This window comes from Lissotriton vulgaris, chromosome 4_1 (assembly GCF_964263255.1).
Source record: "Lissotriton vulgaris chromosome 4_1, aLisVul1.2, whole genome shotgun sequence".
Classification (NCBI taxonomy): Eukaryota; Metazoa; Chordata; class Amphibia; order Caudata; family Salamandridae; genus Lissotriton; species Lissotriton vulgaris.
In genome coordinates, this window is record NC_141691.1 from 14,000,275 (window position 1) to 14,144,453 (window position 144,179).

Here is a 144,179-nt window from a genome sequence, read left to right on the forward strand (position 1 = left end):
TAGAAAGAGGAAAATACCTCTTGTGATTGTTTTTCTACCGGAAGGGGTCCCTTCCTTCACAAAACCAATATTCATGCCTGCACAGGCACAATTTGAAAAAGGTTTGCCTTAGAGACAAGGGGCATATTATCAAGGGGGTTTATCTCCGCTTTTTTGGCTTTAAAAGCCAAGAAAGCGTAGATAAAATTATCTCCCTATTACCTAGCTGTCGCTAACACCAGTTAGCGACAGCTAGTAGGAGATAGCGACCATCTTTGGCCCCACTTTGCATGTCAGTGATATTTATCACTAATGATATGCAAAGTGGGCTTGCCAAGATGTTAGCGACTGGAAACAGTTGCTAACATCGCTATCTCCTATTACCAACTTTTGGAGATATTCGCGCTAATCGTGAATATCTCCAAAAGCTAACACCTGCCCTGAGCAGTTCTTAGCCATGTTATCCAATGGGAGGTGGATAACATGGCTAAGAGCATTAGCTCGGTAATGCATGAATATCGCTGACTTTTCAGCGACATTCATGCATTGCGGCCGATTTTTATCGCATTTGCGATAAACCTTGGTAATACCAAGGTTTATCTGCGATAAAAATCGCCGCAGCTCAGCGGTAAATTTTTGTCTCTAACCAAGCAATAGCGATAATTATCGCTATTGCTTGGTAATATGCCACCAGGTTTCTATGTGTTCATGACTGTACTCTCTTAAACCAAGAAACAATCGCTAGATGCTGGTCCATTGAGCGAAGCTGACGGGTAGGTCTATAGGGCGCCATGAGGCTAGCCAGAATAGCAGTATATTGGAGAAACACGATTCTGTAGGCAATGCAGAGAGTCTTAAAATGGATGCGTTTCTCCCCGGTAGCCAAAGCAGTTTGCGGATGGAGCTAGCCATGGAACAGATTCTCTGCAGACCAAGGAGGGCCCAGGCTGCCGCATTTTGTGCCTTTTGTAAGTGCAGCATCTCTGCCCTATTGACCCCAATATATAGGGTTCTCGCATAGTCCTATAGAGAGTACTGTGAAATAATTACTGGACAGATGGCAAGGTCAAAGAAACCCAGCTAAAGTTTAAGTCCACATAAGAGCCTGAAACAAACACACTCGGCTACTACTTTATTCTGGGTTTGAAAAGAAAGAGCGAGGGTCTATCCAGACTACTAGATTTTATGCTGCCGGTTTAGGAGCTGGCAGAGGGCCCAAAGAGGATGGCCACCAGAGTTTGCTTCACAGATGCATGTCCTTGCTCACCACCAAGACCTCCGATTTGTTGGCATTGAGCTGAAGACAATTGGCTGTCATCCAATCTGCAATAGCAGTTAAATCTTCTTGAAACCTAAGTGCACTCTCCTCATGGTCGTTAGATAATGCCACAACAACTGTGTATCATCCGCATAAGATACCACAGCTAATCCTCTGCTCATGGCCACTGCTTCCAGAGGTTGGATATCGATGCTAAAAAGGGTTGGGCTTAAAGCAGAACTCTGCGGAACCCCATGGTAGACAGCATGTACCTTGGAGCAGAAGGGAGGGACAGACACCTGGAAGGTACATTCATCAAGGAAGAAAGTGAGGAAGCCCAGTCTATGCCAGCTGCACCTTATTTAATAGGCAACGTTAAACCACTTGTGGAATAATGCCACCTTGTATATAAGGCTCCCTTTCACGCTCTGTTAGTGAGAAAGGAGTGGCCAGTGGGTGTTGCAGTGGATGTTCTACTGCAACACGCATTCATTTTGACTCTGCCCGCTATGTACAAGGGTGGCGTACATAGGAGGCAGGGTCAAAATTAAGACCTGGTAAATCCTAGTCTTAAATTGGCGAAACAAGGAGAAATGCATTATTTCTCCTCATTTTTGCTTTTTCCATGTGTGCTGCATGAAGCAGCACACATGAATGTGACAGAATAGTTTTTTTGGATTGTTTATGTGCAGGAAAGGGCACCTTCCTACACATAAACAGTCCTCCCCTGCACATAGACACCCTGGTGCAAGGGGGCCTCCATTGGCACTAAGTTGATACACCTAGCACCATCACAGAGGGAAATTCAAGGCTACACCACATTCTTGTAAATATGGTGACACCTTGAATTTCAGAAGTGGTGGAGAGAGACTTAAGCCTTTCAGGCTACCTCCTCTCTCTGCCACTTCTTTGTACATATGATCCCAAATGTCTATGTGAACAGCTGTCAATGTGAGTGGACAGGTATGGAAGTGCGTGTATGGATGTGTAAATAAGTATATGAGTGGTTGTGTGGTTTTGTGAGTGAGTGAGTGAGTTTGCAAGTATGTGTATGGTTGAGTGAGTGGGTGTGTTGAGAGGCTGTATGGGTAAGTGAGTTGATGTGTGAGTGTCTGTATAGGTGAATTAGTCTGTGTGTGAGTAACTGTATGGGTGAGTGTGAGATTGTGAGTGGATATGTAGGTGAGTGACTTGTAAACGTGGCTTTATGGGTGAATGAATGGTTGTGTACGTGGTGGTATACGTTGAGGGAGTGGGTGTCTGAGTAGCTCAATGGAGAAGTAAGGGGTTGTGTGTGTACTTGTTTGGGTCTTTAAGTAGATATGAAGTGGTTGTATGGGTCTTTGAAAGGGTGTGGCCATGTTTGTATAAGGGTATGAGTGGGTATCTAAGTGATTCTATAGATGTGGAGTCACTGACCATGTCATGAGTGATGCAGTGTGCAGGCATACGTTATAGTTAGGTCAGCTAATTCCAATTGTTTTGTATGAGTGAAATCTGAGACTAACTATAACGTCCCTGTAACGTTTGTTTTTTTCAATGAATGTATACATTTTTTTAATTCTATTTTATAACTATACCTTTCCTGTGACCTTTTTCTAGTGTTTTTATGTTTTTATAGCTGTTTCCTAACTATAATGTCCTGTTGTTGTGACCCTAATTTGATATTCCCGATTTATGCCCTTGTGAGGTTATAATCAATAATATCCTGATAAAGGCATAAGAATCAGATTCATATTCAGTAATAGCCCATGCAGTCAGCACGGCTACTCCCATTGACTCCTAGAAAGCACAACGCATTCTTTAAACAAACTAAGCCTCCAGCAGCCCGGGAAATCCCCCCTGCTTTTGTTTTGATTTGAACAAGAACTCCTGAAGTCCAGAAAGAACTGTTAGTTCTTAGTGATGTCTTATGTCCAACCTTATGTCAAACCCGGCACCTTTCAGGTATAAAATACCAACAGTTGCCTTAAGCAAACACACGGTGGTTTGGAGCAGAGCAGCCATCTACTTGCCCGAGAGCCCAGCTGATGCGAGAGCCCACGGAAGCCGCCCCTCCCGTTTGACGCACTGAGAGAGACGCTGTCTTTTTCTCCAGCCGAGAAAATCCAGCTCCCGTGTTTCCAGCCTAACCTTGCGGGTTGCTGGGATATCAAGTCCTGAGGAAAGAGATACCAGACCTCCCACATTCTATTACCAAGGTACGGAGCTGACTAAACCCTTAAGAGAATTCTTGATGCAGATTCTTGGCAAAATAATTTTAACCAACTTAACTTAAACTGCTACTTACTCATCCCTTCCCAAGTATTAGGCTTAGGTCAGGTACACCGGGGTAGGCTTAGTTAGAAGCACCAGTTGAGTACGTTAGTCAATATATTTATGTATGTATATATTTTATCCATTTTAAAGTATCATATAGCTAAGAAACAATAACAATGCTTTTACAGTATTATTTCCTAATACTACTTTTACTGTACGCACTTTACTTTACTTTAAGTATTGCAATTGTGGCAATTCATTTCTCTTGCAAGACAAAGAAGACTGCTCAATAAATAACACCTTTTATTGAAAACACCCGTCTCTCTATTTCTCTGCATTCTGGTGAAACTAAGTATGCACTGCTGACTGAGTGAAATAGCTGTCTATTGTTTTCACACGACTCTAGAGATTGACTCTTATTCTGAGGGAGCTAAGTTGTCATGTTTATGCAGTTGTCGGAAGCTGAATCCTTTCTTGTCTGAGCCAGGGAAGCTTATCCCTCCCTATTCATTCAAGAAAGTTTCCAGTGACCTCTGAGCTAGCTGGGGCAAACCTAAATTAAGTTTAACATGGTCAGTAGAGACTTAGATGACCTCAGTCCTACGTCTACACTGCTGTTTATGTTATTCCAATACGCAGAGCCTATTGGGAAAATAGGAACTACACTACACTGTAACCTTTGTTTTTTAAGTGAATTTCTTAGGTTTTCTTAATTCTATTCCCTAACTGTAACCTATAACCTATGAGAGTGAGTATGTGAGTGAGTGCGTGTGTGTCTCAGTGGGTCTGTGAGTGCATATCCGAGTGTATGAGCGGGCCTGGGAGTGGCTCCATAAGTTACTGTTAGTGTGTGTGTGAGGTTCTGAGTGGGTATGTGATTTGGTGCTTGGGTGTCTGAGTGGATCTGTGAGTGGGTGCATGAGTGCCTGAGTGGGCTTTTGAGTGGGTGTAAGAGTAGCTGAGTGTGTCAGTATGTGGGTATATGAGTGTCTAAGTGGGTCTATGTAATGCATGTAAGAGTGTTTTGAGGAGGTCTGTGAGTGGGTGTGTGAGTGGGTATGTGAGTTGGTGTATGAGTATCTAAGTAGGACTTTGAGTGGGTATATCAGTATCTGAGTGTATCAGTCAGTGACTCTCTGAGTGCCTGAGTGTGTGACTAGGTATTGAAGTATCTGTGTGGGTATGGCAATAGCTGTGTGTGTGACCTATCCATAAAGGAACCGGGTGTAGGGCTTTACAACGCATAGATTTACAACGCATACCATTACAACGAAAGTTTTACAACGCAGGATAAATTACAGCGCATGCCATTACAATGTAAGTATGGGTAAGTATTTTTTAGTGTAAGTGTTGGATGGTGTAGGGGTTAAAATTAAATTAAATACTTACCCATACTTACGTTGTAATGGCATGCGTTGTAATGGATCCTACGTTGTAATAGTTTCGTTGTAATGGTAGTACGTTATGAAAGTTGCGTTGTTAAGGGTGTTTCCCAAAGGAACCTCACCTATTATTTCATCCAACATTCTGACTTTTGCCCCAAACATTCCACAGAATCAGCCCTGTTTGAAATTTTCAGACAGCTTAAAACTGACCCTGAATGACGGAACTAATGCTGTGCTGATTTTACTTCATCTCTCCACCACATTTGACACTATTTCCCCACCCATACTTCTTAAATTATTCAAGTAACTTAGGAGTAGAATTTGACACCTTCCGCTCCTTCCTCCCTCAAATGCTTACAGAATGTGTTTTAATTTAATACCATCTCTAAGTTCCATTGGCTGACAGGAAAACAGTCACTTTTGCTCTCATCACTTCCAGACTTGACTATTGTAATAGTCTCTATGAAGGATCCTCAAAACCAATACTCCACAGACTTCAGATGGAACAACACGCAGTGACCAGACCTGTGTTCAAACTCCCCAGACGGTGTTCTGCCTCTGCAACGCTAAACACCTTCCACTATTTACTAGTACACAAAATGATCCTCGTTAAGATCCTTAAACTGGTCTTCAGAGCATTCAGAGCCACTTGACCAAAATACTTGACTGCCATATTTACTCACTACACAACCAAAAGAACTTTGGGATCCTCACATGCTAATCTTTTCAAGCCTAACCCACATGCAGGCATAAAACCTAAGGTGGAAAATCCTTCTCAGGTCTATGTTCCAAGGATGGAAACCTTAGCACCAGGATGCTCCATTGTGAGTGACAATGGGCTTTATAAGCTTTAAATTCATTAATTCATTCATGCTTTCATTGTATGCTTATATTGTTTTTAAGTGGTGGAGGTATTGTTGGTCAGATAGTACAATGTTCTGCTGTGAAGGGCTGCCTGTTTTATAGATAAATTAAAATAATCTGGACTATTTTATGGAGTAACTTGTGTTATTATTAGAGAGATTAGCCTGTCTGTTCCCACACAGGTGATCATGTATAGGTCAGGTGACAGGATGATGGTACGTACTCACAAGTTTCTCTCAATCTATCTTATACTCTTTTACCACACTCAATGCATGTACACTCCCCCAAGATTGTTGGCACATCATTGGATACATCATACCTAATACTTGTCATATAGGCCCGACTACAAACCCACAACCTACCAATCAAGCACACCAACCAATACAATGGTTTGTGTCTGAAAATGCAACTCCCTTTATCATAAAACTCCCGGATTCGTCTCATGCTTGAGCATAAACACAGGTTTGCTATGAAATATTTGGAGTGTATTTATGACTCTCTCTCACAATGCAGAATGTTTCCCACATAGGCACAGAGAAGCAACCATGTACAACAAAGAGGTTTGTTATATGACTGAAAACCCAGATGTGCTTCTGCACCTATCAGGGTCAAAAAACACTATACAGATCTGCAATACACACTAGAACAATCATGGAAAATTGCTTCTTTCTTTGTAGAAATTGCCCTAGATTATGAAGCCAAGAATCACAGATTAAGCAAGTAGGGACTTAGGATTTGATTTTTATTCAAGTCCAGAAAACCCTCTCCATCTGTTCTTATTACCTAGGAGACCAATACCACCATTGCAAGAATGGCATAGTGGGTTTCACTAGAGAAGGAAAAACACAGAAGTGATGAAGGGAGTATGGTCACAGCTTTCTCCTCTGCCACCAAGTTCAAATGGTGTCAGGGGGGTGGGCTAATGAAGAAGCTTGTGCACTTTGGCATGTTCATCAAGGGCAGCATATTTCTGGAGTATCTCTATCATGCTCATCATAAACCAGGGCTCAAATGTACCCTACGGTTCACCCAATATCAATAGCCAAATATTGAGCTTCCATACATGGCAAAGGCAAGAGACTGGGGAAATGGACAGTCAATACCCAATATCCTCAAAGCAACACAGGTCAAAGGTCGGTACCCACGTAATATGAATGAGCTGCTACTAAGCGTGTGACTGTATAACCTGAGTTGATGGGCTAGCAGCCAATCTCATTCAGAGTGGTTAGAATTAGGTTCAGAGCACCAACAAATGGAAAAGGAAAAGGATGGATGCTTGCAGGGGACTAGACCATTGCCTGCTTGTGATGGTCCCTGTAGCTGCATGTGAGAGCATGGGGTGCTGGCGATTCCTTTGTTTGCGACACTGCGACAGCCACAGGTATGTCTGGGGAGAGCTCGGGGAGACCAACGCCTCCAAAACTCATGCTGCCCGGGGCAGACTGCCCCCCACTGCCCTTGCTACGTCACTGCACGGAGATTTCCAGTAGGGGGTGTAGAGACAGCCATAATTACTGACTGATTAGGATGATATTGCATTTAACAGCCAAGCAGAGTGCTTTCCTCTCATTAAGTTAGTTAAACCTTTCTGATCTTTTTGAATAATGGAATGCATCTTTTTTACTTGCAGAAACTATAAGTGGAGCTGAGACTCAACAGCAGCACGCCTATGTGGTTATGATTGTTGACTCTGTAGTATCAGCACTGGCTGTATGAAATAAGTCTTGCAAAAATGGCTTAAAAATTATAAAGTATTTAATGAGAGGATAATGAATACCCATGAGTATGGGAGATAGTTACATTTAAGAATCACAGAGTTAGAAAATAGATTACGTAGGATATATATTTGACCATAAAAATAATATTCCCAATGTGAAAAAAATACCATAACGACATATACCATTTCGTCCAACACCCAACCCGGGCTAACCATGGCACATTTAGTACCACTTCAGTATAGGAGAAGACACTAGGTCACAACACAATCTATCTAATATATAAAAACGAAAGTATGTCTGTTTGTCCTTTATGCATTACTACACTATTCATCCAATCGACATGAAACTTTTGGAAGTTGTTGAGTACACTCAATTCAAATCAAGGATTCTTTATTCGATGATCAAAAATCACCATAAAAGCACATACACATATACAATAATTAAAAAAATTCATTAAATCGTTATCAGAATCCTAATTATAATAGATGCTTATACATGTAACAAAAAAGGAGAAGGGGAAATGACACTTTAAAAATATAATAACAGTTTTGGGAATCATTCCTCTCCTCTGGTTACCCTTAGTCGGACCGCCACTTTATTAAAATTCATTATACAACACAGTGTTAAAGGATCAGATGCTTTCTGTAAATAGGTTAAAGCCTCTCAAGCATGTTTCAAATTGGCTTGTTTTAAAATATTCACTAAAAATCTATGCCTGGGCATTGAATAAAAAGGACACAAGAGTACAAAGTGAAGGGAATCCTGCGGAGACCTATTGTCGCTGCCGCAGGTTCCCTTCTGCTCAGTTGTAGGAAAAAATAAGCATGGGCGAATTTTGCGAATCTCGCGTTCGCGAATTTTGCGGATTTGCGAACTCGCAATCCGCAAAATCCGCGAATTTGCGGATTTTTTTTTTTTTGTGTTCGCCCGTGTTTCTGCCAGTTCGCGAGGGTTTTTACAATTTCGCAATTTGCGAACTTACCTGTCGGGTCGCAAGTTTTGCGAACTTGTTGTTTCTACGTGTCCAGCCTGTTTGGGACACTCTTCTTCATCACTGCCACTCTCTGTCACCACTGCCACTCTCTGACTACTCATGCCACCCTCTGGCCCACCCATGCCACCCTCTGTTTCATCACCACACCCTCTGGTTGTCCAGTGTACATTATTTTCGGCAAAGCAAAGCACACCTTCCCTGCCTCAAGTGACCTGAATTAATTTGGGGCTGATTAATGTGTCACAGAATATTTTTTTAGCTGGCACCTGCTTCCTTAGTGCGCCCTGATTAGTGATATTTTGCACTTGCTAAGTGCTTTCATTGTTGCAAAATTAGTTACAACACCTGCCCTGCCCCAACTGACAATAATGAATTAGGGGCTGATTAATGGATTTTAACTTCCAGCCTGGCTCCTGCTTGTCTCCCTTAGCTGTAATTCAGGACCTTTGTGGCATATGTGTAACTATACTGAGGTTCAGAGCAGGGTCACATAATAGTTGCAACTGGTAACTGAACTCTGGAGGGGCCCCTCAGGAAGCACTACAGGAAATGGCTACTAATGATGAGCCTGAACTTTTGAACCTGGTAAGTAGTTTCAGTTTTGCTAAGATCGTATTTCTGCAATTTAGCACTTATTCGCGGGGCGCGAAGTTGTACTGGGAAGCCGCGAACTCACGCGAACAGTGCGAGCAGTGCGAGCAAAATCCGCTGCTCGCGGATTTGCGGATTTTGCGGGAGATTCGCGAATCTCGCGGATTGCGAATTTCCCGAAAATCCGCAAAATCCGCGAGCGAAACGGATTTTCCGCCCATGCTTAGTTAAAAACCCTGCTGGTGATGCCAATATATACGGTAGTAGATTTAATCTAAAACGGCACATCAGAAATCTGCCCTGAGCATTGTGCATGAGGTACAAGTATGGCTCCATTCCCTCGTTGCTCTTAACCAGGTTATGAGCCCTCACAGTCTTTTTGGACCCTTCAACCTCAGCTCTCTGTGATGCTTTTTGGGCTAAAAAAGCTTTTTTTACTATCGCTTTGAGCTGGGATACAATTGCTACCGGGTCAGTAAAGAGGTTCCTGTAGCCAAGAGCCTCTAAGGTACTCTTTACATAGTTGAGCCATGGGATTCTCATACATTTGTCTCTTTCTAAGCAATCATTTAAAATTTCCCTGCTCAGAGACGCCTCGGGGTTAACCCACATTTTTAACGAGGCCACTATTGGTCTAAGTTTTACCAGATCTTCTAAGTAAGGCCTCCCTATTTCCCTGTGTGCTATGAAGCCAGCGGTGCTTGGGGGTACTCTCAAGATGGTTCTTAAGTATTTATTTTCTTCCCGCTGTATTTTCACAGTGTTGGCAAAGCCCCATACCTCTGCCCCATAGATCACATTGGAGCAGCATATGGAGCTATACAGGTTCATCACCTGTTCGGGACACCATCTTCCTACCCTCCTACCATAACTTGCAATAGCACCATTAGTAGCGATCATTTTGCAACAGCGCTCCTCAACCAGGGAGTTAAATTGTAAAGACCCATCAAAAATTAGACCTAGATAGGAAAATGTTTTGACCTCTTCTATTTTGTGGTTTCCTATCATAGACGTAAATTTGGTGCATGGTTTGTTACCAGCCAACAAAACATATGATTTGCCTAAATTGACAAAAAGATCTAAAGAGCCCATAAACTTAACAAATCCATCGATCAAAATCTGTAAGCTCCTTGGCCTGCGTGCGAGCGGGACCTCGTCATCTGCGTAGAGTAGAACGGGGATGTGACGCAACCTCACCCTTGGACAATCTGTCTTTAAATTTAACAAGAACTGCTCCAGGTTATTTATATAGAGTGAAAATAAAAATGGGGCAAGAATACAGCCTTGCCGTACCCCACTCCTACAAGGAAATGAATCGGTCAGCCCACCCTCCCTATTAAATCGGACTTTTGCAGAGGTGTCACTGTGGAGTTCCCTTAAAATATTAATTAGGCCAACCTCAATCTCCATAAGAGACATCATGACCCAGAGTTTCTCCCTGTTCACATGATCGAATGCTGCTGCCAAGTCCATGAACCCCATATAGATGGCTTCGTTGCTGGCCATGGTGTATTTGGCAGTCAGCATATAGAGGTTCAGACATTGGTCACTGGTGGACCTCCCCGTCCTGAATGCATACTGAGTGTCCGAAAAGATGTTATTTTCCTCGGTCCACTCGGACAGTCGGTTGAGGATTGCCCTACCTAGGAGTTTGGCAGACACATCAATCAAGGAAATCGGGCGATAACACTGGGGATCGTCCCTATTGCCCTTCTTAAAAATAGGGACGATTATGGCCTTTGACCAGGACGGCGGCAAACCACAGGTAATGGCAGTATTTATAACCCTCTTCATTATGGGGGCCCACAGTTCTACACAGCTCAGAAACAAATCAGGGGGGATCCCATCCGGGCCAGGGGCTTTTTTTTTCATCAAGCCCTCTATTCCAGCAGTGATCTCCTTAATGGAAAACGCTACTGGTGTGCCCTGGTGTGAGCTCCCTGCATACTCTTCAGTTGTTCCTGGCTCGTGATTGTACAGCCCCTTATAGTGTGAAACCCACTGTTCAGGTAGGATGTTTGATCCTATCTCCGGGGCATTGTTTTCCTGGAAAGTTGGTTGATTGATAATTCTCCAGAACCCGGACATGTCCCTGTTTTCCCCCGCTTCTCTTAAGTCTGCCCACGCTTCTCCCTGTAGAGCTAATTTCCTCCTCCTAGTCTCCCTCTTATATTTATTCCTACACATAGCAATTTGTAGGATATCCCTAGGTTTGTTTTTGAGGCTGCTTTTGAGCTCCCTTAAAGCCTTTGAGCAATCTCGATCAAACCATCGTGGGTTACAATGGTTCCTTATGGGCGCGCTAGTTTTTAATAGACCATCTATAAGGTCAGTGCTCTGGCCAAATGCTTCAAGTAACCGAGGACCATTGTAATGACCAGATTCTCAGACCAGATAGAACCAGCTCACTGAGCAACACCAACCTGGCCAAAACGCAACCACCTCCCTCCTCAGGACCATCTATCCAGGCACCTGGGTACCTACCTGAGGATGGGGAACTCGCAATATACAAGCTCATATCATCAGAAACACCACTAAATCTATAGGGATACTAAGAATACTCACTGATTACTAAGGACATCTATGCCCTACACCACACTCATACCTTATAGTCTCGCGACCACATGGGTCCAGACTAATCTACCCTGGGGCAGTTCTGATTATCTACCATTACACACCAGTAACCTCCCTGGTGTTCTCATTACACACATGGGTTTGCAGCCCCAGTGCTCTCATTTATACCGCTGAAAGGGAAAAGATTAGACATACAATAGCCTAGGGAATAAGAACAAGATTAAGGTGTACTAGTTCAAACTACCTCACCTATTAGAAGGAATATTTCTCTCTGACTCTGGTGGGATCAGGGCTCTCTCTGTCTCTCCCTCTGTCACCACATCACCACGCCTCTGGTTCAATTGCTCCAGCTGACAGCCTTCTTTGATGCTCTCTGCACTGCTCTCTCTCCTCATCTTCAGCAATCGCCTGCCTTCTTTCTCCATTCCAGAACTGCACTCTATTCTGCAGCTCCAGCAGACATCCTGTTCTCTCTCCAAGCTGAACTGACCTCCAAGCTGAACTGAGCTCCAAGCTGAACTTAGCTCCAAGCTGAACTGCACAAAAGCTGGAATGAACACTCCTCCTCTCCTGTAGCTCGCTAATATTGATTCCTCTCCCCTCATGGAAATTTCCACCAGAGGGCTCCCTCCTACCGAATTTCTGTGCCAGCTCCCAGGCTTCCACGCAACCGCAGTGGCCAGCTGCTTGTTACGTCTGGGCCCAAGAGAAAAACACATTCCTCGGATAAGAAGCAGTCCTAACCGGTCTTCCTCTAGCACACAAACAGCCTTACTGTAAACTTTACCTTTCCCCCTGAAGCCTCTCAGCTCCATCAAGATGGAGTCCCTCTAGTTCTAGGCCTGTAGGCCTGAAAGGGATGAAATACCCCTTAGCTCTGTCAGAATACCTACATAAACCATACCAATGTGTAATATAAAGTCAGAACCACAGGATCCAACCTCTACTATAAGCAAATATGTCAAAGCCAATAGGCAATAGACAGATTAGAGTCAAGAATAAGGGATCTATCATTATATTAAGCAGCTATCCTCTTCTAGGTCTGGAAAAAGGGCTTAAAAGGGCCAACACAAGCTAAGAATACCTTTCCTAGATGTGAGCAAGATTAAAGTCTATATCACTGCTAAATAGAGCCAAAAACCCTGCCAAGACATTCCACCCTTAGACTTTATTTTGCGAACATCTATAAACAACAACATCCATATAAACAAACATCAACACAATCTAGCAACAAATCAAAAACCAAAAAACTCTCTAAAATGAATGACCAACTGAAAACAAATCAAAGCACCCTCGACCTGAATGCTGAAACATATCTAAGATTGGATCTGATAACAACAGAAACTATCCAAAGCATCCTCAAACTAAATGTGCCTCAACTTCTAGTGATAACTGGTGAAGTCCAGTGATGTAGGGACTTATGTGTTGAATGAAAACAGCAAGGGGCCTAAATGGGGCCTAAATGGGGCCTACCTACTTCGGACAACTTAAGAACTAAATGTGTTTCAACTTCTAATGATAAAACAACAAAAGGCCTAAATGAGGCCTACCTACTATGGTCAACTTAAGCTAATGATAACTCATGAAATCTATTGGTGTAGGGGCTTGTTTGTGGAATAAAAATAACAATGGGCCTAAATGAGGCCTACTGACATTGGTCAACTTAAGGAAACATTTGGTGAAATCTGAGAAGTAAACATGACAAACGGTTCTCAAGGTCTGGGCAAACATTAATACATAATCATACTAAAAGACACACCTCCCAGGACAACCTAAAGTCTAGGGTAACCACCCTTTGATCAATCAAAGTGAAAGTGTAATAACAGGAAAATAAAGACAACCCCATTCCTACAAAATAGCTGGTGTAGCACTATGCATAAACGTGGTGCATACAGAAAAGCACAAAACAGTTAGCACCTAGTTTTCATCACACCGTGGAACACATGTGTGCACCACCATTCAAAAAATTAAATTGTAATCAATCCTTCATTGGCAAAAACTGTTTTGCAGAAAACAGGAAAACTATAATAGGTGACTGCATCTTAAAAAGCAAAGATAGTACTACATAAATGAATGAAATGAAATGAAATGAAATGAAATGAAATGAAAACAAATTTATAACGCGCAGAACTCAGCCCAATGGGCATCAAGGCGCCTAACCAAAATATTTGGGAGTCCAGAGAACTAGTTAATGGTAGGCTTTCTTGAAGTACCATGTTTTAAGGGCCTTTTTAAAGAGGGGCAATGAGGATAAAGATTTAAGCTCCAAGGGAAGTGCATTCCAGAGACGAGGGGCAACAGAAGAGAAAGCTCTTCCTCCCCATCTGGTCTTTTTGGTCCGAGGCGTTACCAAGAGATGCTGTTGTGATGAGCGTAAACTTCTGCTGGGAACATATCCAGAGAGAAGTGATCACAACCCATCAGAAATTCCTGCTTTCAAAGCCCTATGTGCTAGACAGATGACTTTGAAAGAGATACAATGCTCTACAGGAAGCCAGTGAAGACTCTTTCTGGCCAGAGTTGCAGAGGAAGTGCGGGGAATGTCTAGTACAAATCTTGCTGCCGCATTTTGTACTATTTGGAGACGCTGGATCAATCCCTTATTGACCTCTGCGTACAGTGAGTTGCAATAGTCTAGTCTAGAACCGACCAACGCAACCACTGTCTGTTTCCTAGCTTCCGGGGAGAGGTAATGAGCTATTCTTCGGAGAATTTTAATAACTCCCCAGCAGGTGGCCACCGTTCTATTAACCTGCTGGGTCATTGCCAGCGAGGTATCAAAGATGACCCCAAGGTTTCTAGCTGAGTGTGAGGGGACAGGGCAAGTTCCCAAGGATGGCGGCCACCATTCATTTGACCATACATCCTGGTCCTTTCCAAAGATTAGCACCTCGGTTTTATCACCGTTCAGCCGCAAGGAGTTGAGTACCATCCAGTCAGCGACTGACTGCATACAAGTCCTGAAGCTGGACGCTGAGGTGCTAACCAAATGGGCCAACGACACCATGATCTGAGTGTCGTCTGCGTATGACACTACTTCCATTCCCTGCGCTTTTACTAATCTTGCTAGTGGGGCCACGTATATGGTAAATAGGGTCGGGCTTAGGGCCGACCCCTGTGGAACCCCGCATTGTAGGGATTTAGCAGGGGAGAGGTATTCTCCTAATTTGACCCTCTGTTCTCTATGATCTAAAAATGAGGACAGAAGGCTCAGCGCTGAACCCTCTACTCCCATCTCCCGCAGCCGAGATGTTAAGGTCGAGGGAGATAGGGTATCAAATGCTGCAGTCAGATCGAGCAAGACTAGCAGCGTTGTCTGTCCCTGGTCCACTTTCATTCTGATGTTGTCTGTTACAATAGTAAGTGCGGACTCTGTGCTATGAAATTTCCTGAACCCATGCTGGGTCTGATCTAAAAACCCAGACGAGTCCAGGAAGGCAGACAAGTGCGAATTCAGATGGGCCTCAAGCATCTTGGCGGGGGCAGGAAGTAAAGAGATGTGCCTGAAGTTCTTCAGGATTGTAGGGTCAAGGGAGGGCTTTTTAAGAAGTGGCTTGATAATCGCTTTCTTCCAAACTGAGGGAAAGACCCCCTGTGATAGGGCACCATTCATCATCTCCAATAAGGGAGGGAGTAGTGTGTCCCTACAATCCTTTAGCACTTTGAGGGGACAAGGGTCCAAAGATGAGGAGGATTTTGTCCTGTTCAACAAAGTGTTAAGGTTGTCTAATGTGATCGGTGGGAAGTTGGAGAGAGTCTTAGTGGGATCTTTGGACCAAGATTCTAAATTTGTAAGGGCCAGGATCGAGTTGGGCTCAAGTGATTTTTGATGTGTTTCCAAGTTAACGGAGATCTCATCGATTTTAGCATAAAAAAAGGTTGAGATCTTATCACAGAGCTCCTGTGATCCTATCACTGGGTCTGGGATTTGTAAAGAGCAGAGGGAGTCTACTACCTTGAACAACTCCCTTGATGAAGTTAGAGAGGTTGTAATCTCAGAAAAGAATTCTTGTTTTGTTTTAATGACCGTAGTCTTATATTCCGCTAACGATCGTTTATAGATCTCTCTATCCATGGTATCCCATGTTTTCCTCCACTTTCTCTCCTGCCTCCTACAACCCTGTCTCATCAGCCTGAGAGTTTCAGTGAACCAGGGGGCGGAGGGTCTACGCCTTGCTGAGTACCGACGGGTAACTGGTGCTAGGGCATCTACTGCTCCAGTAATAGAGATATCTAGTTTTTGTGCTGCCTGCTCAGCATCTAATGGCAGGGAGATAGAGCTAATGAGAGGGGCCAGGGCTTCATTAGTGATGTTTTTATAATTCCTTTTGCCCTCTCCCCGAGCCTGTCCCTTCCTCTGGGTATCTACATGAGAAAGGGTCAATTCTATTGGCACTGCCAGGTGGTCTGTCCAAACCAGCAGTTCGGGGATACCCGTCTTAACCCTAGGGTCGTTGGAAAATATGCCATCCAGCGTGTGGCCTGCCCGGTGAGTTGAACCTTTCACTAATTGAATAAAGCCACACGCTTCAAGGGGCTCCACCAAGGACAGAGTGTCTTTGGAAGTAAGATCATTTAGGTGAAAATTTAGGTCCCCTAAAATAGTAAAGTGGGGTCTGCCAACATATGGCTCCATGAATCTGAGCAGGTCACTGCTAAAGTTTGATCTAGGCCCAGGGGGCCTGTATATCAGAAGGCCTACGAAAGAAGCTGAGGGAGATGAGGAGATGAAGTAGTGCAGTACCTGGACGGGGTCAGATGGTGCCGAAAGAGCATTAATACGGCAGGTAAGATGAGACTGAAAAAGAATCGCCAGTCCTCCACCCCTACGCTTAGTTCTGTCGAATCTGTGCAGTGCATAGCCCTCTGGGATAGCCATTAAAAGGTCATGACCTGAAGTCTCCGTGGCCCAGGTTTCCGTGACAAAGACCCATGCAGGCTTTCTGGATGTCACAAAGTCATGGAAGGCTACATTATTTTTAATAATAGACCTAGCATTGATCAGGTATCCTTTCTCTACACGAGAATTATTAGACCTTGAGCCGATATTCTGAGAGGGATAGGTAGTCAAGGGGGTGTTATCAGAGTTACCGGTGTACAAAGGGACCATGAGCTGTAGTTCCTCTGGTGTAAGCTCATGTTGGCATGTGGCGTCCCTAGGTTTCATGTCCAACATTTCCTGCAAAGTATAGGCGAGTACTATCTGTGAAGATAGCTCAGGGGCCCCAGAGCGCATCCCGCCCTGCAGCCCGTCCTCAGCGGGGACGGGCACAGACGGGCTTGCCTTTGGCGCACCTTTGGTGCGCCATCGGCGCGCCCGCTGCGCCCGCCCGCTGCGCGGACGGGGTGGCCTGTCGTTTTTATCCATCTTGAGGGGGTGGGGGGGGTGGGAGGGGGGGAACAACTCGACCTGCAGCCTTACCCAACTCAAAATGGCGGCCAAAATCGATCGAGGAACTGCTTTCTAGTGCCTCACAACGTCAGCGCTGTGCCAGGGAAGCTTAGAGCAGCCTCGGAGCGACGCTAATCTCGTTCCGAGGTGTACCAGGTAATTTAAAAATCGCTATTTAAAATATTTACAAGTTTTTTAAAATCGCGTTATTCTCATCTCAATAACGAAGATAACAGTAAATAAAGAGGATAGTAAAGAACCCCCGGCTTCCGCCTCAGGGGAGAAGTAGTAAATGAGCTCGAGGTGCTAGTCTCACCCTTATGTAGTCTGGGAGGGCGGGAGGGGGGAACAACTCGACCTGCAGCCTTACCCAACTCAAAATGGCGGCCAAAATCGATCGAGGAACTGCTTTCTAGTGCCTCACAACGTCAGCGCTGTGCCAGGGAAGCTTAGAGCAGCCTCGGAGCGACGCTAATCTCGTTCCGAGGTGTACCAGGTAATTTAAAAATCGCTATCTAAAATATTTACACGTTTTTTAAAATCGCGTTATTCTCATCTCAATAACGAAGATAACAGTAAATAAAGAGGATAGTAAAGAACCCCCGGCTTCCGCCTCAGGGGAGAAGTAGTAAAAAAAAACATCAAAACCATGAAAACATTTCTTTTTTTTTGTTTAAAAGTGGGGCCTGTTCGTAGTGATTGCAAAGAAAAACATGGGGATAATGCAGGCCAAGGAATTACATAACAAAATCATTTTGCGGGAAATCGTATCATGATGGATTCTGTCACAAATAAAAAAAAAAATTGTATTGGTTTTGTCAAAAATATATCCAAAGTTATTTGTATGGGGTTTGAACCTGACCGCCAAGGCAGCCAACATAGAACCCCTTCCATGCTCATGACGAGCTTAGCCAATCACAATTTGTAAGTCCAATGTCCTATTATTGGGGTTCAAGGCAGTCAATTTTGGGACATCAGTGTAGGTCACCACCCTACATCTTCTGTATCCGGTACCAAGGAAGCACTTCCTCCGATGCGGCCATCCACCACCAATCCGGTCTGGTCTGGTCTGGTTCCATCTTCCAAATATAATAAACTAACATAAAAACATGAAAGTAAAAAACTAAAATAAAAAAAAAGGAGTGGGGGGGAGGTGGGCCGACGCACGCACCAACACCACAACCCAGCAACCTAGGACAAGAAAACAAGTATCATTAATCTTGCAGGATAAAATTTTCCATATAAAAAGCACCCCATGTGCTTTTCATTGTTGAAAAGAAAATATCCTAATTAATTAAAAACATTATTCTGAAGTCAAGAAATAATTAAAACCATATACTTTGAAATTTGTTTGAGCAAAATCCAATTTTTAAACACATCCAGAAGGGCCTAGTAATACCCTAATCCTCTGTGAGACAGCCCCTCCCTTCAGAAAGATGTTCGTGCTCAGAGTTTTGAATCTGCTCCAAAAAAAAAAAAATACGCAGAAGCCAGGCTACAGTGTGAAGTAATTTGAATCACCGCCAAGTGATGATCTCATAGTAGGAGCAGGACGCTGCCAAGCACTCGGTTCAAGCCTCTCTTTCTCTAATCTGGGAAGCCTGCCCAGGCCTACTGTATCTAACTAACTCCAAGGGCCAAGAGTCTGCCAACTACTCTGCATGTACAGGGATCCCTTATCTGGAGGCAATGAAGCTGTCTATGCCGACAGCAAGGAAGAGCGAGTTCACCCCTCCCTTACATAAACATTCCGTCCGCGGAACAAAATTGGATGTTGGCCAATCATAACAAGACAGGCAGTGTTCGGAGCCTCTAGAGGGAAAAAAAACCCCTTTACAAAACATCTGGTCTGAGCCCGGCTAACTTTCCAAGGTCAAACACATTTTCTGGAAGCCAAAACAATTCTGTTCCCAGGCCAGAATCTCTAACTAACGAAAGCAAATTCAAATGTGGTCTAAAAAAAAAAAAAAACAGATTAATCTGTCTACTTAAAAGCTCCACTTTCTAAAAAGACTTTTGTCTAACTAATTCAGCTAAAAGGCAAGACATTTGAAACATGGGCATTTATTTAGCATGCAGATCAACACACAAAAAGGGGCAATTTGCTTCTGCACACAAGACTATGCATTTTGTATTTAAAAAAAGAAAACGAATTATCATGGACTGTTGGGTTTAATATTTCTCTGCACATATATCTATCAGGCAGCATGTTTAATGAACACTGCTTTTACCGTGCAAGGTAATACCTTTCTATCAACAGCTTGTCAAAGTACATAGGCGAGCCTTGTAACTAAATGCAAATTAAACTAATGCAAGGGACACATAACAATGCGTTAAGATGGTAGTGTGTTATAGTTATCATTTTTAACAATATATTCTGCTCCACCCTAATTATACACACTAGCATCCAAAAAATAAAATATATACTGTTAGCTGTTGAAAGGGAAATAATATGAAAACGACATAAAATGCAGACACATTCCAGCATTGTTTTTTTTTTCAACCAGGGGCAACATGTAAATTTGCAACGCAGCATAAATTATTGTGCAAGCCTTTCAATTCAACCTAATAAAAGGGCCACATTCATATATCATCAAACAGCCATTTATTTCCTAACTGAGTGGGTAAACTTAAATCTGCATATTAAAACATCTACATTTGAAAAAACGTTCAGCTTGCATTTGGGAAAATAATAATGAGAAAACATTTATTTTTAAAAGCACACGGTTGCCTTTCACTAATTAAAAGCACATGTCACCATGCACTGTTGGGCAAGAATAATAAATCACAATCTGTGACCATTCTAAAACACCGGTTGACATATACCTTTCTAGATGGAAACCTTCAAAGAAATAATTAAAGAAAACAGCCCGTAGCGTGCACTCTAACTGGGCCATCTTCTAATATTTCACTCATTTTAAATCATGCATTCAAAAATAATTCTCCACACGTCTGTGGATGCATATTAAGAAGCACATTTAAAAGAACACAGCTCTCTCGGTGCAAACCCTTATCTCAATCCGACCGGCTGATTTATAACTTACCGACCTCTAAGGGCCAGACACATGAAGTCATCAGTTCCAAGGCAAACCCACACAAATTTGTAGACGCATTTCAAAAAGAATGTTAAATGAACAGAGCCCTACGCTCAGCACAAGATGTTACCTTTCCTTCAAGAAGCTGACAAAGCACGTAGGCAGACCCAGGAACCAATAAAAGTCAAAATCAAACCATCAATCATCAAAATATTCACTGACTATTAGAGTCAGCTCAAAATAACCATGCATGTTAGACAGCATGTCAAAATAAATACTGCCATCTCAATTCAAGATATTAACCCTTTGGCAGCTCAAGCACAATCATTCTCCAATGACATCAGATACATGGGAAAGTCATGAACTCATCTCTCCACGTTTACAGATAACACGTACGCACATCTTCAAAACGTTATCCCCAAGCACCCAAGAGAGATCCAGCTCTCTCCTACCTAACGCAACAATAACATGCTTTATCCAAACCATAACCACATGGCGCTATTCACAAGCCATGTGTACAAGACAAGCTCTTCACAAGTAATATATCCAAGGCGCTATTCACAAGGAACACAGCAAGTCAAAATGAGAACATGCTCCTCACAAGCCACATTAACATGGCGCTATTCACAAGCCATATTTACAAGGAGCTATATACAAAGAACACCACAAATCATATTACATTGAATACATTTCACATTGCACAGCATAAGCAGATGCAGCAAGCAAGTTAATGGACAATTTTAAAGCATTTTTTACACACATTTATACAATTGGATCATCACAAAGATGTTACTGGCTCCCTCATGTAATGCCATCCTTCAACCTTGACAGTTCAAACACCAAGAAGAAAAACATTTCTTCCATCCTACATAAGTCAAATGCCATGATGTAATGCAATCTCCTCACACTGCAACTGTTCAAGCCCATAGGTCAATTTTCGTGCCAAGTGCAAACCATCAAGATAAAAACAATACAGCGCACACAGGCTACGTAAACAGTTCGTGACGCCAGATGTAATGACCAGATTCTCAGACCAGATAGAACCAGCTCACTGAGCAACACCAACCTGGCCAAAACGCAACCACCTCCCTCCTCAGGACCATCTATCCAGGCACCTGGGTACCTACCTGAGGATGGGGAACTCGCAATATACAAGCTCATATCATCAGAAACACCACTAAATCTATAGGGATACTAAGAATACTCACTGATTACTAAGGACATCTATGCCCTACACCACACTCATACCTTATAGTCTCGCGACCACATGGGTCCAGACTAATCTACCCTGGGGCAGTTCTGATTATCTACCATTACACACCAGTAACCTCCCTGGTGTTCTCATTACACACATGGGTCTGCAGCCCCAGTGCTCTCATTTATATCTGGTCTACAATCCGGCAGACCTCCACGCTGGAACCCCCCCCCCCAGCGCTCTCACTTACACACGGCCCGCAATCCGGCAGACCTCCACACCGTCTCCTTCCGGTGCTCTCACTTAACACAAGCCACAATCCTGTGGGTATACACACTGACCACAATCAGTGCTCTCACTAACGCCACTTACCAATGACGACCACTTTCCTATGAATACCTTCAGCTCTCTGTCTCTCTATGTTGGGAAGTATCTCTCTCTATTCACTAAGGGTTTGCTACTACACTAATAGAAATTGGTATAAACTTTATCCCTTACGTGCAGGTTTCCTATCTCCCTAATTACTCACTATCACTTACCTGATCAGGGGTAACATCTGTTCAGACAGTAATACCTGGCTAGGAAAACGAAGCTACCCCCACTGTATGGGGACAAAGGATATACACCACACTAGTTCACTAATTAAATGGGGTCATTTATTGTAACAATAATAAAGTACACATACACAAAACTATGGGGTCTCTATAACTAGCAGTAACTTTAACACACCGCTGAAAGAAAAGGATTAGACATACAATTTATCTGCGGGGTAACAGGAACTTTTAACACACCGCTGAAAGGGAAAAGATTAGACATACAATAGCCTAGGGAATAAGAACAAGATTAAGGTGTACTAGTTCAAACTACCTCACCTATTAGAAGGAAGATTTATCTCTGACTCTGGTGGGATCAGGGCTCTCTCTGTCTCTCCCTCTGTCACCACATCACCACGCCTCTGGTTCAATTGCTCCAGCTGACAGCCTTCTTTGATGCTCTCTGCACTGCTCTCTCTCCTCATCTTCAGCAATCGTCTGCCTTCTTTCTCCATTCCAGAACTGCACTCTATTCTGCAGCTCCAGCAGACATCCTGTTCTCTCTCCAAGCTGAACTGACCTCCAAGCTGAACTGAGCTCGAGCTCCAAGCTGAACTGCACACAAGCTGGAATGAACACTCCTCCTCTCCTGTAGCTCGCTAATATGGATTCCTCTCCCCTCATGGAAATTTCCACCAGAGGGCTGCCTTCTACCGAATTCCTGTGCCAGCTCCCAGGCTTCCACGCAACCGCAGTGGCCAGCTGCTTGTTACGTCTGGGCCCAAGAGAAAAACACATTCCTCGGATAAGAAGCAGTCCTAACCGGTCTTCCTCTAGCACACAAACAGCCTTACTGTAAACTTTACCTTTCCCCCTGAAGCCTCTCAGCTCCATCAAGATGGAGTCCCTCTAGTTCTAGGCCTGTAGGCCTGAAAGGGATGAAATACCCCTTAGCTCTGTCAGAATACCTACATAAACCATACCAATGTGTAATATAAAGTCAGGACCACAGGATCCAACCTCTACTATAAGCAAATATGTCAAAGCCAATAGGCAATAGACAGATTAGAGTCAAGAATAAGGGATCTATCATCATATTAAGCAGCTATCCTCTTCTAGGTCTGGAAAAAGGGCTTAAAAGGGCCAACACAAGCTAAGAATACCTATCCTAGATGTGAGCAAGATTAAAGTCTATATCACTGCTAAATAGATCCAAAAACCCTGCCAAGACAACCATGTACACCCATATCTAAACAGTCATCCATGGCAGGTTTTCCTAAGTCCATCAAGGATTTATAGAAGGTTTCCCCATCTATTTTGGACCACCTTAATCTCCTACCCTGGTCTGTTACCTTCTCAATATTTGTGCCTTGGTATCTGGTTCTTGGACCCGCCAGATACAGCAACCCCAATACAAGGGGATTGTGGTCACTAAAAGTGCTCCATTCTATCCGTACGCTGATGATTTTATTTATTAAAAGTCTAGAAACTAGAATGTAGTCAATAAAAGAGGAGCATCCTCTACCCTTAAATGATGGTGGTAGGCTGCCATCCCTCTGCACACCCATCATATTGATAGTGCGCTCTAGGTCGTGGTTGAGAAGGAGTTTGCTAAAAGCTAATCCCTCCGGCGTATGGGAGAAATGTGGCCCTTTCTCTACAGGGCAATGAGACCATTCTGCATCTATTGGAACCAATGCCGAGTATAGGTGACAGTTAAAGTCTCCCATGACCAGTAGAGCAGGTACCTGTGCCGCTTTCCTAGCCGTGATTTCCTGACCCAATCTGTCATCCAGTTCTCCTACAAATGAGGTATGGTCTCCCCCTACCCCGTTGTTGTAAATATTAAAAACAGTTAGTCTTAGCCCCTTCCCCCTAAAGCGTACTGCTTGAATAGCGTGTGAGTTCCAGTCCGTAGTCGACCAGCTGCCCTGGAGGTTTAAATCTACATATATAGATAGTCCTCCCATGGCTCTCCCGATCTCGATTTCTGCGCCGGAACGAAAAAACATTTATACCCCTGGATGTTGAAGTTGCTATTATCAAGGGCTCATGTCTCCTGGAGGCTAATTATCTGAAAGTTGCTAATGTAGTTGCGCCACTCTTTGTTATTGAATTTGGCTGCCAGACCTGCTATATTCCAGGAAATGGCTCTCATTATATCATAAGCTTGCCCTGTTCCCCCACTTGGCCCAATTCGTTCCACAGTCTCCACCTGACCGGGTTCCAACCCATTTCCTCCCATAATAGGTTCAGTAGCTATGACCGTGTTCTCATTTGCCTCTGGCCCCCTAGCCCTACTAGGTGAAATTTGCTGTACCAGCAGGCTTTGCTGCCCAGATTCCAATATTGAACCCACTATATTTACAACACCTGGACATACCTTTCCCCATGCATTGATATATCTATCCATATGTCAGTCGTTGGCATCCAGCGAACTCAGCACCCCAAATCTATTACTTGTCGCAATTAAGTCAAAATGGGGGACTGTATCCCAACTGGCCTGACCTGCACGTATGGACCAAAGGTTCCGAGGAGGATAAAAGAAACCCAGCGGGAGAACATTTACACAATTGCTATGAATGAATACTGATCCCTCCTGCCTTAAAATATCATTGACCAATCTAGGGAAACTAAAACTCACCACAACACAATCCCCTTCCATACTTTTTTGAGTCTTGCCCACCCACGGTACCCTTCTCACCATCTTAAAATTGTTGTACAAGTGGTCACCCAGGGCGGTTTTTACAGAAAGAAAATGAAGGGCTTTATTTTTTAGTGTAGTCCAATGTTCTTCCCGTCCTTCCTGGGTTTTGGGTACATTTGCCAAAATGACTGAATATGGGCAAGCCTCCGGTGGGTGGTGCAATGAGAAATTATTTTTAGTTACTTGTTTTAGTGGGCTTAGTCTCCCTGTGGGCCCCGAGGCCCTTGTGTTACCACCTCCCTGGGACCAGCGGCTAGAGGAATTGTGATGGGTGCTGCAATTTGGGCAGTGTCCTGGGGTAAGGAAGTTATCATGGAGTCCACTAGGTTATTTACCCTGATAGTGATAGTATTCAGAGAATCAGCCGCCATTGAGACTCTCTCCAGTGGTGGACTTTTATAACCTACAAGGTGTTTTTCAATGGCATTTAATTTAACATCAATTAGCTCAAGTTTTTTCATTAATGGCGAAATAAGTGACCTGAGCGTTTCATCCATAAATCTCATTAGCTCAATGTTAGACCCCTGGTTAGCCCCTACTTCTTGTCCCAACTGCTCCTTTTTAGCAGGAGTTCTTTCTTCAGACGCAGTGACCTTCTTTTGCTGTCCACCCAACCCAGATGAGGAGTTTAATTTCCTAGGTTGTTTGGCTTGTTGCTGACTACCCTTGGGGGCATTACTTGCCTTTCTTTTGCTTGTTAGCAACTTAGACTTGCTCACCAGCGTAACCCTCTGTTGCCTGTTACGCGTTACCGGGGAGAGGGTGCTGGACTACCAACAGATGAAGAGGGAGATGGGGCCGAGCTGATAGATAAACTATCGACCATTACTGAACAGTTCACAGCTTGTAGATGACATTCAGGGGTAGGTAGAGCAATGGAGCTGTTTATTAACTCTGTATCTGCTATTGGGGGTACAATATGACAGGATGGGTCCAACGAAAGCCTTCTCTCTACTAGTTCAATTTCCTTTGCTACTTGCACTTTCCGCTAACTTGAGGAAGGCGTCCAGGGTACCAACCCTCCCCAAACCGGAGCCAGACATGATTTAGGGTTAGATTTGCTCATAATGGTACAATGTTATTCCTCGGATGAGTGGTAACTGGTTTTCACAATTAACAGTATTGATCAATAAATGCAACCCGCCTTGAAGAAGTCTTATGATAGTCTCAGAATAGGGATCTGCTTAGGATGTAAAAGGAGGGGCCCGACCCGGCCTCTTCCGGCCCTGGACGGCCACAGATGGCCCGCCCTCTGCCCGGGCTCAGCCCGGCGACCACCCACGCGCATCCCGCGTCGCGGGAAATAGTGCGAGGTTTTATGCGCCTCCGGGTGCCGACTGCAGGTGTGCGGCGTCTGCCGCAAAGCCTCTTGGGGGTTGTAGTCCCCCCCCTCTCGGCGGCCGTGACGCTGGGTAGGATGGCGTCGCTGGCGGCGGAGGGGGACCAGGGTGATGTCAGGAGCCCGCTATGGAGGACCAGAGAGCCGTCGTTAACAGATTCCAAGGGTAGCTGCCGAGTGAGTACTGCCAAATTCGCACACAACTTCCCGCTCTGCCGCAAGTAGTGCAAGGTTTTATGCGCCTCCAGGCGCCGACTGCAGGTGTGCGGCGTCTGCCGCAAAGCCTCTTGGGGGTTGTAGTCCCCCCTCTCGGTGGCCGTGATGCTGGGTAGGATGGCGTCGCTGGCGGCGGAGGGGGATCAGGGCGATGTCAGGAGCCCGCTATGGAGGACCAGAGAGCCGTCGGTAACAGATTCCAAGGGTAGCTGCCGAGTGAGTACTGCCAAATTCGCACACTGCTTGTTGAGTACACTCTTGCGAAGGTTTCTAGCAAAAAATACAAATAAATAAATAAACAAATAAAAAAAATAAAAAACATTGTTAAAAGTTGTTGAGTACACTCCCGCGAATGTTTGTGGCAAAAAAAAATTATAAAATAAATTGTTAAATATCGGCCCCCTGGCCCCCCTGGGCCCTCATAATCTTTCCAATACTGAACGTTTACAGTTTCTGGTGTGACTCGCTTTTGCAATGACCATCAACAAACCACAAAGACAATCGCTGCAAGTGTATGGACTAGATTTGGAGAATCTGTGTTTCTCACATGGACAACTATATGTGACCAGCTCACGCGTCGGAAAACCTTCTGATTTATTCGTGTACGCACCAGACAGAAAAACAAAAAATACTGTGTATCCACAAGCACTCGAATAAATAAACAGAATGAAAACAACACTTTAAAATGTTTTCCATATTAAAATGAATATGTTTCAATAAAAATGACACATTGCTAATTGAATGTTATCATAACAAGTTTCCTTAAATTTCCTTTCTTCTGAGATCGCAGCAACGTGCGATGGGTAAGCTAGTCTGTTATAAACCTTTCATCATTGTCTTAAAGTTATAGCACTAAAGATTATACTTATACATCCATCATTAAAGAATTATATATAGCAGCTTGAACATATTTAAAAACACATTTCACTTAAAGGGTATGTCAATTAAAAACCCCTTTCCTTTTAAACTGTATGACGCACCAAAAAGCAGATTCACATAAATCATACAAACACAGATGAGCTACAATGCTCGTAGAGACACAATAAGACAACAACAAGCATTGGCAAAGCTAATAGGTTTTGCCTATGCAATAATCTATTAGCTTTGTCAATGTTTGTTTCCAAGTTGCACCGGAGAAGCACCAGCAGATGAAAGTGAAGGTGAGCTAGAGGTGTGGCCATGCTAGAAGCTACACTTGAAGCTACGTGTAGGCTGGCGTCATGGGTTCCTGTGGATAAACAGCACCTGTAAGATAATAAAGAGGTGCTGTGAACTGTAAATAAATGACAAGTGCTTTAAATTAACTTAAACTTAAAAATCGGGGAATCATGTGATGTTCTTGCTTGTGATGCATGCTGGGTAAATACATCCACGGAATTCGAACCGGAGTCTAACATTCGCCAGGTGTCTGCAGCCTCTCTGCACTCCAGTTTCATGTTGGTGCCAGGCCTCTAGCAGACTAGCCCATCTTGAATGCATAAGCTTGGCAGGTTAAGGCACCTGCTGTGGTGGCCTATATAGATGGAATCACAAGTTACAATCATTGCAAACTAAACAACCTTGCTGCAGAGGTGTGTGTGACTGACAAGCAATGTGTCGATACTGCAGGCTATGGGTTTCTATTCCTGTCTTCTCACTGTGGTAAAGTGCCTTCATGGGACCCACATTACTAACTCCACTGCCTGTAAGACTGTGTGGTTGGTTAATGGCTCTCATCTAGAGCTAGGTAGACAATCAGCTGATTTACACTCAACAAAAAAACTCATCATAGTGGTGCACTCATTCTTAAGTTCTCCAAATTGTAATGTGAAGGCCATGTGCTTACACACACGGTCTCTGCTGCAGGGACATCAGCCAACTAGTATTTGTGTGAGAGTAGGACATAGAGTCCACCAGCTGACAATTAGAAACCCCATCTTCCTCTGGTATAACCTTGAGTCATTAGGTCTCAATAAAAATAAAATGAATAAAATAAATCACGCAGTGCACTAATGTAGTTGCTTCGGAGATTTGGTTGTGATCTTCATTGTAAATTGCAGTTTGAGTAAGATATCTCAGTTGGGTAATTCAACTGCTGCAGAGATCTCCATAAGGGACAAGGCACTGTTTGAATAACAGTTAGGCTTTTGAGAGTGTTGAGATGTGGGGTAAAAATATGAAAAAAGAATGTGGAACTGTTTGATGAACATGTGGTGAAATGACATCCACAGTTTTCCAACACATGCTCTGCTTTCTTCCTTCTGCATTTCACGCTTGCCCTGGGGCAGCTGGCTGTTTACACACAATAGAGCAGGGAATCTTAACTCTGAAGGCTCGGCCAGCTCTTGTTATGATAAGGATGGTGAGTTACAGCTTAAAATATGTCATGCATCATCAGAATATTGTGAAATGTGGCTGTCCTGTATAGATGCCAGTGAATCCCCTCCCCCCCTTGCTAAAGAATGGAGTGTCCCATGCAGATTTCCTACTGTGTGATGAGTATGGAGGTCAGACCTGCCAACTCACAGTGTCAGCTCTCCCCCTCCTCGCAAGGTAAAATTATTTTGTAACTTGGCATGTATGGGAGGTGGACTCATCCTGTTGTGTTTCTTCTGTAAGTTGTATCATGGGTGGGTTGAATGACGTTAATGATTCACTGTGTGGGTCTTTGTAGAGCAGTGGGTAAGCATGGGCGAATTTTGCGAATCTCGCGTTCGCGAATTTTGCGGATTTGCGAATTTGCAATCCGCAAAATCCGCAAATTCTAGCGAATTTGCGGATTTTTTTTTTTTGTGTTCGCAAGTGTTTCTGCCAGTTCCCGAGGATTTGGTACTAGTTCGCAATTGCGAACTTACTTGTCGGCTCGCAACGGTCGCGACTATGTTGTTTCTACGTCTGGTTCATCATCACAGCCTCCCAGCACCCTCTGTTTCACCACTGGCACCCTCTCTTTGACCCATGCCACCCTCTGTTACATCAATGCCACCCTCTGGTTCATCATCACTGTAGAAGATGGGGGGGGGGAAAGCAAGTCCACCTGCCCTGCTTGAACTGACATGAATTAATTTGGGGTTAGTTTATTAACAACACCTGCCCTGCCCCAACTGACAATAATGAATTAGGGGCTAATTAATGTGTCACTGAAAGAATTTGAAGTTCCAGCCTGGCACCTGCTTGTCTGCTCCTTTAGCTGTAAATCAGGACCTTTGTGGCATACAGTTAAGGTCAGAGCAGGGTCACACAATAGTTGCAAGCTGGCAACCAGATTCTGGAGGGCCCCCTCAGGAAGCACTACAGGGAATCGTTACAAATCATGAGGTTGACCTTTTGCACCTGCTCATTGCTTTTGCTTTTGCAAAAATCGTTTTTCAGTTTTTTTCGCGCTATTCGCGGGGTGCGGCGTCGTGCGAAACCGCCAATTCGTGCGAATGAGCTTTTTATTTTTTTGCGGCTTGTTGTTTCGCGAGTTTTTTTGCAGTATTCGCGAGCCGCTTGCAGCGCAACACGCGAATTTACCCCAAGGTCAAGTACGGGCACGGCCATTTTGTTTGCGTGACGTATTTCCGTTTCCGCTCGCTATGTATAATCTCGCGCAGTAAGCGCATTGCGAGTAGAGGTTCGCACGAGATCGCGAGGGAAATCTCGCGCGAACTTACTTTCGCGCTCGTGAACGGGCGCCGGCCATCTTGTTTTTCATTCATTTCCTGTGTCTGGCATGGTGTTTAATCCTCTTGGTATCTTTGCCATCCTTTGCTTGTTTTCAGGTTTTTTTATTCGATTTTGCTTCTTATCTATCCCTCTCTTTTCCTAGCTGTATATTTTTGTCTTTTCTGCTATTTTTCTTTACTTTTAAACTACTTTTTTAAACTCTTTTCTTTTCTTCTTCCCTATCCTATTCTTTCTTAATTTTCTACTTCTTCCTACCTTACCTGCCCAGACCATGGTCAAGCCAGGCGCCGTGAAGCTGCCCAGGCACTTGAGGGCCGCAGCGGCGGTGGGGAGTAGTCCTGGACCCAGTGCCAGGATAGCATGCGGGAGATTGAGGGGGAGCAGGTGACGCGACTGGAGATATTCAGCCCGGAGGAAGTGGGCGCGCTGGTCTACTTCGTCCAGCGCCGCCTGCCCAGGACCATCGCGGGAGGCGGCAGGATCGCGGCCGGCGGCTACAACATGCGGGAGCACCGGAAGCAGTGGGAGAAGGTGTGCTGGGCCATATCCCACCTCTACGGGGTCCAGCGCACTTACAGCCAGGTCATCCATCGCTGGACGGACCTCCTGGACCGGGAGCGCGACCTGCTGGACCAGCTCGGCTTGGAGGTCCCCGGGCTTGGTGAGTAGTAGTAGCCATTTCATCACTCACTACTATGATGTTTTCTCCTGCTCTGTGTTGTTGTATTGCAAATATTTGTTTTTTACATGGAGCAAGCCAATAATGCCGCTGATGACGATTACATTGTAGTTAAATTATATTTCAAAATCTTCTGTGCATTTCAGGTGCACTGCTCTCCTTCTCAGTGGCGTTCCTACTATGCTTATTTGTTTTCTATTTCGTGGTCTCATTGCCCTGAGTAACTATTATGTATTAGTGTACTTTACAGAACTGCGTAATGCTAGACACTAGGGGGCAGATTACATTTACAAGCCCCTTGCGCCACGTTTACGTTGCCTTGCGTGACGCAACAGCGGCGTAAACGTGCTGCATCCCTGCGAGTCATTTACAGCATGACGCATCTAGGGAGATGGTTCACGTTATAAAGCCATGGGCCTGCACCACAATGGATGCGTTCCTAGTACGCAGGGTGGGCGGTCCGGCGGCTGTGCGCCTCGCAAAATTGCCTGCGTGAAATCTACAAGATTTAACGCAGGCACTTCTGCAACGCTGCTACGTCAATTCAATTCCTTATGCCTGCTTGAAGCAGGCGAAAGGACTGACACAGCATGTTAAGTATTAGGTGGCCCTGAGCATTACTGGAGTTGCATTGCGTTGGCGACGTGACTCCAGCGATGCGCCGCTCTTACGTGACGAGATGCGTCACGCAAGTGCCTACCCTTGCGCCAGGGCGCGCCGCATTGTAAATGAGGCGCATCTGCCATGTCGCAAGGGTAGTTTTGCGTGACGCATTTGATCTGGCGCATCTCTGGAGATGCGCCAGAACGCGTAAGTAAGTATGCCCCTAAGGGGCAGAATTGCAATTACCGTCGCATCCCTGCAAAGTAGCAGGGATGCGCCATTAATTGTGCGGCCCGCTACCACCACCAAACATGGTGCGCCGTATTTGCAATGCGGCGCACCATGGGCCCAAAACGTCACCGAAGCTTTACTGCTGGAGTTGCGTCGCAACGATGGCGCAGCTCCAGCAATGCTCTGGGGTACCCTATCTCCCCAATGCTGGGTCAAGCCGTACGTCTCCTTCAAGCAGGTGCAGGGTTTGTGTGACGCATCATTGTCCTAAAGGTGACTGATTGAAATTTTGTAGATTTCCCTCAGCCACTTTTAGGATGTGTTCCAGCGCAGGAATGCCCTCCCATTCGCCGGAACGCGCCCTGATGGTGCAGGGCTTTATAACGGGATGCATCTCCCAAATGCGTCACGTTGTTATAATATTATACGCCGCACCATGGCGCCCTTTTTTGTTTAGCTGCTGCGTCACAAAAGTCACGCAAGAACGGAGCAAAAGAGCCGCAAGGGGCTTAAATCTGCCCCTTCCTTTGTACCCCTGACAATAAGAAAAATAGTGGCGGTGGATTGATAGTTTGACTATTTAAATGGCTGGTAATGTAGCAGGCAACTGTTAGTGTTGTCACTGATCTGACTGAAATCACAATGGAGTTTGTCTGTCACTTTGCGTCTTGCTTGCGGACTGCTGCCTGCCAGTCCTAGGTGAATCTTTCAGTACTTTGTTTGGTGAGTTACATGACTTTCGAAGTCACAGGTCCGCAAATAAATGAAAACTAACCCTAATCAATATAATTTCGCGGAAATATTTTGTTATTGTTCTTTTGAAATGTTTGATTTGGTTGACATTGACAAGCAACAATCATCCATGTTTTCTGTTCTTTCTTTCATGTTGTACGTCAGCTCCCCCCAGGGGCGAGAGGAGGACACAGGAGCAGCAGGCGGTGGATGCTGTTCAACAGGGCCAGGATCGGGCAGGCGAGGTGTGGTAAATATTTTACCGTATACGAGTTTGCCATATAATTTCAGACAGGTAAAAAGAAATAGCTCAATCAAATGAGAGGCAGAGTCCGTGGTGTCTGAGTCATAAGGGCTTTAATAAAAAATGACTCGAGTCATGGAAATCAATTCCATCAATACAAGGGGTCGGGTATGCAATGATGGCAGAAAGATGTCAACGATTTATTAACAGTACATGACATATATAGTAAAATGACACAATGGCAGTGAATACAGTAGGCGTGACAAGTGAAATGTATATGACAAGAACACATGTGCGTAGCAGAAAAGGCGTGTACAAGGGTGTGCACAGAGGCGTACACTAGAAACGTCACAGAAAAGTGTCATAAGTGGGTGGATACATAGAGAATTCTGCAGAGTCAGCTGAAACCTGTGGCCTGGATGCGCGCGCAGCTAATGTGACGTGTGATTGACGTGCATCTGGAGGAAGCTAAGGGTCTGACTTTAGCACTAGTAGAGGAGACAGAAGTCTGGCATGTCAGATCAACCTGTTCCTATAACATATCTGATATCTAGTATTTGGAGTATATTTAATCTGGAGTAAAAGGTCTCTTGGGCAGAGGCTATTCTATACTGAATGCATACGTGTCTAAGTGCAATGTGCGGAGCCAGGGGCCTACCATGGTAACGGAAGCAATGAATTACTTGTAAGGAGACAGGAAGACTTGCTCTTTGCTCTGCAGCCGGGGATATGTTTACCTAAATCACTAGACAGGAATGTGTTTTCGAGGAGGCTGAGCTGGCTACGCTGATAACTCGAAGGCAAAATACTGTTTATGGCAGGCAGGCCAGGCCGAGCTGGGCACCGCTCGCTTGGCAGGAAGTAAGGCAGAGGTCAGGGATGCATCTCCATGTTGCAGCTTTCAGAGGCAGAGACAGAAGTGGCTCGAAGGCAGAAATCAGGGCCTAGCTCGGCAGAGCCAGGAAAAACGTGAAAGTGCACCATGTAAAGACGGTGGCACGTCATACTTAGGAACTGAATTATCGATCCATTCATGGTGGATCTGATAGAGGACATGTTAACGTTGGATGCAAATGTATTTGCGTCTGCAGATTCGGTTGCGGAGAGAAATTACATGTACTTGAAACTTGCACATGTACACGTTAGGGGACACATTTGACCATAAAAATGTCAATTACCTCAGAGGGCTCCTTTGCTGGCCCCAGTAAGTTTTCATTTTAGACTAGTACCTATTTTTCCTAGCGTTCCTCATTTGACTTTTTTCAAAATTGTCTTTGCTCTTCTTGTAGACTGTATCTAAATTCTTATCCTGCCTCTACTATGACTCCCTGTGGTATTACTAGATTATTCTTATTAGTCTGTCTGTGTAGCTAACTAAGATTGCACGGTTGGAGAAACTCCCATGATTTTAGTCAGCAATAGCTCTATCAACTTAGTGCAGTCCTCTGGGATTGTCCATAATGTCTTTTGAAGTGTTCTATCTGGACTCATGCTTGCAAAAATTGCAAAACCTTTCGCTCAGTCACTCTAGTCTGGACCAAAAAACACAGATTGTATTTAAGTTTAAAAGCTTTATTAAAAGTAAACACATTTATTAAAATGAAGTCATAATAAAACTAAACGTTTAACTGATAATGGAAAAGTGGTTAGTGCTGACGATTAATTGAAGACATGTCTTGTGGTCGAGCCGAGCTCTCACCTGGTTTCAACTTGATCTTGTTGTTAGAAGTCCATCTTCTGTCTGTGTGGAGAAAAAATGGTGCATGTTAAAAAAACCAGCCTTCATCAGTTGTGCCAAAAAGTGCAGCAAGACAACCTTCCCTGGAAAAAGGGACATTTTTTTTAACTTTAAAGTAGACAGTCACAAATTACATTGTTTTCACATGTATTCATTCCTAGACCAAAGACTAGTGAGTGCTTTATTCTAACACTTCTTAAATTTACTTTGTAGGTGGAACATCTGGTGGCGGGGCCAGCGTGGAGGTGGTGGTGCTAGACACGGAGGCAGAGGGCAATTCTTCAGGGGAGGAGGCGGCGGCTGTGAGAGTTGAGACGGGGGTGGTGGCGGCCAGAGGTAATCTCTTATATATTCCTTACTTATTGAGATTGAAGACTAGCTGGGAAGGCAAGAATATGAGATGCATGGCTGGGTGAATGATGAAGCAATGATGGGTGGAAGGACAACAGCCTGGGTGGGTGACACAGAAACTGTATGTGTCCATATACCTTGATCATGCTACTATCTGACTCTTAGATAGCATATGTGTATCTAGAGCAGGGGTACTCATAGTACGGCCCACGGGCCGGTGGTGGCCCGGCAAGCCTTCCTTGGCGGTGCGCAGACCTTGCAGACAATCACTGCTCCCCCGGCCCCCACAGAGCAGAGGATTTTTTGTATTTCACCTGTTAGTGCCCCTGCATCTCCACTCTGACAATCACTGCTCCCCCGGCCCCCACAGAGCAGAGTGGAGATGCAGGGCCACAAAGAGGTGAAATAGAACAAAGCCTCTGCTCTGTGGGGCCGGGCAAGCAGTGATTGTCAGGGTGGAGATGCAGGGGCGCTACAACAAACAAAGCCTCAATATTATGTTAATGGTCTTTTAAAGACCTGTTAAGTACTTTGGTGTTGTTGTCTGTGTGTGCGCGTTGAGGAAGCGGTCTCAACCCGGGCTGAAGGCTGACACAGATAGACACACACACAGTGAGATGACAGAGGGGGAGGGAGAGGGAGGGCAGGAGGGAGAGAGAGATGGAGAGGGAGGGCAGGAGGGAGAGCAGTAGGGAGAGAGATGTATGTAAATGCTGGGTCTGGTGGCTCAGTGGATAAAGGCATCTGCTGCAGGGACCTGTGTGCAACCTCATGGTCACAAGTTTTCGTTTTGCTTTAGCCCCGCCCCCTCTGACTCCGCCCCCACCAGTGCGGCCCTCAGCCACAAACTACACTGTAAATTTAGCCCCTGAGAGAAAGTTTGTGAGTACCCATGATCTAGAGAGAGTAGACGGTCAGTGGATGAACTAAGTGTAACTTTGAAGAGCATGTAACACTGCACCCGCACGTCCGTTCCAGTGTAGGAAAGGCAAGGAAAAGAAGTTTTAATTTTGTCCAAATACTACCATCAATAGTAGCAGTAGTTTGTATTGCAAGCACAGCATAGATCCGGTTATTACGGTGGCCACTCCCTACCTCTCTTAATAAGTTTAGTAGTACTCAGTCATTCATGTGTGGATGTATCACTGGTCACTCAATAAAAAGCAAAGCACCTAAAGTCATCCCATATATAAGCAAAAACATCCCATGTGAAGTGATAGATAATCAGATTATTTATCTTCTTCAATTTTCCATTTCTAGTACTCATTTCCACTGTAGGGTGAAAGTTAAATTAATTAAGCAGTAGCCCTTGAGTTGTAACAGAGTATTCTCAGTGCCACCCATAATAGAAAAGTAAGAGCTTCACCACCTGCATGTACTGGACGGGTACAGTAACGCAACGCAAGTCTAGGTCACTCCTCATGGCGTGCGTCTCTTTTTCTTGGGTGCAAGTTTACTGCGCTGGCATTATGCCGGCTTGCAGAAGATAACGTACCAATTTTCCTAAACAAGAGACAAGAAGAAGAATAAGACTGGTGTACTTTCATAGTCGACTCCAATGGAAGTCCATAGTGCTCGTAGAATTTGTTCCTTAAACTCCCACTAATGTTAGAGCAAGGATGAAGAAGTGTGAGGTTAGATAGATACTGGCCTCAATAGTTATGTAATGCGCTTGCAAGTTGCTAGTTGTAGTGCAACACAAATTTCTGCTGAATGATTGAGTTAATCTTAAAGAGCATTGGTTACAGACTATGTCTTTCTTTCTTCATATAGGTTCTCCTTCCAAACGAACAAGGAGGAAGGAGCTGGCTAGAGCGGCCCGGCAACGGAGGATCGATGCCACTGTGGCCGAATATCGGCGGCTGGTGGCCCTGGAGGACGAAGAAAGTGTGCAGTCGACCACAACAACTACGTCGTCTGCATCGGCCTCCGTGCCCCCACGGGCTGCCAGTGCCACCCAGCACAGTGGTACACCCAGACTGAGCCGGGCTGACAAAGCCAAACGCCACCGCCGAGTAGCAAGGACAACAGCTTCCTCTCACAGCCGTTGCACCTGCAAGGCATTGAAGGCACGCCTGCGCCGCAGTACCCTGATGGTGTCCCGCCTCCAGCAGGAGCTCCACCACTTTTCAAACGAGTTGGAGGGGCTCGGCGTAGAGCACGCCTTGCTCCGCCAGGAGCATGATGCCCTGGCCCAAAAAGTAGACAGTATCGCCATCCACCCATAGTGTCCCTTGCCCCTTTTTTAGAGACTTTTGGGGGGTGGGAATTGGGAGTTGGGTTTTTGGGGACTTTTGAAGGACAATCGTCTTGCGGAAGATTATTTTGTTAGGGATATAAATATACTTTTTCAAACTTTATCTGAGCATACCCGTTTCTTACTGCTTGCCTGGTGGGTGGGGGTTTAACAGTGACTTTGTTTTCCTGAAAGTTTAGTTCCATTTTCTTCCTTTAAGTGTAAATGCCCAAATGTTTTCAACACTAAGTGCCTCTCACAGAGTAAGTGAAGTGAATCCAAGAGTCCTAGGACTTTAGTAGTACTACCGTCAGTCTCTCGTCTCTCCTACTAATACTCCATTATACCCCCAAACCACCAAACGCTTATCTTACCTGTAATTTGTGTTTGAAAGTAGGGCTAGACCCAGGGCTGGCTCCACGGGAAACAGCGAATAAGGTTGGCAATCTTGGTCGGATAAAATTTCCTCATAGCGGTGGTACTAGTGGTGTGACACAGTGGCAGTTGCATGCCTATGAAAGAAAAGAAAATGAAATCTGGTTTGTCCTCCTGAGCAATTCAACGGTACAACTGAGAATATAGCAGGTGACAGAAGTACACTAGAACAGTGCCACATTGTAGCCTAACAAATGGTAAAGTATAACTACTAATTCGGTTGAAGTTCTTTGACATTAGCCATGGGTCTTTGTCAAGCAGAGTAAGAATATATCCTCGGATTTCTTCACCAGCCTGTTGCTATCACCTTATCCTCCCCAGCAAGTGTGTGGATTTATTGCTGTAATTTAGTCACACATCAATCAAAACCACACAGCCCAGGGGAAGAGGGTTAGGGTTTGAAAAATGGATGGGTACGGGGGTTTTTGGGAAAGGTTTTGGGAGACAAGAAAAAAAGCACAGCATGGACAAACAATTGTGAACATAAACAAATCTTTGGGTACAAACCTATCCATCAATCTTTGAAAGTGCATGCACTACTGCATGCATGTCAGTGAAAAGTAAGTAGTACTTTCGACAACTGTGGAAGAAAGAATGTGGCAGTACAGGGCCTGTGTGGAATTATTGATAACGATATTCAACATAAGGTCTCTGTAGCCAGATACCCGAGAGCCTTGCTGGTCACTATAAATCCATTCACAACAACACTCAATGGGGTTGGTCTGGAAGGTATAGTAGATAGAAAAGGAGAAATTGCTTTTTTTCTAGGTGTCCCCTCACTCACCAGGGTTGCCCCTTGGTGACATGCTTCATCATTGGGGCCATCCCAGTCCTCTACGGCCTGGGGCGTGCTGCGACTTGTGAATTACGTAGGAGCACTTACAAATGACTATGTGTGGTGCAGATGTGATAGTGGAGTGGACTAAGTGATGTGTTAAGGGATCAATTTAGAAGCAGAGAGAGATCCAAGAAATGCAGTCACAGTCAGAGAAAAAGGCAAGGGATACTGTATCTATGTGGTTGTAGTTGTCCTGTTGGAAGTGGTAATTAAGTTGCCTGCAGAAAAAAAATCCTCTTATTAGCGGCACTCCTCCATTGCAGCCGACGCTTCGTCCATCGATGTTGGTCACCAGAAGACACCCTGTAAAAAAAAGCACAGCATAGACAAACAATTGAACATAAACAATTCTTTGGGTACAAACCTATCCATCAATCTTTGAAAGTGCATGCACTACTGCATGCATGTCAGTGAAAAGTAAGTAGTACTTTCGACAACTGTGGAAGAAAGAATGTGACAGTACAGGGCCTGTGTGGAATTATTGATAACAATATTCAACATAAGGTCTCTGTAGCCAGATACCCGAGAGCCTTGCTGGTCACTATAAATCCATTCACAACAACACTCAATGGGGATGGTCTGGAAGGTATAGTAGATAGAAAAGGAGAACTTGCTTTTTTTCTAGGTGTCCCCTCACTCACCAGGGTTGCCCCTTGGTGACATGCTTCATCATTGGGGCCATCCCAGTCCTCTACGGCCTGGGGCATGCTGCGACTTGCGAATTACGTAGGAGCACTTAAAAATGACTATGTGTGGTGCAGATGTGATAGTGGAGTGGACTAAGTGATGTGTTAAGGGATCAATTTAGAAGCAGAGAGAGATCCAAGAAATGCAGTCACAGTCAGAGAGAAAGGCAAGGGATACTGTATCTATGTGGTTGTAGTTGTCCTGTTGGAAGTGGTAAGTAAGTTGCCTGCAGAAAAAAAATCCTCTTATTAGCGGCACTCCTCCATTGCAGCCGACGCTTCGTCCATCGATGTTGGTCACCAGAAGACACCCTGTAAAAAAAAACACAGCATAGACAAACAATTGAACATAAACAATTCTTTGGGTACAAACCTATCCATCAATCTTTGAAAGTGCATGCACTACTGCATGCATGTCAGTGAAAAGTAAGTAGTACTTTCGACAACTGTGGAAGAAAGAATGCGACAGTACAGGGCCTGTGTGGAATTATTGATAACGATATTCAACATAAGGTCTCTGTAGCCAGATACCCGAGAGCCTTGCTGGTCACTATAAATCCATTCACAACAACACTCAATGGGGTTGGTCTGGAAGGTATAGTAGATAGAAAAGGAGAAATTGCTTTTTTTCTAGGTGTCCCCTCACTCACCAGGGTTGCCCCTTGGTGACATGCTTCATCATTGGGGCCATCCCAGTCCTCTACGGCCTGGGGCGTGCTGCGACTTGCGAATTACGTAGGAGCACTTACAAATGACTATGTGTGGTGCAGATGTGATAGTGGAGTGGACTAAGTGATGTGTTAAGGGATCAATTTAGAAGCAGAGAGAGATCCAAGAAATGCAGTCACAGTCAGAGAGAAAGGCAAGGGATACTGTATCTATGTGGTTGTAGTTGTCCTGTTGGAAGTGGTAAGTAAGTTGCCTGCAGAAAAAAAATCCTCTTATTAGCGGCACTCCTCCATTGCAGCCGACGCTTCGTCCATCGATGTTGGTCACCAGAAGACACCCTGTCCACTGCCTGCCTGATGCTGAATTGTGGCTCGCTACTGTGAAGCCTGACTCCATCCTTTTTTCCCCATTGCAGAGACTGAAACCCGGCCTGTAATTATTCAACGAAAAACAGGAAGTGATATAATATCACAACACCAATGATAAATAAATATAAGGTATGTAGGCTGTGGAGTGCAAAAAGTCACAATTTGATTTTCCTAGTAGACAGTACAATATTTTTGAAAGTGCGTACTCTGTCTGAGTCACCTTTTGAAGGATAAATAAGTATGGGCAAATTAATGTAGCGGATCTTTCCCCTCAAGCTAGGTGTACTGTACACTGTGTTTTAGAACAAAATTAGATATTCCTAGCAGTGCTCCCACCCAGACCCTTACTAAAGCCAGTCGCAAAAATGTAGAAGACCCCCAATCAAATCTCAAAAAACGAGGCCTAGCAGAAAACTGGTGACAAAACTTACTTTGAAAGTAAATGTAGGCCGAAGTACCCCCTTCCTAATTACCCCTTACCCACCGTGGATTGCATTCAAACCACTTGCAAGCAACCAAGCAAAAGTAGCCATAGCCAGCATCGCTCCAAGACTCGAAATCCCCCCCACTCAAACACATACAATAGAAATACTGCTAACCCTAACGAACCCTAAGTTAAGAATAGTGGCAAAGGCTTTCTTTAACTATGCCAAATCCCCCCTTTCCCACCATGGATTTTCTTCAAATGACTTGCAACCAAAATTACACATTCTCACGAGTGCTCTAAGACCCCAGAACTCAGTTGCAAAAATCTAGAACACCCCGAAACACATGCAATCCTGCTGCTAGGGCTAACCCTAACGAACCCTAAGTTACAAAAAGTGCCAAAAGGCTTTTCCGCGAGGATTTTGTCCCAACCACTTCTACCCGGTATTAGACCTTCCCAGGAATACCCCAAGACCTGCCAACCCAACCCACCCGCCAAGAAGCATAACCCCCAAATCACTCCGCGCGCGCTCTGCAGCTAGGCCCTAACTCCCCTCTGCCACCATGGATTTGCTTCAAACCTCTTGCAAAGTAAAGTATATATAGCCAGCAGTGCGCCCAGACCCCGAAACCCACCCACAAACACCAGGAAGCCCCCCAAACAGGCCCCCCGAAAACGCTACATTGAGCAAAATGTCAGAAATAGCCCAAAAAAAAATCGGCCTGGATTTTGTCCCAACCACTTTTACCCGGTATTAGACCTTCCCAGGAATGCCCCAAGACCCGCCAACCCACCCGCCAAGAAGCATAACACCCCCAAACAGGCCAAAAGCAAAATCTCATACTTGCAATATTTCTCGGCCTTCGGTCCAAACGCGCTGCGTAGCTAGGCCATAAGTCGGGGTTGCCACGACGGATTTCCTGAAAAGCAAATGCATTCAAGATTAGAGTGTCCCAGCTGTGCTCCCAGACCCCGAAACTCACCCACAAACACCAGGAAGCCCCCCAAACAGGCCCCCGAAAACGCTACATTGAGCAAAATGTCAGAAATAGCCAAAAAAAAATCGGCCTGGATTTTGTCCCAACCACTTCTACCCGGTATTAGACCTTCCCAGGAATGCCCCAAGACACGCCAACCCACCCGCCAAGAAGCATAACACCCCCAAACAGGCCAAAAGCAAAATCTCATACTTGCAATATTTCTTGGCCTTCGGTCCAAACGCGCTGCGTAGCTAGGCCATAAGTCGGGGTTGCCACGATGGATTTCCTGAAAAGCAAATGCAATCAAGATTAGAGTGTCCCAGCAGTGCTCCCAGACCACGAAACTCACCCACAAACAGACGGAACCCCCCCTAAGAGCACCTTAAAGGCAAGCAAGTCATCAAAAACACAAACAAAATTCTGCCTGGGATTTGGTCCAAAACACTTTTATCCGGTATTAGAGCTTCCCAGCAATGGCCCCAGAGCCGTCAACTCACCTGCAAAGAGGTACAACAACACCCCCACAAGTGCTGAGTCTTTCTTCATTGGGCGTAAACCAGCCCTCTGGTTTGATGGAAATAGGAGTCTGGAGGAGGAGGATAGAGGAGCATGTTCTTCTGAACTTGTGAACCTGAGGAATGCAGACTGCGGCAACTTCAAATCAATTAGCAAACCAGTGAAGACAGTTCTGCTGATGGGCTTGATTTTGTGATTATCTGATTAAAGTTTGAAATATATTAACTGTGCACAACAAAGAAAGACAGACACACAGGAATAAAAGTGAATAAGGACGAAAAAGAAAGTTATTGATTCGTTGTCTCATTTTCAGGGCTCAGTATCACGGTCCAGGAATAAGAATAAGGCTTCGTCATCATACTCTGCGAATTCAGGCAGGGTGAGCTCAGTGTCACCTGACAGAGTAGAAATTCCCTCATCTATGTTGCTGGCCACCTCCTCTTCATCTGGCACGCTTTCTCGTACTCTGAAATCTGGTGGTATGAGGTGCTGATTCATCTTGATCATTGTTAACCTCTCCACATTTTTGGGCGAGAGGCGGCTCCGTTTGGGAGTTACAATGCCACCAGCAGCACTGAAAACCCGTTCAGAAGACACGCTTGCGAGTGGGCAAGACAAGTAGTTTGAAGCCAGGTTGGTGAGCTGTGGCCACAATTCTTTTTTCCCATGCCAATACGCCAATGGGTCAGAATTAACATAGACCTCTGTTGAGTCATTCAGATAGTCCTTCACCATCGACTCAAGGTCCTCATCCAAGGTTCCTCCACTTTGCTTAGCTCTTGCTGTGCCTCTGACCTTTTGAGAACCAAACCCACGCAGAGCTAGCCATTCCTCTTCAGCCTCCAATGTTTCTGTTGTGTCTCGTGCAGATGATCCGGTTGCCGGTGTCTTTAACGGCTGAGAGGTCACTTGTGCCACAGCCACAGGTGCAGAAGTGGATTGTTTTGACTGGGGATGGTCTGCTGATGTACTGCCCTTTCCTTCAATTTCCAGCCGTTCTCTTTCAAACCTCTTGGCTGACAAGGCTAGCCAACGTTTGTACTTTGGAACATGTTGATCATCAAAAGGAAAGAATGCTTGGCCTGCCAGCGCCTTTTTGTAGCGTGGATCCAGAATAGTAGCACAAATGTAATGCTCTTCTGAGTGGATCTTTTTAAGACATTCATCACCTTGTAGGAGCTCTAATAATTTCTCAGCCAGAAGCAAAGAGTCTTGGTTTTTGTCATCTTTTTCAAACACAGAACACACCTCCTTCAGTTGGTCCTCCAGCATGTACAACAATGGGATAGCTTTTCCCAAATTAGAGTCCTCCTTGCTGACTGCACGCGTGAAGAACTCAAAAGGACGAAGCATGCGTGTCAGGCTTTGAACTATGTTCCATTGCGCCGCACCCATCCTCAGCTCCTCTGTACCCTCTGTAAGGAAATATTGATTGAGTTCCGTATACTGCTCATACAGACGCTCAAGCATGTAGAAGGTTGAGTTCCAACGTGTTACCACCTCCTGGATGAGTGCTTTCACTGGCATTTTACGTTGATATAGCAGGCTCCTCAGCTGCTTCCGGGCCTTAAAAGAATGGCTGAAATGGTTGCACATTTTTCGGCAGGTGTCCAATACACTGTTCGCTGCACTGCCTTTATTACCCAAGAATTTTTGGACAACCAGGTTTATACAGTGCGCCAAACACGGCACTCTGAAATAGTAACCGTCCCTCATGGCCTTAACTATATTGGCGCCATTGTCCATGGAAACATAACCAACCTGGCGTTTTAGTGGGGACAGCCAGTTAAGGACCTTTGTGTTAAAGACATCCAAAATGTTTTCTGCTGTGTGACGTTTCTCCAAACCAAACATGGCTAGTTTTGCATGTTTCCGAGCAGCTTTAAAAACAATGTCCGCGTCAACACCTGCATTTAGCTTTGCTTTAGCCCCTGAAAAAGAGACCCAGTGTGCAGTGATGCACATGTAATCAGCGCCTGCGCCACTGGTCCACATGTCTGTTGTCATTGGACAGGGTGCGCTCTCTTAAGATGACCTCTCTGGCCTCCGGTACCATAGTTAGAACCAAGCTTACCACGACCAACTTGAACCTTACAAATGCTACAAATGGCTACGTTTTCCATTTTTGGGCAAACACTAAAGAAGTCCCAAACTGGAGACTTGAAATGTCTTTGGGGGCCGGAGGAGGCGGCGATACTTGTGGTGGTGGTCCTGCTGCTAATGCCAGATGAAGTGGAGGATGTGGATTGCCGAACTTCAGTACGTTTTGCACTTTCACCACCACGAATTGAGGTCGAGGTGGGTACCTTCTTGCGAGGAAGAAATATGGAAGCGGTAGGTTTTGGTGTACTACTTAACTCCAAATCTAATGATTCCATTTCCATTGCCTCCTCGTCGACATCATCATCACGCTCAGCAGCTTCTCGGGATAGGGTCAAAATGTCTCTTTGCTGCATGCCCGGTGGGGCTGCAGTGACCTTTGTGATGACTGGCTCGTCGTCATCGTGAGAGGCTTCATCACCAGCAGTATCTGTCACTTCTTGTTGAGCCTCATCACACTCCATAGCTATGAGTTTTTCGACGACCTTCCTTTTACGCTTAGGTACCTTTGTCAGATAATGGTGTGCCTCACTCACAGGCTGCGGTGATGGTACCCAATCGTCATCCAGATCATCAGTAGGAGGTGGGCTTGAAGAAGATGTAGACACCCCCTTGATCTTTTCCTTGCTCGGGATATGGAAGACAGTGAATGATCATCAGGAGGAGTGGCTTCCAATGATACCTCGGCTTCATTGTCGATTTCCTGATGTGCCCCTACTTCGGGAGGAACAACTATTGTGGGCACTTGTGAACCTCCATGCACCTTTGCTTGCGCATCTCCTTTTACTGCCTCTCCTTCCACATGTACTTGGGCGTGTACTTGCACATGGTGTTGTTGTTGCGGCTGTGGTTGTTCAACACTTGTCAGATGAGTTACAACAACCTGTGTTGATTCAGGGACATTGCTGCTACTTTCTTGCGATGAGCCAACATCACTGGTCGATGGTGATTGGAGAAGTACACTGACTGCCTCTGAAGCACTCAAGGGCTTTGACTTAAGTTGGCGTGGTGGTGGAGGCACTGAACCCAATGGAGCAGGGGTGCTGCTCCCAGCTTGGTCCCCAGCAGATCCTGCTGCTGCAGGCGTACTTTTTTTTTTTGCTCCCAAAAAACGTGGCGGGTGGCACGCCAGCCTCCTTGGTAATTTGCTTCTTCTGCTCCTTACTAGCAACTTTCTTGCTAGAGGAGCTACGGAGACCTTTTTTTGGGGCCATCTTCTTCAGAGCAGGTCAGACAGCAGGCCGCAGTTGCACGAATTGTAGAGTTGTCCGAGGCCAGACGTGACGTCGCGTGACGTTATGCTGCACACACACACCGCTGCAGGACTTCTTCCTGGCACTAGTGGTTTTCTTGAGTCTTGTGCACCTAAAAACAATGGAAGACAGAGGAACATCAGTTCAGTTATACAGCACAAAAAAAACCGAAAAACACTGCAAAATCAGCACAATCCCATTCCATCCATGCCCTCCATGATGGTTAAGTTCAAGACAACCAACAGAAAGACTAGGCCCATGCAAGACTCACTACCCCTGGGCATAAATAAAGGTTGAAAAGTAGGCAAAATGGTTGCAGGCCTAACAACAAAGCCTGCATTCAAAATGGCCACTTGCCTGCCAGCACATGGCCAGTGCCTGTAGCTGCACTCAAAATGGCCACCAGCCACATGGCCTGTCCCTCCCCATGAACACCCCCAAAAATCGAAAAACACTGCAAAATCATCACAATCCCATTCCATCCATGCCCTCCATGATGTTTAAGTTCAAGACAGCCCACAGAAAGACTAGGCCCATGCTAGACTCAAATACCCCTGGTGAAAAGGCCACAAGTACAGGCCCAAATACGAAAGTCACTGAAAAATCTGCACAATCTCAATCCATCCATGCCCTCTATGATGTTTAAATTCAAGACAACCCACAGAAAGACTAGGCCCATGCAAGACTCACTACCCCTGGGCATAAATAAAGGTTGAAAAGTAGGCAAAATGGTTGCAGGCCTAACAACAAAGCCTGCATTCAAAATGGCCACTTGCCTGCCAGCACATGGCCAGTGCCTGTAGCTGCACTCAAAATGGCCACCAGCCGCATGGCCTGTCCCTCCCCATGAACACCCCCAAAAATCGAAAAACACTGCAAAATCAGCACAATCCCATTCCATCTATGCCCTCCATGATGTTTAAGTTCAAGACAGCCCACAGAAAGACTAGGCCCATGCTAGACTCAAATACCCCTGGTGAAAAGGCCGAAAATCACTGAAAAATCAGCACAATCCCAATCCATTCATGGCCTCCATGATGTTTAAGTTCAAGACAACCCACAGAAAGACTCAGTCCACCCACCACTGAGTACCCCTGGGCAAAAGGCCCCAAAACAGCCCAAAAATCGAAAATTCCAAAATTTTAGTTGCAGCAACTGTAATGCCCCAATCAAACTTACTTGTAAAATTTCTAATCCAACAGTGATCCAAAGAAAGTCAAAAAGGCCTCAAATCCAAATATCCAGCAGCATCCACAAAAAGTAATCCTTCCAGCTCCAGATCCAAATGAAAAGTGACCAGGAGATGGACAAAGCACTGGGAGGAGCCTGCTGAACAGGAACAGGAAGCTGAAGACTGTGGGGCACTTCCTTCCTCCCACCCCCCTCCCCAAAATGGACTCCTCGCTAAAAAAGTGCAGGCAAATGTCAACCTAAGGAGTTATTCAGATAAAAATCATCATTTCAAGAAGGTTTATGCTGCTTGCTGGTGGATTTCTTGTGCAGAATTGCAAATTTTATATTTTCGCTTGTGTGAGATTCTTGCTGCTCGCCGCATCTCAAATCTCGCAATTGCGAAGTACCGTGAGACGTGATCTCGCCGTACTCGCGTTGACAAACTATCGCTGGCAAGCTGCGATGACGTAATCGCGCTCGCCAATTCCCGCGGGATCACACAGCAAGATCCAAAATGGCGCAGCACTCGCAAACTATCGAGAAAAACAACCCGGCAAACGATGATAAACGCCGCGCGCCGCAAAAATTGTATCACCAACGCTGCGCGCCGCAAAAAAAATCCGCTGCGTGCGAATTTGCGGATTTTGCGGGAAATTCGCAAATCTCGCGGATTGCGGATTTCCCAAAAATCCGCAAAATCCGCGAGCGTAACAGATTTTCCGCCCATGCTTAGCAGTGGGGCCTGAAAGGAAGGGGAGTTTGCTAACTTGAAAGGTCTGGTAAATGAATGTGGGTTTCATCCAGGCTGGGCTTACAAGCACAGGGGCCAATTCACGGAACTAACTTAAGCCAAAATCCTAAGCGTACGACTTTTGTTATTCACAGAAGGCTTACGTTGACTTAACACAAACTTAAGACAAACGTAAGCCAGGCTTAAGACAGACTTAAGATAAACTTAAGACAAACTTAAGACAAACTTAAGACAGACTTAAGACAAAATCTTAACTTTACTACTACTAAGTACCTTCTGTGAATACCAAAAGTAGTAAGTTTCGGATTTTGTCTTAAGTTACTTCTGTGAATTGGGCCCTCAGTCAGTGAGGGCTCTAGGCACAGCCTATCCCCCATGACAAAACTGTGGGTTCACATAAAATGAGGTGGGTAAGCCATAGGAAGGCAGGAGCAGGGGTTTCAGTAGAACCATAGGGAGTGAAAAAGCACAGCCACCTAAAACAACTATGGATGTAGCTGTGTGGTTGAGACATATGGCAAGACAACTGACTCGATACAACTATTTTCAAAGCATCTTATGACATAAAATGTAATATAACACTGCACTATTTAAATCATTGAGTTTTAAAGCACAAATAAAAGTGCATCACAACTGTGTTATTTCTAGTGAGTGTTGTTACAACTAGTTCTAGCTACTAGACGAGATGGCAGAATGGACCCCATATATGGGGCTTATTAAAGTAACAGGAATGTGCAAGAGTTTGTACTTTAACACCATCCTGTTGTGTGTAAATTGTTGTATCTGATTATGGGCATCCCCCCAAATATGTGGATCGCTGCTTTATATATGAATAAAATGAACACATGCTGTTAAGAAAACATGACTATTGCATTCTGTACAAAAAGCAAAATAGAGCTGAGTGTAACTGGTGAAAAGAAGAGCTCAAACTGAATAGGCTCCGCCCAGATAAGGAATCGGTCATTGGTTAAAAGCAGCCCACGAACCTGGAAGGTTTTTCAAAGAAAATCACTCTGTGGAATTTGAAAGTGAAGAACACTGAATATAGTTTCCCACCCGTGACACCTGCAAGCCTTGCTGTGAGCCTTGAGGCAGCATCTGGAGGTGGCGCTGTCTGTAAACACCTCAACAGAAACAGAGACCCCAACACTGGAAGGAAGAATAAGAGGCTGAGAAGAGCACTGAGCAGAGCCCTGAGCAGGAGTGTGAATATTTAAAACTCACTAATATTATTAAAAACACAGTTGGAGCAGGCCCGTCCTCTCAGGCCTCTGCCAAAGAGGAGGCCATGCCACCATGCTGAGGCTCCCCTCGGCCTCGCCAGTGGGACCCCTGCAATGCCCTATAATCAAACCCGCCAGGGACTGAAAGGAAGAGCAGAGCTGGACCCCACGAGAAATGCAACATGAAACAGCAGCCAACAAATAAAGACGCACATTTCAGGTAAAGGCACAGGTGTGGCTCAGTCACAAATTAAAACAGCCAGGCATTAGCAAACATTCTGCCAAAAAGTAGGTAAATACAAGTGATAGATGTATGTACCATCGCAGCTGAGCCCTGGATAATTCTGCAGTGTGTAAGGAATGTACTCAACCAAGGATGCAGTCAATAGTGTAATATCCCCAGCGGTCTAGTGGTCACACGCATCCACACATCCGCAGGCCAGGTGTGGCCTGCGGGGTTAAATAAAAGGAGGACGCCCACTCGAGGACATCACTTCTGACTGAGGCACTGTGTCAGTGTGGTTTACCTGCTGCTGCGCGACCTGCCCCCGCGCTGACTCACAAGCTACAGCAAGGCCTTGTGTCACCCCAAGAGCAGCCCACAACATTGGCGACGAGCGGAGGGGCCCAACCCCCGCCCGTGCACTAGAGAGTGAGGCGGAGCACTCTGCCTCCCTACGCGACCATACCGTGTGTGTGCCCATGACACAGACCCAGCCTGTCCTTACCTGGCCACCCCTACCACATCGCCGTGGGGATCGCTGGTGTCCCCAGTGGTCTGCCCCGGGAGTCAGTGCATCGCGGAGAAGATCCGGGCCGGCGGTGCGAACAGGCGCCGTACCTCACGCTTCTCGCGTGAGCCGCGGGTACGCGGAGTGCCCTGTCAATGCTCACGCATCTCGCGCCTGGGAGGGAGTGTGAGCAGCAGTCTGGCCTGGGGAAGAACTCCGACGTCCCTACATACCCAGACGCCCGCAGAACACTCGACGGAGCTGAGGTAGGCCGCCCAGCTGCCACGTGGCGTCGTGGATTTAGCGGGAAGGCGGGAACCCTCAGTGAACACACACCACCCCGATAAGACTACAGAACAAGGGGAAAGAAGGGATAACCACCCCAACAAACTACCACCAACGGGGATGGAGACGCGCCAGCAGCCGCCATCAACATTTCATTCCAGCATGCTGCATCTGGGGTCCTGCCACCATTCAGCGAAATGGAAGATACGTCTACAGCGTCCCCACGTAGGAAGGTATGGCTCGAGAGACTGGAAAATTACTTTGTGGTAACGAGAGAGACGGACAAGGCAGTGAAGAGGTCTCTATTACTACACTACGCAGGGGACGAGATATTCAGACTATTCAAACATTTGCCTAATACAGGGCGGTGGATGATTATGACTCTGCTGTAACTGCCCTCAACGGTCATTTTGACCCACAGCTGAACCTAGACTTTGAAGTGTTCAAACTGGGACAGGCACGTCAGAGGGAAGGTGAGAACATGGACCACTTCTATGCCCGGGAGCTAGCAAATTCCTGTACTGACGAGGATCAACTAAAAGCCATACGGAGGCAAATCATCCAAGGGTGCCGAGACAGGGCACTGAGAGGATCGATACTATGCAAACCAGGAATCTCCCTTGAGGATATTCTAGTGCTGGCCAGGTCCCATGACCTCTCGAATGTCAGGGCTACCGCCATGAAACAAGCCCTCCACAAACCCCAAAGCAAACCAGAGGCCATCAAGAGTGAACGGGCAGACGTGGTGAGGGCCCAGCCACGTGGGCCACCCCAGAAAGACTACCGAAAAGACCCATCCCGGGCACGGTGTGGGTATTGAGGGCATGAGCCACACGCGGCAAAGGATTGCCCAGCCCAGGGCAAAACCTGCTCAAATTGTGGGATTTCAAATCATTTTGCAATGGTGTGCCGAAGAAGGAACACATCAAAAACATTCAGAAAAACGCGCACACCCATCAAAGCAATTCAGCAGCTGTCGTTAGTTGAGCCACCATCGCTGTAAACAGAGAAACACCTACCCACAATGGACGAAGACTCGGAGTCCGAGGATGAAGAGGCCTACATCGTCTACTTTGCGCTGGAACTAAAACAGCCGCAGTGGCCACAGGCAACATGTATTGTGCAGATGGCCGGAAACGAAGTTAAGGCAATAATCAACACAGGGGCTACCGTGAATGTCATGGGCCTGCAGCAATTCAAGAAACTATACCCACGCCCCCAGGTGCTACCGTCCAAAACGAGGATTTTTGCATAAGGAGCAGATACCCCACTACCCCTCAAAGGTAAAATTACAATACCCGTCAAGGCTGATGAGGCGGAAGTAGTGGCGACAATCCACATAATCGACAGAGAGGCTGACACCCTGTTAAGCAGCCACACGGCCGAAGACCTGAAGTTAATAGCATTTGCCAACCGCATTAGAGCACACCAGGTGGACGAGCTACTGGGACGATTCCCCGAACTCTAGGCTTCATAAAGTGTGAACTGATCAGACTACACATAGATAAGTCTGTCACCCCCACCGCCCTGCGACACCGTTGGATTCCGTTCCTCCGTTCCACTTACGTCCACTGGTGGAGAAAGAACTTGAGAAGCTGGAAAACGTAGGCGTCATCGAAAAAGTCACGGGACCCACCCCGTGGGTTTTGACATTGGTCATTGTAGAAAAACCTAAACAACCGGGTGAAATCCGGTTGTGCATCGACATGCGACTACCGAACATGGCGATCCGGAGGGAAAGACACCTGACCCCTACCATGGACGATATTATTGCGGACGTAAATGGGTCGAAGTGGTTTTCGAAGATTGATCTAAACGCGGGATACCACCAGTTACCATTAGCGGAGGAGAGTCGTTTTATCACCACATTCAGTACCCATCTGGGGCTACGACGATATAAGCGGTAGAACTTTGGCATATCCTCAGCAGCCGAGGGGTTCCAAAACACCATTAGAGAACTCCTGTCCGGGCTGCCTGGGGTAATCAATGTCAGCGATGACATCCTGATCCACTCTGCCACCACTTCAGACCATCACAAACACCTCCGGGATGTATTAGACTGAGCGCCCATGGAGCAACACTCCACAAGGTAAAGTGTCAGTTTTTCCAGCCCTTCATAGAATTTTTTGGGTACATTTTCAATCAGGAAGGGATCCAGGTAGACCCAAGGAAATCCAAGGCCATCAAGGACGCCCTAGCGCCAAAATCCCCAACAGAAATAAGAAGCTTCCTCAGGAGGGCTACTTACTGTGGCAGATTCATACCGGGCCTAGCCACCTGGAGTGAACCACTAAGGTCGCTGACCAAAGCGGATGCCATCTGGCAGTGGGGTCCGAAAGAAGACGAGGGATCAAGGACGCTCTCCTGGAGAAAGCTACCCTTTCGTACTGTGACCCCAAGAAGCGCACAGAGGTGTTAGTGGATGACAGCCCAGTGGGCCTTGGCGTGGTGCTGACCCAGGAACATGAACCCGGGCAATGGACAGCGTTAGCATTTGCCAGCAAAGCTCTTACCCCAACCGAGACCAGGTATGCCCAGGTTGAAAGAGAGGCCCTCGCCATTAAGTGGGCCTGTGGCCACTTCCATCTCTACCTGCGAGGACACCCTTTCGTCATGGTCACCGACCACCAACCCCTGGTGTCCCTCTTCAAGGGGACTGCTCCACATCCACCATAGAACGATGGGTGTTCCAACTACAACCATACGAGATCGAAGTCGTATACCGACCGGGAGCCAAAAAACATGCAGATTTTCTTTCACGCCATCCATCCCTGCCTGATCAGGAGTCGGTGGACGACGACTGTGAGGAGTATGCCCAGTGGGTGGCACTTACCTCATGCCCCCAGAGCATGACAATAGAAGAAGCTAAAGAGGCAGCTGCCACCGACAATGCCTACCTGAGGTCGTTGAGGGTGGTTCAAGAAGGCTCGTGGGCTGAATACCTCTGTCTCTTAAACTCCTGGTCAGCCGAGGACCGAGAATCCCTCATGAAGATGTGGAGAGTCGGACATGATCTAAGCGTGATGGAAGAGGGGGTGCTACTGAGAGGGTCGTGCCTGGTAATCCCCCAGAGCCTGAGGGACAGAGCGGTGCAACTTGCCCACGGGGGGCACCAAGGCACCACGAAGATGAAGGCACGCATGAGTTCCCAGAGCTAGAGAGCATGGTAGAGGAATACGTGTGGAAATGCATGGCCTGTCAGCTGACGAGTGACCCTGAGAGGACCACACCTGTGATTACTGAAGAAGCCTGTACATCTCCCTGGACCAAGGTGAGCATAGACTTCAGGAGTTTTCCGGGAGAAGGACACACCCTAGTGGTCATCGACTCCTACTCGAAATACCCACTGGTAGACAAAGTAGCTTCCAGTGCATTCACCCATGTGGGGCCGGCCTTAGAGAAAATGTTCTCCATGTTTGGATACCCGTTGGAAACACAAAGTGATAATGGGCCACCGTTCCAAGGAGCTGAGTTTGCCACATTTCTCCAAACAAGGGGAATTCAACACCGCTGTATCACACCCCAAAGGCCACAGGCAGATGGAGATGTTGAACGATTTATGCAAACCCTAAACAAAGCATTCTGAATAGCCATGGTAGAACAGGCCGACCCGGAGCAGAGGCTACATGAATTCCTGTGGGAGAACCGGGGCACCCGTCATTGCACCACCCAGAGCAGTCCGTGGACCCTCATGTTTCAAGGACCGCAAAGAGATCTTCTCCCCAATGCCCAGGGGTGGACGCCGCCCCCAGCTGACATCAGTGAGGCCCAGGAACGGAGGCACCAGGGGAACCAACGAGATAGTCGCCGCAGAAAGACCACCCCCAGAAGAATGAGCCCAGGGACACGGGTGTTCATACGAAACAGACGCCCAGGGGGAAAATTCCAAACACGGTATGAGCCCGGTATCTGGATGGTTACGTCCACGAGAGGCACCATGATCACGGCCCAGAAAGGAGAGGAGGAAGTGTCGAGGAATGTCTCCTGGTTCAAGGCCATATCGTCAGAAAACAGACAAGTCTCCAAGCCAGAAGGAGGGAGCCCCGACTCGAGTGCGTTGACAGCCCCTGAAGGAGCGGAAGAGAATACGTTGGTGGAAGGGCAGGTAGAGGGACCCGAGAATGCATCAGTGTCTCTGACGCCATCCATCACGACCAGTGGTGCTTATCAAGATGCCGAAAATGGTAGGGCCAACTCACAGCGGTACAACCTGCGGCCCAATCCACCACCAAGCCAGAGACTGAGAGACTACGCCTGTCTGCTGAGACCCTGAAGTTGTCACCAAGGGACACGCAAGTACTCAGGCGTTTTGTTTGCAAATGTTGTTATGTTATGTTATTTTATGTTATTTTTGATTTCTATGGCGCACGGCTGCTCCATTTGGAGTGTCCCGGCGCTTTTTATTGGCAGCTTGTAATCCAGGACTGTTGTGTTTGTCTTTTAAGCAAAGGAAAAACAATATATAGTTGGATAGGGATGTAATATCCCCAGCGGTCTAGTGGTCGCACGCAAACACGCATCCACACATCCGCAGGCCAGGCGTGGCCTGTGGGGTTAAATAAAAGGAGGAGGCCCGCTCGAGGACGTCACTCCCGAATGAGGCACTGTGTCGGTGTGGTTTGCCTTCTGCTGCGCGACCTGCCCGCGCGCTTCCTCACGAGCTACAGCAAGGCCTTGTGTCACCCCAAGAGCAGCCCACAACAAATAGCATGGCATCTGGAAACTTCTGCTTGGTGCCAATTAAACAAACCAGAAGAAACATTTCATGGTTTTGTCCCACACAGCATGTGTCTGTCTGCTGACTGTTAATCCTGTGTAAATCCATTGGTTTCTTACTCCGTGGTGAGGATACAACAAATAACATGTCTTGCCTTGATGCTGCTGAGAGCTTCATAGCAATAGGAAAAGAAAACACCGCGTGAGGGCCTCTGGTGTGGCAGAACACATGGCTTCTTTGGCACTGACCACCAGTCAGGGTCTTGTTACTATCAAATCAAAGCACAGCAAAGTGAACCTTCAAAAAGCTGGGTAGAGGCTGTTATTGTCTTTGAAAAGTTGACCCTTTTCTAAAGAGCTGTAAATGGAATGGTGGTCAGACTGGGATCCAAGCAGCAGAGACCCACAGCCACAAGAGCCCTCGATGGCGCCCCTCACTGTTCCTTCATGTGCTACACATTTAAGAACCCATCCTCTGCTCGACGTCTGCCTGTCTACTGGAGGAAGGGACACATGTGAGATTGGAACAAAGCCTCTCCATTATGCAGCCTTGGGAACTGACGCAGTGCTGCTATGAAACGGTTTCCACTTTGATGTCACTGCTCTGATGTCAGCTGGCACCATGAAACTGAGATACATATGTTCCAGTTTTGGTCTTTGCATTTGCAGCCCCCGGGATGTGCCATGAAGGCTGCCCAGGGACGACTATTAAGTGTTACCCTATTGTCTACTTCAGCCCAAATCAGAGCCTTGATGGATATGGTCTAACGCTCACTGTCAATTACAGGAGGAGAGAAACTGGGACAATAGAGGTGAAGTCAGGTTCAGTGGAAGGCAGGACGTTCAAGCCCCCATTGGCATTAACCAGTAGAAGGAGGGTGGGCACCTATAGAGGATGAATGTAAGAATATTTCAGGTATGCAAGAGGGGGATGGGAACCAATGAACTGTGCCTGCTGAAGGACAACTAGACAACCGGTCAGGTATTCCATGATAAAGAGAGAAGGAGGAGGACACAGGCAAGGGGTCAGACCCAACTCCCTTCCATTTCCAAACTAGGAAGTAGCCACAAAACATATCTTTATCCTCCCTGAACTTTACAAGGTTTGTTTGAACAAATGAGCACTACCCAGAAACTGGATGTCTGCAACCTGTTTGAAATAGTTGTGGAACCGAACAATGCAAAGTGTAGACATATCAAAAAGAGAAACCTACATGTAGGACCAGAATTATGAATTACACAATACTTCACTTGCACAGCCTAACCTCACATGAACCACTCATCAGTGAGCCTACATTTGAAAGTCAGACATGGCAGGTAATGAAATACCATGCCTGTGATTGCAGAGTGCACTGTTTGTAGACCATTTGCAATGCTGATTGCTCTCTATATATTGTGAGTGCTGACAGCAAGGATGGAAAGCAAGAGAGCAGCGCTGTGGAAACGATGGCCACTACCAGCAGTGTCGAAGACCAGTATGACCAGTTCTTTGATCCAAGAAAGTTCAATCAAGACTATTTGGTACAAGAATCTGGATTTCATGTTGATGCTGTTGTTGAGATGTTTTCTGGCTATAGGAAAATGTTCTCATCCGGTACGTGCTTTTCAGGCTTCTTCTCAATCAAATTATCATTTGATGTCAGTCGAGAAAGTCATCCCGCATATGTCTACCATGCCTATTCAATTCTGGACAAATACTTGTTAGAAGGTGTTAATAGACAATCTGTAGCCTACAAATAGTCAGGCAGCCACCTACATTATGGGAAGGGTGCCTCTCTGTGTTCTTTTAAGAATGCATCAAGAATGAATTCTGTCCGGTCTGGAAACTGATAGAATTGACTCATCACAGCAGAAGAGACCTGCTCCCTCTAGAAGTATTTGCTCTTTGCTACTGATGTTTCATGAGTCACCAAGGGGGGTGTGAGTGCACACTGTGTACATACCTGCTTCTGCTCTCCCTTTTAGTTCATTACCCTGTGCTTAAAAGACTGAGCTGTGCATGGTGCCCCCACTATACTGAACCTACATTCTCGTATTCCATACTCCTACTCACCCGTGTCCAAATACAGAGACATGGTTGGTGCATGCGATGTGAAGTGAATGTACCTGTCAGCTGAAGGGGGGGTCCAGGTGCTGTCGAGACGTGCATTTTGTGCAGAATTGTACAGGGGATCTAATTAAAAGGCACTTCTTTAGGGCAATCATTTTCTATCAACACTGGTATTGAATGTAATGATCCAACTTGTACATGCTCTCTGAAGGAGGTTTTCTCCTGACAAGTGTAAACAACGCCCCCTGTAAGGATGCCTAGGCATTTTTGCAGCATCTTCCTATGTGCCTAAAGCAATTTCTTTAATGTCTTTCTCTTACTCAAAAATATCCAGGCACACCTTCCTGGGAGAGTTTATATTCTAGCAGGTGTTGAATGCCTTCATCTTTAAGGGAGCTATCACAGGGTGAGTCTCTGCCTCACTCTTTAAGACTGATATCACAGGGTATTGTATCACAGGGTAAGTCACTGCTTCACACTTTAAGACTGATATCACAGGGTACTGGGATCAAAGGGTGAGTCACTGCCTCGCCCTTAGAAGACTGACATCCAAGGTATTGTATCACAGGGTAAGTCACTGCCTCACTCTTTAAGACTGATATCACAGGGTATTGATATCAAAGGGTGAGTCACTGTACCACCTTTCTTTAAGACATATATCACTGGGTGAGTCACTGCCTCACCCTTTAAGACTGGTCTCAGAGGCTAATGATATAACAGGGTGAACACTGCCTCACCTTATAAGACTGATATCAAAATATATTGATATCACAGGGTGAGTTACTGCACCACTCCTTCTGCATCACATTGGAACCACATCCTATATTTGTGGGTACAAATATGTTACATCCAGTTATTTCAATTGTGATTCTACCTGATGCAGAATGACTACATTCATTATTATCACACATACGTATGTGATCCTTGTGACCTGCCTTAACTCACAATGCAGGCTCAGCAAGAGAAAGGAAAGTACATGAGAGATTAGCTGGAGGTTCTGGCAGGAGCAGTAGTGGCTGGCGGGTTTTAAAAGAGGTGAGGCGGAAAGTTAAGATCCTAGTTGAAAATGCCAACAAGCTTGAACCAGATTGGCTTCAAGCAGAGTGCCTACCAGAGCAAGTTACCTGCATTTATGGGGACTATCCTTCGACCCATGGACTAAATCGGGAACCTGATGAGTTTTTGATGGTCGACTTTGATCCCACAGTCAGAACGAGCAGATACGTTTAGAACAGATGGTACCTCCTTCTCATATCCCACTCCTTTATGAGAAACGGAGATTATCTATCAAATTTCTTGCCACTGTGGACGCTTCTGACAGATGTGGGGCTGGGTTAGCTTTTCCTCGTTGTGTGTGTGTGTCTCTTTCTGTCTGTCTGTCTGTGTGTCTGTCAGTCACACCACCCTCTAGTGTCGAAACCATACATTTGTTCCAAGATCATTTATTTAACATCAGCTCTCTGTGAAGAACCAAGTCAGACAATATTGGCGAAGAGGGTTCTGTTTTACATCCCCATATACGCGCCCTTACTGGAACGTGGTAAGTCCATATATGCATACTAATATCTCTGTCCAGGCTGATTCTGCCTCTGGCCATGCTGCTTTAATGCCTGCACACTCTGGTTCTATCTTGCAGGATTCTGAAAAACATAAGTAGAATGAGATGCGAGGTAGTGGGAGCTCCACTAGTTGACCATTTTAAAGACAAACAACATTCACCAGAGAGTCTTAGGTAGGTTATTCTCGAGAATGTTGTACTAGGTGCCAGAGGAGGCAGTGTTTCCAATGTCCTTAACATCTGTGAAGCTAAATGGATGTTCCTCTTTGACTCGGTAAGAGCGGGCCTCAATGAAACAGAAAGTACCTTTGCTCAAATGGCCAATCTGTAAATGTAAACAATGGTTAGTACATCTTTGAGTTATTTACATTAACTCTTCAAATATATATGAATAATGCAAATTTTGCTCTTCAGACTGCCTTTACCAACATGCCTGATAGGTACGCCGTATGTGCTTTAGTGTATAGTGGGTTAATAGTGATATCTATCAATTGTGTGTTTACATGTAGGCTGCCATACTGGTACCATTGATCTTAACATCATATTGCCTATGTCTGTGATTTGTTTATTCCTGTGTATTTGCGTACTTGGGTATCCATTCTCAACTATCTCTGTATAATTTCCTCTTTTATCAAATGGATACTTGCAATTACCAATCGCAAAAATGGGTTACCCGATTACACTCCTTGACATTTTTGAATGCTCTGTCGAAGCATACTATACAGCGCTAAGGGTATTGCACACCGTGTGAAGCATAATATACAGCGCTAAGGGTATTACACACCTGATGATACATAATTTCTATTTATAAATGAGGGTACTATTACCACATTTATTTTATATATTCGATTGAGGCACCATCACTTGACTTTGGAGCATTGGAAATTTTACTGACATAAAACCAATGAAATTCCCACGTTATAGTTAGTTGGACTCACTATAACTTGCGCGTGTAATGCACTGCTGATGACATCACATATTACATCACTCATGACATGGTCAGTGACATCACTCATGACATCACTGATGACACCATCCTTGTGACAGAGTGACTGACCTCCTTTCACTGTAAAGTAACCCTTGAAACACATATTCAAATATAGAAACTAACATTTACAAAAAAAAATTAAAAATTCAATTCCATCTCTATTTCTATGATTCACAAAATCAACAACATAACCCATTGCTCCATTTACCAGACCTCTTTCAACATTTAAATTCCTTCTCAAAATGATACGACAATTTAAACACACATTCAGAGTCTTTTCAAAACCAGCTGTTTTAGAAATACTTTTCTCTAATGAATCCAATTTTGTTTTCAAATTTTCTGACAAAACAATTGTTGCACAACTATATGCTCTATTTTATCTATTGCTTCCAGTTTCACAATCTCTTCATTTTCTAACTTTAACATTTTGTTGTTGAAGATGGAGCATTCTTGCAGAGTTGGCATCAAACATATCCCAGATTTCTTCTCAGTCATTTTTTAAAAAATATTCTCTGGAAGAATGTTTTCATTTGGATACAAATTTGAAATTAATCGAGCATGTAAAGCTTCTTTCCCAAGCTCACTTACTTTTCCGATTCTTACATCTTGTAGAATATTTTTATATTCTTCATCCTTTGCCTGTCACATATTTTGAAGCAGTTCAGTATATTTAAAATGTAACCATATATTAACATTTCCAATGCTTCCAAGGGACTTCCTGGTATCTTCATGCGTGAGCATTTTAAACACTGGTTGTCCTTTTACTGGAGTCAACTGCAATAGATCTCCAAAAACAATAATGTGTTTTCCTCCAAATAACATATCATACTCTGTTCTAAGAATTTCTTGCATTCTCAAATGCACAAAAGCAAGCATTAGATTTGAGACCATGCTTACTTCATCAATGATAAGAAGTTTCATTATCTTCAAGACTCTGGAAACTTCAGAACACGCATCTCCAGATAACTTGTTGCAATGCAATTTATTATCATGCTCAACTGGCAGCATCAATACACGATGTTGAGTAATCCCTTTAATGTTATGTGCTGCCAGTCCAGTTGGAGCAGTTCAACACAAGAGAGCAGTGAATCAGTCCTTTTCTGCAAATAAGTTGCAATGGCTTTAATCAGAATGTTTTTTCCTGTTCCCGCTTTTCCACTTACGTACAGTCGAACAGGCTTAAATGATGTACATGAGCACACTTTTTTCTCATGTCTGAATCCATGTTCAATCTGTTCTGTAACTTCGTCATATATCTTTTTCTGCTCAACGTTTAGTTGCTTTACCAAATCTTCTAAGTTAACTCCATCCTCTTGAGCTTGTTCCATAGCTCTTTCCACCTCATCCATGGTAGTTGCAGCTTCATTTTGGATAATTGGTCCTCCTAGTGGATCCTGACTCAATGAAGTAAAACTCTGACTGCCTTGAGAACTGTCTCTAGCAATCTCTTCAGCAATTGTGGTTTCTTGCTCTATTTCTTCATTCAACATTTGCAGATAATTTGCAAAAACAGGACATTCTATGGTATCCTTAGTTGCATTAAAAGAGTCTTCATAACAGAGAAAATCTCCAAGTAGTTCCTCTTCTGTACGCCATGGCTTAAAGAGTTGCAAAAGAGCTAAATAGTAAAATTCTCTTTTGTCTGAAGCTTCGAAACTCAATTTTCGATGATTAATCGAATGGCCTTTTCTCTGCTTCACTAGACATCCTTCATACCCAATGACAGCATATTTTCCATTATTGATATCTTCTGTGATGCTCCTCTTATAACTGTAGTTTGGCAGAACTTCATACAAACAAGTGTTCTCAAGGTAAGTACTTCTATTTTGATAGTATGTATCCAACATGTTTGTCTTCAAAATATCTGTACTGTTTGTTTTTTTCTCCACCAAATATTCAATTTCTTGTACAGATTTCAAAACTCGGTTTCGTGTTGCAGCAAGACCTAGACTCACCCAAATGATTGTTCTTGATTTGGCATAGAGACTTGCTGATGATATCCGATCAGAACATTCATATGCTCCAACATCTTCAGACTGAAACTGTATAATTTCTTGCTTAGACTCTTTTCATGTGAAATGTCCTCCCACATTTCCTTCAGTTCTGTCTTTTCTTTTTTTGTGATGTAAGATGTCACATATCGAGCCACAGCAATAGAGTTGTCAGTAACGAACTGAATATCCATGTTAGCATTCCACATGGACAAAATCACTGGGTTGTAGTCGTTGATGTACATGGACTCTTCGTTTCTTTTTAAATTATATGTATTTTTGGGAGATTTCCTCATCACAGTGTGTCGTAGAGATGACATCAAATTATTTACTCTTCCCTTAGAAATCACGGTCATGGAAACGCAAAACGACATTTCGTGTAGCACTTTTCCTTGTTTTTGAATTTTCGACGACAGTACTTTCCACAACGATGGGATTGGAAACGTAAAACTTGTTGCCTTAAACTGTTTTCTTCAGTAGTTTTTGGAACAGCACATGTTGAATACTCTTCAATGAAACTCATCACTGTTTCATCCAAACCTAATCCAAATTTGGGGGAATCTTTAATCCATAACAACATATGTATATGAGGAGCACGTCTCGCTTGATACTCCTTCCTCCAAAAGAAATCCAAAACCTCTCCAAGGGGAAGATTTTTTTTGTTGGTAATAAAAGACATCATAGCTTCAAATCTATGATTAAAATATCTGCAAACATTCACTGGATCCAAAGCACACAGTTCTCCAGGTGTTTTCAATTCTATATTTTGTATGTTTCCATTTGCCTCTCGTAGAAATTGAAGTAAGTCGTCCCATGCATACTCAGCGCAGCTAAGAGTGAGGAACCATGTAGGAGTTCCTAAGTTTCTTAGCATACATTTCAATTCCCCATGACGACGGAACCAATACTCATTTGTTCCACGGTGACATGCCATGAGATTGATTAGCTGAGATTCCAAAATACTGTCTTGCAGATTGACTTTCTCCATAAAGTCCCTTTGCCAAAACATTTTGCAGATGAGCTCCACTTTTCAGTATATGATTAACTGCATAAGAAAGCCCAGACAAATCACTTTCATACAGTAGATGAAACAAATACGGAATGCATTGCCGAAACTTGGATCTTCAGCATATAATCTTAAAGTCCGATATTCAGCTGCAGGAATTTGAACTGGTCGATCGTCATATTGTCCACCACGACCTGTTGGAAATAACTGTGGAAAACAACGAGTTTCCAAACTTTGTTCCCATACACTAATGGGACTTCCTTTTGCTGCTTTCATTTGAAACAAGTCAATTTGCATTCCCCATTACTTCTTTGGAATGCAAAGGATGAACAGTATAATGTTCATATATTCCTTCACTTCTAGACACATCAACTTTTTCAATTTGGCCAACTGAACAATCACTGTCTTCTTCTGTAGCTGTTTCCTCTGCTCCAACACTTACATCTTTATAGTACTCATTGTTTTTGACCAAATACAACGTTGCCTTTCTGACTTTCCTAACATCCACAAATCTTGCCATATTTTCTTACTCTTTGTCGAAACCCCATTAACTAGAATACCCAGAGGATCCTCTTCTACTCTTTCTACACTAATTGTATCAATATTTTTCTTGACATCTAGAGGCAAATAAAAAACTCTTCCCTTTAATCCTCTTTGTAAATCTGTAGGAGGTAATTTTACTATCTTAGGCTCCATGCAAACAATAGCTTGAAAAGGATGGACACATTGAATCAAAATTGATTCATAAGTATTTAAATCCATCAATTCAGAAGGAATATCTATCAACTGAAGATTATTATGAGCAGCTCTAGCAGGCATTCTATTTTCAATTAATTTTTTCAAACAATAATTACAAATACGCTGATCAAAACTCAAATCAAAAGAATTCTCCACCAACAAATAACTTACAAAATCCTGCCATTCACTATTATTTTCCAATTCACATTTTGCATATAAATCAACTAACCTAGTCTGAATTTCATAATGAGTCCGTCGACAACACACACAAGTTAAATTAGGCCTTTCACTTGATTTCACCTTAAACTTGGTGATTTCCTCGTCAAACTTTTCTGTACTTGAAATCTGTACATTGTCTTCCACATTACCATCCATTACTATATCCATTTCTACACTGTCCTCTTTGTTCCCAAAATAACAAAACTCAATTTGTTCACAAATAGTCTTCACATCTACTTCAGATCCATGCAAAAGAGCACTGTTTAAGTGTTTAAGCTTAAGTGCTGGACTTTTTGCATAATAAAACCTTCTCACTAATTTCCTCACCTTATTATGATGCACTGCTAACATCCTAAAATGATGAAAAACACTATGACATACTTTTCTAGAAAGACAAGCCAGTGAATGCCCATGCAAACCTGTGTATTCTCTCACTCTGCAAGGATCTAACTCTTGCAAGATCTTCATTTTTTGTTTTAGACTTTTCTTACTATATGTACGTAAGAAATTTTGAAGCAAATCAATTGAAACCTGTCGCACACTACAAATACTACTACACTTCCATGTGTACACTGGACCCTTAGTACGTCTCCCTAAAACTTCATCACTTAACACCTCTTCTGCATCTCTAGACATAAGTTTCTCTTTTTCCATCACACAACCATCTTTCACCTCATATGCTCGACCACTGGTGTCAACTGCATGCACCAAATCATTTTCCTGAAGGTAACTCTCCTCATTAAAAAATGGCTCAGAACTTGAACTTTGCATCCATTCTCCAGAAAATACTTCACAAAAATTAGTCCGATTAATAATTCTTTTCCATTTACTGTTCGATTTGAAAACATCAATTGCCTTATTAAGTATCCTAATTCTATTGATTACTAAAATAAATAATTTTTTCTTACCTTCAAAAGCCTGATCAACAATCTTCTCTACACTTTTCTTTTTCTTGTAAAAAGCACCTCTCTGTTTACCTTTCTTTTCATTTTTTAGCAAATTTAAAACTACCCTATTGCGAAACATTCATCTACGAATGTCCCTAAATTGATTTAACCTTCTATTGCTATCCATATTCTTATCTCCTGCTCCAATAGAGACATTTTTTGAGGGCCTCTCCTTCCTTTTTAGATTTGCTCTCTGCTTCTGGATCTTCACATTACCGTTAACATTTCTTTTTGATCTACATAAATTGGGAAGAAAAGACTTAATTCTCTTACCAGGAGCTCTTCTGGTGTTTTTTGAAGTACTTGTTGTAGAGGGTTCTTTTAATTCCTTTTATGATTTTGTTCTTTTACGTATGGTATTTTTTCTACTCCTTTGCCTTCACGGCATTTTTGCTTGCTTTTAAAATGTTGATTTCAATCTGTGGTTCTGAAAAAAATAACACATTAAAGACCACTATTAGCAAACAACAAAGTAATGACAAAAAGCAAACAATATAAACACTAATTTGCAACATATTAAAGTTTATACCACAGCAACTCAGGGCCTTATTTATGAAGGCCTTGCGCCATCAGTGCGTCCCATGTTAAAAGAGACACACCGGTGCCACAAGGTAATCATAAATAAGGGCCAAATGTAAATACCATTGATTTTCCCCCAAAAACGTTTTTTGAATAACATTTAAGAAACACTGCCCAGAACCTATGTACAACCACTCAATATCAATTCTGAAACCTCACTGTTTCCCAAAATACAAATCCTCTATCTTGCAAATGTTCATAGCAAGCATTATCAAAAAGCAAAAAACAAACCAACAGCAAACAAACTCAGGGCCTTATTTATAAAGGCCTTGCGCCACCAGAGCGTCACTTATTTCCCATGTTTAAAGTGATGCACCGGCAGCACAAGGCAATCATAAATAAGGGCCAAATGATAATACCATTGATTTGCCCTGAAAATCGTTTTTTGAAAAACATTTTAGAAACACAGCGAAGATTCTATTTACAAGCACTCAATTTCACTACTGAACCCTCACTATTTCACAAAATACAAATCCTCTATTTTGCAAATGTTGATATCAAGCATTATCAAAAAGCAAGACACAAACCAACAACAAAAAAACTCAGGGCCTTATGGAAAGGGGCGACCATTCGGTCCCCCCGAACGTATGGCGGAGTACCACGATCCCCCCGGGAAGCCATCTTGGGCGGGAGGCGCGTCTCGGCTGGTATGCCCGAAGCGGCGTAGCCGGGGCGCGCCTTTTCCCGCCCTAGAGTGGGTTGGCCTAGACACTGACGCGGCCGGCCACGCCCTTGGGGCAGGCAGGGGCGGGTTTACGCCCGCCCTGAAGACGGATAAAAGGAGCGACAAGCCAAGAAAGCATCCTCTTGTTCCTGTGCTCTGAAGCTGCACCTCTTCGCTGTACGTGAGCTCGAGACGGAACGAAGAGCCAATTTTGACCCACCCACCAGCCCCTGAAGACAGCAAGTGGTTTTGAATAATGTTTGGATAAAAGTTTGATGGATAACTCTGATTTTCGTTTACAGGTTATGGTGATTATCGTGATGACTTTGAGTATATAATAAAGAATGGTCAATTTGTGTTATGTTTTACAAATAAAGTATTTCTGCTTTAGTGTTTATCAGTAAGCATGCTTTTAATAAAGTGGTTGTTGCTACTGTCTTTTCATAGTTTAGTCATTTAGTAATTTAGTTAGCATTGTCGTATTTATTTTGGTCGGGCGGTAAGGTCATGATCGGTGAGCACTAATTGTAAGATCCCTATGAGTGGGCGTCACCCATTACGGATGGGAGCGCTCGGGGGAGGTGGCCATTGGCCCCTCAACGGGGAGGCGGTCCCTTCTAAGGATGGGTCGCCGAAAAGAAAGGAAAGGCGGTCAAGGCCCCTTCCTGGGGAGGAGGGGTTACAGCCCCCTCCTGGGGAATTTCCCGGGGCCAGGACGTCTGCGACGGCAGATGTGGTAAGTTGTGTGGGGGTTTGGGGGGGGTCTACGCTACCTTCTAGATACCTCACACGAGTCCTCGTACGACCTTTAAGTGGCTTCGAGTTTCATTGGGGCCCCCGTCAAGTCAAGGGAAATTGGTAGTTGCACGTGAGGTACGCCTCTGTGCGGTCGCCCCTCACAAGTGAGGGGGATATTTTGGGTTAGGGATCTTGACACCGGTTACGACCTTGCCGTTGGCCCTTAAACGTTAGGATGTACAATTTCAAAATTTCAAGTAAATGTTTTGTAGGATGTTAGTTCGGCTAGGAGAACCTTTGTATTAGAGAATATGTTAAGGTTAGCCAAACATCGCAATGTGGTAATGAAATTGTACATAATATGAAACTGTTTATTTTATGTTTTAATTTTGTTTCATATTTTAATAAATACGGCCGGGAGGGTCACTCCCTCCCGTCTTCCAAAAACTTCAGAACTGTTTCCGGTTTCCCATCCTTGGGGATTGTGTTGAGAGGGGGTGGCGGGTATCTCAGCCATATTTATAAAGGCCTTGCGCCACCAGTGCGTCCCATGTTAAAAGAGACGCACCGGTGCCACAAGGCAATCATAAATAAGGGCTAAATGTAAATACCATTGATTTTCCCCCAAAATCGTTTTTTGAATAACATTTAAAAACACAGCGCAGATCCTATGTACAACCACTCAATATCACTTTTGAAACCTCACTGTTTCCCAAAATACAAATCCTCTATCTTGCAAATGTTCATAGCAAGCATTATCAAAAAGCAAAAAACAAACCAACAGCAAACAAACTCAGGGCCTTATTTATAAAGGCCTTGCGCCACCAGAGCGTCACTTATTTCCCATGTTTAAAGTGATGCACCGGCAGCACAAGGCAATCATAAATAAGGGCCAAATGATAATACCATTGATTTGCCCTGAAAATCGTTTTTTGAAAAACATTTTAGAAACACAGCGAAGATTCTATTTACAAGCACTCAATTTCACTACTGAACCCTCACTATTTCACAAAATACAAATCCTCTATTTTGCAAATGTTGATATCAAGCATTATCAAAAAGCAAGACACAAACCAACAACAAAAAAACTCAGGGCCTTATTTATAAAGGCCTTGCGCCACCAGTGCGTCCCATGTTAAAAGAGACGCACCGGTGCCACAAGGCAATCATAAATAAGGGCTAAATGTAAATACCATTGATTTTCCCCCAAAATCGTTTTTTGAATAACATTTAAAAACACAGCGCAGATCCTATGTACAACCACTCAATATCACTTTTGAAACCTCACTGTTTCCCAAAATACAAATCCTCTATCTTGCAAATGTTCATAGCAAGCATTATCAAAAAGTCAAAAACAAACCAACAGCAAACAAACTCAGGGCCTTATTTATGAAGGCCTTGCGCCACCAAAGCGTCACTTATTTCCCATGTTTAAAGTGATGTACCGGCAGCACAAGGCAATCATATTAAGGGCCAAATGAAAATACCATTTATTTGCTCCAAAAATCATTTTTTGAAGAACATTTTAGAAACACAGCGAAGACCCTATGTACAAGCACTCAATTTCACTACTGAACCAACACTGTTTCCCAAAATACAAATCCTCTATCTTGCAAATGTTGATAGCAAGTATTATCAAAAAGCAAGACACAAACCAACAACAAAAAAACTGAGGGCCTTATTTATGAAGGCCTTGCGCCATCAGTGCATCCCATGTTAAAAGAGACACACCGGTGCCACAAGGTAATCATAAATAAGGGCCAAATGTAAATACCATTGATTTGCCCCCAAAAACGTTTTTTGAATAACATTTAAGAAACACTGCCCAGAACCTATGTACAACCACTCAATATCAATTCTGAAACCTCACTGTTTCCCAAAATACAAATCCTCTATCTTGCAAATGTTCATAGCAAGCATTATCAAAAAGCAAAAAACAAACCAACAGCAAACAAACTCAGGGCCTTATTTATGAAGGCCTTGCGCCACCAGAGCGTCACTTATTTCCCATGTTTAAAGTGATGCACCGGCAGCACAAGGCAATCATAAATAAGGGCCAAATGATAATACCATTGATTTGCCCTGAAAATCGTTTTTTGAAAAACATTTTAGAAACACAGCGAAGATTCTATTTACAAGCACTCAATTTCACTACTGAACCCTCACTATTTCACAAAATACAAATCCTCTATTTTGCAAATGTTGATATCAAGCATTATCAAAAAGCAAGACACAAACCAACAACAAAAAAACTCAGGGCCTTATTTATAAAGGCCTTGCGCCACCAGTGCGTCCCATGTTAAAAGAGACGCACCGGTGCCACAAGGCAATGATAAATAAGGGCTAAATGTAAATACCATTGATTTTCCCCCAAAATCGTTTTTTGAATAACATTTAAAAACACAGCGCAGATCCTATGTACAACCACTCAATATCACTTTTGAAACCTCACTGTTTCCCAAAATACAAATCCTCTATCTTGCAAATGTTCATAGCAAGCATTATCAAAACGTAAAAAACAAACCAACAGCAAACAAACTCAGGGCCTTATTTATGAAGGCCTTGCGCCACCAAAGCGTCACTTATTTCCCATGTTTAAAGTGATGTACCGGCAGCACAAGGCAATCATATTAAGAGCCAAATGAAAATACCATTTATTTGCTCCAAAAATCATTTTTTGAAGAACATTTTAGAAACACAGCGAAGATCCTATGTACAAGCACTCAATTTCACTACTGAACCAACACTGTTTCCCAAAATACAAATCCTCTATCTTGCAAATGTTCATAGCAAGCATTATCAAAAAGCAAGACACAAACCAACAACAAAAAAACTGAGGGCCTTATTTATGAAGGCCTTGCGCCACCAGAGCGTCACTTTTTTCCCATGTTTAAAGTGAGGCACCAGCAGCACAAGGCAGTCATAAATAAGGGCCAAATGAAAATACCATTGATTTCCCCCAAAATCATTTTTTGAATAACATTTTAGAAACACAGCGAAGATCCTATGTAGAAGCACTCAATTTCACTACTGAACCCTCACTATTTCACAAAATACGAATCCTCTATCTTGCAAATGTTGATATCAAGCATTATCAAAAAGCAAGACACAAACCAACAACAAAAAAACTGAGGGCCTTCTTTATGAAGGCCTTGCGCCACCAGTGCGTCCCATGTTAAAAGAGACGCACCGGTGCCACAAGGCAATCATAGATAAGGGCTAAATGTAAATACCATTGATTTGCCCCCAAAATCGTTTTTTGAATAACATTCAGGAAACACTGCGCAGAACCTATGTACAACCACTCAATATCTTTTTTTGAAACCTTACTGTTTCCCAAAATACAAATCCTCTATCTTGCAAATGTTCATAACAAGCATTATCAAAAAGCAAGACACAAACCAACAGCCAACAGACTCAGGGCCTTATTTATGAAGGCCTTGCGCCACCAGAGCGTTACTTATTTCCCTTGTTTAAAGTGATGCACCAGCAGCACAAGGCAATCATAAATAAGGGCCAAATGAAAATACCATTTATTTGCTCCAAAAATAATTTTTTGAAGAACATTTTAGAAACACAGCGAATATCCGATGTACAAGCACTCAATTTCACTACTGAACCAACACTGTTTCCCAAAATACAAATCCTCTATCTTGCAAATGTTCATAGCAAGCAGTATCAAAAAGCAAGACACAAACCAACAACAAAAAAACGGAGGGCCTTATTTATGAAGGCCTTGCGCCACAAGAGCGTCACTTATTTCCCATGTTTAAAGTGATGCACCAGCAGCACAAGGCAATCATAAATAAGGGCCAAATGAAAATACCATTGATTTCCCCCAAAATCGTTTTTTGAAGAACATTTTAGAAACACAACACAGGACCTATGTACAAGCATTCAATTTCACTACTGAAACCTCACTGTTTCACAAAATACAAATCCCCTATCTTGCAAATGTTCATAGCAAGCATTTCCAAAAAACATGCCACAAACCAATAAAAAAGAATCTCAATCTGCTTCCAAATCTGAGGTAATGCAAGTGACATTATTCTAAATGGTTATTTATTTAATGAGGCAAACACTATTGATTACTTCTCAAAAATATTAAAGCCATTCTTTTACCCCAAAATCGTTTTTAAATAACTTTTTACAAACACAGCACAAGTCCTATGTACAAGGAATCAATTTCACTACTGAAGCTTCACTATCCGCTTCCAAATATTCTCCATAGAGCAAGCAAGTCTCTATCTAAATTAAATAAATCATTACTTACCTTTACAAATGCTTTGGGAGATTTAAAACAGTGTCAGGCACACACACCATTTTTTCTTTAGCAGAGCAAAAGGTGTGCACTTAATACACATAAACCAAGACTGGAATAGAAAATCTCTTGTTTTACACACATATGCCTTATTTAAACCAATCAAAAGTCTTCCCTCACTATTTTCAAACCAACACCCTTCCCCATCTCAGACCTTTCTATCTGTTACCATAGCAACTCCCTCCTACCTGAACTCTCAGGTTCAAAAGTTTATTCTACAATGTTGCAAATTAAGTCAGCAAGGATGTTTGACCTCTCAATACACCAGCTTATCCAGGGCAATATTGCTTTTAGTAACTTTTTCTTAACCATTCAAATTGCTTCTTTCACACAACACAACCATGCACCCTAACTTTCAGTTTTCAACTATCTGAATCCACCAATCATTGCTTGTGATTCAACAGCAGGGAAACTCCACATTTTTTTTGTAAACTCCTACTGTTCCAACTGCCATTTCATTCCCACACTTCATCTGACTGCACCAGAACCTTCTCACATCATGTATTCTGTATGGATTATTGGACATAGCTACATCCACTGGGCTCAAATGTATGCAGCAAGTAGAAATTATCACAACCTTGATTTATCAAATGTGGAAATCAAGTGGATTGACCAGAGAGGATTGAGATGTCATCAATTGATACCATTGGTGAAAACCTTTTTGCATCTGCCAGACCCTGACCTCTTAATAGTGCACTGTGGTGCAAATGATTTGGGCACTATGACTGGTGTTGGTCTGGAAAGGCTTTTAAAGGACACCTTTGATCAATTGATGACACTTTTTCCACAAACTGCCTTGGTATATTCCAATATATGCCAAAGACAGAAATGGAACTGGTCCAACCAATTTTGTCCACAATTTGAGAAAGCACGGAAACATGTGAATAAATCTGTTTCAGCTTACATGAGAGACTTTGGAATGGGTTCAATATACAACAACAACTTGCGTTACAACATGCAAGACATCTACAGAGGAGATGGTGTGCACTTCTCAGATGAGGGGAATAGAATATTCCTCCTGAATTTAAGACTGTGCATTGGAACCTACTTGTAGGTATCTAAATCAGTCACAGAACCCAAAAGCTCTTTTCAGAGCTACCCTACCTCTGATCATTCAAAACGTTTATCTTTTTCTAACTTTTTTCAGTATTTAGCCTTTATGAGCTTCCTAAGCCCCCCTCAGAAAACCTAGGGGGTCAGGGGCTGTCTACCGTGCCCCCTTCTACCCATTCCCAACGTTGTTTGTCCTCCATCTTGTGTCTCGATTGTACCGAAACACAAAATGGAGGACTCCCGTAACTCTGCCGGTGAGCGTACCGGGGCGCGCACCGGTATATGGCTGAGATACCCGCCACCCCCTCTCAACACAATCCCCAAATGAGGGAAACCGGAAACAGTTCTTGAAGTTTTTGGAAGTGGGAGGGAGTGACCCTCCCGGCCGTATTTATTAAAACAAAAAATTAAAACGGTTAAACATTAATGTACAATTTCATACCACATTGCGATGTTTGGCTAACTTTAACAGATTCTCTAATACAGAGGTTCTCCTAGCCGATCTAACATCCTACAAAACATTTACTTGAAATATTGAAATTGTACATCCTAACGTTTAAGGGCCAACGGCAAGGTCGTAACCGGTGTCAAGATCCCTAACCAGACATACCCCCCCCACTTGGGAGGGGCGACCGCACTGAGGCGTACTCACGTGCAACTACTACAATTTCCCTTGTCTTGACGGGGGCACTTATCAACTCGACGCCATTTAAAGGTCGTTCAAACTCGTGTGAGGTATCTAGAAGGTATCGTAGACCTCCCCCCAACCCCACACAACTTACCGCATCTGCCGTCGCAGATGTCACTGGCCCCGGGAAATTCCCCAGGAGGGGGCTGTACCCCCTCCTACACAGGAAGGGGCCTTGACCGCCTTTCCTCTTCTTTCGGCGACCCATCCTTAGAAGGGACCGCCTCCCCGTTGAGGGGCCAAAGGCCACCTCCCCCGAGCGCTCCCATCCGTGTTGGGTGACGCCCACTCATAGGGATCTTCCAATTAGTGCTCACCGATCATGACCTTACCGCCTACCGCCTGACCGAAATAAATACGACAAATGCTACTTAACTGACACTACATTGGCCACTATGACCGAAAACCTGTACTAAATGGACCTTAAATCCGAAATTCTTTAATCTCACATCCTGAAAATTACACCAATCTTTATTACACACTAAATATAAACATAACACCAAAACAACATGAAAATGAAATCGAATAACTGATCAATTTTATTAAAAAAAACTAGCTGTCCTCAGGGGCTGGTGGGTGGGTCAAAATTGGCTCTTCGTTCCGTCTCGAGCTCACGTGCAGCGAGGAGGTGCAGCTTCAGAGCACAGGAACAAGAGGATGTCTTCTGGTCTTGCGTCTCCTTTTATCCATCTTCAGGGCGGGCGTAAACCCGCCCCTGCCTGCCCCGAGGGCGTGGCCGGTGGCGTCAGTGTCTAGGCCAGCCCACTCAAGGGCGGGAAAAAGCGCGCCCCGGCTACGCCGCTTCGGGCATACCAGCCGAGACGCGCCTCCCGCCCAAAATGGCTTCCCGGGGGGATCCAGGCACTCTGCCATACGTTCGGGGGGACCGAGTGGTCGCCCCTTTCCATATGGCTGAGATACCCGCCACCCCCTCTCAACACAATCCCCAAATGAGGGAAACCGGAAACAGTTCTTGAAGTTTTTGGAAGTGGGAGGGAGTGACCCTCCCGGCCGTATTTATTAAAACAAAAAATTAAAACGGTTAAACATTAATGTACAATTTCATACCACATTGCGATGTTTGGCTAACTTTAACAGATTCTCTAATACAGAGGTTCTCCTAGCCGATCTAACATCCTACAAAACATTTACTTGAAATATTGAAATTGTACATCCTAACGTTTAAGGGCCAACGGTAAGGTCGTAACCGGTGTCAAGATCCCTAACCAGACATACCCCCCCCCACTTGGGAGGGGCGACCGCACTGAGGCGTACTCACGTGCAACTACTACAATTTCCCTTGTCTTGACGGGGGCACTTATCAACTCGACGCCATTTAAAGGTCGTTCGAACTCGTGTGAGGTATCTAGAAGGTATCGTAGACCTCCCCCCAACCCCACACAACTTACCGCATCTGCCGTCGCAGATGTCACTGGCCCCGGGAAATTCCCCAGGAGGGGGCTGTACCCCCTCCTACACAGGAAGGGGCCTTGACCGCCTTTCCTCTTCTTTCGGCGACCCATCCTTAGAAGGGACCGCCTCCCCGTTGAGGGGCCAAAGGCCACCTCCCCCGAGCGCTCCCATCCGTGTTGGGTGACGCCCACTCATAGGGATCTTCCAATTAGTGCTCACCGATCATGACCTTACCGCCACAAGGCCGGATAGTTGACCGGCTATCCGGACTCCCCACAAAAACTCCTACCTAAAGGTCATGTTTCAAAGATTTTAACCATGCTAAGAAGTCTCCTAAGAATAACTCATTCCCCACCCAAGACAAATGCACACCATCCCCCGAATACATCCTGTCATTATTAATACAGCCATGGGAAATAGAATGCAAAGTCCTGGAACGGAACAACCTACTCATTTTATTGTTAAGCTTTCTAACGGAATGATTCAAAGCAGGTATAGAGATAGCCCCCCGCCACACCTTTCGTGGAATCACATGGGACCATGCAATCGTACACCCCGGAACTCTCCTCGCCAACCAACTTACAGTGGAAAGCATTGCCTCCAGGAGTAGTCGTCTACCGATGGTGACCAAATCATTGCCCCCAACATGTACTATAACTATAGACGGCGGTGACCTTGTCCGCCCTAACAAATCCTCAAAGAATGTTTGAAACTGGTCAATACAGAGACCGCCCCTTCCGTGGAAGGACATCCTGTACCCGTATTCCCCAGCTACGTGAACCAAGTCACCTGCTTTGAATACGTCTGCGGCACGCCTCACGTATGAGTGGCCCACGACCCACACCTCCTTTTTCACAGCCGGTGATGTCTGACCGCTGGCCCGGTGTAGGGTCGACTGCGTAGTCTGCCCCGCCTCGTAGGCTTGCGTAACTGAAACCAAACAAAAAACAAGAAGCGTGAGTACAGAGTACATAATTACAGCTTCACAACATGTGCAACCGCACGTATCTTTTATAACAATTGGAGGACCAACGCCCCACTCGTTTCACTTGTTCAACATTAAGACCCCTGGCTGTAGCTTCCGTAGCAGCCCCTATCCGAAAGGAATGGGTCCCAAAATCGCCCGGGTTCAAGCCCGCAGCGGCAATTGACATCGCAAGCACCCGCTGAAACTGAAATTTCGTCAGTGGGGTGGCGTCCGCGTGTCTTAACAAAGTCCCCCCCCATGATGCCACCCTTCGTGCTAGGTAATCCTCTAAACACTTTACCGGACATATGGAGGACCCAGGAATCCTGCGTATGATGACGCAGTCACCCAAACCATCCTGATCCGTCTTGGACCTTACAAAAGAGACAGTCATTGTTTCTCCCCTGATCTGAACGTGTTCCTGGCACAAACCCCCCGCCAAATCCAGTTTGTTCCTCGCAACTAGTTCGCTTACCCGCATTGCCCCGTGAAATGCTAGCGTGAAAGCGGCTCGGAACAGCACCGCCTCAAACTGAGATGAACATGTGGCAGGGAGTGTAGCCAACAACTGGGACAATCTATCCAAACCTATCGGGCGCCTCAGATCCACTCTGCGACCCTCCAGGCGTTGCCACCCACGCAGCGCTTTTGCACAACGAAAGACGCTGTAGGGTCTTGGATAGCGTGTGCTCTGGCAACAAAGGAAATGGCAGCACGATGCCTCTGGGCCGTAGCCACCGATTTCCCAGCCCTACGTAAGGACAACAGGAAATTCACTACCCATTCCTCGTGACCCCAAAGTCGCTCTCTAACAGTCCCCAAAAAGGCTAAATAGGCCCTAAACGCCCCTTCGTATGCCTTCCTCGTCCTTGGTGCTAGACTCTCTCCCACGAGGTGACGAAGTTCGGGGCACCGAGAGACCAGAGAGCTTCGGGAAATGGTGCCGGCTCCGGGTCCGCTGAGGGAAGGAAACCCGAAAAAGCCTGCATTTGAAAACGAGACAGTGCGTCAGCCGCCTGATTCAACACCCCTGGAACGTGTTTTGCTCTGAATAGCACGTTCAATTGCATACACAGTAAAACAATTTCTTTAAGCAGTCTTAAGATCAGTTTACAACGTGCTGCCTGACTATTGATGCACTCGACCACGGTCATATTGTCAGACCAAAATATGACAGAGTGATTCTTGAACCCATCAGGCCATGTTCTCAAGGCCACCAAGATGGGAAACAGTTCGAGGAAAGCAATATTACTCGTCAAACCTTTCTCATGCCACCATGTCGGCCATCTTTGTGCCGACCATTTTGTGCCAAAAATGGCGCCAAAACCTACGCTTCCCGCCGAATCTGTCCACAGCCCCAGCTCTTCAGAAGACACGGCTGGTTTATTCCAGACGATTCTACCATTGAAATCCGCCAAAAATGCTAACCAAATACGCATGTCCTGGCGGATCTCGGCTGATAGTCTCGTGCGATGATGGCCTTCTTTAAGGCCAACCATCGCTTGGGCAATTGAACGGGAAAACGGGCGGGCCATTGGTATTACCCTCAGGGCAAAATTCAACTGTCCCACCACCTGCTGTAATTGTTGCAGCGTAACTTTCGATGTATTTATACACAGTTGCAGCGCAGCCCTGAACTTCAACACTTTTTCGGCTGGCAAACGAAAACACCCCTCAATGGAGTCCAACTCGATCCCCAGAAACTCGAGGCAAGTCGTAGGACCCACTGTTTTACCCGGTGCCAATGGCACACCAAACAGTTTCATCAACACACAAAATTCGGCCAAGGCCCGGCCACATTCAAGACCCCCAGCTGCCCCAAGAAACAGGAAATCATCAAGGTAGTGCATTACATCTTGGAAACCCGTTTTCTTAGTGAAGACCCATTGTAGAAAACTACTGAATTTCTCGAAATAAGCACAGGATATAGAGCACCCCATTGGCATACACCTATCCATGTAATAACAACCCTGAAACATGAAACCTAGGAGACGCTGGTCGTCTGGGTGTACCGGGAGCAATCGGAACGCTGACTCGATATCTGACTTCGCCATCAGCGCCCCGGGCCCCAGGCGATTCAAAATGGCTACGGCCTCATCGAAAGATGCGTACCGCACCGAACACACTTCTGGGTCGATTGCATCATTTACGGAAAGACCTCGTGGAGCCGATAAATTATGGATCAGTCGGAACTCTCCAGGGTCTTTCTTGGGGACTACCCCTAAGGGGGAACAAACAAAATTCTGGACCGGGGGTACACTAAACGGGCCAGCGACCCGACCTCGAGTCACCTCTTTCCGGATCTTATCCTGTACTACGGTTGTATGCTGCAGGACGGAAAGTTGATTTTTACACTTATCCCCACCCTGAAAGTCCCCTACCGGGATGCGGAAACCATATGAAAAACCGTTTCGCAGCACCCCAGCAGAAGTACGATCCGGATAGTCACTGAGCCAAGGAATCATTGCCAGGGTATCAATGGGAGTGGGTAAAGGCGCCCCTCGGACTATATTAGACCTGTTTGGCACCTCCTCTCCCCCCGTTATCACCCGTTCTGGCTCTGCACGAGGCCTCAGGATGGGACGATCCACAACCGCTACATTCATGTTTAAATTTACACGTTCCCTGCGGTCTCGTACATCTACCTCTGTTGTAATTAAAACAGAAACCCTTTCTTCCTGTACTGCCGGTAGGTCTCGAGTGATCGTCGGCACCCGAACCTGCTCGAAAGGGCGTCCCCGCATATTGTCGGGAGGATTCGCCCACATTACTTCCTACTAACGGCATTTTCAACATTCCTGACTCTTTCATTTTATCCCAGGTCAAGGCATCATAACAATCCCAGGTCAAACTTTTATTATGCTCCTTTTCCTTTCTGAACATATTATCATAACAAAACCAATGATTACCCTGGTGCGATGTCGAGTACCCCATGATTCGTGATTGGTAGATTGGGAACTCGGAAAGCAACTCAGGTCTACGTTCCCCCAAGATTGACGTAAAGATTCCCCAGGCATTGCCCCAATTGCCGATATTCTCATTCACTTTAAAGGCGGCCATTTTTGCGCGCCAAACACTCGGATGCATGAGATCCTTCTGACTTTTTACATGCTCCACCTCATAATGGTCAACAAGTAATGAAAAAATGTTCACATATTCCCCCGCCCAAATCTTTTCCTTAATTGCCAAAGGAACATGTTGCCCCAACTTTTCTCTCCGAGAGGGTGTTGACTCATCCCTCGCGATCGGCAAAGGCCGCTTACCTGCACCCGACGCTGCCTCTGTGGTCGCAATCGTCCCTGGTGTCTTGTCCCCTACTGCAGCCGGCACGGGCACCTTGGCTGCGTCCCGTTTCTCACGCAATTGCTTTATCAGCGCCTGCGCTTCGACAGCCGTGGCGCCCTCGTTACCTTTACCCAACCACGCTGCCAATTGTGCTGCCAACTCGGGCGGCATATCATCCTCGGACACGGGGGTGATCGGATTCCCCTCCTCTGGCACGGGAATTGGAGCCTCGAGCGGGGCACTGGGACCGGGGGTCTCCTCACCCGCTGCCCCCCTCCTGGGCCTCTTGTTTTTCCCTCCCGGGGCTGCTCCCGCCAAAGGACGTTTGGGACCCCTTTCCTCATTCTTGTCCACCCGCTTCTTTAGCTCGGACATCTCCTTCATGAGAACACGCAGCATCTGGTCGGTATTCATGCGCTTTCCAACCTTCTTCGGCATTCTCCAACAAAGTAACTGAAAAACAAACAAGAACGATTAAAACGCTCAAAATTGGCTCTTCGTTCCGTCTCCAGCTCACGTGCAGCGAGGAGGTGCAGCTTCAGAGCACAGGAACAAGAGGATGTCTTCTGGTCTTGCGTCTCCTTTTATCCATCTTCAGGGCGGGCGTAAACCCGCCCCTGCCTGCCCCGAGGGCGTGGCCGGTGGCGTCAGTGTCTAGGCCAGCCCACTCAAGGGCGGGAAAAAGCGCGCCCCGGCTACGCCGCTTCGGGCATACCAGCCGAGACGCGCCTCCCGCCCAAAATGGCTTCCCGGGGGGATTGAGGCACTCTGCCATACGTTCGGGGGGACCGAGTGGTCGCCCCTTTCCAAACGCTCCCTAAAAAAAGGTGGGAAAGTAATTTACAGAAAAGCCACTGGAGACACTTACACCAAATATAGAATATGCCCTACTACATAGCAGTCCCTACCATTTACCCAAATTTGGTGGTATTCCATTGAGCCATTTGGGCTGTAGCCCTGTCTAAATATCCTGAGGTAAATTACATGACAAAAAGACATATGAAACTGTTTGAATTTTCAACCAATTAAAATGTTACTTACATTTTGTACTTTTATATGCTGACATTTGATTGGTTAAGTACATGAATATATATGAAAAATGAGAGGGAAACACAGCCATTTTGACTAACACTACCTAAGGTACATTTGGACATTTTTTTGACAGAAAACTTCAACTACTTTGAAGAAGGTAAGTTGTTAATTTGAAAGGAGAACTATGTTATGCACTTTAAGTTAATTTGGGAAAACGTTTTCAGATAGTTATATACTGTCCCTCTGTACGAGTTAGACATTGAGAAAGGCTTGTTTATTATAATTATGGATTGAGTTAGGCTTCTCTGGTATAAATATGAATTTACTTAGGCTTCATCACAGGCACCTTTTAATAGTTCTACTTCCTGCCTGAAACCATACACTGCCCAAAGATAACTTCACTGTTAAAAACTCACAAGTTCCTGTCTGAACTTAAACTCAACAGTGCCCTATCTCTACTGATATATTTATTTTTTATGCAATTTACAGCAAGAAAATGGAAGCACAACAAAACGAAAATAATATTTCATTTGAAATTAATATGGAATACAATCCTAAGGAAGACAAAGATGTAATAGACTTTTTGGATCACATTGTAGACCAAGACTTAATTAAATGTGTTGAAGAAATTGATTCATGGAATGAAAAGGAGGACATACCTGATGAATTAATGTTGCAAATTCTTTTAGATTTTGAAAAATCACAACAATAAAATTAAATTTAAAAATGTAAAATTGTTTGAGACATTATTCTTTTTTATATGTAAATTATGAAATAGTTCTAAAATAGATATAATATAAAGTGAGACTTAAAATATACTGTGCAACTTTTTTGTGTTACATAGTAAGTTTATTCATAGTTACTTCCTTTCTCCCACTATATTATCTCCAATCTGTATCTAACATCTCTTTATCATCTCCTGCCCTTTATTATTTCTGCTTTCCTGACAGACTATAGTATGAATTCCATATACCACAATAACTTCTGTAACAACATGCAAGATATCTACAAAGGAGACAGTGTATATAAAATTTTAGACTCTGCATTGGTACCTACATGTTGGTACTTAAATAAAAAAAAATAAAAAAAAGAACAATTAATAAACATACAATATTTGAAAAGTCTATCATTCTTTTTTTCCCCAAAGTACGCTCCCTGGCACACATCCCGGTGCGCGTACCCGGCGCTCCCCCCGCAAAAAAACGGAAAAAAAAAATACTTTTTTTTGGGCCCGCGGGGCTCTTTTAAAGCCCCCACATCAAACCTAGGGGGTCAGGGAGAGTCTACTCTGCCCCCTTATGGTCATTTCCCCCTTTGTTTTGGCTACCTCTCATGTCTCGATCCTACCGAGACACAAGATGGCGGCCGCTCCGGACTGTTTAGAATGTTTACAGACACCCGACAGCCAATCAGCTTTCCGTGCGCAAGTCGTGTGTCGCGCCCGGAGCGCTCCCCGGTGCAGATATATATATTTTTTTTAACCTAAATTACTCAGAATCCACTGGAGCACAAATCTTGAGACATAGCAAAGGCACATTGGGCTACCAGTCCCTACAATTTTGCCAAGTTTGGTGGAAATCCATTCAGCCGTTCGGGCTATAAGTGAGGTCGACCGCCCTATGGAAATTAACATGGGGAAAACGAGTTTTGGGACCCCCCTTTTATCTCGGCCCCCTGCAGGGAAGGACCGGAGCTCGACGAGGCCATCTTGAGGACATTTTCAGGCAGATTTGTCAACCGGCGCCAAAGTTATTCCAAATAGAATTTTGAGATTTAACATTGAAAAAAATCCTAACTATAACTACCTACTGGCGACCACCAGTAGGTAATATATATATATATATATAAAGGTAGCCTGTAATGAGTGAATGATATAAGAAAAGACAGATGTTTGTGCTTGAAGAGTGAAAAAGAAATGTATTTCTGTTTTGGGTTATAGCTGAGGATTGGTACTTTCACTGTAATTGTTTTTTTATGACATTTTATTACAAAGAAAAGTATCACTACCACAACGTTTTGACTATTAAATTGATATAATGTTGTGTTTGGGATTTTCTTGTTTTTAACTCTTTGTTTTTAACTCTTAAAGTCTTGCAATATAATCACAAAGTAACAATGTTGTGACACCTTTGTGCTCATACCCCTTATGAGAGGTAGGCCTCAAAATTAATGTTTTTAATAGTAGGAAAGCAAAACTACAAAAGATAAATTGTAACATGCTCCTCTCTTTCCTGTACCAAAATCCAAAGTGCTGGTATTTCTGTTAAAATACTCTCCTCCTTTCCATTTCCTTAAACCCACACATCTTCCACTATCTCTGCATCTCCCCCGAAATCCGCACTCCTGACACTCCAGATAGTCATACCCCCAACAACTGATGTGGCCAAGCCCCTATCTCTCTAAGAACATAGATGGTCAGTGTCTGAAGCTGGCTCTCTATATAGTGCATTAACATGAAGTACACTGTCCATAGAGTTCATTCGGTCCCAGTTTGATATGAAGAGGCAAAAGTAGATAATACTAACAATCTAATTGTGGTTGTGTGGGCGATCAGTTAGGTTTATCAGAGGGTAGTGCACAGCATTTGTTGTACTCACCTAGGCAATATATGAGACACACTCAAGAATAAATCTGAGATAAATTTGCACAAAAAAAGACCTAATTCACAGGTAAGAACTTTTCATGTTATGAATTTTCAAAGTTTGGAGAATAACATTTAGTTGTGTACAGGTACGCATAATAGAAGTCTAGGGAGAAAAATAGATAGAACATTTGACAGTTGGTTCTTAGGGTTCACCTTCTGTATTTAGGTAAGTAGGAAGGCCAGGTCTAATGTTTTCACCTGCGGATCATTGGGTGTGTCCCAGATTCGGCTGGGAGCAGGGCGCTGAGATCATTGGTAGCTGGTGTGCTATAAAGAAGGGGGCCCACCTTAAAACAGGCTGCACAGAGGGACTTATACATAAGCCTGGGGGACCCCAAACAAGGGTTGGGGTATCATGTGCCACAGGACCAGCTTGTTCATCGGTAAGCAGGCCTGGCTGGATGGGTGCAGAGCATACAGGTCAGACAGCCTCTTTGCATCAAGATGGCCAGGTGCAGGCAGGCTGTAGGGATGATTTCTGGACAGTTGGGCCACTCATGAAATGGGTCTCAGGGGTGTCAACATCCCTTGATGTGTGCTTGTTTCCTGGGCCGTTGGGGTATGGATTGGACTCTTCATCTTGTGTGGGATGCAGGTGGTTTAGTAACTGGGTATTGATACAGCTCTCATAGCTTCTGGTGTCCTCTCACTCAATAGGAGGGACAGATATGACTCTCCAAAACTAGTGCACCTCTTCCTGCTTAGTTGCTGCGCTGGAGTCGCCAGGGAGCAGCAAATCGGTAAACTTGACTATGAGGGATTGGTGCCTGCAAACTACAGGGGAGTAATACCTTTAAGATTGTCGAAGGACTGGAGGTGCTACTGGGTTTTGGGAGGTATCACAGCCGCAGAGACAGCGTACCACAATTGTTGAGTCCTTGAGGCAGCATGCAGGGTTTTGCACAAAGATTTCTACATCATGTCTTCTGTTCTAGGGTGAGTATTTTTCCTTGTCCGCTGTCTTCTTATGTCCATCAAATCTAAAGCGCAGGTTAAAGGGTTGGCATCTAAATTCTACATTTAGGAGTGTTACAAGGAGAGTCAGGTAGTAGCCAATGGGCATCCGACCTTTAGGGTTTCTACACCCTCTATGTGACCACTATCTTTGGGGAGTGGACACAACCCAGACTCTAATTGACAAATACCCTCTCATTCAAGATGGATGAAACTGAAAAGTGGGCTGAATATGGGCCCACCTCATAATATTTTCAACTTGTTCTCCTGCCAAAAGAGGATCTGGATAAGGGGGTTGGCATCCTCCACTATATGAAGCTGCCTGGTCGCATTTCAAATGCAGCATCACCTTTGAAGCTTCCTGCCTTGCCTTTCTGACCTAGAGGATGCATGAAGCACCTCAGCCCAGAGCAGGCATTTTTCTTGGCCTCTGAGAGCAAAGACTCTCACCCCATGAAGTCAAAAACATGTCTGGTGGTGACAGTCTGGCTAAGACTAGTCAGACACCACACCAGTGTGTGGTAGGTTTTCAGGGGACCCTCTATGGTATTGTCTGTGTGCATTGATATACAAAAGCCAATACTTGAATCAGTGTGGATTTATGAAGACAACTTGTTTAGGACAAAAATACCCCTGGGTACAGTGAAGCCTTCATAGTGAGGAGGAACTGGTGATGACGACTGTCCAGCCCACGTACTCAATATGGCTACTCTGTGCACATACACAATCCAATAATGGACTTTTATATTGTATAGTGTAGTATAGTGAACCCTGCCTTAAAGCTGTAAGGTCTGCAGCAGTCTTGTAAAAACTGCACTCAGCAGTATTGGATTTTCTGACAGCAGAAGTACAACATGAGGAATCCTGCAACACATGTAATGATTGCTTCAGTATTTAGGAGGATTCACAGTGGTATATATAATCAGTGATGTCATATATGAGTTCATGAGTAGTGCAGTTATAGTTAATGTTACTTGAGTTACATGGTGCATTTGAGTGTTTTTTTGCACAGCACAGCAGACCACCATGCCTGTTTGCTTTTCAATAGAGCAAACTTTATTTTTTAAATGTAGCCTGTATTCTCCTGTTTCATTTTTTATGGGTAGGAAAAGGTCTATGTGACTGCTGCTTGCTCTTAAAAAACATTTGTGCTACCATTCACATAGGGGAGCGGGTCCCCTGTGGACCCCTTCCCATTAGAGCTTGCCTTACTACCTACTTGAAGTAGGTGGCAAATTGTGATTGTTTTGAAACTGCATTCCAGTCTCAAAACAATTGTACATCCCCCTGCAACTTGCTATTGAGAAGGGATGTCCTTGGCACACCAATTCCTAATACTGACTCCCAAACCTGATTTTGCAAGTTAGTAATAGGTTACTGACTCCCAAAATAGGGTTTGTACATTCCAAAAGGTGGTTGAAAATGTCCTAAATCTCTGTTTGCGACAAAAAACATTTGTACATGTGGCTCATAGTACTTAAAGTTACAGACAGGTGTCTCCCCAAGGATGGTGAGCTAATTCTGAAGCAAATTCTCTTATTACAAGGACTTGGGCTTTCTCCTTGGCTTTCTCCTTGGCCTTCTGTTGGGGTAGAAGACATAAACTATATTCATGTCTCTATTGCAGACCCCCCTTTACACGAAAAACCTCTAGAGCCTTATTGCCTCCTCCATGCTCAGAAAGAACTACCCCAAGAAAAGATCAGTCATCCTGAGATTGCGAGTCACAGTTTAGGAACTGTAGAGCCTACTATGTCTCTAGCATTGCACCGAGCGCCAACTTCCACGAAACATAACATTCACAAGAGATGTCTCACCTTCATTAGCTTCACTGGACCTACAAGTGCCATTAAATTGACTCTGTCTATATCCTTCATTACTTGGCACCAAACCAAAGGTAAATTGACAAAGCAACGAACAATCATATGCCAGTCCAGGAGCCCCGTCCTCAATCATGAAGACTCCTGTATATCATGGAGACTACGTGGCCCCATCACCAACTGGAGAAAAACAAATAAATTAGTTAAAATATTATTCAAAGTGAAAATAGGATGTTTTACCTTTCCTATATATTACTGCATAGCTCTAACGCCATAAATGCTAATAGAGCAATGTGTACAAAAGAATCTTGGATGATGTCGTCAGTGATGTCATTTGAGATGTCCTCCTTGATTTCATAAATGGTGTAATAGAACATGTCATGAGTAATGCAATATGTGAATTCCTAAGCAAAGTCAGTTCTGCTAACTTTAACTGCTGAATTTCTGTGTTTTGTTTTGTTTGAAATGGTAATGTTGTCATTGAAATATGCACCTCACTGTAAAGTTGCTTTAACCTTTGTCTTTTTTTCAGTGAATTTATACGTTTTTATTTAAACAAATGCAAACATTTTGATCACATCCAATTGTAACATTACTTACTCCTTTGTTTTTTTCAGTGAATTGCTAGTTTTTTATTGTAAATTAACATCATATTGCTATACATAAAGCCAATCTGCCTTTGGCTAGGCAATGAAAACAAAACCCCGGCAGGCAGCCAACTCCACAATGCACATAGAAGAAGTACTAAATGTTTGCATTCAAGAGTAACTCTGTTTGCACCTGACAGTTGACTTGTATTTTTTAAGCTCCACCCACCATTTTGGTTGCACAGAATACATTTCCTACAGGAGATAGATTCTATGTAGTAGATGCTAATATTTTAAATATTGCTTGAGTTATTATAGAAAATCTTGTCAGAATGATAACTTATACTTAACGTAGAAGACTTGTGTTATCAGCAACTAAGATATACACATGGCTGAACTAGATAAGCTGTCTGTCAATTTTGAACAACAATGGGAAGTTTGCAGATAGTATATACTTTAGCACCATAGGATTGTAGTTATTTTGAGCTGTCTTTTTTTCCATCAGTTGCATATACTGTGCAGTCGTGGCAATTTGGGGCCTTTTCCCCTTCTTTGCCTCTCTGCAGATATAACACAATTTGAGTGTCATCAGCATAATAGGTTAGGAATAGCCTAAAGGATCTTATAAGGGCAACCAGTGGTCTCACATAAATATTAAACAACATTGGGCTAATGAAATGAAATGAAATGAAAATAAATTTGTTAAGCGCGGTTGCTGCCCACGGGCGTCCAAGCCCTGAGTTGAAGCAGAGATGTGACGGAACAGGGGAGATTAGGACTAGGAGGGTTTGGCGAACAGTAGTGTTTTCAGCTTTTTCCGGAATGAGAGCAGGTCAGGGTTGGACCGAAGTGAGAGGGGAAAGCATTCCAGAGCTTGGCGGTGTTCAACGAGAACAGCTTACCCCCGGTCCTGGCTCTCTTCACTCTAAGAACAACTGCCAGGAAAGCCTCCATGGACCGAAGGTTCCTGTTTAGGTGGTAGGGGATGACAAGGTTGTTATTGATTGCTGATCCCGTCTTCCAAAAGGCCCGATGCGCAATACACAGCGCCTTAAATGCCACTCTTTGCCTCACTGGCAGCCAGTGCAGACTTTTCAGTCCAGGTCTGGCTAACTGAGTTCGCGGAATCTGGAGTAAGGTACGTGCAGCGCAGTTTTGTACCACCTGCAGCTACCGGAGAGTCATCTCAGGGGCCCCCACGTATAGAGCATTGTTTGAGTCCAGGCGGGACTGGATGAGGCCTTGTACTGCCACTTTTTTGGCCTCTAGAGGCAGAAGTGGGAGGACCTTCCTCAAGTTTCTGAGTAGGCCAAAGCAGGTGGAGGACAACTTGGTGGCCTGGGTGGAGAAGGAGAGCTTTTTGTCCAACCATACTCCCAGGCTCTTGACACTTTCCTTGGGGGTGGGGGGAGCGCCCAGACCGCAGGGCCACAAGGAAGTGAAAGGTACTGGCGAGGCTGGGCCTAGGAGCATAAGCTCTGTTTTTTCTCCATTCAACTTGAGGGAGGAGTTGGTCATCCACTCCTTGACGTCCTCTAAGCATTTCAGCAGACCTACCGGGGATTGCCTGTTGTTCTCTTGGGCTAATGAAACCACTAGCTGAGTGTCGTCGGCGTATGACACAATTTTAATGCCGTACGGTTCGACTACCCCAGCCAGCGGTTTCATGTATACATTAAATAGCACAGGGCTCAGGGAAGAGCCCTGCGGTACTCCGCAGCTGAGAGGTTTGCTGGATGACATTGTATCACCGTCGAAGATCTGAAAAGATCTATTAGACAGGAAAGAGTCGAACCACCTTAATGCGTCACCTGAAACTCCGATGTCATAGACGGTTCAGCAAGGTGGCATAGCTGACCGTATCGAAGGCAGCACTTAGATCAAGGAGGATCACTGCCACTGATCCTCCCCGATCCAGTATCCTTCGAGATTCTTCGGTGACTGCTAATAAGGCGGTTTCAATCCCATGCTTTGATCTGAAGCCTGTCTGGGACGTATGTAATAGGGAGTGGTTCTCTAGGAACTGGACCAACTGGGCATTTATATATTTCTCCAGCACCTTGCTAGCCCAAGGGAGGAGTGAGATGGGGCGGTAGCTGGAGTGATCATCAGGGTCTAGGTTGGGTTTTTTCAACAGCGCCCGCACCATGGCTTGATTCCAAGCTGTGGGGACTGAGCATGCGGATATGGACGAGTTTAGAAGTTCCAGGATTACAGGCAAGGTAGCTTCGCCTGCCTGCATCAGGACTTCTGGAGGAGCTGGGTCACGTGGAGAGCCCGACTTAACTTGGCGTGCCACTTTGCCAAGGGTGTCAAGGTCCGAAGGGGAAAGTGATCAAGAGTTGGCTGGTCTGGGGAGAGAGGGATTCTGGGGGGGAGTAGATCAGTCGCATCCGGGGTTGAGGCTATTGCTGGGAAGGTGGAGTAGATTTTCAAAACCTTATTATGGAAGAATTCCGCAAGCTCATTGCATTGGTCCTGAGTCTTGATCGGAGGGGGGGCAGTGATGACACTGGTGCATTGTTTTATTATGTGGAAAATTTCCTTGGGCTTTGATTTAGCTTCCAGGATTTTGTCAGAGTAGTAGGTTGCCTGGGCCGTCCTGACCCCTTCTCTGTAGGCTTTGATCGCCTCTTTGTAGGATGCCTTTTTTTCCGGGAGAAAGTCTAATCGCCAGGCTCTCTCTCGTTGTTTACAAAGGCGTTTTAGGTCTCTTAGCGAGTCGGAAAACCAGGGAGTTGATTTCTTCATTCTCTTTGAGGAGGATCTGCGAAGAGGGAGGATCGTATCTAGTGAGTTCGTGATCCAACCTACATAGTTTCCGTTTGCCACGTTGGGGTCTGGGCAGGGTGGCGGACGGGTGGAGTCCAGGTTGTGCATCCAGGATTCCACGGGGAGTTTTGACCAGTTTCTCCTAGTTGTGACTTGAGGGGGTAACAGGGGGGCTTTGTGGGTAGCCCAGGTAAACGGGTTGGTCAACAATCAGATCAATGCAGTTGCTAAAGATAGGGTCGAGTAGATTGCCCTTTTCATGGGTCGGGGCTGTGACCAGTTGGGCCAGTTGAAGAGCTCCAAGGTCATCTATTAGCTCCTTAGCAATGTGGTCTGAAGGGGAGTTAAAGTGGAGATTGAGGTCCCCTAAAACCGTATGATTGGCAGAAGATAGAATTCTTTTCGCTATAATCTCTGGGAGAGACCTATGGAACAATTTTGCAGGCTCGGGGGGGACGATAGATCAAATTTTTGGAGAATGAACTATTTGCGTGGAACTCTATGCAGAATTCTACACTCTCGCACTCAGGGATAGTTTCTACTGTAGTACGGCAGCGGTACTGGTCCTTTAATATGATGGCCAGACCTCCGCCTCTCCCTTCCGGTCTGTCTAATCTGAAGATATGGTAACCAGGGGGTAAGGCTGAGACTATATCAGGCTCCGATTGAGCAGTGAGCCAGGTTTCTGTCAAGAAAATCGCGTCTGGCTTGTGCTCCTCAAGCAGCATGGCAATTTGTGTGCTAAGTGAAGCACCTTGTGGAACCCCACAGGGGAGGGAGAATGGTTTAGATCAATCGCCACTAAGATCTACTGTTTGTCAGCCCAAACAGATTTTAGTAGTTTCCAGGTGACACCGTGGATGCCATCCTTCGATAGATGATCCATCAAAACATCATGATGGACCATGTCGAATGCAGCCGACAGATCCAAGAAGATCAGAATGGCTGTTTCTCCCTGGTCCACCGCCTCACACACCTCCTCTGTGGCTTAAATCAGGGCTGACTCCGTACTATGACCTGTACGGAACCCATATTGAGAAGGGTCCAGAATGTTGTTATTCTCCAAGAACACGCTTAATTGCGTGTTCATGGCCTTCTCCAAAATTTTAGCAGGTAAGGGGAGGCAGGAGATAGGTCTCTAGTTATTGGGATCACTGCGATCAAAAAATTTTTTTTCTATAAGTGACAGGATTGAGGCCATGCAACAGGGTAGTGCCCTGCCCCCATTATTTGGTTAAGTAAGGAAGTTAGGGTGTAAGAGATAAGTCATCACCACGTGGCCTTATAAAGGCAGAATTCATTATATATAGAACATCTTCGGACCATCATGGATTCCGGTCAGACGGCAGCGCTGATTCTTCTAGATCTCAGTGCTGCCTTTGACACGGTCTCACACGAGGTACTGTTACATCGACTGGAGGCAGCAGGGATCTGTGGACAAGCACTAGACTGGTTCAGGGCATTTCTGACCAGAAGGTCCTTTCAAGTGTCCACCCCCCCGTTTCTATCAAAGGAACGCACAATTGAACAGGGAGTACCCGAGGGATCTGCACTCAGTCCGTCGTTATTCAATCTTTACGTCCAGCCACTGGCTGAGGTTGCCAAACGGTGGGAGCTCTCCATAGTCTCATACACGGACGACACTCAGTTAGTGGTATTGCTGAGTGAAGACTCAGGGCTGAATGCATCCAAGTTTAAACTTGGCTTAACCGCAGTTACCAAATAGATGACATCTAATTACCTACAGCTTAATGCCAACAAGACTGAGGTCTTAATCGTAGGAAAGGATGTCTCAGCCTGGGGAGAGAAATGGTGGCCTGACATTCTCGGGAATCCTCCCGAGCCTAAGAGCGAGGTAAAAAACCTTGGAGTCTGGCTAGACGCCTCGCTTAATTTCACCAACCACACTAAAAAGGTTGCGCCACATGTTTTGGGATCCTTCGGAACCTTAAGCCGATCTTAAAATTCTTTGACCCTCCTACTCATCAGCTCATAGTACACTCCTCCATTCTATCTCAACTGAATTATGCGAGCTCTCTACTTTTAGGGGCCAATCAGGCGGAGGTAGGAAGACTACAATGAGTCCAAAACGCAGCGGCTAGAGCCTTTACAGGGCTTCCCCGCTCCCAGTCAGTTTCTAGTACCCTGACCAAACTTCACTGGCTGCCCGTGGATAAAAGGATTCAATTCAAGACCCTCTGTCTGGCATTTAAAATCTTGTATTCTGCATCTCCTCCCATGCTCTGTCCCCTCCTGACCCCCTACATCCCTCGGCGAGCTTTACGCTCAGAGGGTCAGCACCTAGTAGTGGTCCCTCGAATATATCACGCGCGGAAGGGAGGACGCTCCTTCCGCTACCTCGCAGCGAAACTATGGAACGCCCTACCACTCCAGGTCCGTGGACTACAGGACCTCCTGACGTTCAGAAGGGCTATCAAAACCTACCTCTTCTGTTAAACTGCTCTGTTATGTTATAGCCGTGAGTCCATTCCTGCGGTACCCGTTTCTCCTGTCTATTAAAGTGCTGGGACGCCCCTTAGCCTAAGCACCTATAACATAACATAACATAACATAACATAACATAACATAACATAACATAACATAAAACAAATTGCTCACAGTGCAGCCCGCCCAGACCACGCATCTTCGCAGGGTGCGCACACACTGAGTTCTTCAGGTGCCACTAACTCACTGCACCATAATTCATCACCACGTGGACTTATTAAGGTAGAATTTAGTAGGCAAAAGACATTTCTCCCAGTACAGCCAGCCCGGACGATGCATCATTGTAGGGTGCACACACGCTGGTTGCTTCAGGTGCCACTAACTCAGTGCACCACTTATCCATGCTGTCTGCACACACACTGAATTTCCAATACCTGTGCAACTCTATTCAACGCCATGTGGTTGTGGGCCCTTGCTGACCGCTGCCTCCTGCCTACACTGTGGTCATCAGGGCTCACAATTAAACTTGAGTCTTCATTAATTAATTGCAGAGTGCAGTAGGCAACTAAAATAACGTCCCTCAAACCTACACAATATCCTTTTAGTATCCTTGCTTCAAGAACTTGTTTTATCAGTTATAGCTTTTCTACAATGACCAAATTCATCTTGCAAGTCCAAATGAACACTACATGGCATTCTACACTGCGGAAAACAGAGCTCACAATTTTAATTAAGTTTTGATGTATTTATTGCAGAGTTAACTGAACTCTATGCCATTGGATTTTCTCAAGAGGAAGTCACAAAAAGTATTCCTCAATTCCATGCTAACTACTGTTTTCGATCTACACTGCAGATAGCACGGCTTACAATTCGCATTGAGTCGCAATTGCAGATGACGCAGTTTAGTAGGCAGGAGACATTCCCTCGTAGTTTGGCCCCGCCGTGACCACGCATCATCGCTGGCTGCGCACATGCTAAATGCTTCTGATGCCCTGTCAGTGTACCACAGTCATGGATCCTTTATGATAGAATCTTGTGTTTATTATTTCACACCTAGTGCCCCTACCTTAGTGCAGCACAAATCATTGACTCTTTATGATTGAATCTCTTTGGCTGATCCAATGATTACCAGCACCAACCTTTCCCAGACAGCTGTCTTACACTCACCCCATGTGCATCCAGCAAAGATGTCACTGGACATGTGACCCTGGTAACCAAAAGGAGTTGAGCGCACATGCCCGTACCCAGTTTCACAACCTTTCTGTGTCAGTGTAATACTTGTTGGCTTGCAGAGTGGGGCTGCATGATGTGTAGGTTTCCCTGTCTGCAAAAAGGTTAGAAATGAGGCCTGGGTGCACAGTAGCTGGCTAATACCTCCGGGCGTCGGGAGTGGATGGGGTGCAGCAGCCTGGATGCACAAAGGCGGCACAATGATTTAGGCGTATGCAGTCGTATATACTCTGGCATCACTAGTTCTGTACTATGTTTCATATGTGGGAGATTGAGGGCTCCACTAGGTCCCAGCAATTGGTAGGAGACACAGCAGTGGTGTAAACGTGAGCTGTGAGGGTTTTTTCTACTGTGCGGGCACTCACTGTCCCTCCTCATCTCTTCCTTTCTCTTTCTCTCCCTCACACTCTTTTTCTCTCTCTTCCTCTTTCTCACTCTTTCTCTTTCTCTCTCTCTCACTCTTACTCTATTTCTCTCTTCCTCTTTCTCACACTTTTCTCTCTCTTCCTCTCACTCACTGTTTCTCTCTCTCTCTCCGTCTATTTCACTCTTTCTCTCTGTCTTCCTCATACTTTCTTTCTTTCTTTTCTCACTCACTTACTCTCACTCTCACTGTTTCTCTCTTCTCTCTGTCTCCGCTCTTTCTTTCTCTTTCTCTCTCCTTTGATGGACGTATGATGCACAATCGTATCTTGCTTTTTATCTGACAGGCTGTGATTCACAAATTGACGTCCCCCCCCCAACACGGAACTCCCACCACTCAGTGCCACCAGAGCTGAACACATGTGGAACCTGCGATGATGTGTGGCAATAAACACCCAGTCTAAATTGTGCGCTTTACTGTGAGTATGCAATGCCTGAGAAGGTTGCTTTGGCAATTGGTGGACCCTCTTACACATGCACCTGTGGCGAAGGTGAGCAGAGAGGCTTCTTTCCACAGCAGCGGGCAGTCACTTGTGGGCGGTGGGAGTGGATAGTGTGCAGTAGCCTGGTGCACAAGAGGACACAGACACCTCAAAGCAGTGGGAGTGGATGAGGTGCAGCAGCCTGAGTGTGCAGCTAAGAAACAGGGAATTACACATGTGCAGTTGTAGGTACTCCGCAATTACTAATTCTAAGACTTGAGGTGCACTATGTCCCGGCACGTGGTTGGAGACACACCGATGGCAGAATGGTGAGCTGGAAGATTTTCTCCAGTGCCAACACTTCCTCTCCTTCTCCATCTCTTCCTTTCTCTCTGTCACATGTTCTCTCTTCTCTGTCTCTTCCTCATTCTTTCTTTCTCTCTCTTTCTCTCTCTCTCTTTTTCCTCTTTCTCACACTGTTTCTCTCTTCCTTCTCTCACACTGTTTCTCTATATTTCTCTCTTATTCTTCCTCTCTTTCTCTCTCTTTCTCTCTCACCCTTTTTCTCTCTCTCTTCCTCTCTCTCACACTGTTTCTCTCTTTCTCTCTACCTTGCATCTCACTCTTTCTCTCTCTCTCTCTTTCCCTCTTCACTGTCTTCCTCTCTCACTCTTTCTTTCTTTCTCACCCTCTTCCACTCTCTCACTCTTTCTCTCTTTCTCTCTCTCCTTTGCTGGATGCATGACGCACCATCTTTTTTTTTTTTGTCTTGCAGTCTGTGATTCACAAATGGTCCAGCGAAGACACAACATGGCTGTACATAGTTTTATTTGTTGTTGTTCTGTTTTAATAAAATGTTGTATATGTAAAAAGATACATGACTAAGATTCTTATTTGTCCAACTCCACAAGCATCTTCTTATTAATAATTGTTCAACATTACCCAATTTTTTATGCTCCAGACTCCCTAACCTGGCTGTCATATTTGTTTGTGGGGGTGGGGTGAGGAGGATGGCGGACAATGGGCTGCTAATGGAGGATGTCGGATAAGTGTTGGGTGTCCGACCTCCATGATCGTTGCCTCCTTTGCTTCTGTTCTCAGAGACTTATAAGGTGACTGGCTCATAGATGCATAGCACTGAGCCGACTGCCTGGCTCATAGAGGGAGAACTGTGACCTGTCAGATCGCAGGGGAGAACTACTATCCAGCTTGCAGAGGAACACCTGCGGGCCGACTGGTATAGGTAAAGGTGCGGGTCGTCTGCTTCCAAAGGGATTGCTGCAGAACACTGATGTAGGGAGATGGAGCATGAAGGGGGTATCTCACAGAGAGAGACTAGCAGTATATTTCCAGTCTTGGCTTCACAGATACAACTCCGGGCCAAAGAAGTCGCACCGAAGAGCTGTGAGCCGACAAGTGGTTCGCAGAGGGAGACTTGCAGGCCCAAGAAGTTTGTTGGGGATAGGCTGGTGATGTGGGAAGAGGGTGTGTCACCTGCTGATGTTGGGAGACGCAGCATGAAAGGGGTATCTTGCACAAACAGATGTTTTCAGAGATGCCTCAGACAGATGCCAGCTGACAGACTGAATCACAAAATGGCTTTTCAATGCTCATATAGTGTGACTGATGAACAGTTCGCAGCCTGGCTCACAGAGGGACGACTGCGGCCCATGGACTCGACTTGCAGAAGGACAACTATGGGCCGTCGGCTCCCAAAGGAACAGCAGCATAGTAGCTCACAGAGAAAGAGGCACAGCAGCGTACTAGCTCGCAAAGGTAGAGCGCTGTTAGCCGACGGACTGGCATCTAGAGGCATAGCTGCAAAGTGTTGATGTTGGGCAGAGGAGCATGAAAGGGTTATCTCGCACAGACAGAGCTCCCGTATATTAAATTGCCCCTGGGACCTTTCTTTTATATTTTAACTCGATGTGAGAAAGCACGCTGACCAAGACCTTTCTCCCTGCAAAATTTGGCTTAATTCCGTTCAGCAGTTTTACCTATGAAAAATGCATTGAGAAAACACGTTTTGGCACCCCCTTGATCAATCACCCCGAAACTTTCAAGATAGGAGCTGATCAAAAAAGAGAATCTTTTTGGAAAATGTTGTAAAGATTTCTTAAACGACACCAAAGTTATAAGCACATGGAGGGCTCCAGCAGGGGGCTACGTAACCCCCCTTCCAACATGAGTGACTCCCCCTGGTCTGCTGTGACACCAGCGGCCCTTCACAGCCCCAGTGAGTCCCTGCTGATATTTTTTAAGAAATGCCCCCGAAACCTAGCCCACCCAGGGGCCTCATTAAATTAAAATGTGGAAACCCACGAAACCAGCGCAAATTGCGCTGGAATTATTATTTTTTGTAATGCTTTTTTGGGCCCTGGAGGTCTTTCTGGGACCCCCTGAGTAGGCCTAGGGGGGTCAGGGTATTTCTACCCTCCCCCTTCTCTCGTTTTATACCTTTATTTCTCTGTTTTCTTGTGACTTTCTTCTACTGAGTCACAAGATGGCTGCCAACACTTCCTGTTTTGGAGTGTTGGCAGCCAATCACAGCGAAGCTGGTGTTTGGGACTTATGCTCCGCCCAGATATCAAAACTTTTATTTTTCTAATTTATCAAAAACTACTGAACGAATTTACACCAATTAAAAAAAAAAGGTCACGTTTTTGAACTAAGCTCTCCCTTTTTGCCAAATTTTGAGTAATACTGTTCACTAGTTCGGGCTTTAGCTCGTTGCCAAGTATCCTTTTTAATTTAACATGAAGAAAACGCATTTAGGGACCACCCTTTTTTCTCAGCCCCACTTTACAATTCACTCCTAAATTTTCAGGATAGGAGCTGACCTGAATAGACATTTTTTTGAGATAATTTTGCAAAGATTTTTTAAATGACGCTAAGGTTATTAGCAAATCAAAAAATACTTTTCCTATGGAAACTTAATTGTAACTATTCGCAATATGCAGACTCCAACCACTTCCCACATGGCTAAGAAGGAGAGATGGACCTCTGAATACAGGCAAGATGTTTTTATTGACCCAGTTTCAGCATGAATAATTAGCAATGATTACATATGTTCATATTTAAGTATTATGCCTTTCAGCATGTTGGTAAATGATTCAATGCTGGCAGCAGTCATTGCCGGGTTGATGTAACAGTTTTTGAGCAGCAATTTGAGAGGCTGGTGGCCCTCCCTTAGCCCAGCAATTGTCATTACTTGCAGGTCTCGGGAGTTTAGTCTTATTTCGGTGGCTCTAAGTTTATGCGCATGGCTTATGAAGATTGAAAGAACCCCAGAGGGACCGATGTTAATGGAAGCCCACTATGGGTGTTGATGTCATTGACTTGGTTTCTTGACAGGTTTTAATGCCCCCTTTAGCAAGGTAGTCCTGTACTTCCTTGGTCCCCGCTTTTTTATTTAACCCTGCAATATTCCACGATATGAGAATTAGTTCTTGAGGGAGGTCGGAGTTTTTGCCTTGGTGTTGATCTTCCCACACCGACCGTACCCTTCCTTCATTAATGAATACTTGATTTTGACTAGGGGTGCTGGTGCCAGTTCTCGCCACTTGTGGCCTGTTTTGTTTGGCCAATTAGCACTCGACGCAGGTTATCATTTGAAGGATAGAAATGTTTATTGGTGTGTTAGGGCGTTCATTGGTGTTTTCCCCTTGTTTTCTGTTGTTGCTGGTGCCATTCAGGAATGATATGGTTCCCGGCTCCTCTTTTTGAGACTTAAGGACAAAGGGGTAATTCTGTTGTATGGGTTCTTATGTTTCTATGCCCCAATTAGCAAATTGTTGCGCTTCTCCAAGAACTGCCCATTGGAGTAATTGATTGTTAAAGCCCAGGAGAGTTGAATCGCCATGGCTGTCTCCTTGTTACCTTTTGAACTTTACCAATCTATATTTTCTGAATTTATCTGAGACAAGGACTTGACATGGCCAAAAAGTCAGAGAATGTTAGTTCTGTTTAGGATTACATGCAGGCCTTCCATGTAGTACCTAGGAGTTAGCGCCACCTCGTAATATGTGAGTATTTCCACAAGATTTTTTGTTTGTAAGGCCCCCCCTTGTACTGGTTGCATGATCTCAAACTGTGGGGGGGCTTAATCAAGGATCACCAGTATTGTTCATCTTCCGCCCTATTATTGTTTCCCAGCCGGCTTGCTATTTGTTTTTGCTCTATTGGTGGAGGTGTGGTATGCTCCATAGGGCCTTTGTGAGCCTCATGTTCCAATAGATCATTGGGCATTCATTGTGTGGAGGCGTCCTCCTTGCCCATTCTGACCCTGTTTCTTAACACCTGTGCGGCTGTTGATGATAGCCCTGCCGGGTGTAATAGTTGCGCTTGGTCCGCCTGTTCCCCCTAATCCTCGTGGTCCCTGCCTTGTTGAGTAGCGCTGTCTCTTTCACTTTCTTCATCGTTTTCTTTATCTGCTGGTGAGCACTGGTTCTTAGTCTTCTGTTTAAATTTAAAAATCGGGTAGGGTGGCAGTGAGTTGCTTTTCTCATCAGTTCTATGGCTAGTCAGCATTGCCTGAAGGATAGATCTTCTTTTCAGTTTTGATCTTTTCAGCTGTTTCTTCAGCTTTTTCTTAGCCTTCCGTGTTAGGGGAGCTTCTGTTCTAGCTCCTGTTTCCCCTCACATGGTCACTTTCTGCCCTTCGACTTCCTTTGTTACTGTGCTTGTCGATGTTTCCTTAGTCTCACTGTTTGTCAAGAGAGCCAGAGACTCTGGTCTGTTGTGCTCATTTTCTCTAGCTTTTGTTTCCAAGTCCCATGCTTGGCTGTGTTCTCCTTTGGTCGCCACTTTGTAATTGCCATTTGCCATTGATTCGATCAATTTTTGTATCTTTGGTGATTCGCCTTTGCTCTTGGTTAGTACCACTATATCCCCCAATATTGCCGGCAGTTCGGCCCACTTTTCTATTATACGGCACATGAATTTGTACGAGCTATCATTGCCTGATTGTGGTTGAATATTGTCTCCAGTTCTTCCAGTTTACGGCCCTGATTCACTAGGCATTGAGCTATTGTTTGAAGAAGATCAACATGGACCTCTATTTTAGTTGCTTGCCATATCAGGGCCTTGGCTATTGACTTTTGCGCTTCTCTGATGGTTATCAAATGGTGGGTGTCATGTTGTTCAACTCGATCCTTCTGGCCTGTTGGTGGGAGCATTCTTGCAAGGTCCTTGGCCTGATTTTTTGCCACAACCCCTCTCCCATAAAGGTTGGGGGTAAGGTCCAGAGTCCTTTCAATTGTTTGCTCTAGTTTTTGTAAAAGGGAATCAGTGAGGTCTCCTGTCTCTGGCGAATCAATTTTTTGGCATTCAGTTGTAGAGGCCATTATGCTTGTTCCTGTAAAGGCTTGAAGGCTAGTCAAGGCAAGTCTTTGCCCTCGATATCTTCAGGCGTGGGATGCATAACCTCCTGCTGATGCCAGTGGATCAAGGCTTTTGTCAATAGTAGACTGTATGTTGCGTCAGTGGACTTTCTTGCGAACCCTTCAACTGCTGTGTGCCGCTCTGGATTGGCTGCAGTGTCCTTCCCTGGATCGATATTGCTGATCCTTTTATTATGTGTTTTACTTTTTTCCTCTGCATCCCCCACTTTGCGCCTGCTAGAAGGGCCTCCCTGTGTCTGGAAGTAATGGGTACAACTTAAATATAAAATCTAAAGTCCAACTATATATAGAAAACTTCAAACATTGAAAATTTCACATTTGCTTTTATTGGTATATATTATGTATGTTCATCATTTCTTTAAAGGTATAGATATTTATATTCTTTTTTTTGTTTTTTCTTTTCAGTTTTGTATTATTTTCTTTTCTTATAGTTGTTTTTCAATATAACAAGATTCAGTTAAAATCATAATAGAAAAAGTACATAACCAATAGACATGAGACTGTACAAATTGTTGAAGGCAAAGCAGTAGATATTACTGATTTAGAGCAATGAAACCTTTTTTGTAAGATTTTTTCCCTGTTTATTTAACTGATGGCAGATTTAGTTTTTTTTATACAAAAAGTTGAATTGAGTTGAGCTGAGTTGGGTCAGTCAGAAAGGACTAATGGGTGATGAGTGTTTGTTATTACGTTTGTTTTTCGGTTCAGCCTGTTTGACTGTCACTGCCCTGTGAAGACAGACTGTGAAGCAGACTGCAAGGGCAAGCTGCAGGAGGGGGGGTTGTTAGATTCCAGAAACCAGCCCCCCTCAAAACCACCCCTGCACCAGCTCCTCACCGTTTTTCTCCCATAAGTGCCTCAGCTGCCGGTTGTTGGTTGCTGATGTAAGGAGTTCTGTGCGCCTTCCCTCTAGGGTGCTATGGCCGGTATTTCCAGTCCCCGCTACTGGCTGCTGCCGGCCTCCCTCCGCTCGCCGCTCCCTCCTCTTGAGCCTGTGATGGACGCTGCGGTACGGAGCAGGAGCCATGGTCCCGGAGCAGGAGTAGGAGCCGTGGGAACTACACAACATGGCTCGCAGTTTTTTGGCAGCGGTAGCACACTGCAGAGCAGGTGGGCGGGCAGGTGATGTTGAGTATCAGTCTGTGATACAGGCACTGTCAGTATGAGGCAGGGGGCACCGGCAGAGTGAGGTTTAGTGCACAAGCTGGAAGCTGCCCACACCAGTGACCCCCAAGTTGCCCCGGTCTGGTTTTTTTTTTTATTTGTTTTTATTGTTGCATCATCGAACAAGGGTACATAGTGGATCATCTGCTGGCGTGGCGTCAACATTCAGCCACGGTCAGCCATGCGTGCAACATTTCTGTATATAAACTTGTGTTATTTGGTATTTTCCTCCATTATACAGTACAGATCAATCAAACAAGTCTTCGGGCTGGGATACAGGGAACGTGCTCCGTAAGGGAGAGAGGAGATTAACAGTGGGCATGCAAATTCCCGCCTTGGGAGCGTCAGATCGGGATCTGTACAATTCGCATAGCAGTGTTGCCAGGTAACTGGGAGGACAGAACTGTGGGGGGAGCATATAGGCGTTAGCAAGAGCATGGTCGAAGATAACAGGTGTCGAGTATCGGGGGGCAAGGGGTTCCCCAGTATGCACCCATAGTGAGGTAGGGCGGACAGAGGGTAGAGGCATCTGGTGCAAGCGAATGGTGGGATGGTGGACGGGGGGGTGGGGCAGTGACGAGGAAGTGTGGAGCACCGAGCTTCGGTACTGGGGGGAAGGACCGCAGTCAAGGCCTATGAGTGTGCTCCGGTGGAGGAGGGGGGGCACGGGTGGGTCTTCTGTGTGTAAGGACTGCCGGAGGCTATGAAGGAGCATGGCCAATTCCATAGAGAGGGGATGTTTACGTGCACCTCAGGCCTCCTCCTCCCTGAGGGCATCCTCCTCCGCCGCTGCCCACTTACAGACCACCCCTTCCATGCCGCTATGGGGGGACCCTCCGGAGATCATCAGTGCAGGGCTATGCATCTTTTCGCCAGCAGCAGTGCCAAGTATACAAAGCGTCTGTGTACCGATTCTTGTTTAGGGATGTGAAATATGCCTAGCGAGCTGTTTTCCCATGAGGCCAGGGTTGTGAGGTCTGTGAGATCTGTCAGTGTGTCGTGCACCGTTTGCCACAGGGAGTGGAGATCGGGACAGCTCCAGAACATGTGGCGAAAATCTGCATCGGGTGAGCGACATCTGGGGCATAGGAATTGTGTCGACGGATAAAACTTCTTAAGTCGTGCCGGGATGAGGTATGCCCTGTGCAGTATATAGTATTGGATGTTTTTGAATCGGGCGTTCCTAGAGACGTGTTTCGGGGCCTCGAGCGCCTTGGTCCACTCTGAATTGTGTAGTGCGGGCCCGATGTCTTCCTCCCATGTAGCTCGCAGGGTCGTCAGGGGAGCATGCGAAAGTTCCCGGATCGATTTATACAGCCAGGTGACCAAATGGCTTCCCACTCCCATGTGCAGAATAGTGTGTATCTCTGGATGCGTGTCAGGCTCGCTGGCTTGGAGGTTATAGTAAGGACGGAAACCCTCGATTATCTGTCGGTATCTGAGGAATTGACCTGGGGGGAGTTCGAATTCCGCGACCAGCCGGTCGATCGGTTTCAGTTGACCTTCCTCAAAAAGCGATTCCATGTTCGTGATGGCACAATGCGTCCATTCAGTGAGCATCGGAGCCGAGAAATAAGAATCCCGTCTGGGGCAGCCTACCAGCGGTAGTAGCGGGGAGTACGGAGTTCTACCGGGGGACATCCGGTGGATCCGCTTCATGCATTGACGCGCATCCGCGACTTGAAGGGGGTATGTACGCTGAGGTTTGGTGCCCGGGAGGAGAAGACGGGTGAGTTCTGGGGTTGTGACTCTGCCGGTCGGGGTAGAAGTCTCCTGGGTGTGGCGGTCCGCCGTACAATACGATAGCCATTGGAGTTGCGCCACAAGGAAATAGGACTCAAAGGAGGGAGCTCCGAGCCCACCTTGTGTTGTGAGGAGTTGGAGGGTTTTCAAGGCCACCCTGTGTCGGCTTGCGCCCCAAATAAGGGTACCAAGGAGGGACCACGGTAGATTAGTGAAGTGATAGAGGAGAAGGGGAAGCACCACAATTTTAGCCAGGGCTATCAGCCCTATCGGCGCTAGTGGGAGCTTGTTCCAGAAGGCGACAGTCGGGCGAAGGCCAGCGAGCGCTTTACAGTGATTATCGCAAAGATGTCTGCCGGAGAGTGGTACAGGCGGACTCCGAGGTATCTGGGGGTCTCCGCGGACCACGAGAGTTTATGTGTTCCCAACCCAACGTCACGGGGAGGTAAGCCCGGGTGGAAGGGATAGATCGTGGACTTGTCCCAGTTCACTCGGAGTCCCGAAGCGTCCGCGAATTCAGCAATCGCCACCCCGATGGGGGCCAGGTCAGTCTCGATGTCCCGGACATATATGAGGAGATCATCTGCGTATGTAGAGACGCAGTGCGTGACGTCCGCGAGCGGGATGCCCCAATGTATTCCCTCCTGGCGCAGTCTAACATCCAGCGGTTCGACGGCCAGGGCAAATAGAAGAGGTGACAGGGGGCATCCCTGTCTCGTGCCTCGCTGAACCTCAAATGCAGATGAAATGTGTTTCCCAATCCGTACTCGCGTTGTCAGACCGGTGTACAGGAGGCGTGTGTACGCCATGAGTGTCTGGCCGACGTTGAGACGACGTAGGACCGCGAAAAGTTATGGCCAAGTGAGGGTGTGGAACGCCTTTTCCAGATCCAAAATGAGGCAGGCAGCGCAGGGGAATCTGTTCCGTACCTGGTCCTGGACATGGAAGACTCGGCGGATGTTCTGTGAAGTGTTCCTTCCCGGAACGAATCCACATTGGTCAGGGTGGATCAGTGGGCATATGACCTAAGCGTATCTGTCAGCGAGGATCTTCCAGAGGATCTTACAGTCTGCAGTCAGGAGCGTGATAGGGCGATATGAGCCCATGTGAAGTGGATCCGTGTGGGGTTTGGGGTAGGTAACGATCACGGACTCCCGCAGCGACCGGGGCAGCGTCCCCAAATGAAGGGCCGTCGCGAACATCCGAGCCAATCGGGGGACCACCAAGGGAGCAAACGTCAAGTAGTATTCTAGTGAGAAGCTGTTGAGCCCCGGGGCTTTGTTTCGAGACAGGGCAGGGAGTGCCTGGGTGATGTCTGAGGGTGCTATTTTAGTATCAAGCATACGCTTGTCAGCATCCGATATCGTGGGCAATGTCAGTGGATCAAGGAAGCGGTCCACGGATAGTGGAGAGTACCGGGTCGGGGCCCCGTATACCCCTGCGTAATAGTTTTGGAACGCCTGGAGGATCTCAACTTGAGATTGCACTAGCACTCCCTCCGGGTTGATAATATCCGTGATTGGTTTGATCTTGGTGTCCTGTCTCGCCATCCAGGCCAGTAGCGCTCCTGTTTTGTCCCTTTCCTTATGGACTCTGGAGGCATAGGCCCTGAAGTTGTATTTCCTGAGATCAGCACAGGCGGCTTGGTATATTGACTTCGCCTCGGCTGTGAGCACAGCGTGCTCCTCTGAGTCATCGGTTTGTTTAGTGAGTGTAGCTAGGCGCCGTTCCGAGGCTAAGAGTGTCTGTTCTAATGTGCGGCGAACCCCTACAATCTGTTTGATGCATTCTCCCCGTTCCACCACCTTAAGCGCATCCCACTCCACCAGTGCCGACGATGCTGTGTTTGCGTTGTGTGAGAAGTAGTCTTGTATGCTGGTTTTGTGTGGGTCCCTGAACACTGGGTCTGATAAGCAGTCCTTAGGGAGATGCCAAGTGGGAACTGGTAGGTGCGGGGGGTGCCAGGTCAAGCGCAAAATGTGGGCGTCATGATCCGTGAGGATCCGACCTAGGTAGTCTGAAGAAGTTACCTTGGGGAGGATTGGCGCAGAGCATAAGAATCTGTCTAGGCGGACCCTAAGGTTGTGAGGTATCGAGTGGAATGAGTAAATGCGAGCAAGTGGATGCAAGTGTCGCCATACATCGGTAAGCGCCCAGTGTGTGGCCCAAGCTCTAAAGAGTTCTGCTTGTCGGGGGACTGGGGAGTGTGCGGGGGGTGTGATCGGTCCAAGGTGGGGTCCAGCGTGCAATTGTAGTCACCCCCTAAGACCCATGGAACTGTAGTGAACTGGGCCAAGACTCCTGTAAGGTGGTCCCATAATCTATCCTGCTCAGTGTTAGGGGCATAAATGCTGCCCAGGAGGATCCCTTGTCCGTCAAAAATTCCCTCCAATAGTGCATATCTGCCTTCCCTGCCCACCACCCACCTGAGTGCTCGGAAGGGGGTGCCCGGCCTAACCCAGATTAAGGAGCCGCACGCAAATGCTGAGTATGTCATGGCACAAAAGATCCCCCGCCATTTGGTTTGTAACCGGCCTAGTTCGGTAGCGTTAATGTGTGTCTCTTGTAGAAGAGCAGTACTAGCTGACATACACCTAATGTAGGAGTAGACGGAATAGCGTTTGCTTGGCGTGTGAAGGCCCTATACATTTAGTGTGAGGATATTAACATCCGACCTTGGAACCGCCATTACTAAGGTGTCGGTGTGTGATCGGGCCCCCTTGCGGTCCCCGAAGGCAATAAGACCATGTGTTTCATGTGTGCTCCTGCGCGCCATGCTTCCATAAGTGCGGCGGAGGAACTGATGGGGATAACAATAGGGAGAACCAAGGGTGGGAAACAGTCCCAATACGGGGATATATCACCGGGGGTGGCATATCCAAACTAGTGTCCCACTAGGGGAGAAATATAACAGGATTCTGCGGGGGTGGCAGCATGTGTTACTGCCAGGCTAATGCGCAGATCGGGCTTTTGTAGGAGTAATGTCTATCGCGCGCGAGCGCATAAAGTTAACTGGTTATGCAGTTTTGGCGCACAAACATCACACAGCGAATTAAGCGACCAAGAAAAGAGGATACAGCAAGTGTCTTTCTGCCCATCATGATGAGGTGCCAGGTTGTCCAGCCAGGGCAGGGTCCATTGTGCGTGTTGTAATAAGGGGGGAAGAGATTGGGCCAAACCATGACATTGTACCATCACTGTCTCTGTCTTTCTCAGGGGTGAACAGGTGCGGTTGGCTTTCCAGGTCCGGTGCAAGGAGAGATATGTGCAGTTCCGTCACCGCTTTTTTAAGGCGTCTCGCCTCTCCTGCATGATTTGCGTGAGGTCGGGTGAGCCTGAGGGGGAGGATGCTTGGCTTTTGGAGGGGCCTGTCTGGGTACGCCTCATGCCCCGTCTTCTGGATCGTCGCGAATCGTTGTTGTGCATCCATTGAGGTCCGGGCTTAGGGATCAGTGGACAATGGAACTCAGTCCAATCCCGTGCCTCCTCCGCCGTGATGAAGAATATGGCCTTCCCTTTGTATAGCACTTTGAGGCGGGCCGGGAACAGCAAGGAGTATTGGAGATCATTTGCGCTGAGGCGTCTTTTAACCTGCAGAAAGGTGGACCGCTGCTGCTGGACTTCTCAGGCATAGTCCGGGAACACCATGATCTGTTGGTCCTCCACTTGCATGGGGCCCACTGCTTGGGCCGCACATAGCACTGCATCACGGTCGCGGAAGTGTAGGAACTTGGCTAGCATGGGAAGTGGAGTGTCCGGGCGGGGACCCTATGGGCTCTTTCGATAGAGAAGAATGCTGAGCACTCTGACTCGTGGGTGAATGATCTGGTCCATGATTCCATGTAGGTCAGAGGGTCCGAGTTCTCAATCCCCTCCGGCAGACCCAGGACGCGGATGTTGCATCGCCTCGAGCATCCCTCCAAATCAACCGTGCGTTCCTCGAATGCCGCCACGCGGCGCAGGACTTCCTTCATGTCCGCTTCTTGCGTTTTCACCGCGGGTCGCAGCGTGGCCACAATCTGTTCTCCCTCCTTCACTCTGTCCGCCAGCTTACGATGGTCATCGCGAATCAGGCTAATGTCTGTCGTCAGGACACCCAACCGTTCCTCCATTGAGAGCCGGGGTAGTTCAATAGCTGCCAACACCTGGTCCAGTTTCGCTGATAATGTGGGGTCAGGATGTGGTGTGTTGGCTTGCGTTCAGGTCCTCGTGTGAGGCATTTTTTCAATGGCCGTTTCAGGGACGGCCGTCAACTGCGAGCCTTTTGGTTTCCCCATGGACCCGGAACGGGGGGGGCACCGCGCCTCTATGGAGTCCGGCAACAGTGGGCCGCCTGCTGCTAGTTCGTTGGAGTAGGCGACAACCTGGCGGGGCTTGTTACTCAGTCCTTGTTGGTGCCGATGTGGTTTATGGGCTCACCCCAGGGGTTCCCCAGGTCCGGAGCACCCCGGGGGTCCGCAACTGTTGGTGGTCTCAGTGATGCAATAGGAGGCCGCGCGGGTAGCCATGGGCGTGGGCCATCAGACAGCTCCCCCCCACTGTCAAGGTTCTCCAGGTGAAGGGGGGTATTTCTCACCGACCGCAACGTGGCGGTGTGTGGGTAGCTGGTTCTCACCTCCCCCCTCGGTGTATGGGGCAGTCTATGTGTCGGCTGCCGGGCCGATGGTCCAGTGGTAGAGTCCTGGGGGTTCTGGGGCAGTGGTAGGATATCACCAGCATGGTGTGCTGCCGCCGTAGCTCCGGGGGAGCGCCGCCGCTCCTAGAAGTGGGCTCGCGCCGAGCTCGGCATCTGGGTCTCTGTGGGCGCCATGTTGAAGTCAGGCGTCCCGACTCGTGGAGCCGACCGTGGTGCCAGGTGCGTCTAGGCCCTCCCGTCCGGGGGATGATGTGGCGGGTGGTTCCCGGTGGGCCCCAGAGGGAGCAGGAGGCCGTTGGGGCACTGGCGCTGGGAGCCCTGGGGGAGATAGGCACTCACCGCCTGGAAGAGACGTCACGGTCTTCAGGACGTTTCAGCGTCGCATAGGTGGTGTGTCCACAGGTATTCCTCAGTCCGTGGTGGCAGGTGGGGCTGGTGCAGGAGTCGGGTTAGACCCCCGGGTGGGAAGGAGCGCTGTTGGAGTGGAGCTCCGGAATGGCGGCCACCATCTTGCGCGCCAATGCGCGTTTGCGGGAGAGAGCCCGGGTCCGAGCACAGTATCGCGGGCTGGCTGCACCCTCCAGTCAGGATGTTCGTGGCCGCCGGCAGGCTGCACCTCCCAGGACCTCCGATTGAGGAGTGGGCGCTCAGCGGTGGATGGCATCTACGGGATTGAGTCGCAGTCTCCATTTTGTGACTCGGCACACCGCTCCGAAAGGAGATGTTTCTTCAGGTGCCGCGCGTCTGCAACATCCGCGGCTCACCTGGAGGATGCCTCTAGGAGTGAGTGTGCTACGGGTGCTTATTCTGTAGGTTGAGTCTCCCGACGATCCCTGGAACTGGGCGAGATGCCTGCCCGATCGCGGAGCCTCAGCAGAACACAGTCGCCATTGTGGCTTGCTAAGCCACGCCCCAAGCTGCCCTGGTCTGATGCCAGCCATCTCTGCAGGGTCAAGGTGGTGCCGCGGCTGTAGCCTCGGGCACACTCGTCCGCCACTTCCACATTTCACCGTCACCCAAGCTGGAGGTAGTGCAGTAGATGCAGGGGGGAATCCTTGCACTTGCACTCTGTGGCAGCAGCTGTGGCTGTGTTCACGGCTTGCGGTTTTCGGCTTCGACAATTAACACCAAACTCACCTTAGAGATAAATCTCAAAACAATAAACAATACAAACTTCAAACATCTTAAGGTACCAGAGTTTACAACACAAAGATGAAAGCTCATCCAGTCTTCTGGCATTAACAAAGGCTTCTAAAAAGCCTTCATTCCTGCACAAAAAAGTAAGATAGGTTCAAAAGGAGGGACTTGTAAAACTGTCATAGCCAAAAGAATGTCTCAAAACGGGGAGAATCATATTTATCTTTGGTCTCGACAGTTCAACACCTTTATTGCAGCCAATTGAACTCTTAGATTTTAATTAATCAAACAAATAAACTTAAACTTAAACTCTTAGAGTAGCTGAAGACCAACCTTTGGCAAAACTCTACAGTAAGAACTGCAAAACACAGAACAGGAGAAAAAGAATTAACTTTACGCAACTTAGATATAGCGACCCAATGATGTGAGTAGGTTTCTATAGTGGACCTCCTTAAAGACTGAATGGACTCTGATATGCCTTGAGACAAACCTAGCCTTCTAAACCCTTCCCTCCCAAGTTGCAAGCCTCTAACCTCAACCTCTGGAGACACAGAAGAGATAATAGAGGAATAGTCAGAATCGGATTTGGAGAGAGAAGAAGAAACCAAACGTTTGCTATTAACATATTCCTTCGCAGGGAAAACTTATGTTGCAGAGGCCGACCGGATAAATCAAAATAACCTAATGAAAGAATGAATGAATGTACACTTATGAACTGCATGGCTACCAAAGGCCTCCCAGCGCTAGAGACAGAGCCTAAATCGAAACAAGCAAGCAGATTTAAGGGATCAACGGAGTCTTCAGATGTTTACGGAACAGATGGTGGTTAGGCTCCAGTCAAACAAGATCTGGTAACTGATTCCAACATTTCACTACAATGCCTCATCTGCAGTGGTTTTAAAAAGGTTTTTTTTATATTGAGATCAAAGTGATTAAATTAGCATGCTGCATATATTGAAGGGTTTATATACCGAAGTGAATTTTTCAACATGCAATGAGATGACAGTCCCAGATATTGCATGTAGGTAATGTATTGGTACAGAAACGTATGCATTGTGAGATTGTGTACTGACCATTGACTTCATTTTGCTTAACCTACGTTTGTAAGAATGAAGTTTGAAGTTTGAAGTTTAAAAGTTCTTAGTAGAGCGCACTGTGACCAAGCGGCATCCTGGCGCTGAGGTTGGGACTAAGGAGCTCAGAGGGTAGCCATGGAGGAGTTAGCAGGAGTACGCTTGGGAGAAAAGAAAAGTTTTAAGTGCCTTACGAAATTGTGAGTAAAGAGAAATGGACCTAATAGGCAGCGGAAGGCTATTCCAGAAACGAGGAGCGAGTACTGAAAATCTGGTGCCACCAGTTCTGGTCTTTCGGAATCGGGATATATTTAGAAGGGATTGGTTAGAGGAGCGAAGAGAGCGACTGGGAGTCTAGGGGCTGATAAGAGAATTAATGAACCAAGGGGCAGTGCGGGCACGAGCCATAAAGGCAAGGCAGCCCATCTTAAAAATGGACCTCTGGCAGATGGGGAACCAATGAAGGGATTTCAAGAATGGAGTGATGTGCTGAAACTTAGGGAGGTGATGTTTGAGGCGGGCTGCTTGATTCTGAATAGCCAGTAAACGGCGAAGTTTGAAGCACAGAATTCACACATAGAGGCTGTTCCCATAATCTACGCGGGAGAGAATCATAGCTAGCACAATGATTTTAAGGGAATCAGGGGAAAAAAACGTGAAACTTTCGGGATGATCCGGAGGGACAGAAAACAAGAGGAGACCACTGAGCTAACCTGGGCATGCATGGAGAGGTCCCGACTGACTTCGATGCCCAAGGTCTTAGCTGAAGCCGCCGGCACTGGGGGAAGGGCCAAAGGTGGACAGCCAAAAGGGGGCTGACCAAGGGCTGATGTTAGCGCCAGTCAGGACCAACTCCGTTTTGTCCAGGTTAGGCTTAAGATGGTTGTGGTTCATCCACTCAGAAATGAAGACAAGAGAAGAATGAAACTTAGGCAAAGAATCAGAGGAAGAAAGATCAAACACAAGCTGGAGGTCATCCGCCTAATTGTACACGGAGACCCCCATGTCGAAAAGAGAAAGAATCAAAGGATGAATATAAAGATTGAAAAGGAGGGGGGACAGGGAAGATCCCTGAGGAACCCCACAGGTGACCGGGCGGGAAGGGGCAGAGAAGCCAGAAAGGTGGACCGCCTGGGACCGCCCTCTAAGAAAAGAGGCGAGCCAAGAGAGGGTGGTGCCCCGAATGCCCGCTGCGCTGACACGGCTGAGAAGGATGGAATGGTCGACCGGGTCAAACGCAGCGGACAAATCAAGGAACACAAGGGAAGATTAGAATCACCCCTACTCTTGAGCTCGTCAAGGATGGCCAGGACCACTGATTCGGTCGAGTGGCCCGGGTGGAAGCCCGCTTGAGGGGAGGCCAAGAGGTGGTAGTCCTTGATGTATATGGACAGGGAGGTGATGATGTGGCTCTCCAAAATCTTTCCTAAGTAGGGAAGAAGGGAAATAGGCCTGAAGTTGGAAGGAAGGGAAGGATCTAAGCCAGGCTTTTTAAGAATTGTAAAAACTATGGCCGACTTGAAACATGTTGGAACTAGTCCCTGAGAGATAGATGCATTGAGAAAGGAAAGGGAGGGGGTCAGGGCAGTTAATGAAGAGCTCTCTTAGGATGTGGGCTGGAGCACAGTCGGCCGGTGAGCCAGACTTAACTTTCTGGAGTAAGGCAAGGAAGGATTCAATCGAGATAGGGGGAAAGTGGTCAATGGAAGAGGTAGGCGAGGGAGGACCAGGAAAGAGGAATGAGGAGGATGCAGCAGGAATATTAGCTTTGATCTTGACAATTTTATCTATAAAAAAGTCATTAAGAGAGGAACAGAGTGCTTGGGAAGGGACAAGGTTAAGATTGACCCTATCGGATGTGACTACGTTGCGAACTGTGGAGAAAATCTCTTTTGACTTGTTAGCAGATGATATAATTTTCTCCGAAAAATATTTGGTTTTTGCCAAAAGAACGGCTTGTTTGTACTCAGGAAGCAAAGACTTATATTTGGCTCGCAAGGTGGGACAGTAGTTGCGCCTCCAATGGCGTTCAGCATGCCGGAGGTCCAATTTTAAGGTTTTCAGCTCAACGGTGAACAACTTGTGAGCATCATGCGGACGTCAGGTCTTAACTTTTCTAAGTGGGGCGGCCAGGTCACAAGATAAGGACAGCCAGGAGTTCATGGCATCTACTTGGTGGTCAAGGGGGAGCTCAGAAAGATCAGGAGAGGAGGAAGAGAGAGAGGCACAGAGAGAATTCAAGTCAACCCGGTTCCAATTTCGAGCAAAGATGTTCCTGGGTAGAGGGGGTTTCTCAGATGCACCAAGATCGATGGAAAAAGAGATCCAAGAATGATCAGACCAGGTGCAGGGAAGAGTGCAGGGAGAAAGAATGGGACAAGAGGCAGACCATATTTGGTCTAGGGTGTGGCCATGAACATGGGTGGGGGCATGAACGTGAGAAAGAAAATTAAGACCAAGGAGTGTAGCAGAAAAATCTTTAGAGGACTGATCTTCCTTAGGGTCGCCAGGCTAGAAATTAAAATCACCCAGTAGAAGAACGGACGAGTTATTGACCACGAGCGTGGCCAAAAATTCTTGTAAAATAGATACAAAAGAGGGCATGTTTTGGGGAGGACGATACATGAGTACTATGGTCAAAGAAGCCAGAAGGTTAATTGAGCGAGCGACTAAAAAGTCGACACAAGGTATGGGGGGGTGAGGAAGGAGTTGAAAGTGGAGATTAGAGCGAGTAATCAGAGCCACGCCTCCTCCGATTTTACCAGCCGGGCGGTCCGCCCGAAGAGCATAGTAAGTGTCAGGGAGAGTGGAAAGTACGCCAGGCAGAGAGTCAGCTGAGAACCAAGTCTCTGTGACAAAGAGGAAATCGGGAGCCTTGGTGTCCAGTAAGTTAAATAGTTCCAGCTGATGTCTGCCTGCAGACCGAGTATTAAGAAGGAAGGCAGAAGCAATGATGGGTGGAGGAGAGGGATGAGCCTCACTAGGGGGCGGAAAACAGTGTGGCAAAGGAGTGAGGATAATGGGGGCAAGCAAATTGGGAGAAGGGACAGAAATGCCAAGTAAGTCAATGCGCTGAAGCAATGAGAGGGCGATGGAAAGATGTGCAAAGAGAGATAGCAACTGTGCAGAAGAATATACAAAAGAAGGTGCAGGGTACCTGGCCCTAGGCCCCGACCGGTCGTGGACGGGCGCAGATGGGCTTAACTTAGGCGCACCTCCGTCGCGCCCGCTGCGCACGTCCGCTGCGCGGCCGGGGATGAGGTGTCATGATATTGGTGGTGGAGGGGGTGTGGCAGGGGGGGAGTGGCCAGAAGACTAGTCCGTCAACCCCAGAGCGCCCAAGATGTCAGCCAGCCTTGCCCGTCCCCTCTCCAGCAAGCAGGAACATGTAAAGTGGTCAGAGTCTATTGCTTTACAAAGCATCAAATGTCACAAATCAACATTACATATCTCAAATTATAAACAGTCCATTCATGCAGTGCAAATTTTATTTCAGCACATCGTTGACTGGATACTTAGTATCAATCAGTAAGTACCAGAGTTTATCGAGTCAATACAAACGTATGAAAAAGCATATCAATTACTTCATTGAATCAAATGAATTTAAAGACAAAGATATGAATCAATTCACCAGTAACTCCTCATGTGTACAACTTGTAATTGTCAAAGATTGTCACATATTATCTACATTCTAGCATATCAGCGCGCTCATAGTGATCAAGAAAAGGAGGTAGTTAGGTGGGATAGGTGTGATGGGATACAAGTGGACACTGGGTAAAGGTTGGTGTGACCATAAAACAATCACAGTGAAATTCAGTGCAGCCTTTACAGTCTGGCTTAGATCAGTAGTTCCATAGTGCTCTTTAACATAGGATCTGTATTATTCCATTAGTTTCTCCTATGGTTAGAGGGATGATGTGGTCTGGTCTACGTTTCGACCCCTGGTCTAAGGGTTAATGGAAACCTCATGTTGGGGTCATCTTCAGGACATGGAAAAGACAGGAGCGCCTATAAATAATACAATTAAAATTAATGTATAGAACTACTGACAAGGATCATTGTTGCACTAGGACTGGGTTGGAAATCAAAATACATACTTTACGTAGGGCCATTCAGTGGCCATTAGGATAGGACCATCCTGGGTTCCTATGTAGAAGGATATGACCTGCAATTATTTAGAAGGATTGGTGTTACAATGGTGTACAAGGGGAACCCCTGTATACATTTAAATTGAGGAAAATAACAAGGGAGACACTTACTGGGACGTAGTCACTTTCCAGTCACCATTTCTAGTAATTTCAAGCTTGTCGTATGTCCAACGGTGGCCGTGGGGGTGCGCGGAAAGTCACACTGCCCCGGTGGTTCTAAAGGATGAGGACAAATACATTAATGGTCTGCTCGGATTCAGAACCCTATCTGTCGCCGCGTTTAACCGTGAGGGAAAAGGTCATGCCTAGGTTATGATTGAAGCACGACCCACAGCCCAGGCTGGCCTGTGTGTCATATTAGTGAAATGGGCTATGTTAGGGTGTCATACATTTTAATCGTGTCAGCGCCCGATGGGACAGCTCAAGTGACTATAGAAATCTTAAGTCTGGCGTCTAGTAAGTAAAGACTTGGCATGGCCGGATGCCTAAAACATGTCTTAGAGTTATAATGAGTGCCAACTGCACCGTATATGTCAATCGCGGGAAAAGGGAAAAATACGGAGCTGGTGTTTGATCTATGATAAAGCTAGTTGGTAAATATGTCGGGGCGTCATTTCTTACCTAATCCTCACCAAGATGTGCGTGTGTACATCTCACACGGTCGGCTACCGAACAGTGATTGAGCTGCCTCGAGGTGCAGTCGCTGGATACTGTCGGGAGGCTCGTCATAGATCAGCCAATCAGGAGGCAGTTCTCGGTCTGATCTAAGGGAATGTAGGGAAAGATCCTAGGTTGCTAGGTCCCCCTGCCCAGGTCGGATAGTTCTTAGGGTTTACCCCGTTATAACTCACCAGCAAGCAGGAAGGCAGTGGAGGGGGCGATCAGCGGGTGGAGCTCCGGAGGGCAGAAGCAGGTAGGAAGTTTAAAAACAACAACGCGTGCTGATTCAGAGTCCGAGCACACACTTTAAAAATTGAAGAAACGTTGCTCCCGAAAGAGCCCCCTGGGAGCCTGGGAGCCCCACGGGAGGTAGGTGCTGTTTCAAAATGCACAAGTAAAAATGAAGGCGAGCGTAGCCTTCATCTTGTGTATGTCTGATCATGCCTTGCAGCTGCAAACTCAGGCAGATACAGGTTACTGGTACACACAGGTTGTTTATGTTTCTCACTTTCGCACTTGCAGCTGGAACATATGGTGTGGGATACATACATTGCCAAAGTGTGAGAATATGAACAATTCTGCCTGAGCTTTCATTGGAGCCTGGGTAAACTCCTTTGAGTGGCCTTAATGCAGAGAAGTGTAGCCAAGACCTACAGTGAAGATGATGGGAGAGTGAACTTCTAGAAATCTCTTTCCAAGTTAGTGAAGATTATAAAGACAGAGACACCTGGGCGCTTTGGCAGGAACTCTCCTGAGGTATGGACGCTCTGCCCAGTGCCTTTTGTACTCAATTGAGATCTGCTGCCTGAGACTGTCAGCAGGTTCCCCAGTTGTGCTGGCAATGATGAGGATAAGCTGACAGCCTGTGAAGTATTCCAATTTCTAATTACTTATTCTTGTGTACATTCATTTACCTTTCAAATACATGTATTTATGTGTGTTTTGCAGTTTTGATTTACAGCAGCTTGCAGCAATAAATATTCCCCTTTACTTGGAAAATCAGCATTGAAGTTCATGTTGTATTGTGGTATCTACCACCTTCACAGGAATCTTGGGGACTCCAATATGTAACTCGAGAGTCAGAGCTTTGGACATGTCTGATCCTCCAGCCCACTCCAGTAAATTAAGAGGAAGCTGAGGTCTACCCCTCCTAACACTTGAATATATATTTAGGGCTTTGGATGTGTCAAGTCCCCCAACCCTACCTCCCCTCACATTTAGGGGGAGTTTTGGTCATGTCTTATTCCCCAGTTTCATACACCTATTTTAAGAGCTTGGGATGTGCACCATATGGCACAAATGAAATTGGAACTTATGAGACATTCGGTGCATTAACTGCACCACTTCATTAGAAGGCAATAAGGCTACAACATGATGACATCCCTGGAAATGTTTCTCTCTCCTTGCCCATGTAGCACATGAATTCTGATGATGGAAACTTTAGGCATGTAGGTGAACCCCATTTAGAGGAGAATTGTTGGACTACAATATAAAGAGAGCTCTGAATATACCTGTGTCCCCCAGTTCTACCTGTTTGAGACAACAGCTGAGGGACTGCAACATAAAGCATGCAAAGCATAAGTATCTGAACTTAGGAGAATTTGCTGCAGGGGTGTTCTGGGGACTTCCACATATGCTAATTAAAAGGTCATGATACAAGCTATGGACATATGCTGGCCGTCGAACCTCCCCTCTCTTTAGAGGAGGGCTGAAGGTGTAGAAAGTGGCATAGGAATAATACAAATAAAAGCAGTAGGCAAATGCTCTCAATTACTGAAAAGAATTTTATGATATCATGTTATTTACTTTTCATTCCACTCATTCACAAACTTTTCTCTATACAGGTGATGTTAAAGGAGACACTCTAATTGCAATATCTTTTGGTCCCTTAATCTATTACGTTCTACCTGCGTGTGAACATTTCACTCAGATCATATTTTCTTGCCCGAATAATAAGTCCATTCAAGACTTAGAGAAATGGCTGAAGAATGAACCTGATGCTTTGGACTGGAGTGACATTGCTGAGCTATTTTGCAAGCTTGAGTGCAAGAGGTAAGGCATCTACTGTCCAACTATGTTTTCCTTTTTAGAATCACATAGAAGAATATGTTTTACAGCCTTTATGAAGGTCCAAAAGTTGGAATTCTGTAATCTCCCCTTACAAGGATACTATTCTTCCATGCCATTTCCATTGGAATTTATCTTGTAGATTTTATTGTCCAGCCACCCTGAGCTTGTGTGAAGAATTACCTTTCATTGCAAAATTGCAATCCTCTACTCTGCCTACATCATAAATAGCAAAGCCGCCACTAATGCATGTTTCTCCTGCTCTTTCTGAACAGACAGAGGCAAACATGCAACAAGCATGTTGATTATTTTTCCCCGAACATACTTAATGTCATACTAGAAAGTATGGAGTTTGGGAGCTCCTCTTTCAAATTCAACAGTTAGGACATTTCTCCCGCCCTTCATAGCATGTATACCAGGGCTTTGTGTTCAGAGGAATAATTACATTTATCCACAAGTGGAACATTTGCAAATGCTCAGACGCCCAGGTACAGGCAAGATACTCCCTTGACATGACTGAGTAGTTCTTTTATTGGACTCACACCAAGCTCTTGGATAACCACACAACTCTAACCTCAGCCTCTGATCATCAAATTGCTGCAGAATAGTAATTTAGCAACTTTTACCAGTATCAACCCTCACTACACATTGAGGGCAGATTTATAAAATATTCACGCAACACAATACACCTTCCTGTGCTGTGTGAAAGGGAATGGGTTGTATTTAACATTATATAACATTATTCAGCACATTCCTGTCCTAGCTCACAAATGGCTGCCTTGTTGCCATGCAGGAACCCTTACACCACAGGACCAGGGGGCCTTGGTTATAGGAAGGATTATGTTTGTGCTGGAAGGGACACCTTCCTGCACAAAAACAATTCATTTATGTATTTGTTTATAATGTTTTATATAGCGTGGACAAGATCCCGAAGGATATCAGAGCGCTTTACAGTTATAGATAACGTAACAATCAAAACATGAGTCAAACATGGGTAGTAAAAATCATAAGAGCAATAGTTCAAGCATAACAATTCAGTTACAAGTCCAGAGAGGACAGAGGGGGCTTAATGATGTAGCATTGTTATATAAGGGTATTAAGTGAACAATCATAAGCATGAATAATAGGCAAAACTATAGTAAAATCTAAACATGAATTATATGGGGCTTCTACTAAACATTGAATCAAGTGTTAAGCAACTAATAAAACACTTACAATCCTGGGTGCGCATGCGATGGGGAAGAAAATGTGACAATGATTTGAGGGGAGCAAAACACAAAGTCATGTACAGGAGAATAAACACTACAAAGTAAACATATACAGGGGTGAATCATACTATACAATGACAGACGCCTTTCGGGTGGAAAATAAAGTACAAGAAAGGTGTTTATATTGTCCCTCCTATTAAGGCAAGAACTTCTTCATGAAGAATTTCTTTGCTTCCAATTTGAAAGAGGCCTTGGAAGAGATCCTTCTAATTTCGGGTGGAAGAGAGTTCCAGATTTCAGGGGCAGATCCCGAAAAACTCGGTGGCAAGTTCTTTTTTTGCAGAAGGTCCATGGTTTCAGGAGGAGGGAATTAGCACCCCTTGACGATCTACCTCCTCCAGATAGTTCTAGTTTTTGTGCATGGTAGGTAGGGGTTTTGAAGTGGGGGGCTTTGTGTGAGAGGCAGGCAATCTTCAACTGAATCCTAGCTTCATAGGGTAGCCAATTTAGTGATTTTAAAACAAGAGAGATATGAGTATTACGCTTAATGCCCATGATAAATCTGGCCGCTGCGTTCCGAGAGGCCTTTAGGGTGGTCAAAGAGTATTTAGGGAGTCCATATAGCGTGGCACTGCCTTCATTAAGTCTCGGTAGGACAAGCGCTTGGACCACTTGCTTGAAATCTGCTTGCGGTTGAAAAGGTTTCAGAATCCTGAGTGTTCTTAGGCAGTGGTTAGTTCCCTTGCACACGTTTCTGATGTGAGACTACATATTCAGATGCTTGTCCAGAGTAATTCCTAGGGATTTAGCTGAATCAATGATACAGGGGGAGCAATTGAAGGTGGTTAGATGATTCATCCATAGGTTGATATTATTTATTAACAGCTCATTCATAAATATATTCACGACCTCCATATTGTGTAATTTTTCTTGCATTTGTAGCTTCACAATATTTGTGGGAGTGAGCTTAGAATAGCAAAGCTAAGCCTTCACAGTACATTCACTTTTTGTCCTTAGAAGAGTAAATCGTGCTTTCCTCAATTTATGATGGGCTGAATTGGAATAGAAAATCTCATCCCTCAGGAATGCTTTTAAAACATTTTAGAATTGTATGTAACAATATGTGTTTTACTATTTTATTTGTGCTTACTGATTTCACTGCCAAATTTGTAAATAATTATGATTAAGTTATTAATTGATTATTTTAAATGTTTTTTTAAAATAAATTACTTTCTCTAAAACCAAGTAAAATGTAAATGACAGTTGAATAGACTGATAGATTAAGACTGAATAACAACCACAATGTTTACAACTGTGTTACAAAAAAGTGCCTGTCAATAAATGTTAATCATGTGATATATCTTACTTTTTAGTGAAACCTGGATTGAGAAGCAAAACCTATTACGAAGAAAAATCAAAACGTTGCTTAAATGTGATGTCATGAGCAGTAACCCCTTTTCTCCCATCATCCAGCCTCAGGCTGACTGTCTGATCCTGGCACACTGTATGGGATTCTTCGTCAAAGACAAGAAGACCTACTGCGAAGCTCTGAAAAATGTCACATCGCTCTTAAAAATAGGAGGACACCTAATAATGAGTGAGAGCCTCAATGCAACGTTTCTCCTGCTTGGTAATTTTAAGTTTAACTACGTCTACATGGATGAGGGTTTTTTGAAGAACGCCCTCATCGATGCTGGCTATGACATAGTAGAGCATTATGTGTATCATCGGCACAAGGAGGCCTTGTATGATAAAACAGATTATCAGTCTGTTATTGTTTTAAAAGCATGTAAAAAAAGAGGGATTTAGGTTCTCATTTGGAATATGGTGGATGAGATTGTCCATCAGAAATGTAGCGGATGCCCAGTCTGCTCTTTATATATGAGATTTAATACTCCCTGCCATACATTATAAAGGTATTGCAAGTCAACGATGAGTTCCTTGTCCATATACGGCATTCTTGTCATGTACGGCAGGGGGTACTTTATCCCATTTAATATTTGGTCACATCCTCATCTTTCCCACATTCCACTTTAGTCATCGGTGCATAGCTGCCTTACATGAAACAGAGATCAGGTATGCAAAAATGTACACTATAAATAAAATTGCTTGTGCAAAATTCAACACATCAAAAAAGATGTTAGAGATTTGTTGGAAAATCAGTTTGATACGCTACAGTAGCACTCAATTTGTTGAAACATCCGTTAAGACTCTAACTTTACTTTAATTTTAATAATTTTCCATATTTCCCTAAAGACTGCAAAAAATTAAAAAGTTGCCATAAAAATCTCCTTTCTGCTTGTCACTGAAAGCTAGAGTAAAGAAAGAAAGGCAACGTTTCATTTTATATGGCTGCATTAAATATGCTCCATGATGTGACCTGCCTTTCCCCCGGCTGCTGGCTCTGACAGCAGGCATTACGACATCAGAATTAAACTGAGTATCACAACTCGACTCATATAAAGAACTTAGAGATGAAGTTTTATACAGGGATGTCAAAAACCTATATATTACAAATCAAATGTAGAAGAAAGGATATCCTTTGCATTTTGACAGAGTATCCCATTTGCCAAACTCTTAAAGGAGTCTGGATGAGAAATGTAATTTGAAACCAAGCACAACCCTAACTTACTTGAGGAGCTTAATAATATAAGACTACAATTTAAGGAAGAGGCAGAGTGAAAAATTACATATTTAGGGAAAAATGCCCAGGCATGTGAATATGAGGAGAGAGAAAGACCTACCAGGACTGCTGGTTGTTGAAGAATGTTGGGCCACATACTTGAGTACAATCATTGTGATTAGGATTCAACAGTGACTGGAAAATATTACAATTCTCCAAACTGAAATGTCTCACTGCATTAATTGAAGACTATCTATAGGGAATCACGCAGGACTGGGTGGAGGGGGCATGTTCAAATACTAGGCAACAATGATCTTGGATATGAAAATAAGAAATTCCCTAGATAGCTTCACCAATGGCATGGTGCCTGACAATGAAGGATGGACAAACACATTTTATGAAACGTACAAAGATATACCTGAACCACACCTATTAAATATAGCAAGAATCTGTGGCAAGAGGTACCCAGATCTGCTAGAGAAGACTAAACAAAATCCATTGCAATATGGGCTAAAGATGCTAAATGATTTCAATCCAGTTGGATGTTTTATTTACTTAATATAGACAAATCACTGAATAAAATACCCTCTGTAGTACATTTTAAGGATATTGCAAGTCACCAAGGATTTCTGTGACCATATAGAGGAAGGAAGTCAAAGGCCAAGCTCCAATATAAGGTTTTGGAATACTGAGATGACTTTCAAAATCCTTATCATGTGCAGCAGGGAGTACTTTATTCCTCATAATACACCATAACCCCTCCCACAAAGTGCTTAAATCAATACTTGGTATTCTGCTCTCTCATTTTAAGAGAGATAGAATATTTGAAAATATGGGGTATGTTGGGTAAAATCTCTGGTACGAAAATAAACAGACAAAAATGCAGTTAGATAATTGAATCAGTTTAATTCTAGTCCAATCTAAAATAAACCTGCCACTCAGGGTGTGGAGAAACATGCAGACACATTGTATTTGTCTCTCCTATAATTTCCTAAAATAGAAAAACTAAAACACGTTGCCTGAAATATCTCCTTCCTGCTTATTGCAAATCATTCGGAAAAACAAAACAGAAGAAGGAAAAGGCAGGCTTCACTTTCACTTTTAAAACTGCAGCTTTGAATATGCTTCATGTCCTTGCTTTCCCCCTGGCTGCTGCCTCTGGCAGCAGGCTTTGAGAATTAAGAACTCAACCATAATAAGTTATTAAGATGAGCAGCTGCTTCATTTCTTTATTACATGCTACTAGGTGCATTACAAGTCTAGGTAATTAGTAATTTAGAGGCAGGCTTTTATACTGGGGATCCAGTGAATTATAAGATACTAGAATGTGCCTGGTCGACAGTCCAACCCCTTTGACAGAACCCAGAGCAGATGGATTTCATACCAGGGAGGATAAGCTCTAAAAATCTCTGAATGCTGTTCTCCCTATTTCACAAGATCTGTCTGGAGATTGAAGCTCTGCATTTCCAGACTTTGCAAAAGGATTTGACTCGCTGGAATAGCCCTTCCTAATAGTGGTGATTCTCCAGCGGAGCCTGGGCAGATATTCAGTGGACGTGGTCAAACTATTATACCGGTGCCGAGTGCCAAGGGCTGGTTAATATCTTGACATCTGGTTCCTGTGCTGCTGACAGAGGTGGGTGGCAGTGGGGTTCTCTGTCACTCCTGCTTGTCTCCAGTGGTCTCCTTACTGAGGGGAGAAATACGGAGAAAGGGCTCATATTTCTGACAAAGATGCCCCTAATATAGTTGCATGCAGACAGCATCCTCTTCTTTAAGCCCTGGACAGGAATATCAGACATATTATCCATGAGACGGCTTTTCAGGGGATATTTCAGTGTCCAAACAAAGTGGAATCCATCGCATTTCTTCCCACCCACTAAAACTCCTATTAAAACTTCACTGGGAGTCCTGGTCTGATGGTGAAAGGACTCTATATGTACCTGGTATTTTCATAAAGAGAGGGACAGTGATGACCTGTGACTGACACATGGCCAGCACAGCCAGAAGGATGGACCACATGACCCTCGCTATGAAGGGCCGACACCTCTTCACCACAATTTCTGTTTTGCCCAAGCTTCTGTACCATTTGGTAGATAATTGAGACCCTCAGCAGCACAATGCTAAGCCTTTCCTATTTCACATTTCACTAATAACAAAACCCTTAATGGTGGGAGTGAAAGGTAGAACAGCAAAGGTTTGGTAGAAGTCCTCATTTCTCAGGGACAGGACTGTGTCAGTGATGCTGCTCTGTGCTATTAATAATATGTTGCAAACTATATCCTTCCCCAATTTGTTTTATTCTGCATTGATTCTGTACCTGCATTTCATACCTTATTCTCACTTTTCATAGCTGTTCCCATTATGATATAGCTCACCATTTTGTGCATCTCAATACTTTGCTGTATTTTCAAATACTGCTTTCTCAATAAAGAATTTTAAACTTAAAATGTTGAAACATGTCTGCTCCGTAATCACCAAGAGCTCGGACGAGGACACATGGGGCCAATTAGAAAATATTCGTCTGACATAGCTAGTGATTCAATGATGACACAACCAACTTTAATAGTATTTGTTCCATATGAAAACACTGCTCAAACCTACATCTGGGTTGGCACTGGATCTAGCTCTGTTCACCTAGTTGTACTGGGCACCAAATATAGGTGCAGCCCCCAGGGTCCTAATCGCAACAGGACTAGATTGGACAAGGTGTGATGAGATATTCATGCATGCCCTGCTAGTCCAAACATTACTTTATGTGATAATGTAACAATGCTGCACTGCTCCACCTGCAAATGTTGCTTGTTTCATATAACATGATTGAATGTGTGTGTGTTGTAATTTCATGATGATATTATGCTCTGTGTATGGCATTACAAAATCAACTAAAAGATTATAAAACTAAAGTATCAGCTGCTTCAAGTCCACCGATTCAGTACATCTCAATAACTCACTTGTTTACATCTAAATCCCTAGAATGAGTCAGTCATCAATCTAGCTGCAGGAAGTGGCTGTTTGGCAGCCATCTTGTCATGTATCTCCACATTGTCTAACTCCTGCACAATGGAATGAGAGCTATGCTCCTCCCTCTCTGGGCTTCCCCTCCAATGGTGCCTCATTAATCAGCCATGTCCAGCATTGTTGGGGTCTGGGCTTGACCTCTGACATGGCTCTATCCCCCTCCCTCCATGATGTTCAGCTGTGCATAGCGGGGTGGGCTACAGGGAAGTGTCTCACCCACTTCATATGTCTGACTCCCCCTTTGCACAGCCTGCTGATACTGTCATCCACAGTGTTGGACCCTGAAAAAGCTTTCTTGGTCTATGCACCACAATCATGCAGAGGTGTGCGCGTGCTGTCTTGCATAGCATTCCAATTGGAAGCATACCTTTCTAGTAAAATATACTATGTCTGGGCTAACTCTGAAATATTCCACAGACTGTACGTGTGTTCTACAGTGCAGGACACATGCAGTGAGTGGAGCTGAAACAATGTAGGGGTACTGCTATCAATATCAAATCATTAAGTCAGAGGGATTGCAAACAATGAAATCATCACTCAAATATCAAATGTATTCAGCATTATAGTGATAGGGACATAGAATGTAGCTGGTGGTGCATTTTTAAGCACACTGTCACAAAATATATTACAAAAATATAGTTTTGTAGCTCGCTGAGGGCACATTTTCCATTGTAAAGGCCATAAAATGTGCACAGACACATACATGAAATGATTCTGTCATAAAAGTGTTACATATTAATATTGTGTATTACCTTAGCATGATTGTGACCTAATTCCATGTGGTGGGCTCGTTTCCTCCAAAATTATTAAGTCACATTCTTACATTGGTGGTAGTAGTGGTATCCACAACTTAGCAGTATCAAATAGTTTCAAAAGTAGAATTAAAAAATACAACTTTACAAATATATTGACATTAAAAATACTGTTCATTTTGTGGAAAGGTTCTATTTTTTTCCAAATTCATTTAAATACCAATTTTTGAACCTTAACTTTTTGGGGGTGATGGAGTGTATCTGTATGCAATGCAGAGCTTCAGCCAAAATTTTAAAGCTGGGAACTCTGACCAATCACAAGCAGAGGGTGGTGAAAATGAGTAGGGAAATCACTAAGGAGGATTTCCACAAAGCCCTCAGGGCCTGGTAAGTAGTCTATTAGGAAGAGACCACATCAGAGGAAAAATAGAAGATTGAAGGAGCTGAAGAAGAAGACAAGGCTGATGGCAATCTGTTTCAAGGAGCCATCCAGTGTCTGGAATTTACGTGGTGTTATTGGGGTTTTACTGTTTCTTTAATTCATGGAATTCTAGGTCAGAACCTGGTTATGTCATGTTTATTCTGTGCTTCATATGACAGTTGCTGATGGCTTCTGACTACTTGAGTCTCTCCTTCTGTGAGCTCTTTCTTCTGTATTTAATTTATTGGCATTTTCACCAATAAATCATATTTAAACATTACATCAGCGTTGTCAGCAGTTTTGTGGATACCCCTTTACTACAAGTGCGTACCTTCCAGGGATGAGAAATAAGGCAGAAAGTATCTAAGCTAATCTGAGTTGGCAATTCCACCAACTGAAGAGCAGTGATAAGTCAGAGAGGGATGATCATCAAAAGCTAGCTTCCTTTGCCCTGAATGAGAAGAAGATTGCACTGTAGGAGAAGAGACCGGCCTTGGGGTGGGAAGACAGCCAGGCTGAGACTGACGTCCAGAGGAGATGGTGGGAGTGGAGGTGAGGTTGCTAACCATTCTTTGCCTGAAGTTGTGATGTCTAGCTATGGGGTAGATGATGAAATTGATGAATTTTTCAATTCTTATCATAAGGTATTGAGGATACCCAGTGTAATAAAACAGCACTGGGGATAAATCTTCCAAGCATTGTTACCTGTACTGGGAAGGAATACACATCTGACTCAATTACAGGAGGTAGTGGATTCATGTGCTCACATGAAGAAAGCACAAGTACATAAGCTTGGTCTCACTCGGATGAGTACTGTAAACATTTCATAGACACACACACAAAGTCACACCAATCTTGAGCTCTTTTGTGCACATCTCAATGAAAGCACTGCAAGGCTGATTATGAGGAGCATATCTTCATTAATTGTTCATCAGAACTGCACAATCATCTAGTTGCTTCTGAGCTCTATGATCCCAGACAGCCTGCGAAGACAGTGAATGTGTGTGGGCATTCTAGAATGTTGAAAAAAATCAAAAGGAGACAGGCCCACAGCAGAGAAAGGAGTGGAGCATCACAGCTCAAAAAGGGGAAACCCTTAGAGCCACAAACTCCTGACAGGGTGAACGTCCTAAACTACTTATGGGAACCAGGATAGCGGGCAGTCGGTGGGAAAGACAGGCATTTTTACTGTCTACAGTCAGAGCACAGTCTTCACTTTACATTAGATTTTAATAAAATAAATTTAAAAAACAGTTTTTGAATTATATTGGTAGATTGCTTAAAACCAGAGATAGGAGAGTTATTTATTTTGATCTCTATGTTTTCTCATAAGACAGATACAATCCAGTCTTGGAGTCAAATGTCATATTTAGCGATAGTCCCCATGTTAGCATTAGAAGTGACAGACCAGATGTCCTACATCCCAGTGAAAGCAGGCCTAATTGCTAAGTTTAGTCCACCCAATGTGGATACATCTGATTTTAGGGACAATCAAAAACTGACTGGTCAGTCTCCAGTAGATTTTCTGGACTTCTCCAATTAGTCACAATTGTTGGGTGAAAGGCAGCCAATTGTTTAGTTGTGGAGGGATGTATAATCAAATTTTGAGAGAACACATGCTTACTAAGTATTCCAAAGATTAGGGCTAACACCCTATTGACTGTAAGTGTGCTGAACCCAATAAGCTTGCAAAAGAGGCAAGCCTCTGAGATAGTACCAGATTGTCTGAGAGGATACCTGAGAATGGGCTTGAGGAGGGTGGTTCAGGTTCCCCCCAAGAGAGTAAGGGGAGGTAAACAGTAACTCAAACAGGTCCCAGTATAGTTTGTAAGGGGCAAGGGTTTAAAGAAAAAGTTTTAAGAAAAGGAGGGGGCTCTGCTCGTCAGAGCCCCAAGTTACCAATTTTCAACTCTGGTGTTTTGATTGCTCCCAGTTGGGACACAATCAAGGGGCCCTGACCTGTATCAATAAACTATGCACTGGGGAAGTTCCACAGTGTAAGGCACGCTGGAAGGGACAGCCACCCAGAGCACCCTGAAAGCTCAGTTGTCTGTGGATAGCACTGCAAGGAAGAGCATACACTGGCCCAGATGGAGCAGTGAGAGAAGGAAGGACTCACCCCTATCACCTGTGCAGGGAACCAACCTTTAACTAGCCTTGAGTTGAAAAGCCAGTCTCAGGATTAAACCCCATAACTGGTGTGATATAGAATAGAAGTAGGATACCAATCAGGGTGGTGCCCTCCCATTTGAGAAGCCTCAGAGGTCAGGGAAACCTCAGAAGCACCTAGGCAACACCTTCCCATCCCCAATGGGCTTTATTTGATCTGTCTTGTGTCTACAATCTCCTCTTTTTCAATGTAAGTCAAAGGGGAAAATCAATACCCCAGTTTGTTTTCAGAATCTCCCTCTTACCAAGTTCAAAATGGTCATGGAAGGCAGCAGGAATTGGGGTAGGGACATGGACCCGGATATAACAAGACAGGAGGGACATGGAGAGGTGCACTAAATTGACCCAAAAGGGCAGGGTTTGCAGCAGCACAATACACCACACAGGACATGCGGGATGGGAGTGCAGCACAACAATCCATTGAAAGCAATAGGGAGGGGACAGGACCAGGGACATGGATAACAGAGAACAGAGGGGAAAGAGGCAATGGTAGCTAGCTGACCATATGGACAGACAGGAGAGAAAGCTGCAGCATAACCGACCATAAAGGGCAGGAGGGATGGATAAGGGGCATTACAATGGAACAGGCAAGCCAGGAGGGAGGCAATAGGGGTCTGCACATGGAAACAGAGGGATGGAGGCAAGGGGGCAAGGCAGGAGCAGCAAGATGACCATGGAGGTCAGGCAGGATGGGCACTAGAAGCAAAACACCCTGGAGAGCAACCGTGAGACTATAATGGCATACACACAGACCAAGGAGGGAAGGTGGCAGGGGGTCAGGGGCAGCTGGTTGACCACACAGGGAAGGTGGGAGGGGCTGTGGCAGCACAGAAGACCATGCATGACAAGCAGGAGTGTGTGTGGCTACATAATGGCTATGATGGACTACAAGGGGGTACAGGGGCATGCACAAAGGACCATGGAGGATAGAAGGGATAGTCAGGACCTGGGCACAGACAAGAGAGTTCAGGGAAAGGGGCCTCACAACAGACCACTTGGGGAGGCAGGAGGAGCAGTTTCAGCACAACAGACCAGGGAAGGCAGAAGGGTGTGGCAGTAAAATGGACCATGGGGGACAGGAGTAAGGGGATAGGGGCATGGAATGTGTACAGGCAGGTGGAGGTGGCAGGGACATGTTACAGTCATCTGACAATGCTAGGCAGGTGGGAGGGGAGTTGCAGCTCAACAGAACACTCAGAGTAGATGGGAGTGGCAGGTCCATGGCACATGGTGGGCAACAAGCATGAAGCAGGGGCATGCACACAGACATCAGAGGGCAGGGGGAAGGAGAATAGGGGCAGCAAGCTAACCACAGAGGCTAAGCAGGAGGTCAATGATGGGGCATATAATTAGGCAATGGAAGCCAGGAGGAGTAGACTGGTACATCATGCTAAATGGAGGGTAGTGGCAGCACATCAGACCATGTATGACAGGAGGGAGGAGGCTATTCCATGGATTCAGACAACAGAGGATAGGGAGGAGGTGGTTGGTGCAGCAAGCTTACTGTTCAGAGAAGGTGGATAGGCCAGTGGCAGAACAACGGCCACTCAGGGCTGTAATAAGGGAGAAGGGACATGGAATTGGACAATGGATGGCTAGGATTAGGGAAGGCAGGAGCAGCAAGCTTGGGTGGGGGCAGCACAATGCCAGGCCCGCTTCTAACCCCCCACCATCCATTGTGATATGCATCTTACTTAATGTTAAAAAAAACTAGATATTTGCTGAAAAAAACAAAGATTACAGGGACGGTATAGTTAGACTCAGATTTTACTCATACACAACCAGTGGAATTCAGCAGCTATAGTTACCTGAGCTAACTATAACTTATGGCCCCGCAATGTACTGCTAATGCCCTCAGACATTACATAATTCATGACATGGTCAGTTACATCACTCAAGACATCACTCATGGCATCTCAAATGAGCTGTGAATGGAATGGAATTATAAATGTTAGAACTTTATTTAGGGATAGTGAGTGTATATTAACATCCCTTTTTTTCTTTTCTTTCGTGTAATACGCAGCATGCCCAGATTAATATGGCGGATAGTCTTTCACTTTAAAGTAATGGTTAGGCCATTTTTTATTGTCGATGTTTGTAATCCTAAGTATGTTTATTATGAATAAGTAACGTTGACAAACATAAAGGTGTGGTGGTCACGGGGCAAAAAATGCTGAAATGACATTGTGTGCATATTAACACTTGTTTTCTTTTCTTTACTGTATCAATTCCTGAATTTTCACTTTGTGACCAGGCCAATATGACCACCAGCTTTTTGGATTCAACTAATATGTAGTCCTTTGTTAATGTTGGCAACTTTAGGCATTTGTACATTTAAATAAGGATACTACAGTGTCGTTTTGTATCGTTATGAAGGTGCGGACAAGACGAAACGCATGGATCACGTCCTTTGCAGATTAAGTCCTTACAAACTACAACCTGGATGCTGATTACTTCCTTGTAAGAATGAGAGGAGATTACATCCACATATATAAAATTCACTGAAAAAACACAAGTTCAGGGACATTATAGTTAGAAATTAGCATTTAAAAACCTCAGAAATTTACTGCAAAAACCGCAGGTTTCATGGACGTTATAGTTAGTTGGACATTTCACTCATACAAAACAAGAGAAATTCGTCCGTTATAGTTAGTTGTGCTAACTATAACTCCCGCCACCGCAATGCACTGCTGATGATGTCACATATTACATCACTCATGACATGGTCAGTGACATCACTCATGATATCACTGATGACATCATCCACGTGATGATCTGATGTACCTCCTCACACCCTAAAATACAGGCTACCATTCTTAAAACCATAGACACACCAATACTAGTACAGCTACAATATTCTGTGCACTATGCATGCAGACCACTAACCAGCTATATACTATTGCTACGCTCTTCTAAATACCCAGTTAGTACCTATGCAGTCTAGGAATCCTTCTGTCTGTCCCATGCACTTCTGCATTCACCCATCCAGTACTATCTATGTATCCTATTACTCAAACAATAGCTAAGAACTTATAAATTCAGCCCACACTTTCTTTGCAACACTGAAATTACTCCAGTTATTAGTTGTATACTTAAGGAATGGTGTAGTCACTAACACAAGTGCAGGTACAATATTTTGTACATTATGCATGCACACCTCTAACCAGCTACAAACTTTTGATACACACTTCTAAATACCCAGTTAGTACTCATGCAGTGTAGGAATCATCCAGTCTGTCCCATGCACTTCTTTAATCACTTATCTACCACTATCTACTTATCCTATCACTCCACCAAAACGTAGGCACTTATATATTAAGTGTTCACTCTGTTTGCAGCACTGTCATCAGTCAAGTTACTAGCGGTATTCTTATAAAATGGCCCAGGCACCAACAAAAGTACACATAAAATATTCTGTACATAATCCCTACAAATCTTTAAGCAGATAAATATTATTGGTCCACTCCATTAAATACTGAAGTAGTACCCATGCAGCGTAGGATACCTCCTGTCAGTCTCATGCAATTCTTCAATCACCCATCCAGCAATATGTTCTTATTGTATCAGTCAGCCAATACTTAAGCACGTATGGGGCACATTTACAAGCACCCTGCGAAACAAGTACATCACTTTTTGTAACGCAGTGATGGTGCCAGGCACTCCTTCATATTTACAAGGCATCTACCATGCATGGTTTTTCCTCTCCTTGTAAATACGACCCCTTCATACACAGAACTTTGCCTTGAAGGGGCGTTCCATAGGTGTTGCTGTGGGTGTTCCCATGCAACCCAATAGAACAAGACACATTTCCAGATTTTTGAGAAATCATGAATCTGGAGATGTGCGTGAATGCTGTGCCATCCTGAAGTTGGTGTAGAAAGGCGCAACAAGGAGAATTGTTTTAATTTCACCTAATTTGTTCTTCTTTCAATGCATGCTGCATTCCATAGTATACTGATTGTTTTTGTGCGGGATGGTGTACCTTCCTGCACAACAACAATCTCCGCACGACACAGACATCCTTGCACCATGTTGCAAGGGTGCCTGTGTCACTGCATGGTTGCAGTTTGTACAGCAGTGCAGAGGGAAGCACAGAGTTGCAACAAATTCATGTACATATGCATGTCACATCCCTGTGCTTTGGAAGTGCCACAGTGCAGTGCAGCTAAAGATCTTGCAGTGTAATGATGCAGTACTTCCTCATAAATCGTACAGCTATAAATTCACTATACACTACTAAGGCATTCTTTCAGTCAAACATGCTGTATACATATATTCAACCAAACTTTCACACATTACCTTGCAATTATAGTTGTATCTTTTACCAGATAAGGTAGTTCTGATAAGAACTTTTTTTTTCTTCTTTTTTCTTTTGTATTTTTTAACAAAGAAAGAACGAATAAAACAGGAAACTTTTGGAATTACTTATTATTCCAAAAACAACAAAAAAAATAATTAACAACGATGGTTGCGTTGCGCAGCACAACTGCATCTACCGACTGCGCACCGAAGCATATACATTTCTTACACTTCTTACACACACAGGTTGCTTGAGAAAGGTGAATTCTGGACTAATGTCCATTGCAGGTGTTCCTGAGGACGCTCCAGATGTATTTGCCACAGTAGGTGAGGGGTTGAACGCAGCTCACCTCATTTCCTCCCGAGCAAGATTAAGAGGATGTGTGGTCCGGAGATGCTTGTACATAGAAGCAGTGCCACAAGAGTATTTTTTTTCACTTCCTCTTGACAGGACTCAGTCACCAATTTTGCACGTCACCTTTCTTGCATTTACTTTCTTCTCTACAGGTAGAAAAGTGAAGAATTTCCACACAACAGATTCCAGCCTCTGTGGACGTGATACCTCCTTCAAGAATTCTTCTTCAGATGATACTACTTCCAGCTGCTGCTGCTGTCCAGATACCATTTTGTTTGGTTTTTTTTTAAAAACCCCTTCAAAAAACAAGCAAAAATGTTTCTTGTAGGAAAAGAGATGATTAAAATCGGTGGGGTCCTTCAATAGTAAAAGTGGGAAATGTTATGAACCAATGAAATCTTTTTTTTAGGCTATATGGGATCCGCGCACTCTACGCTCGCGAAGCACGCACCCGACGCGACTTCGCAAAAAATATATAACAAAATAATATAAGTTTACTATAAGTACAAATGTATAATTTTTATGAATACCTTAGATAATCTCTTGCCCTAATATGTATATTAAAGCACCCAGCATGCCCCAGTACCTATATGACGTCACGCGGGACCTGCCACCATGCAAGCCTTGCGTACTGTCATGCGCATGAGTCACAAATACGCTGGAGCAGGAGTCGCGGACTGGTCGCATACCAATTGCGCACATAACGTAGTATTAAATGAATATGAAGTAACTAAAAAATACGCAGCCATTGTATACCGTACTGGGATTCTTCACAACTTTTCTAACATGGCAGCTAGAATCCACGCTCCCACCGTGATATGAATGCTATGGGTGCGAGACTTTTAAAAAAAATTGGAAAAAAATAAAATAATTTAAATATATTAAAATAAAAAAATAAAACAAAAAAATCAACAATAATTCAGTTTGAATTTGTTTTTAATTATTTTTGCAATTTAACAAAAAATATATAATGTTATGTAATGAATAAACTATTTCTAAATAAACAGTTAAAAACTGTTGAAAATCAGTACAAAAAAATAGGTGTAACTACTATTACACCTAAAAATGAGCATTTAAAAAACCTTTGAAATTCACTGAAAAAAACATAGGTTTCGGAGATGTTATAGTTAGAAATTAGCATTTAAAAAAGCTTTGAAATTCAGTTCTGAGACATCACCTGTAAACAGTTGAGTAATAGCGTTTTGGTTACAATAGGGATTTTTAAGTAAATTTATTGAATTATAAAAGATGACACAGAAACTTTTTCACATAGAATCACCAATGTTATCCTATGGGTGGAAATTCACTTATCAGGTAAGTAGTGTTAATGTTACTGTTGAAAGAATGCGTTTAAGTCATACACACAATTTTTAAGGAATATTTTTAGTTTGTGAAAATAGACAGAAACTTTTCTGGAAAGGAAATACAAGTTACTGGTAAGTATGGTTAAAATTACTTTTAAGGATCAGTACTGGGCTCAAAAAAGCAGCACTGAGGTCACTCCAGATAACAGGTGATTAAATAGGAATTCGTAAGTCTGCAGATTTTATAGGAGTTTTTTAATGTTCAAAAACTCAATACTTAGAAGAATTTCCAAGTGAAACTAGTCAATGTTCGCCTATGGAAGGAAATTCAAGTTACTGGTAAGTATGGTTAGAGTTACTTTTCAGGGTCAGTGCTGAGCTAAAACAGGCGATTAAGAAAAGGGGGTGGTGATGAACAGAGTGTCTGAATTAAGCAGACCACTCTTACCCAGTCCAAAGATCAGGGCTTGATCCATCACCGTTATTTATCTCACTGCACCATCCCAGTTCAGAACCTGGCTATATGCAAATCAGTCTGTCCCTGGCCCAGTGCATCATGGGAACAGGGCAGACTAAACTACCAAGCCAATTCTTCACCAGAAAGGAGGCAAGCTACCGGGGACCGGTTTCTGGCATTTCAGCCGTCGTCGGCCCGGCTTGCTTGAATCCTGATGGTGCAATGAGAAAGGGACTCATGTCTGAGTATACCCTGCCACACCTATAGTGGCCAAAAACGATTAAGAAAAGGGGGTGGTGATGAACAGAGTGTCTGAATTAAGCAGACCACTCTTACCCAGTCCAAAGATCAGGGCTTGATCCATCACCGTTATTTATCCCACTGCACCATCCCAGTTCAGAACCTGGCTATATGCAAATCAGTCTGTCCCTGGCCCAGTGCATCATGGGAACAGGGCAGACTAAACTACCAAGCCAATTCTTCACCAGAAAGGAGGCAAGCTACCGGGGACCGGTTTCTGGCATTTCAGCCGTCGTCGGCCCGGCTTGCTTGAATCCTGATGGTGCAATGAGAAAGGGACTCATGTCTGAGTATACCCTGCCACACCTATAGTGGCCAAAAACGATTAAGAAAAGGGGGTGGTGATGAACAGAGTGTCTGAATTAAGCAGACCACTCTTACCCAGTCCAAAGATCAGGGCTTGATCCATCACCGTTATTTATCTCACTGCACCATCCCAGTTCAGAACCTGGCTATATGCAAATCAGTCTGTCCCTGGCCCAGTGCATCATGGGAACAGGGCAGACTAAACTACCAAGCCAATTCTTCACCAGAAAGGAGGCAAGCTACCGGGGACCGGTTTCTGGCATTTCAGCCGTCGTCGGCCCGGCTTGCTTGAATCCTGATGGTGCAATGAGAAAGGGACTCATGCTGCACTCAACAGGCAGCACTAGGTTCTCTCCTGATAACAGGTGAGTAAACAGGAATTCGCAGTTCGTCTGATTTTACAGGAATATTTGTACAATAGTGAAGGAAGGGGGTGGGTGACATGTGTGCAAACATGCCCTGTGGCACGTTTTAAGTTGCAGGATTAAGTGCCCTTGTAACCTGAGGTCCCCTTAGGGACAACTAGCCCACCAGATACCTCTAGTATGCTCCAGAGAGATGGGTTGCAGAGAGGTGTTCTGAGGCCACTCCCTTTTTACGACACTCTGCAACGCAGCTATATGCTAGTGTGTGAAATTTTTCATAAATGGATACGTACTGCATAATTGTCTAAAGAATGCATTTGTCATGTATAACTGCAGAACTATAAGGATGTGTTGTACCATCACACTGTAAGCTTTTTAGCTACAGCGTGCTCAGCTACTTCCGAAGGACACAGATGCAACAGCAGTCACACTATGTTAGCGGGACTATATAGATACTGACTGGGGAATTGTTGGTCAGAAGCACAATTGTGAAGGTGGTTACACAAGTACATGCATAATGCATAGGAGTGTTAAGCATTGCATACCCTAAAGCCTGTCTTACTGCAAGAGTATATATACTTATGTAACTGCAAACACATCGACCAACCAAATCAATCTCTCTCAATTTTCCAAATGGACACTGATTCATAGTGTTAAATAGGGGCTTAGGAAAATGAAGAATATTAAAAATTGGTTTACAAAATAAGGGAAGTTACTAGAATAATAAGTTGAAAAAAAGGGGAATTAATGTTAATACTTGTATTAAAAAAAGTAATCTATAGAAATGCTTTAATAAGAAAAACAAGTATAAATAAAGCATTTTAGAAATTAAACGAAAGTTAAAAAGTATGGAAAGAGCCACGTTTACATAAACATGTGAAACACTAAAACAGTGCAAATGAGAACACCTGTCAACTGAAAAACGTGACTTAAAAGTGGGAGGAGCAATAAATTGATCCCATAGACTGATAAGTAACCAAAAAGTACGTAAACCACACCCGTGGGATAATTAGTTTCATTTCAGAGAATCAATACAGGCGAAGAAACTACGAGCAAGATAATGATTTGGGGCTGCAGAAGCATCTTGACAATATCTTTCATTTCCTCAGAGGGAACATATTGTTCATGTATATACATAAAACATTATGTCCGCTCCAGAGGAGTTAGATGAATTTCAACAGAGGAAGGAACGAATATCGAAGAGAGGTAAATTATCTTAATGGGTATATGTTTTATAAATTTAAAAAAGAAAGCAACAATATTTAAATGATTATAGAATGTGGAATGATTACGTTTGAATATAACATAATAACGAGTTCAGTAAAAACACATTAAAAGAAATATAGGTTATTTAAGAAATTACTACGTGCAAAGTAATGATTAGGAGCGATGTCATAATCTTTAATTTATCTTCCATTTCCACAGAGGGATCATATTGTTAATGTATATTTTAATTTATATTTAACTTTATGATCCTTCAACTGGAGTTGGATGACTTACAACCGAGTATTTTTTTTTAAATATGCAAGTATTTCTTAATGATTGAAAAATGTAGTATAAATAAGCTTTCAAGAAAAAAATGTCCAATAAAGGAGAATAATCTTTAACTTCTAGAGTGAAAATGGGTTATAAGTATTTATATTGAGTAGTGCTTTTACCAATTTTCACTTGTGAAGAGAAAAAAGGAGGATTTTCTTCGCAAGCATTTTTTTTCAACAAAATAATATAATTGTGTCTTTAAATGTTAATATGAATATTCATTCTTTTAATTTTTGTAAATGTTTGTAAAATGTAATATTGACATGAAATGTACCTAAAAAAAGAAAGATGAAGTAGTGAGGGAGTGTTTTTTATAGCACTTCTATTCTACTTTCTCTGAAAGTAAAAAAAGCCCTACCATTTAAAAAGGATGATGACTCAACACTTATATAATGTAAACTTAAGAAATGAGTGCTTATGATAAAATAAAATAAAAAAGTGGTCCAACGTGTGATACCAATGAATGAAAAAATAATTTGCATTTCACCCATGTGATGAATATAAAAGAGTCCATAAAAATATTTTGAAAACTTGTGCATTTTTCTTTCAAGTATTCTTTGAAGAACTATACATGTAATGAAAGGACAAATTACTCCATGCTAAAGGAAAAAAGTCAGCGCAATTATGATACAATACAAAATATAATAATATTTTTAAATACATTTACAGTCAACAAACTTGTAAGCAGAGTAGACAGTTTAAGGTACAAACACCCTACCACAACTAGTTTTTCAAACTCATTGTAAAATAAAGGGCGTCACAAAATGGGCTACATACATGGTGAGTGTATCGTAACGTCACATAGAAATAACAAGCCAATCAACATTAGGATCAGGAAGGTAGACTTAACCATACAACAGCCAATGACATGTTTTTCAAAATCTGCGCAAGGAAAGGGATTGGTGCTAATATGTCTTCTTACAATGCTTCACAACCTATCAAAAAGAAGTGTTGAAAGTTTCTCTTTTTAACATACGAGCAAATCAGATAACCTTGCAAGTACACATAGCGAGAGGAAATTATTCAAGATGACTTGCTTTCCCAAGACTCCGAAAGGCTTCTTCTAGAATAAGTACGCACTTCTCTGCCAGATCTCATTTAATGATTATCCAGGCTCGCAAGCCTAAACACATCACAAATCATCTCTTGTCACTTTCTCTTCTTTTTTAGTGTATTGTGCGAGGCAGTCTGCGTGACGCTATGCTTAGAGCCCTCGAAGGCCCTGGAGACTTCCACGCCCCAGGGCAAGCTCCTACAATGTCCCTGGGTGCCTACCTATATCTCAAAGTGCAAAACTGGATAAAAAGGGTGGAACAAAGTCTACATGTACAATGGCCAGTGGAAGCGTTTTGAGAGCGAGTACACCCAAGGTCAAATGAAGAGATTTGATTGATAAGGCATGGCAAAGGAGGTGGCAACCACGAGGAGGAATGTCCATTGGTAATGGAGGCTGGTTTTGTAAATCTGCTTCATCTATAACTTTCTCTCTCTCACAGTTTTAATGTTGTTTTCTCTCTTTTTCTCTCTCTATCTCTCTTGCTCTCTCTCACATTGTTTCTCTTTCTCTTTTAAAGTTATGGATGCTGCTGTCCACCAAAGCTCAAGTTGTGAAATCTCCTGGTCACAGTGTTTACACAAAGTAAGCAGAGTGGCCTAGATATAAAATGCCTCCAATTAAATGCATTAGAAATAAAAGAGCTTATTTACAAGCCCTTTGCTCCAATATTGCGTCACTTTCACCAAGTGAAAAGTAACACAAAAGTGGTGCAACAGTTTTGTAAATAAGCCCTAAAGAATGTTGTCCTGCATAATGACTTGATCTCTCACCTAATTCTGTCTCATCTCTGAATCATTTTAAAGACCTGTTGATGTAAATCTGACGCAGTAGGCACTTCCATACAGACACCGCTTGAACGCGGGCCTATAAGACAAGTGAAATGTATCAGGCACACTGCACTCATTAAAAGAAGGAAATATCGTCAGGTGTTACTTTGACTTGTAACGTTTGACCTCATTTAGTCACATTGATCTAATTTTAAACACCCATTTTCTTTGTTGTTTTGCAGATTACCTACCCTACTTCTATTGGAGTCCATATAACATGTTGTTTATTATATTGTTTTGTTAAAGTTATGTTTCTTGTCATTTATTGTATTGTTATCTTTAAGTTACTTTTCCAGTTATTTATTGTTTTAATAATAAGAGTTTATCTTTAAAAAAGTATATATGTTTTTTTAGGGGGGGTAGTGGTCGCCAATAGAAATGATATTTATAATTTGAAGTATAATTCTGAAGCTAACTCTTTACCAGATCTTTACCAGAGTCTATAGCTACGACTAACGGTTTCTATAGTGTGGTGAACTTCTAACATCTGTGCTCATTTAAGTGCTCCATGAACTGTTACTATGGTAACAGGCAGAAAGCCATTTGGGGGTAGGGTTGAAAGGTACTGGCTTGACAAAAACCGTTATGATATGATATTATATAATACTGGGGATTTGTAGAGCGCTCATTCACCGGTGGTTTCTTGGCGCTAAGTGGGGGGGGTGCGTGGGCATTTACACCATTTACATATATATATACCAAGAGACCAATATATATTTAGAAGACCACTACCTGAATTGTGTTTTGTGTAATGGTTCACTTGTTTTTCACAAAAACCTGGTTTTGAAAGACAGAGAATCAATTCATGTGTATCAGTCACTCCGAACTTCTCATCCAAATGATAATACCTTAGATAATGCAAGGAAATGAAAAGAAGGATTTATACAAGTAATTCTTAATTAGAAATAGGACAATTTGGCTACCATGTTATAATTTAGGATATTATGTGTTCTTTTTTAATTGAATCATGTATAATTAATGCCCCTTTTATATGTATCTTTTTAAAGGTTGTGTGGCTACTCCAGAAGAAGGCGCTGGTTCGCCGAAACGCGCGTAGAGACTCATTCTGCCACTTATAATAATTGGTTTTATTCTTTTAAACCTTGTTTACATAAAACGTTATAAATGTATACATTTTATTGATACTGTATGATTCCAATTGTGTTTGTTGTCTTCCTCATATTTACGCTATTTGTTTTTTTATATGTTCTGAAGTTTAAAATAAAACATGTACTTTCATAATAATGTGTAGCCAATTGTCCTTATGTATACTACATTGTTAAACATTAGTTGCCTAAGTTGTTTTTTGTCATAAAAAAAGAGACTTCTATAAGTATCTTCAGATTAGAGACTTTTTGTCCAGACATACAATGGGAAAGGGTATCATCCGCAAAATAGACATAGCTGATATGTTAAGCCACTCACAGAAAAAATTCAAGATCAAGGGGGTTTATTCTCTATTACTGAAATATTTTACAAATGATATTCAAAAAATCACCCAGAAGTGGCAAAGTAAAATCTCAATCTCCTCTGAGGAATTTGAACACTCGTATGGGCTATCGCAAACGATCCTTATGTCTACTAAACTTCAAACCCAATTCTATAAAATATGTTTTTTTATGTATTATACTCCGGACAAAATATCCAAATGGGGTAGTGGGAGAGGTACATGTTGTTTTCGATGCAATTTACAAAATGCGGACTGTATACATATCTTTTCTGCCTGACCCGTTTTAACTCCTCTTAAAATAAATATTGCACGCTTTCTGACTCTGGTCCTCGGAATAACAATTAATTTATTAGATCAAACCGTAGTTCTAGGTGTTACAAACCCTGCTAACCACAAAGCTGGTCGCGAATTGATTTTTATTTCGATGGCCGTAATGAGAATATGTATAGCCTCGGCTTGGCTAGATCCTAGAGCCCCATCATATCAACAATGGTTTGCAAGATTGTTAGCAATTTTTAATTTAGAGATGGCGATATACAAAAACAAAGGCAGGAAGAGTCAGATTAAAGGAGAAAAAATTTGGTCTCCCTTAACAGAGTGGTCTAAAATGCAATGATATATACAGCAATAACCAGTATGTTTTGCTTAAGCCGCAACTCAACTTTGCAATCTCACGAAATTGAATGTTAATGCATTAATTTAACTTGTAAATTTTCCTTTTCAGTATTGTTTTGTATAGCTACCAATAATTTTCGATTTGCCAATTTCTTGCTTTCTGATCTGCTCGACCGGGGAGGGAGGGGCGGGGTCTGTGTTATTTGTTGTATTGTCTTATTGTTGTAAAATCAAATAAAAATATTTTAAAAAAAAGAAATAATTAAAATAAAACATATGTTAAATGTTTTTTTCAAACAGCAATTTCTTACTAAACTATAAACTATCTCAAAGAATCTTCAAATACCAAAACACTATCATTAATTTTTAAACACTGTTAAGAAAGTTACTTTTAAATATATGCTGAGAAAATAGACAACAAATAGTCCTTAATAGTTTTATACACTTTTCCTCATGGCCAAATAGTGTATCTCAATTTCTTAGTAAAGAACTTCCTCAATAGTAATTCTCACAATCTGTCTCCCACCTTTCTGATGCAAAACCTCCGACATCATTTGCAACATCCCCCAGGGATTATTCTTCAACTTGTCGCTATTCAACATCTACATGGCACCCTTACACAAATGGCCCACCATCACAACCTCAAAATGATCTGCTAGGGCAACAATACCCAACTCATGTTCTCCCTCACCAAGGAGCCACACATCACTTATGGATGAAACTAAATGCATAAAGATCAACTCTCTAAATCTCAACTTGAACAAACACCTACAACGAGTTCAACAAATCCAAAACACCTCTGCCCGACTGATCACCAAAGTCCTCCGCTGCAGGCACATCCCCCACCACCTGAGAGACCTACACTGGCTGCACGTCAACAAGAGCATCAGGTTCAAGCTGCTCACCCTCACTTACAAAGTACTCTACAACACCAGTCCAACCAATCTTAACAGCAGTAATCCTGAAAGGCCAAATTTTGTTCTTAAAATTTTAGTTTTAAAATATTAGGTAAGAATTTGGTATCTTTTTAGGCAAACGTGTTTTAAAAACCAATTGACTATCATAACAATGTATCCAACCTTTCAGACATTTTAAATAAACAGTGTAATGTCCACATGTTGGAGAAGGTCCTCATGAAAAATAATTGCAACAGCTACAAAAGTTTTTCCTGATATTGATACTTGACCAGCTACAGCACTTTTAAAATAAAGTTTCCAATTTTCTTCCATCAGCTCTACAACGCTGCAGCATTAAAATAACATACTGTCCATATCTTTGTATAAATATTGTTGATGACATTTCTGATTTACATTGTCTACACTTCATGTTTTGACTTGCTCCTCCAATTAGATTGTTAAAAGACATTGATTCACAGTCAGGTAAATGAACCTTTCACTATGAACCTTTCATATGAACCTTTCACTATCAATGTTACTGCTACATGTAAACAAACAATTTTCACAGTTATGTTCCCATTTATAAGAAAGGCCAAAAAGATTTTCAATATCTATACCTTCATATTCCAACACAACAAGCATATACATTAGAAATTCCTGACAATCTTGCTGAATATTCTGCGTAAATTGAGTAGAACCAGAACATATGTCCAAAACATTTTGAATATCAGAAACACTTTCTATTTTACATTTATCACTACTACATTTCTCATAAACAGAATACAACAACAAACAGAATCTTTCTTTCCAATTTTTAACAATTTGTTGTTCCAAACGTTCAAGAAAAAAACAACATTAACAATACATTAGCATAGCAGTTGACACCAGAACTATTTTCAAACTGATAACCAACATTCTCTTCAACACTGTCCTCTTTCTTTTTGCCTCCAATCACAACTTCATCTTGGTTTTTTTCTTTCTCCAAAGCTTTACTACAGATATTCTCAAATCTTCTTTTTCTACCTACTACACAATTTTTTCAAATATTGGATATTCACCTAGATTCGGTGCATATTCTCTTCTTAACCTATTATACTCTTTCAAACAACTGCACTAATCTTTGTCTCATCAAAATCAATCAAGTACAATCCAGATAAAGTTCTCACTCGGGACAAAGCAACATATGCCCTACCCTCTTTTTTTATTTTTTTATTTTTTTATTTTTTTGAAAACCTTTATTTTGGAAAAAGAAATTACAGTTACAGACCTGCAAACACGGAGTCTGGTCAGTTGCACTCAATCAATCAATCAATCAATGACATTTATAGAGCGCGCTACATACCCGTAGGGTCTCAAGGCGCTGGGGGTGGGGGGGGGGGGGGGGTGCCGCTACTGCTCGAACAGCCAGGTCTTCAGCTTCTTCCTGAAGGAGAGGTGGTCTTGGGTCAGGCGCAGGTCGGGAGGGAGGGAGTTCCAGGTCTTGGCGGCAAGGTAGGAGAAGGACCTTCCTCCTGTAGTCGCTCTTAGGATGCGGGGGACGGCGGCGAGGGCGTGGTTGGCTGATCGGAGGTGGCGTTTGGGAGCGTAGAAGTTGACTCGGCTGTTGAGGTAGCTCGGGCCTTGGTCGTGTAGGGCTTTGTGTGCGTGGGTGAGGAGGCGGAAGGTGATTCTTTTGTTGACGGGGAGCCAGTGAAGGTCTCTCAGATGTCCGGAGATGTGGCTGGTTCGTGGGATGTCGAGGATGAGTCTGGCTGAGGCGTTCTGGATCCGCTGGAGTCTCTTCTGGAGCTTGGCGGTGGTACCGGCGTAGAGGGCGTTGCCGTAGTCCAGTCGGCTGGTGACGAGGGCCTGGGTGACGGTCTTCCGGGTCTCGGTGGGGATCCACCAGAAGATCTTCCGTAGCATGCGTAGGATGTTGAAGCACGCCGAGGAGACGTTGTTGACTTGCCTGGTCATGGAGAGGGAGGAGTCCAGGATGAAGCCCAGGTTGCGTGCATGGTCTGTCGGTTTGGGTGCGGTGCCCAGGGCGGGAGGCCACCAGGAGTCGTCCCAGGCGGAGGGTGAGGAGCCCAGGATGAGGACCTCCGTCTTGTCCGAGTTCAGTTTCAGGCGGCTGGCCGTCATCCACTCGGCTACCTCTTTCATCCCTTCGTGCAGGTTGGCTCTGGCGGCGGCGGGGTCGTTGGTCAGGGAGAGGATCAGCTGGGTGTCGTCGGCATAGGAGATTATGTTGAGGTTGTTCTGGCGTGCGATGGCCGCGAGGGGGCTCATGTAGACGTTGAAGAGGGTGGGGCTCAGAGAGGATCCTTGAGGGACGCCGCAGATGACTTCGGTGGCCTCTGACTTGTACGGTGGTAGGCGGACTCTCTGTGTTCTTCCGTCGAGGAAGGAGATGATCCATTCCAGCGCCTTGTCCTGGATTCCGACGTTGCTGAGGCTCTGTGCTAGGGTGCGGTGGCAGACAGTGTCGAAAGCCGCGGAGAGGTCTAGGAGGATGAGGGCCGCTGTTTCTCCGTTGTCCATCAGGGCTCGGATATCATCGGTGGCGGCGATGAGGGCGGTCTCGGTGCTGTGATTGGCTCGGAAGCCGGACTGTGAGGGGTCGAGGGATCCATTCGTCTCGAGGAAGGCGGCCATCTGCTTGTTGACGGTCTTCTCGATGACTTTGGCTGGAAACGGGAGGAGCGAGATGGGGCGGTAATTCTTGAGTTCGGTGGGGTCCGCTGTGGGTTTCTTGAGAAGAGCGCTGAGTTCGGGGTGCTTCCAGCTCTCAGGGAAGGTGGCGGTGTCGAAGGATGTGTTGATGATGTCTCGCAGGTGGGGTGCGATGACAGCGTCAGCCTTGTTGAAGACGTGGTGAGGGCAGGGGTCAGTCGGTGATCCGGAGTGGATGGAGTTCATCGTGCGGATGGTGTCTTCGGTGCTGATCGGGGTCCAGGCGTGGAGGGTGGTGGTGGGGGGTGGTTGTTCGGTCTTGGTGTGCGTTGGTTGGTTGTTGAAGCTGTTGTGTATGTCCGCGATCTTGTTGTGGAAGTATGAGGCGAGGGAGTTGCAGAGGTCTTGCGATGGGGTGATGTCGTTGTTTCCTGCGTTGGGGTTGGATAGCTCTTTCACGATGTTGAAGAGTTCCTTGCAGTTGTGTGCGTTGTTGTCCAGCCGGTCCTTGAAAGCAGTTTTCTTGGCGGCGCGGATCAGCTGGTGGTGCTTCCGGGTGGCCAGCTTGAAGGTGGTCCTGTTGTCCGGTGTAGGTTCCCTTCTCCAGACTTTCTCGAGGGCTCGGCAGTTCTTCTTGGAGCTCTTGAGTTCGTCGGTGACCACGGGGCTTTCTTGCTGCCGGATCTGCTGGGCGAGTTCGTTCGCGCAGTTGCTGATCCACTTCGTGAGGTTGTCGGCGGCCTGGCTGGGGTTCGCTGAGCTGGCGGGAGGGTGCTGGCTCAGGGAAGCGGTGAGCTGGTCTGCTGTGATCTTGTTCCAGCTTCTGCGGGCGGCCTGATGCTGGTGGTGGTGGGTCGTCGTTCTCTTGAAGGTGAAGTGGACGCAGCTGTGGTCCGTCCATTGAAGCTCTGTGGCGTGGCTGAAGTCGATGTCTGTGCTGGAGGAGAAGACTGCGTCGAGTGTGTGTCCGGCGAGGTGGGTGGGGGTGGACACCAGCTGCTTGAGTCCAAGATTGGCGAGGTTGTCGAGCAGGGTGCTGGTGTTGCGGTCGTTGTTGTTCTCCAGGTGGAAGTTGAGGTCCCCCAGGAGGATGTAGTCAGCGGAGGGGAGGGCATGCGGGCTGACTCAACACCAGTAATACAGTAATACACAGCTCATCAGCCGACAACCCAAGGGCCCGGCAGCGAAAAGTCACGATATAGTGGAAAGCATGTGGCAATGAGAGGATAAGTGAAAGGTTTTACATTTTATATTTTATAAATAAAGAACAAAAAATGAACACAAAAAAGAATCGAGGCGGTACTGTGCAATGCAATGACTGTTTCATACTGCATGGGGAGACAAATGATTAATAAGCAATGCTATGAAAGAGGAGAAATGCTGGAGAGGGGGGGGGCAGAGAGCAAAACGATACCTCACATACAGTGGGAACCTAAGTATCTGAAACGCACAGTCAAGGGAAGTGAGGAATATCGGGAGCTACAATGAAGGGGGGAGTGCAGATCTCTCCACGGTACAAATTCCATTGACCCCGGATCCTTCCCCATTTCCTGGGCCTACCACGGGAGACATATACAATTTTTTCTCTAAACATGGACCAGTCCATATTTTCTTTCCAGGTTGAGACTGATGGGGACCTCTGAGATCTCCACAATTGAGCTATGTCTCGTTTCGCAATCATGTTGCCCAGTGTGACTCATTGAGTCTGAGCAACAGTGCAGTCATTCAGCTCCCAAATATTCAACAAGCAGCGTCTGGCCTGAGGCAATAACTCAACTTCCGTCACTTCACCCATCACTGCATCACCGCATGCACTCGATTCCAGAAAACCACTATTTCCGGACATTCCCATATAATGTGAAGGAAGGAAGCCAGCATACCACAACCACAACCACGTCTACACAGCCCTTCCACAGAATAACCCATATGTATCAAATGTGGACCCGTGACATAGACACGGTGCAGAATCTTCAGTTGCATCAGTCTGAGACGTGCCGGAATCGCGACCTCTTTAGGGGAGGATATCGCAGCCTGCCAGTCTTCATCATCCAATTCCAGCCCATCGTTAGTCCAGGCAACCCGAAGTTGTACAAGAAGATCTGAGCGGTCGTTAATACGTTTTTTATAGATAAGAGAGCTAGTGCTGTCAGGGACGTACCCGTCTAGCACTCTATCTTCCAGAGGGGAAGACTCCGGGATCGTCGTTCCAACTGGGAAAAACGATTCGAGTGCGTGTCGGACTTGGAGATATCGGAAATATTCTTTATCACTTAATTTATACTCCGGCTTGAGTTCATCAAAGGACTTAACTCTGTCCTTAACCCAGAGGTCACCCACTTTACTGATACCAATAAGGTCCCATCTATCAAATCCCTTCGATGTCCATAGACCGCCCAGTCTCTCCACAGCATACAAGGGGGTCGCTCTATTCAGCTTGTCCGTCCATCCCGTAGCCCTGGTTGCACTACCCCATATTCGCACCGCCACCCCAGTGGGGCCCGTCAGGTTCTTCCTAGCGGCTCTAGAGTAGAGCGCTCTATTATAGTCGCCCCCGGGCAGCTGCAACCTATCCATCTCGAATGCGGGGTTCGGAACAGGACCGTACATGGCATGGTTAACAGCACTCAGTTGGGATGCCCAGTATTAGCATTTAATATAAGGCAACGCAATACCACCGTCATACCAGGGCAAAGTCAATGTTGCCAATGCAATGTGCGGTCGTCCGCCCGACACCAGATTCCTCTGTAGGCCCTCAATTTCGCGGAAATAGCTAGCCGGCACCAAATCAAGTGTGTTTTGGATGGCATACAAGAATCAGGGGAGAGACATCATCTTGAACAGGGCCGCTCTTCCCAAGGGGGACAGAGGCAAGCCACACCACGCCGCTACATCCGACCTAAGCCGAGAAAGCGGAGGTAACAAATTCCGCTCATAGCGGACTATGGGGTCAAGTGAAATGTAGATACCCAAGTACTTAAAGCCGACTCTAGAAATGGGTATCGGGCAAACGCGGGGTAGGGAGGGTAAATCTCCCGTGAGTGGGTAGATACAAGACTTGGCCCAATTATTAACTAAACCAGAGTTCTTCCCAAAGGAACTCAAGACGTCGAATAGGACACCCAGTGATTTACGGGGAGAGGTAAGGTACAACAATATGTTGTCGGCGTATAGCGAGATACGATCCTCGAAATCAGGGGACCATCGGATGCCCTTTAGCGAAGGTTCCCAGCAGAGCCATGTGGCCAGGGGCTCAAGGGCAAGCACGAAAAGGAGTGGCGACAAAGGGCATCCCTGTCTCGTGCCGCGTCCAAGAGCAAAGGGTTCCGAGGCCCTGCCATTGACAACGACCTGAGCCAGTGGTTGCTCATACAAAAGCCTGATCCATCCAATGAACTTGGGGCAAAAACCAAACTTAGCAAGTGCTGCCCACAAGTATGGCCACTCCACCGTATCGAAGGCCATCGAGGCATCAAGTGAAACCAAGATGGCCGGTTTGAGGAAAATTGAATTTTATATGACCAGGTATGTCCCCTATCGTGTACCCCAACGTTCCATGTCTATGCATGACCTCCGTGCATTTCCCCTCCATGGCCGAAAATGAAGACGCAAATGCATTTGCGTCCAACGTTAATATGTCCTCTACCAGATCCACCATGAATGGATCGATAATTCAGTCTTTAACCATGCCATGCCAACGTCTTTACATGGTATACTTTCATGTTTTCCTGGCTCTGCCGAGCTAGGCCCTGATTTCTGTCTCCGAACCCCTTCTGCCTCTGAAAGCTGCCGTTTAGGTATGCATCCCTGACCTCTGCCTTACTTCCTGCTAAGCGAAGCGGTGCCTGGCTCAGCCTGACCTGCCTGCCAAGACAGTATTTTGCCTTCAAGTTATCAGTTCAGCCTCCTCGAAAACACATTCCAGTCTAGTGATATAGGTAAACATATTCCCGGCTGCAGAGCAAAGGGCCCGGCCTTTCTGTCTCCATGCAAGTAATTTACAGCTCCCGTTGCTATAGTAGGCCTATGGCCCCGCGCATTGCACCAAGACATGTATGCACCCGCTAGCATTCAGTAGTGTATAGCCTCTGCCCGAGAGACCTTTTACTCCAGATAATACATCTTCAAAACATAAGATACCAAATATGTTATAGGTCCAGGTCATTCTGACATCCCAGACTTCTGTCTCCTTTACTAGTGCTAAAGTCCAGCCCCAGTTCTCCCCAGTTACACGTCCATGTCACGTCATACTAGCTGTGCGCGCATCTGCACATCTTGCTGACTCTGCAGATTACCTCTATGCATCCACCCACCTATGACACTTTCTGTGACGTCCACATCACACAC

General features: G+C 44.8%; 1 protein-coding gene across 1 annotated transcript; it reads left to right on the forward strand.

The window, feature by feature from the left end:
* The first annotated feature begins 55,083 nt into the window (after nt 1–55,083).
* Nucleotides 55,084–116,233, forward strand: LOC147718222 (indolethylamine N-methyltransferase-like). The gene is made up of 3 exons (XM_086966645.1): nt 55,084–55,246; nt 112,994–113,201; nt 115,798–116,233. Exons 1-3 carry the CDS (start codon nt 55,099–55,101, stop codon nt 116,231–116,233), a joined length of 792 nt encoding a protein of 263 aa, XP_086822771.1. The 5' UTR covers nt 55,084–55,098.
* Nucleotides 116,234–144,179: the final 27,946 nt, after the last annotated feature.

Coding starts and splice junctions, on each gene's coding strand:
- LOC147718222 (XM_086966645.1), top strand. CDS start 55,099: ATGGCCACTACCAGCAGTGTCGAAGACCAGTATGACCAGTTCTTTGAT. Junction 55,247..112,993: donor TAGGAAAATGTTCTCATCCG/GTACGTGCTTTT, acceptor TTCTCTATACAG/GTGATGTTAAAGGAGACACT. Junction 113,202..115,797: donor TGCAAGCTTGAGTGCAAGAG/GTAAGGCATCTA, acceptor CTTACTTTTTAG/TGAAACCTGGATTGAGAAGC.